General features: G+C 34.6%; 1 protein-coding gene across 7 annotated transcripts; it reads left to right on the plus strand.

Annotated features, from left to right (window-relative positions):
* The first annotated feature begins 8,299 nt into the window (after positions 1-8,299).
* Positions 8,300-108,702, plus strand: LOC134851831 (putative neural-cadherin 2). Of its 7 annotated transcripts, none has more exons than XM_063868085.1 (32): positions 8,300-8,519; positions 9,314-10,505; positions 16,417-16,685; positions 19,189-19,380; positions 21,279-21,299; positions 40,408-40,672; positions 41,286-41,629; positions 41,780-42,039; positions 42,220-42,391; positions 42,771-43,021; positions 43,471-43,795; positions 49,185-49,360; positions 50,102-51,154; positions 51,490-52,130; positions 52,330-52,507; positions 56,818-57,233; positions 57,664-57,711; positions 60,919-61,281; positions 63,314-63,543; positions 86,746-87,350; positions 87,595-87,740; positions 89,292-89,477; positions 95,331-95,560; positions 96,414-96,993; positions 97,664-97,904; positions 100,326-100,517; positions 100,895-101,101; positions 103,301-103,416; positions 103,928-104,205; positions 106,487-106,701; positions 107,336-107,518; positions 108,228-108,702. In XM_063868085.1, the coding sequence occupies exons 2-32, from the start codon at positions 9,841-9,843 to the stop codon at positions 108,438-108,440; spliced, it is 9,261 nt and encodes a 3,086-aa protein (XP_063724155.1). In that variant the 5' UTR covers positions 8,300-8,519; positions 9,314-9,840; the 3' UTR covers positions 108,441-108,702. The 7 variants fall into 7 exon arrangements, with proteins under 7 accessions (XP_063724155.1, XP_063724156.1, XP_063724154.1 ...); XM_063868086.1 differs by having other exon boundaries at positions 8,300-8,479; positions 9,310-10,505; XM_063868084.1 differs by having other exon boundaries at positions 8,300-8,479.
* Positions 108,703-109,023: the final 321 nt, after the last annotated feature.

Consider the following 109,023-nt stretch of genomic DNA (forward strand, 5'->3'; position numbering starts at 1 on the left):
ATAAAAACTTTTTATTTTTTAAAGCAATTTTGGTTCGTATGATCATGATCGTCTTACTCTGTGACACTTGCGAAGCAACATTATTTTCTGATTACTTTGCTACTTTAATGTGTCAAAAAGTTTGGTTTCTTTTCGGTCTGTTAAATTTGAATCTGCCAACTTGCTTATATGTTTATGGTGGATGCATATTTAAAATGCCGAGTATTTTATCATGCCGAGTAGTAATTTTAATAGTTAGATGACATGAAAATAAGGTTGCTGTGCAATTATCACACGATAGAACGATCAAGGACATCATGACCAAAAGAATCAACATTGTTAGGAAAAAAAATGATAATCCAAGCAACACCCATTTAAAAAACCATCAAAACTTCTATTATACGTATTTTTTCTAACAAATCAAGGGTACACCGAGCTCATGGCCAAACTGCCTCTTGGCCCTGCTTCTTGGCCAAACCACGCTGTGAAACATCCGGCACAATGATACAACTGAATCGATAACTTTCATTTGGCATTAATAATTAATGAAAACTTAGATACCGACAATTTGAAAGAACCAAGGGTAGCAGAGACCTTTATTCTCTTGATAGAAGGCTGAGAACATTTCTGAAAACGAAAAAAAAGAAAGGCAAAGGAGACTAGAACAAAAAGACATGAAGCGAGTTTACAAAACCGCGCAAAAGAAAAGATTCGGACAAAAAAGAACTATTGTGGACGTGAGAAAAAACAAAGCAGACAAAAGGTCAGATCTATCTTGTTTTTAGTCTTGGGAACCAATAGCAAAATTGTTTGTCGGAAAACAATCCTGGCTATTTCGTTAAATGATATCTTCGGCCTACTAGAAAAAATTCAAAAACTTAATATTATTCAAGAAGAGAACGGATTGGGCGCGATTGAGAGTTTCACAAAAATTTGAATTAAGTTAGCTTAAGCACTGAAAACAAAAAAACAGCAATGAGCCCAGAACAGTCAAAATTTTGGACCTGTTTTTAAGAGAGGACTCTTTGCCTTTATCTGAAAACCCAGTTGGCCCTCTGCAAGTCTTTTTGTGTCCAAGCTGAACAATCTCCCCACACCGAGCGCCCATGGATCATAATCGAATATATTGTCATAATATGGTCAGCATCTATAAAATGACAAAATAATCGATTATAATCCATTAAAAATGGATTATAATCCTAATATTTTTTATCCCAATAAAATCCATTATAATCCATTATAATCAATTTTAATGGATTTTTTTGAGGGGTTATTCATGAAATTTACAATTTTATTCAAAATTATCTCATTTCCTGTTTAGTGTAGTTGCTACGTGTTATGTTTCATAAAATGTTACATTTAAGAAAAAAAATTATATATTTTTTGTCTCTACTTTTTCTAATTCATCGCAGTTTAACACTTCATTTTACCCAACCTCAGCCAGTTAAGCCCCCAGTACCCAGTATACTACCACCCACCAGTTTACTATCCCCCCAGTTTACCCCCCCCTCCCCCCTCCCACCATTCCCCCCCCCTCCTGTTTACCCTGCCCCTTTAGCTGGGGGGTGGGGGGGGGGGTAAGAAAGCTTAAAGCTTGAGGGGGCGAGGGGAAGACCCGGGTTTCTTCCCCATCCCCCCAGTTTATACCCCCCCCCCCAGTTTACACCCCTCCCCCAGTTTACCCTGCCCCTTTAGTTGGGTGGGGGGGTTAAAAAGCTTGAGGGGGCGAGGTGACGAAGTTGAGACATGGCATTTAGTAAAAGACAGGGCATAAATTCTACAAACTTCTCGCAAAATTTGCAAAATTTTGCAAAAATAATCGAATTTAGTTCTAAAAATGAAATGGATTATAATCAATTATAATGGATTATAATGGATTTTCATTTCAAAATAATCAATTATAATCTTGGCAAAAATAATCAATTCCAGTGACAAAAATAATGGATTATAATCGATTATAATGGATTATAATGGATTATATTTGTTCAAAAATAATCGATTATAATGGCTATATAATCGATTTCGTGGTCTGAATTTTACATCCGTAATGGATTATAACCGATTATTTTTGTCTCGGGAATCCATTATAATCTGCTAGAATCCATGGGCGCTCCGTGCGGGTCCCCCCATATATTTTCATGTGAACAATATCCCCCTAAAACTGAGTAGAAACTGCGAGCATAAAAGCCAGCTTACGAAATGCTGAAGTTCAATTGGCTGAAAAGGAAAAATATTAACCAACATGAAGAACCTCTCCCGTACTTTGAATGGAGCGGAGGTTGTTCACTTTGTCACTGCTTCCATCTAGTCGAAAACTGTTTTGGGAACTTATCGGAACAACAATTTAGACGAGACATTTGAATTCTCGTCTTTAAGCTGCTAAGCAATTTCGTTTGCACTTTGTTGTTGTGAGTTTGCAGTTAAGTTCTTTTAGTTTTGACCTTCGTTGTTGATTAGTTATCTGCAATGTGTGTCTAGTAGAACTTCGGGACGCTTTTCTAAGTGAAACAAAATGAAAGAGTCTAAAACATATATCTATTTTATTCTTTTCATTTCATTATGTCAGTTTTTTTTGTGCCAGCGCTACACTAAATTTCAGCAAATAACTGATTCAAACTTGAAAGTTAAACTCTGTTTTTTGACCAAATTGCACTGTGGAACATCCTACCCAGACCTGAAGCGAGTTTACAAAAGTGCACCAAAGAAGAAATTCTGAAGGAAAGAAAAAGTTTGTGGACTTGGGAAAAATCTGAGCAGACAAAATTAAGTTCTGTGTTGTTTTCAGTCTTTCAGGCGAACTTGTTTTCTCACAAAATAACGGAGGCAAAAAAACTCTGGCTATATCGTTACAGAAATTTTTCGACCTTCATAAACAAATTCAAATTCTCAATGTTGTTTGAAGAGAGAACGAACTGGGCGTGTTTGACCATTTCACGAAATCTCAATTAAGTTTGATTAAAAACTGAGAACAAAGACGAAACTAAAATGAGACGAAAAAGTCAAAACTTCAGACAACTCTATCTGAGACAAATTTTTGCTTTTATTTTAAAGCACGGTTGGCCCTTTACAAGTATTTCTGTGGCCCATGTGAATAAATTGTCTCCTAAACTAACCATGTGAACAATCTGCCCCGTAAAATTGAGTGGAAAGGATAAGCATTAAAAGCATCTTTCAATATGCTGAATTATAAACGACTGAAACGAAAAGAGTTTGATCAAGTGTATAATCTCCCGCTAAACTGAATGAGGTGGAGATTTTTCATTTAATCGCAATTTTTAATGATATAAAACTGCTTTGGGAATGTAATCAAACAAAAATCCTTCCGACATTTGATTTCTCGACTTTATGTTGCTAAGAATGTCCGTTTGCACTTTATGGTTTCTTGTGAGGTTTATGTTTACTTCATTTAGTAGGCCATCAGTTATCTGCAATGCTTGTCAATTTGAAGTACAAAGGACTTGTGGACCCTTTTCTAAGTGAAATAAAAGAAACAATCATAACACATTCTTTTTCAATTATAACACAGTTTTTTAACTCAGTTAGTCAGTTTTAGTATACCAGCGGTAATTTATGTTTCTATTATGGCCTAGTTTACTGATTCGAACTTGCGGAAAGTGTCTGCTTCTTGGCCAACCTACATCGTGGAACACCCGACATACTGAAACAGCTTGATCGATCAGTTTGTTTTGGCATAAGTTCTAAATCTTATATATCGACATTTTTCATAAAAGAAAATTTACGATATTGCACAAAAGAAATGATTTGAAAGAAAAGAGAATTTTTGTCAATTGAGAAGAAACGAAGCAGGCAAAAAAGCAGGTCTATCTTATTTTTAGTGTTGGAAACCAAAAGCAAACCGGAATGCAAAATCAGAATTAAAATGAGCAATTTTTGGTGAGTTTTTTTTTAATCTATAGACGTTTTTTGACTTTTAAGAAACCATTTTCGATATTTTTTTTCAGTTTCCTCCAAATTTTTGGTTGTGCTGAGCTCAAATTTAAAAAGAATAATTTACCTGTGAATTTTTATGGGAGTTTAAGGTTTGCACATTAGGCCAATTTGGGACAATTAGCGCACGATATATCTCGCGCTGATAACGCGTAGGAGGGATTAAATCCTTTTTCGAAATTTTTCCAAATAGAGCTGAGGCATGCAATTTGGACTGTTTCATACCTTGCTATAAACAAAATACACTTTTTTTTGTTCTGACATTTGAAGAAAGTGACGGAATTTTAGTGCTCGGAGCGTTTTTATTTTCTCCAGACAAATTTCAAGTTTTTAACTAGCCATTTTTGACTGAGAATTTAAAGGCAATGTTAAGAACTGTATCAAATCTGGCAAGGCAGAAATAAAATGAGCAGTTTCGGGTGGTCTTTTTCTCCAGACAATTTTTGACTGTAATTAGCCATTTTTTAAATACATTTTTCTATTTCATCCAAAAATTTTCAATGACTTGAGCTCAAATTAAAATAAAATATTTCACTGTGACCATCCGAAAAGTTATGGAGATTTAAAATTACCAATTAGGCCATTTTGGGACAATTAACGTGTCCTAAAATTGGTGCTATTAAAGCGTAGGCAGAGGTTTAATCCGTGTTAGAAGTCGTTCCAAATTGAACTGAGGCAACGTTTTAATTCTGTTTGGTGTATGGTGGATGATTTTCAAAAAATAGTCTCAAAAAATCTTAGCTAAATTTTTAGATGGAAACCTATTCCATAGAACTTAAAAGGCAGTCAAATAATTCAGGGTTTTGTCCTGATAGAAGCAGTCTGGTTTCTTTATAATTCTTAAAATAATAGCGTAGTTTGCCTAAAAAGTTTGCCTACAAACGATGGTTGTCTGTTTTTGAGACAGACAACAGTAGTGAGCATTCAGTAAGAAACATGGCTGCTACTAGCATTTTTTGAATCTCCGTTTGTTTATAACCAGCAGAGTAACGCTTTTGATGCATTTTTGCTAAAAATCATGAATGGGAACTAAATTCATATTTTTATATCCAGACGGATCTAGAAACTTATCGAGGTGAGGCGGTTTTTTAAAGGATTTCGAAACCTTTGTCGACTTTTTTTAGATTTGATTTTCTGGGCTCTCCCAAAACACTATGCAGACAATATTCTCACAAAAACCCTGCATCGCAAACCATTTTTTTGAATAAGCCAAAAACTCTGTTTTTTTTTATGCGCAATTCCCGCCTTCATAATTAGTACATGTTGGCAGTAAAGGAGTGTTTTTGATGCGCAAATTCCCCTTGATAATTAGTACATCTTGACAGCAAAGGGGCCTCATAAACATTTCAGGGTCAGGCTGCTACAATTAGATGTCGCACAATATTACTAAAGCGGACCATTCTGGAAAATTTGGCAACCAGAATTGAGGAGAGGCTGCAACTTGAGGTGGTCGATTTATTTTTCAACTTTATCGACCAAATTTCGGTTTATTTTGACTTCCTGGACCCTACAAAAAAAGTGTTCGACTTTCTTTGACCCAGTTCAGAAACCTTTCGACTTTCTCAACCAAAATTCGATATGTTTCGACTTTCTTGACTGTCTCGACACCAAAAATGAGTATGTTTCATTTTTCTCAACCAAAATTCGATATGTTTCTACTTTCTCGAACGACATTTTTAAAAGTTTTTTTTTGTCCGACCTCTTTAAACTTTTGATTTATCATTTTACAGTTTTCAATATCAACCAAATAGCTCACATAGTGAGACAGTTTCTATTGCGCCTTTATAAAGTTATTCTTTTTTTTGTTAATGTTTCTTTGGTACAGTCGATTAGTGGACACGGTATAAAAACTCCAAAAAACATCTGCTCGACCTATGTTTCAATTGTGCTCGACGATTGTTTTGACTGTACTCGACCTGTGTTTTGACTGTACTTGATCTGTGTTTCGATTGTGCTCGACCTATATTTCTTTCGTGATCGACGTTTATTTTGACTTTCTCAATCAAAATTGGGTATGTTTGACTGTGCTCGACGTATGTTAAGAATTTGTCGCTCGAAATTGGGGCAGTACAACAGTGCCGAAAAAAGTTAGTTCAACAGTGCCGAAAATGAAACGTAGTTCAACAAAAATTAAACGGCGATCGCGTACAATTTTAAGTGACACTTCGGCTCTGTTGTACTTCGGAACTGTTGAACGTCCCCAAAATTGGGTATGTTTGGACTGTGCTCGACATCTATTTTGACTGTGCTCGACCTATGTTTCGACTTTGCTCGACTTATTTTTCGAATTTCTCGGCTATCGAATAACATGAGTTAATTCACATAAAACTTTGGTATTTGCTTTTCAGTCGATTTTTTGTGAAGATGCTCGATTTGGAAATCAAATATAGGAACCTGTAAAACGCTAAATTCCTCAATCGAAAATATATATTTTTTTTCAATTTGAATCTCTTCGCTTTTGTTTTCTTTGCAAATTAGGACTGAAAATGTTGATGTGAAAATTGATAGGTGAGGAATTTTTGGTAGAAATTTTTTTCTTGCCACAGGAATCCTTAGTTTTCCTAAACGCAAAGTGTTCCCTCTGAAGCTTTAAGTTTTGCGGTAAAGTCTCAATTGATTGCAGCGGGTTGCAACTTTCTGACGGAGGTCTTTATACTGAGCTGATTTTTTGCTCAAGTTCCAGTTTAGGTTCAATTCATATCTTTAAAAAACTGAATATCAGAAACATAAACAGAAACCGAAAACCGGTTTGAATTAACTGCAATTAGATGAAAATTGACGAATCAAGTTAACATCCTCCATAACCCTTCTACCCCCACCCCCACCCCCAGATAGAACAAGTTAAGATCTTCCACCCAGCATTTAATTCGCATTGAATTTGCTAAGCGCTGCATGTAAAATGCTCGAAAATGCTGAAAATTTATAACTTAGAACCAAGTTAACATCCTTCCCCCTTTTTTTTGGGGGGGGGGGGGGGGGGGGGGAGGATGTTAACTTGGTCCAACCAAATTGACATAGTAATATATTATAATACTATATCAACTTTCAGCTTATTGCAGTTATTTCAACAGAAAATTGCCTGATTTACCCTCTTGTTAGTTTTTGGTTTCTGTTTCTGATAACCTGGGTCTTATGCGTTAAACGGCCCAAAATTCAAAATTAGGAAAATAGTCAGAAATTTTATTTCAAATTGAAAACACGTAATCAACCTACAATTACTTAAGGTATTACATAGTATACGAGCCAATCAGGATTAATCTCAGTCAGGGGCGGATCTAGGATTTTCTCGAGGGGGGGGGGGGGGGGCGGATTTTCAAAAAATTTTCGAAAATTTTGACGACCTTTTTTTTAGGTCGATCAGATTGATTTTCCGAGCTCTCCCAAAGCAGTAAAAAGACACTGTTTTGGCCAAAGTTTCTGCGCCGCAGGCAATTTTTTTGAAAAAACAGGTCAAAAAAGCCGTTTTTGGGCACTTTTTGGAAAATTTTGACAAAAAAAACGCGTTTTTTCGGCGCGCGCTCCCCCCTCAAAATTAGTATATATTGGGGCCGAAGGCGCCTTTAGAAAAGTTTTAAGGTTGGTCGGACAAAAAGGGATTTCTTAAAAAGTACCAAAGGGGGGACCCTTTGGGTTGGCAGGGGTTCGAATCCCTGAGGGAAAGGAACGTCCGCCACCCCCGCCCCCCCCCCCAAATCCGCCCCTGATCTCAGTATCAATCGAAATGGCTGACCTAGTTGCTCGAATTTGATTGGCTAATATTAGCCAATCAGGATCAGTTTCAGTTTTAGTTTTTATTTTGCTTCAATTTTGATGTTTGGGCCGTTTAACGCATAAGACCCGATAACCTTTCTGTTTTTTGGTTAATTACGAAATCTGCTTATTGCACACCAGCACCTTGTAGATCTAATTGTTGTCATGTAGCTGGCTCAAATCCTTCATTCAAATACTGCAATGGGCTCAGAACCTGTGATTGAACGTAAGCAAATTTTATTTCCTTTTTTTTATCATTGCAGACATTTTCTTTTCTGCACGGGAAAACGACAATAGTGAACGCATTATATTCAGCCGTCTGTTTTTTATGCGGTAGACCAACAAGCCGAAGGTTCATCAAGCCAAAAATATGATCACCATTCCAAGAAGCCGAAAATTAGTTTTGTTGATGCAACATAACTAGCTTGTCACTTTGTCACTGCTAGTCTGCAATTGTTACGTAATTATGATCTATTTTCGGTTTCAAAACATGGCGGATTGTAGATATGGCGTTCGTTGAACACACGCCGTTTTTTATTTGGTTTGCAGCGAAGCGTGAGGATGAAAAAACGCGCACAAACACGTTTCATCGTTATGTTATATTGTTTGTGTATTTCTTGCGATTCAGCAAATGCTTTTTTCAACCACATGATTCATTTTTTGTAATAAACCAACACTACATTTTGAGCTTACTCAGTTTTTCTAGCTTCAAATAACAATAACATTTGGTTACCATTCAACTGAAACTTAAGAGCTTACTTAATGTTTACCAATGTCGCAAGAAATCGATGTTATATGATAAGTCAGCATCATTTTCTAAAACTTGCAAATGAAACTGCCAAGTTGAAAACATTTTAGATTTATAAAAAATTTTGTTGATCAGGTCTTTTAAAAACTTTGTGGACCAAGTTAACATCCTTCCCCCCAAATCCGTTTAACCCGATCCAACTTTGGATGTTAACTTGATCCAACTTTGTTGACCGTGACCCTACTTAATAATCACCCCTTTTAATTAGATATTTTTCCTCACTCCCCCCACCTGCGAAGTTTTACAATTGATTTTTTGTTGACATTTTTCTATAGTTACAAATTGGGGAAAAAAGCCCAAAAGATTTAGCTAGTCGAATTTTTGACCAATCAGAATGCAGCAGAATTAGAATTCTCAATTAGCGCTAATTTACGTTTTTTGTTTTAGGAGTGGAGATTCTGGATCTTTTTAACTATCCCCCCCCCCCCTAGGGTACCTAGCAACGATTTGCCACCCCAGAAAGAAAAAATTCAATGGTTAAGCATATGTAAATTTTGTACCTAATAACGAATCTCCCCTTTAGCAAAAGGGGGCGGGTGAAATAGTTAAAGAGACCGAGATTCTTTAGTAGCTAAATACCATAGGGGGAGATCTTTAATAGGTCCTTTTTTGAAAAACTGTTTTGGTACAAGTATGATAGTTTGTTCCTTAAAATATAGATCGGTCCAATGAGAAAAAAATTTGCAACCAAAATTTTTGGAATTAAAATGCAATTTGCGTTTTTTGCAATTTTCATGAAAATGGTGGGACCCATCTTTCATACCTACTTTTTCATGCTGAATTCACAATTTTCAATGTACGTTTGATCTTTTTTTTTCTCCAAGCTAGATAGATGCACAGTGAATTATTTTCATATTCAATTTTTCTTGAATATACTTTGCTTTACGTTACATTTCATGACTAAAACAACCATCAGACTCAGCGAGTACCGGCGTTTCTTTTGATTTGAAGACCGAGCGGCTTCGGTTTGTACCATCGGTTTTATTTGCCAATAAGTTACGCATTCAGACGTATATTTTCAGTTTATGATCAAACTTTATTGAACCAAGAGTAAATTACTTCACCACTTATTTTCATCCATGAAACAACGCATGAGTTAAAAGCTATGCTTAACCAAAAATTGTGAAAGTCACCACGCCATACCTGAAACCAAAAACGGCCTGAACAAACGGCCTGAACAAAATAAAACCGTAAGTTAACTTTCATGCCAAAAAGTCAATCCGTGTCTTAAAATTACTTTCAAAGAAATTGATGGAAAACAGAATTATTCCAATTTTTTAACGATATTATAATTATTTTATTTGCGTCTTGACAAATTGGTAACGAAAATTTGGTTTTTTTTTTTTTATTCCAAAATGGTTCGTCTCAAACCCGCGTTCCTTCTTTTATGTTGGACAAACTTTATTTTATCAACTTGTGAACGAATTGAACTGAATTACGGAAAAGCCACCTGTTCACACCAGTTCGAAGACCTGTTTACACTTCCATTCAGCAACTTCCGGCTTCTGAGCGATGACGTAACAAACCCGAGTGGAAATTCCCACTTTCTCAGCCAGTTCAACATCGGAAATGGGGGAGTTGTCAAATGCAATAACCCAGCGAAAAATTACTCCTCTAAATATCAATTATGCGCGTACGACATGGATAATTTCCAACAAGTTAAAGTTGTCTTGGAAATGACTAGTCGATTTGTCCCGAGTTTTCAGTACCCGAAATACGAAGCTGCAATTGATTCTTGCTCGCCCGGGCGAAAAATTGAAGGACTTACTAACATCAGATACGGATCAACAGAACAATACACACCTGAAGTTTACTACTATATGCAACCGAGTTCTAAAATCTTCGAACCCTTCATAGTTGGATATAACACTCTCGCGATCCGAACTGTCGATAACTGTGATGCTGGCATTTACAAATTTGACTTGCTGGTTGACATGAAAAACGCAAATGGAAGCTGGAATTATCTTTCTACTGAAATTTCAATCAACGTTGGAGAAACTGCTATCTCCAAAAACCGCAGGTTAATTTCAAGTTTTCTGATTTGTTCGAGATGAAATAGGTTTTTACTGCAAATTTGTCAGTTTCTTTTTTTCTGGTAATGACCAAAAATTTTTAATTGAAATTAAGTACCGTGGATTTGGATTTTTTGAACAGGACCTTGCAATTTGTATTGGTTTGTTACCGGCTTGCGATAGTGGACAAAATAAAACGCAAATTTAAATTTTTCTCTCTGAAATGGTGGCGTGTCACGGAGCCGAATACCCGGATAGCCGAAAAATAAATTTGTTCCCGGATAGCCGAAAAAAAAATTCGTTCCCGGATAGCCGAAAAATAAGTTCGTTCTCGGATAGCTGAAATTTTGGGTCTACTTAGCAATTACCTCCCTTCTGCCGCCTTACCCATTTCTTAATTGGGGAGGGGGGAGAGATTCGTTACTAGGTACCATCGGGGTGAAAGAGATTCTACAAACTTACTTAAAAACGTTGTTTTCATTGTTATCATTACCCTTTCTCTACCCTTTGTTTCGGTACCCTTTCTCTACCCATCCCCCCACACACAAACTTAGTCCGATCATTCTTCCTTCCCATTCCCTTTCCCCTCCCAATTACTTCCTCTGACTACCCACATTTACCCCCACCATGCCCCCCCCCCCGTTTTTGGGATTTTTAGTAAAAATTTTGACCAAAAAATTCCGTTTTTCAGCGCGTGCTCCCCTTTAAAATTAGCATATACTGAAAAATTTTAGGGTTTCTCGGCCGAAAATGGATATCATAAAACATACCAAAGAGGGACCCTTTGGTTGTTGAGGGGGTCAAATCCCTGTAGTAGTCGGACTTTTGCTATTTATTAATTCAATGAGAGCAAAAGTATTAACCAATCAAATCTCTTAAAAATGTTCGGAATTTTGTAAGCTATAACAGGCTGCGCATTTTGTCCAATCAGAATGCGTCTCAAAATTTTCTGATTCAATTTAAATAAAACCGGAGGTATTTAGTTTTTTCGGCTATCCGGGAATGCGGCTCCGTGGGTATGCACCATTTCAAAGACCGTTTTGTTGAATAATAACTAAGACTTTCAACAATTTTTTTTTGAAATCCTCCATGAGGAAATAATCTCACCTACCCACGATGAGATATCTTTACTTGCTTTGAAGCACTTACCACCAGTCTATTCCGGGCATGAAAAGGCTCATTTTTGTTCGATGCATTTAGTTTTTCAAATTACGTGAAATTAAAGAAACAGCCAAATTGAGTGAAGTTTTTATATCGAAAAAGTCATTTTTTTATTGCCGAGAAGGTTTCGAATCACATGAACAGCCTGTTTTACTCCGCTTACTCAAGAAAGTTCACCTCATTGAAAAACTTACTGCAGACGGAGATAACTGGCATTTGAAGCCCTGGGATAAATTGATAAGTAGTTGAAACCAAAAAAAAAATACTCTCATGGAGAATAGCTGAGAGCATTTTCTCAAGGTCGATTAAAAAATTTTGTTGAAATTATTAAGTAATATTGACTAAAATGAAATTTTGCATTTTAACTTAGAATTTGGCATTTCAGAACTTTGGTGCATACCCACGGAGCCGCATTCCCGGATGGCCGAAAAAACTAAATACCTCCGGTTTTAGTTAAATTAAATCAGAAAATTTTGAGACGCATTCTGATTGGACAAAATGCGCAGCCTGTTATAGCTAACAAAATTCCGAACATTTTAAAGAGATTTGATTAGTTAATACTTTTGCTCTCATTGAATTAATAAATAGCAAAAGTCCGACTACTACAGGGATTTGACCCCCTCAACAACCAAAGGGTCCCTCTTTGGTATGTTTTATGATATCCATTTTCGGCCGAGAAACCCTAAAATTTTTCAGTATATGCTAATTTTAAAGGGGAGCACGCGCTGAAAAACGGAATTTTTTGGTCTAAATTTTTTCAAAAAATCCCAAAAACGGGGGGGGGGGGGCATGGTGGGGGTAAATGTGGGTAGTCAGAGGAAGTAATTGGGAGGGGGAAGGGAATGGGAAGGAAGAATGATCGGACTAAGTTTGTGTGTGAGGGGGATGGGTAGAGAAAGGGTACCGAAACAAAGGGTAGAGAAAGGGTAATGAAAACAATGAAAACAAGGTTTTTAAGTAAGTTTGTAGAATCTCTTTCACCGCGATGGTACCTAGTAACGAATCTCTCCCCCCTCCCCAATTAAGAAATGGGTAAGGGGGCAGAAGGGAGGTAATTGCTAAGTAGACCCAAAATTTCAGCTATCCGAGAACGAACTTATTTTTCGGCTATCCTGGAACAAATTTATTTTTCGGCTATCCGGGTATTCGGCTCCGTGACACGCCACCTTTGAAATTTGGCACTTTGGAGAGCAAAAACCTACATTTGCGTTTTAGTTTTGTTCATTAGTTTAGGATGTGATGTTTCCACGCGGCACTAGCCGTGAAATGTAATTAAAACCTGGCAGATTCTTAGGTTACAACTCTAGTACTCAGTGTTGGTCAATTTATGTCATTTTTGGAAAAAGGACGTTTAAAATGTCATTGATGTTTAAATTGTCAAAATTAAAAACTGAGCTAAAACGTTCATTAATGAAATTCAATCATTAAGAGGACGCATACTAAATGGAAGTTTTGCAGTTTTTGCACTGTCCAAGTTGTTTCTTTTTCCGTCTTCAACCATTCCCATTGCCGAGAAAACTATATCGAGGCCGGCCGAGGTGGGAACAAGTGCAAGTAATCTCAAGCACATATCGGAGGCCGGTTTGTTATGATGTCATTTATGACACGAGAAAATAACACGCTATTTCTGACAGACGTTTTAAACAGTGTTTAAAACATGTTTAAAACGTACTGTGTTATTAAAGGACCAACACTGCTAGTACTCATTTGAAAGTATGGACTTGTCATTGGTCTTGAGTCCCATTTAAAAAGTTTGGAATTGTAGTCTCGCTAAAAGTTTTGAAATTTACTTCAAGAGGATAAAAACAAAAGGAAAAGTTGTTAACATATGTAAATAGGTACTCTCTTGGTTTTTTCCAAAAAATTGGTATTATCAAAGATATAAATTGGCAAAACCTTTGGAGCAGCAAATTTTTTTTAAAGGATAATATAAAAGCATGTTATAAAAGCACATTGGACAGTCCTATTTGCAATCTTGCTCTCATCCATCGCAAACAAGGTAAAAAACGGAGTGCGGTCTGTGTTTAGACAACCGCGTATTCATACTCGTCAGTAAGCAGAGAATTACCATATTAGCCAATCAGAACCGAGATGAGAAAGCAAATTTACGAAATAGATAATTATTAATTATTCATTTCTTCCTTGTCTCGGTTCTGATTGGTTAATACAGTATTTGTCTAAATACTGACGAGTCTGAATACGAGGTTGTCTAAAAACTGCTACGTAACCAAAAAAAAACAATAGACCGAGGAAAGTTCAGTATTCGGTTAACTGTTTTATCAATTTATTTTAATATAAGAATTTATTTGACTGCGTTATAAATGCGGGATGGCATCCCTCATGCTCGAGGGACCCAATGCTTGAAATTAGTTTGAGCTTACTTTCAGCCAATCAGATATGAGTATTCAAAATCTCAAAGTTAATCGCGATAATCTCAAAGTAAAAAAATAAATCCAGGCCATTAGTGTTAATATTGACCGATTAGATAATAAGCAGATGAATTTTCAAGACTGAAAAAATCTTATGAATTTGAACTCATAAATCTTGATGTTTATCTGAATAGTATTACGGTTGCAAACCGCAATTAGTAATATTTTTATTTATTTTCCACTGATTTAATACGTTTTTGTTAATATTGACTTCAATTTAGTGAGAAAAGCATTTAACCAATAGGAACGCTTAGCGATTTTGATTGGTTGAAATTTTTCAAGCATTCGGTCCCCCAAGCATGAGAACCCTCCCCATATAAGCGGCATTGAAACTTTTGCTTGCTCTGATAGAGAACCAGAAAAATTGACGCAATTTTTTTATGTGGATCAAATGAGTTTTCCTGGTTAATTTCAGGCATAACTCAAAATTGAAACAGAATTAAAATTTTGTTTTCTAAGATTTCACAGTTTTTCAAATATTTTTTCATTTTGGGGAAATATCGCAAAGTTCTTGATGGTGCATTTTCAATGTCGCCTAGTATACCAGGGACCACTTTGGATTTTTTACACTTAAACGTTTTTTGTCTCATTTTAGCTGTTTTGTTTCTTTTTCTTGTTGTTTTCTAACTAAGGCAATTTCTACTTCAAAAACAAAAAACCACTGGAAAACTTGGGGAAAAAACGGATCAAGTTAACATCCTCCCCCAAATAGACAAAGTTGAAATCCTCCACCCCAGCGTTCATTTTAATTTAAATCTATTTAGCGCTGCATGTAAAATGCTCTATTCTGATTGGCTGAAAATCCGAACTCAGAACCAAGTTAACATCCTCCCCCCTAAACGGATTTAAAGGGGAGGATGTTAACTTGGTCCGAAAAAAAACAATTGTAAAATTTATTCCTAAATCATTGTTGTCAGATAATTTTGAACTATTTGTACAACAACCGGCTATTTTTTTTCGGATTTCAAAGAAAACGGAGTATTTATGCTTGGTCTGATTTTTTTATTCAGTCAATTTTCGGCGGTCGAAATAATTGTTTTCACAACAAATGTTTTAGCAAAAAATACCCCATTGAAGATATCGACTACCTGACATCAAATGTAAAAAGATAGTTTACCTCAGATCATTTTTTGTAAAGTGCTGAGAGTTTGAAAATTGCCAATTTGGCCATCCTCTGGACTAATTTATGAGCTTTTTGAAGGTTTTATTCATAATAGGAAAACGCGATTTTATTTGTGTTCAGTTTTTTTTTAATTTTCCGTCTCTCTCTATGCATTAAAATGCACTCCAGCACCAGCGGTCAACATACAATCAAAAAATGAACATGAAAGATCACATTAAAAACCTTACTTGACATGTTCGACGCATCTGTGTAAGAACATCCGAAGTGTTTCAAATTTGAGAATAAACATAAGAAAACGTTTTTTTTTGCTCACAGTTATGTTAAATTATGTTGAAACCAAAGTTGAGTTGTTGTTCCACTTCGCGTTGTAAGCATGATACTCGCGGCGAGGAAAAACAGGCTATAATTAAGATATTCATGGATTTTTAAAAAAACGGAATTTAAATTGTTACCAGAAAACAATCAGTTTGAACACCATCATCAGAAATTGAGCAACTTGTGAAAGCTCTCCCTCAGAATTGAAAAATATTGGCGCCAAAAGCGCCTTTAGAAAATTTTTAGGGTCAGTGAGCCGAAAGTGCATATCTGAAAACTGTACAAAGGGGGACCTTTTGGGTCAACAGGGGGTCGAATCCCTGAAGGAGGAGGCGTCAATGCCCCTCCCCCATTAAAACCGTTAATGGCTGAATTGTGCGAAAAATTAGCCATAGTTTCTCTTGAGTTTTCAGTCTCTTACATCAGTTTGAATGCCATGTCACTAGAAATTTAACGAACCTGAAAATCCTCATTATCGTTTTAACGTCATTATTGTCATTATTGTTTCAAATTGTTGGTATGTAAAGTTAGTTACGCTTGTTAGTTCTACGCTTTTGTTTGTTATACTAAGTTATTTTTTGTTATTCTAAGTTTTTGCATTTTTTGCATTTTTCTTGTATGGTAGGCAACCCTCGAGTGTATATTTGCAGTCTTCGAGTGTTCGGGTGTGTCACATGAGAAAACATGTATCAAAAAATGTGTTTTTGCGCATGTGAAACAAAGCATATAATTTCTTCTTTTTTATTACATGTTAGTTAACATGGTTATCATTTTACATGTGAAAAAATACATGTTTTTATTTCGAGTGCGCAGAGATGAAAAGCTTGCAACCGTTCCCATCCCGTTTTTTGTTTTTGCGATTATTTTCCCTGTAAAATACAATTTTTGTAGGTCTCGCCGATCGGCGACTGGAATTGAGAAGCGAGCTCTAACTCTAAACGTTCCCGAGGAAGAAACTTTTGATCCGATTAATGTTCCTGATTCACTGGAACCGCCGATCACAGGAACATCTTTCTCCTACAACGTGCTCGTATACGACGAAGTTTTTGAACTGAATGTCGACACTGGTTTCATGCGAATTATCCCAGGAAAAAGAGTGGATAGGGAAGAAATGGTACAGCATGAAATTGTATTCAACATGAGAGTCAATACGACAAATTGTGAGTGATCTTTGAGCCGCTTTATTTTTCCGATTGTCCTAGACCCTATAACCCTACAAAAAGGCTAAGAGTTGATTTGGTATGGTTGAAATTTCTTTGCCCGCCTACGGACCAAATTTTCATCCTAACAAGATAGGGGCGTGCGAGCGTACTTAAGGGGTTGCGTTTCCTCAACTTGCCGAAAAAACATAATCTCTCTCTTCATATACTTTCTTAACGTTTTTTTTTAATTGAGTTAGAAAAAGGAGCATAGTGTAGACTCTTATATAGGTCTTGATGACTTTCTTTCAGGAAAAATCAGGAGCGGATCTAGGATGGGGGGGGGGGTTGGATTTTCAAAGAAGTTTCGAAAATTTTGTCGACTGATTCTCTTCTCTGAGCTCTCCTAAATCAAATAAAGACCCTATTTTGTTAAAATTGCTTGAACCGCGTTTATAAGCCCTTTTTTGAAAGTTTTGACCGAAAAATAGCATTTTTTCAGCGCACGCTTCCCCCTTAAAATAAGTTAAGTTCTGAATTTATGTTAATAAGAAACTGAAGTCAACACAGACTTTACCTGCCCTCAACCTAAGAAATGATGTATGTACAAACACTGTTAAGCTGAGGTCTTATCAAACTTTTCCAACTCAGTCTTTAGTACAGAAACTGGGACGTTGTAGACTGGGACGTTGTAGACTGGGACGTTGTAGAAAATCAGGAAAAACAAATATCAGATGACTTGCTCCACTTTAAAGAGCTACCTATGAAAACACTTTCTGAACTAGACGTAACAAAATCAATGGAACCAAATAATCTGCACCCACGGATTCTTCGAAACTCGAAATGAAATAGCCAAAACCTAAAGTTTAATATTTCAAAAATCAAGGTAGAACTAGTTCGTGCTGAAACTAGTGAGGGTTCGAGATATGCAACTGTCACAACGGTAAGAAGGAATCAGAGAACAATCCAAATAGTTTAAGACCAGTCAGCCGAACATCAATATGCTGCAAAGTCTTGGAAAAAATCATAAGGCGGTACATGTTCTGTTACCTTAGTCTGAACAAAACGATATCAAACCAAAAATTTGGTTTTTGCCGGGCCGATTGACAACACTTCAATTAATAAGAGCGCTGGATGGCAGAGTTAGACAAAGGCGCTGAAGTGGATGTTATTTATATTGACTTCCAAAAAGCTTTTGTTAGTGTCGCTCATAGAAGATTACTTAACATTATCTCCAGATATGGAATCAGAGGCAGAACTCTGGACTGGATAACTGCTTTCTCGTTCAACAGGAAACAGCGAGTAGTAGTGAAGAAAAGTCACTCAGACTGCGTTCTTGTCATCAGCGGAGTCCTTCAAGGGTCGGTACTAGGACCATTACTGTTTGTAACCTACATCAACTCCATGACAGACGGAGCCACCTAAAATGTTTTTCTTGATGCTGATGATGTTAACAATTACAAACCGGTGGTACGAAAGAAGTTAAAAGAAATTTAATCTATCGAAATGCCACAAACTACCATTATCAGGAAGAACGAAGACGACAGAAAGAAATTATACAATGAAAAACAAAACCACCTTGAGCAATGTAGAAAACGAGAAAGACCTGGGGTCATCATTGAATCAATTTTTCTTTTTCGAGAACATGTTGCTGAAAAAATAAAACATGCTAATAGTACGGTTGGAATTCTGGAAAAAAAAGAAATTGGAAGTTAACAGAGAAAATCCTGGTGACCCTCTACAAAACCGTGGTTGGACCGCATCTTGAATACGCCAATCAAACGTTGGATTACTGCTGAAAAAAGACAAAATAGCGATTAAAGATGTTCAGCAAAGGGCAACCCGATTAATCCTGAGCTTATGCAAAATAGTTCACTATGAAAGATTTTGAAGATTCCTACACTGTAGTACAGCAGAAAAAGTGGACGCATGATAGAGGTGTACAAAATCTTGAACTGTGTCTACGATGTAACAGCAACTGAAGGAAAGTTAACAATAACTGAAAGAAATGTTCCTTGTAATCCGTGCAAATTGATAACAAGAAAGTCATGAAATGGTTCACAAAGTAGCTTCTTCACTTAAGCAGTCATAAACGACTGGAACTCACTACCTCACTACAAGAGTCTGTAACTTCCAGCTTTCAGTTTTCTTAAATTGGGCTAGTTTTGTCAAAAAAGCACCAATAATAAATTGACATTCAAAAACTTTACGGGCATTTTTTCTTTCCTTGCGATAAGCAAGGAATTAGCCATCGGTTTAAAATTTGAAATTCGAACTTTTTTCAAAAAAAACAAGGCAGTCTTTTTCTTCTGTTTCCTTGCATTCATTACAAATCTCGAACCTTTGGCTTTGTGATACGCCTTCGCCAAAAGTTTTTGGCCTTTCTTTAATTTTTGATACAGAAAAAAAAGTTATCTGTAGTTTAAGAAACCATGCACCACTAGCAAGTTGCTGTTTGTAAAAGTCTTTGCCTTGAGTTCTTAGCCCTGATGTGAAATGATTAACTTTGACAATTTTGGGTTAGTATACGAAGTGACTGTCAGCATCGTCGTCCTTGACAAGGACGACACCGCCCCGGAGATCATCGATCGAATTGAGCCGATCCAGGGCTTCGTACCACAGAACCCAGAGCCTGGACTCCAGATACTGGAACTCACTATCACTGACCGGGATGCCCTTCCAGATATGGAAACTCGGAGATGGGCTATTTCTTTAGGTAAGTTATATTTTTTATCATATATGGGTACGGCGAGTGATTGTTGAGCAAATTTCAAAACAAACAGATAATTTTTCTGGCATCGAACCTTTTAATTATGGTTTGAGATAACCTTTTTATTATGGTTTGAGATAGCGATTCGCGTAATTTTGTCATAACGAAACAAATCTATAATTGAGAGAAAAAACTAGGATAGGCGGTTACTGCGCAAGGGGTCCAAAAATTGGCGATTAGGTATATTCGACAACCATACTAAAATAAGCAAAAAGAAAAACAGTTTTTGTAGAAAACTCACTGGAAAAATTCAAGTATTTTGCAGTTTTTTGAATTTTGAATATTCCAAAAAGGCGTTGAAGTACCAAAAAGTAAAATAACGTTACTCAAGTAAACTAGGTTTTTATGCTTTAAATTAAGCTATTGTAAACTTTTAAGCCATAATAAGACTGCTCGCTTGCTTTATTCGCTCGAAATAAGACGAAAAATCAAAATTTTCGAACCGATTTTTCTCGACGAGGGAAAAACTTTTTCATAATTTTTAAATGTGGTTCAAATCACGACTGTAAGTGCTTTAATATGATATATCACTCAACACAGTCCGATGTTTATTTGTGGTTACTGATTATTTGTGGAAAACAAAATGAAAAAAAAACAAACACCCAAATACAAAATTCCTCCCCATTTTCAATGGTCGGAACAATAAAAAAAAAAGAAGGCCCTGTGTCTGTCTGTGACTGAAATCCTTCTAGGATGAAAAAGCGTCCATGTATGTGCTTATGGACACTAGGAGTGCTATGGGCCATATGGTTTTTTAAATATCGTCCAACTTTCCATAAGGCAGAAAGGGGTGAAAAAAGGAGTTACATGACTTCTACGTGTATTTTGCAGTTAATTGCCATTCCGTGTTTGGAATTAGGTTTTTAAAATTAAATTGATCCATTTTCGTTTTCAATTGAGGTTCCTCTATAATCATTGTTATTGAAAGTTTTTGAAACGACGAAACTGATATAAATGTTAAGCTTCGCAGTGTTAGCTTTTTTCTTAAACAAGTAATAACTTTTGACTGTGCAACCTCTTGCTCAACCATCTTTTACTTCTATAACCGGAACACGTTTTGACAGCTTTTTCTTCATCCACTGTTTATCATTGCTTACTTGAAAATCAATCACTGTGCACCACGACGTATTCCGAGTTTCTAGATCACATTCTAATCAAGAGTTAATACTATGCAACAAAAGTTATCTTTTTACTTTTTCTCTCACAGCACAAACACTTTTAATAGGAAAGTGAAGATAAGATGTGTAATTTGATAGTTTTTTTGCCGGAAATTTTGCAATTCTCGTGTATGGATGCTTCAGTTATATTCAATTAAAGATTTTTTTAATTATTCAAAAAATTTTGCTCTCAAATTGTTTTTTTTTCAATATTGAGGCTGGATGATATTGATCGGATTTTCAAATCGTCTCCGACTCTGACTTGCTCCCTGGTTAGTGCAAAAGGAGCTCAGCTGGGTGCCCAAAGTCCAATTTACCTCCATTCAATTCTAATGGTGTCATGAAGGCTCTAGGGACGCTGTACAGTTATAAGAGAAATAAAACGTTAAGTGAAGAACATCAAGTTTTGCATTTGAAACCAACCAGGGTGGCTGCGACTTGCAAGTTTTCTTGAAGTTGTGAGGCAAATGAACACTTTTTCATTAATTTCATCTAAATTCTAAATAAGTCAAATTTAGACAATTCAACAACCAACAGTTTTGTATAACTCTTCTTTAAATTGTAGTTCTCAACTAGCACGCGTTCTCAAAATGCACGTTTCTAAACAATTTTTTAAGTACTGAAAGTTTGTCCTTGCCTTTCTCACATTGACAGAATTTTAATTTGTTCGAGTGTCTGGATTTTTAGCGCAGCAGACGGCAACTCCGGGTTTGTTCGCTATCCTTTCTGAATTGCTAACATAATTGTTTTATTTTATTGCTTGATATGAAATAATGAATGTAACAACCAGATATTAATTCTTCCTTTTTTTCCTCTGCAGTTTCTTCGTCTTTTACAAAATACAAATTAAGAAAATATTGAGTTAGGACCGATGGGTATAACTCATAGAGTAATTTCGGATAGGGTACACCGTCTGCTCGTCACGCTATCTTATTTTCGGCCGGATAGATTCGTGCAACTTCTTAGTCTAATACCGATCCTAATCTTACTCTTATACTATCTAGTCTCAGGTTGTTTAACTAGTCTCTGCTAGGCTCAATAGATCTAGGGTATACTGGTTTATTGCGGCTGCTGAAGTGCTCGGGAGAGTTCAACTAATTTCTAAGTTAAATTCAAATCTCTCTGGTGCTGAAATTACAAGTAATTTCAGCACTTACAAATAAGTGGGTTGTTAGTTATATGGATCATGATTGGTTAATATTAAATACTTTACATTGGTAAAATATCTAATTTATCCAATCATAAAATGTAGTTTAGATCAGGTTCCACCCATCCGGGTTTTACAGAGTTTTTTAGAATAGTTCTTCTGCAATTCGAAGGATGGATGATGGACGTTGGTATTTGGCGAACATCATAATTTTCTTCCGTTTCCTCTTTGTTAGAGAAGTTCCAGGAAGCTGGAGTTAGGGACATAAGACGTTGTGTCTTCTAGTGACAACGACTAAGTCTCTGCAACAAACTCAAATCTGATTTCAGAATGGTTGGCTATGTCAGGTTTTTCTGTTCTTCGTGGAGAACTTCTTTTGTGTCTGATCTAGTTTGGGAATGGCGTGGAGATTGTGCGTGGAGGGGATGCCTGGTTACTCGGATCTGTACGTATACTTGAACATCGAGGTGGTCATTGGTCTAGTTCAATGAAGTCCTTTTCTGCGAAGTCAAGTCGTACTCTAAATCCTTTGAGTTGTGATTGTGAGTGGCATATCGATTGTAGTTGGCCATTCTCTCTCGAGTGTAGTGGGGTCGTTTTGTCTTTAGATGTTCGTCCTTGGTGTTGTATTCTGATCTATGTATTGCATAATGTATTTTATAAAACTTTTATTAGTTTAATATTTTTTAATTATGATTTTAGTTAGTTGTTTTCACAAAAGCTTTTTGTTTTAGTTCGGTTATTTTGAAGAGTTACTCACCCTTGAGTAGCTCTTATTAAAAATAGAAGTGTGGTCACAAAGCGTGGATGTAGCGCGGTGGGTTAGGCCGGCTATAGAGCATGCTCAGGACGTCCTTCCTGGTGGGTTAGGCCAGGAGTGGGAGTATGATTTCATGCGGTTTTTGTGAGGGGTCCTGTTATGTGACAACGTTTTATGTTGAGTTGTTGTGGTTTTTTCTTATGTCTTGTTGGTTGTGTCCTTTTTTCAAAAATCAAATTGTTTGTGGTATGGGTTCGTCTTTCGACTTTTTTGTGTTTTATTATTTCTTTCTGAGACTTTTTAATAGTCTTCAAAAGAATAATTTATCCAGTTTTAAACTGGGTTAATCCGGTTTGGGTACCGTTGGTTTCCTTTTCTTAGTCATGCTGTTATTCTATGATTTGTGGTATTTAGTAAGCTGCGTTGGTTAGTTTTGTTTAGTATATAATTCCTTTCCAACCGGGTTAAAGGAAAGTTTAAAACGTGTTATCTTGTGTTAGAGTTGTTGAGTGTTAAAACTTGAAACTGAAATTCATTATTTTAAACAATTCTTCGTGGGCGAGCTGTGCGAGTGTGGATAGAATTTCTGTGCGAATAAATGAGAATATCAAAAGGTTAGTTCTGCATTTGCGTTTTATCAATTTACTACATAGAATTTTGAATTTTACTGCTTTTTATTGGGAAAAATTAAGTTACAAATTTTCATCATTATTAGATTTACTGCTTGGGGGAGAAATTTATAAATGAATTTACTGCATTGGTATTAAATTGATTAAATTTATGAGTGTAAAAGATTAATAGAATTTTGAAATTGTTTGAAGAAGTTTTCGATTTTTTTTTTTTCTTTTGTGAATTTTTTAGATGATTGTCGGATGAAGGCTAAAAATGTAAAGAAAACATGGATAAAGAATGGTGAGTTTCTAATATTGTAATTAGTTAGTAATATACATTTAATTCATACTTACCTGTTAGTTGTCGGGGAAAAAACCGTGGGGGAAGATGTCGTGGTTGAGATCGGAAGTTGTTAGTAGTTTAGCTAAGATGCGGATGATATTTTTAGTCTGAAGCAGTGGCCAAAGCAATTGAAGTGCCTTAATGGTGGTTAGTTCTTCAGTGCCAACTGCAAACTCGTAAGGTGTGTTTTGGATTAGATTATATAATTTGTGATTGAATTTAGTGTTGTGGATGAATTCTAAAATTGGGATTTCTATAGGTTGTACAAACTCGTGCGGGATAAGGAAGGGTCGGGATTCTTCGGCGTTGAAGGTCTTGGTGATGGGACAGAAGATGTACATTTGGGTTATGGGATCATAATTGCGAAGAATACCATGAAGGTTAGTATCTTTAATGCAATATGTGAAATTTAGGGAAAATGGTGAAGTGTATTTGGAATTAATGAATTGAAAACGATGGTGTGGTTGTCTAGAGGGTGTGTGTAGGTCAAAGTGATTTTGGATGAAGCGATAATAACTATATGTGTGGGTTTGTTTAGTGCGCAACATAATATCGTGTGAGCAGTGTAAATCTCTTTCGTGTGGTGCAAGGAAATAAAAGGTTAGTGAAAATATTTGGAAGCGTTCTTTAAAACTTTCGTATGCTTGTGTGTCTGTTAGTGCTTCTGAAATAATGTGGTCAAACTTTCGATCGAAGATGTTTAATGTAAATACATATGGTGTTGTGATGAAAAATTTCTCGGTGATTTGTGGATTAGCGAAGCGATCGTCGTCTAAGAATTGATCTTGGTTAGCTCTGATGATGTTATGATCATAGTATTCGAGTGTATATTCATTAGCTCTAGGTGCAGTGTGTGTTTTTAGTGATTTTTTATATCCAACGTAAGTAAATTGTCTAGCGGTTAGTGGTGTAGTGAGTCGATATAGCATGTCCTTATTTCGCTCTATATCGACGTGAGTGCTAGATAAAGGTAAGCAAAGGGGATTAGTAAAATAATAATATGAGGTCCAAGAGAGAGTGGGCATTAAAACGTATTCGTCTACAAAGCTGCGTGTTTCGCTAGTGTCGTGAGGGGTGTTTAAGGTGTATTGTGGGAATGAGGGTAAGGTAATAGCTAAAAATTCTTTGGTGTTAGTGTGCTTGGGATGGTTGATGTATTCACGGGCTGTTCCTGGTTTTGCTGGGAAAGGATGGTTGGGGAACTTTCTTTTAAAAGTGCGGTAAGCTCTATTAGTGTTGAGTGAAGATTCAGTAGATGTGGATGATGGTGCTAATGATTCAGTATAATTTGAAGAGGGTGTAGGGGTAGGGGGGTTGGATGAATCTATTGTGGAAGAGATTTGGTTTATGGTTGGGGTGTGAAGGTGGTAGGGTTGTTGTTGGAGGGTTATAAAATTATCCAGCTCTGGGGAGATTCGGGGGGTGTCTGGAGAATTAGATGATTGGTCAGAATGAAATGAGGAGTAGGTTGGGGTAACTTGGGAAGCATAAGAGGGTGTAGAATTGATTGGGTCAGGGTTATTTGATAATATAGGTTGAGAAGGGGGTTGAGAAAATTTTGAAGAGTTATGAAAATTATTGGATGGGGATGGTTCTGAATCGGCGAATTCATCGGGGGTTTCAATATTCGGGTTATTGAGTTGTGAGGTGGAGTATAAAACTGAGATGTGTGAATTAGTGTCGGAATTCATGCCTGATGTTACATTACTAGATGGGAAATCGGGTGGCGGAAAAGCAAAAAGTGGTATTATTTGGATTGGAGAGGTGAGGTTGGTTGGGTGGGAATTTGATCGGTGTAGGGATCCAAGTTGTCGGCTCATCGTGGGCTAAAAAAAATGATTATTTTGAGACTGAAAAGCGGTGGTATGGGGTTGTTCAATAATTTGTTCATAAGTATTATCATCCTGTGACTGGTGTGTCATTATATGTTGGATGGGACTTTGTGATGTGGTTGGTCGAAAATTTGGATTATGTGTGATTGCTAAATTTCGAAAATTTCGTGGGACTAGGGATAGTGGATGGTTATGTGGTAGGGGTGGTAACTGTGGTGCCGTTGGCGTTGTGTCTACATTGTTATGTTCTTCGTCGTATGTGTTTTGTCGTGTTGCTATTTTTGTATTGTATTCTTTTATTTGTGCGTCTAAAAGAATTTTGTTTATAGATGTAGAAAAGATTCCAAAAAATCCTGCAAAGAGTATGCGTGCTACGCTTGCTTGTCTATTTACTTGTGTGTGTATAGCACATGTGTTGTAAATTCCTTTTAAAAGTGAGAAAAGAAATCCAATAAAGTTAAACATTGCGTATAAAATAGTCAATTTTTCTAAGATGTAGTAGGGCCATCCTAGAAAATCAAGAATTTCATTTTTAAGTGTAACAAAGCTAAAAATGTTAATTGGTGATGTATCTTGGGGACGGTATTTTTCACCGTTTAGATATATATAATCTTTAATATCTTTAAAATATCCGCTATAGTCTTGCGTGTAGATATCGGCAAATCCTGCGGTTTCTGCAAGTTTGCGTAAATTTTGGTCTATTGATTGTCTTTGTATAGTGTCCATTTGTGTTAATAATTCTTGGAATTGTTGTGTTCTAATGTGATGTTGAATATCTGATTTTGAATATATTCCTATGGATTGTAAGTCTATATTTGGGTTTCGAGCAATAGCGCGAATGCTTTCTGGTGAAAATTTCTTGAGTGATTGCATTAATGTGGGATATGGAGTGAGAAGGTAATATTTATCTTCGTCAGGGTTTAGTTGTACTACATTGTGGCTATTTTCTGATCCACATGGGACTGCGGTATCCCAAAAATAGGTTCTTCGTGAAAGTGTGTCAACGAAATGTACTTTATTCTTATAAAAGTTAGGGATTCTTTTATAGCATCGTTTATCTTCAAAAACGTAGAGTGGTGATACTTTTTTAGTGCAAGTATAAAACCATAAGATGTTTCCTTCATAGTCTAAAAAATTTGATCTATTTCCTGATAATAAGTATCCTGCGTAGGGTATTTTTAATACTGCTAGTGCAAGTGATTGTAATATTTGTGTTCGTTCTAATTCGCATAGTTGGTGTAGTGTTTCTAATTCGGAGAGTGACATTTCTTGAAAAATGCGGCTAATTGTATAATCTAGTTTCATGTCTAAGTGAATATCATAGTGGATATTACCGAAATATGTAGTATTCATTAGTGATAATTCTTGTAAACGTGTGCTATGAGCGTCTTGGGGTTTTAGATGTCCACCAGGTTGACCTGTGCTTTTTTGGAATTTAACTGGTATATATGATGTTCCTTCATTTTGGCGTTTACCTGTGGCGTATGGGTCGATTTTTATCTTTCCAGTGGTCATGTCGAATCCATTTTCGTATTCAACTAGTATTTCAGAGTATTGTGTTTTATGAAGTGGATTTCTATATTTACATGCAAGTTCTGTTTCTTGGTATATTTGAAAACGTGTTAATTTATTTTCTATTTTGTGAATGTTTCGAAAATCAGTACTTATTTTTCGTGATGGATTTACTTGTTCATATGGTATTGATTGTATGAAATATTTGTCGTGAAATTTGATCATACGAGCGTGTATTCTTGCTACTTGAAATGTTGTACATGTGTCTTCAGGGAACCAAACAATTGTTGCTTGTGTTCTTGTTGTAGGGTCACAATAACCTTGATCATTTTTACAAGGTAATCTGATTCCTTGATAGATCATTGTGTTATCTGATAAATCTCGTGTGAGTTGTATTTTTTCGAGTTGTATTTTCCAATCGAAAAACATTATTTCTTGGTATCCTTTATTTTTTGTGTCTGCTTTGCACTTTGATGGGTCATTTATACCGATGTGTGGTATCCAATGTTTATCGTGTATGTCATAGGTTAATCGTCCGTGTGCGCCGTTATATGGGTATTTGTCATCTAGTTTTATATGTCCTTGGTGTCTTTCAAGTTGTGATTGATGTATAGAGTCTGAAAAAACTTGAAAGTATACTAACTTTCTTTCGGAGTTTTTATTTTGTGTGATGTTTAGTCTAAGTAATTCATTTTTACAATCGTCGGGATTGAGATGTAAAAGTCGTTCTATATTACTCTGATAGAATGATTCATGGTCAAGTCGGTTTTTATTTCCGTTCGAGACTTGTGAACAATGTACTTTCTTTTCGGAAAATGTTGCTGTGAATTTATAACCTGTAACTGTTGTTGCTCGGGCTTTTGAATAGAGTGTTGCTATTACATTTGTAGTTTCTATAGCTTGTGGTTCTGTTTCACATTGTGATACTTGATTTATTGCATACTTGTGTAGTGTTTTTTGTTCGTTTTCTTCACAATCGTAATGTGTTACTAGTAAGTCTTGGGGTCCTGTGCGGGGAGAAGGGTTGATATTTTGATTTGAGGTTATCAGAAAAAGGAGTTGGAGAAAAACTAATATTTTTAGAATATACATGTGTATGATAATCCTGAGTATGGGTTATAAAATGTAATGTAACCAATTGTGTTTTTGGTATATCTGTCGTATTTATATATTACTTCAGTAGTTATGAACGGTGGTGGTAGTGATTGAGCTGTTATGTTTGGTGGGTTTAATGGGTAGGGATGTTGAGTAATGTTATTTAACTTAACTGTGATTTCAAACTTTAATTGTAAACTGTTTTGTTGGTGTATTTGGATATTATGATCACGGATATCGTCGTGAATATCTTGGCGATATTGTAATCTATTAAGTGCCCAGTTATGAAGGCGGTTACTTTCTAGATGTTGTCCAAATAATGGTGGAGGTGCTGTAAATGTATTCCAATCTAATCTTAAAGGAATATTTGTTGATGATTGTTCTCGGTATCTTGCGTCGAGATTGTTTGGAAAATTTAAGTTAAAAGGTGTCGGCGAAATTTGACTAATTGATGGTGTTGATGGAAGTGATAATGTTTCGGGTAGTGATGAAGAAGTTGTATTTGTAGAAATGTCTATGGGGTCATTGATTAAATTTGGTTCACCTTGTGTGAATGAATGTGTTGTCCAATATGGTAGTCGTGATGTTTGGTTTGAGGGGTTGAAAGGATTTTCACGTATTTGTTCAGATGTTGGTGTTGAACCTAAGTAATCTGAGGGTAGGCTTGAAGTGCTTCGTTGTGAAAAAAGTGTAGGGGTTTCTGGTGTAATACCAGTGGGATTTTCTGGGGTGCTTTGTGATGGTGATTGAGGTATTTCAAAATGAACTCAGGGAGTTTGAAAATTTCGATTTCGTCGAGGATGTATAATTTGTCTATTTATTTCTGTTGTGTTTTGGTTCTGACTAACGTGTCGTATTCTACTTAGTTCTTGTGGTAGTGTTGGGTATAGGTTATATGTTGGTTCACTTAGGGGTGCTTGTCGTTGAATTGGTTCTAGTGGTTCAGATAAACGAGCGTGTCGTTCTTCAAAAGTGTATGGATTATCTTGAAAAGAAATTCGTGTAGATGTTTGAGGGTTTTGAGTGGTTGAAAGTGTTGTTGGGTTATCTTGGGATGATGTCGGTGAAGACTGACTTTGTGACTGTTGGGTAGCAATTTTTGATAGGTTTTTGATTTATTACTTTAGTGAGAAAGTTTGTGTTTATTATAATATTCTTCCAAAAAAAGAATTAGAAGGATTGTTGCTAGGGCAAATGTGAGGATTGCTTTCTTTATACATTTACATATGGTCAAAATGAGGGATGATAAAAATGTTATGAAATTTACAAACAATAAAAAAATATCAGTTCTACTGAAAATTGTTCGTATCATTTAGACAAGTTATATGAATCGTACCTGTGGATATAATCAAGGGTTTTGGAAAGTTGGAGAAATAGTTCGAATATAGTGTAGAAAATTAAAAAAATGTTACAAAAAATGATTAAGATTATTAGAAAAGATTCAAGTATATCAAAAAGAAATATTATAAAAGTTTCAAATATCGTAAAAAATTGTTTGAGGTTTATGAAAATTTTAGTGACTGTTTGATAGAAGAGCATTTAAGAAATGACTTCTTGGTCGAATATTTTTTGTTGTTTGGGGCGATTTTCAAGTGTGGTCGGATTATTTATTAGTTTTTTGACAAGTGGGTTGAGTTTTGTAAAAAATTGTTGGGGGCAATTTTCATGGTGATCGGGAGGTCGTCTTTTTCTTTATTTTTGTTTGTCAAATGATCCGGTGTATGGTGAGATTTTTGTACTTTAGGCTAATTAAAATGTTCATTTTTGTACTTTAGGCTAAGTTAACATATTTGTTTGGGGGGTATTTGTGGTCTGAGTTGGGGAAATATTGTTGATCTTTGGGTTATTAGATAAGGGAGGGGTATGGGATTATGGTGATATTTATTTTAGTTGTCAAGTTGGAGTGGTTTGCTTATTTTTGACCTGGAGGTCGTAAAGTTTTAGTTATAGATATGCCTGGAGTTTTATATGATTCGTCCAATTGATCTTAGTTTGAGTTAGAGAAAGTGACGGATTGGATGAATCCTATTGGTCTAATGTGAACTAGAATTATTGCGTGTTTGTCAGCATGTTATTTTGAAAAATGGAAATTGAAAATGTTTCAAGACTGTGAAGTATAAAGTTAAAATTGCTTTTGAAATTCCACTTTCCTTAATATTTTAGATTGGGGGATGAATATTTTGTAATCTTTACGTGGTTGATTTCGAAGTCGTGTTGATTTTCTATGTTCTGATTTGTCGATTTGTTCTTGGGTTATGATTTGTTCGGTCATTTTTCTATTTTTTCTTTGTTTTGGGGATGTTTTATGGTCTAAGTTTTTTGTATTGTTTTTGGTGGCGGTTGATTTTGTGTTTTGATTTTCGGTGGGATTATCATTTTGTTCTGTGTTTTTCGGATGTGGGTCATTTTGAATAATTTTTAAACCTGTGAAAGAATATAATTGAGTTAATTCGCGGAGTGCGTATTCTTTTGGGTAATAAGGTAATAGGTTGTTTCGGTGCTGAACGATTTCTTTTTTGTCTGAGTCGGTAATTTTATATGTGACATCAGTGGGTCTTGCAATTATTTGGTATGGTCCTTTACGAAGGGGTTGTAATTTTTTAGAAATTCCTTTTTGAGTAGTGAAATTAGGTATTAAAACAAATGTTCCAATTTTTAAATCGGAGGCTGGTTTAAAACGTGAATTTATTTGTTCATTAATGTTTTGTCTTTGTAATAACTTTTTTGTTACTTTTTGATAAATTTCATTGTGTTTTTTATCTCTATTTAGAATCCATTCGGTGTGTGTACCGGAGGCTAATTTAAGAATTTGGGGGTGATGAAAATGATCTTCATCGTGTGTATGTAAAGGTAGGTTATAACAAATTGAGTCTTTATCTGGTTTACAATAACCTTGTGCGTTTTCATGAGAATTTGCTGTAAACATTATTGGTTTGCGTGGCTTTTGGTTAAAAACCATTTCATATGGTGACATTCCTAGAGTTGTTGTGATTTGTGAATTATATGCTAAGGGAAATAATTTTACATCTGCTGACCATTCGGTATATCTTGTATCATTTCCGTTGATGATACATCTAAGATATTCTTGTAATGAACGGTTCATACCTTCGACTAAGCCGTTTGTCCAAGGTGCATGAGATGTACGTGGTTTGTGTTTAATGTTATATAAAAGACATAGTGTGATAATTTCATTATTTATGAATTCTGTACCGTTGTCTGTGACTAAAATTTCTGGTAGTCCAAATTTTGCTATCCAGTGTTCATAAAGCGTTGTATACGCATAATAAGCGTTACAATGTGGTACTGGGTTAAGTGCTACATAATGTGTGAATGCGTCAACAATTACCATAATATAGGAATTTCCTTCTGATGAGGGTGAAATTGGGCCTTTAGTATCAAATGAGATACGATGATTAAAGTACAAGCTTTGTCCTTTAAAATCTTGTTTTTGTGCTATTTGTTTTTGATTTGGGTAAGGTTTATTTAGTTGACATATTATACAATCATTGCATAGTACTTTTATCCAAATTGGTGCATTTGGGAAGTAAAAGTTTTGTATAAAGTTTGAATATGTTTTTTCTGATCCAGAGTGTCCTTTAATATTTTGTGTATGTGAAATATTAAAAGCTATGAGAATCATACTTAAAGGGAGACAGGGGACTGTAGATTCATTTAAGTTATACTCTAAAAGGTCTGTAGTTTCATTAATTGTTGTGTTATTAAATTTGCGAAAGTATCGGAGGAGTGTTTTGTTGCCTAGAATGGTTGAATCTGCCTTGATAGGTTTAGTTTTATATTTGTGCCATGATTTTAGTTGTCGAATTATTGGGTCAAGATTTTGATATTGTTTTAGTGTTGAAATTGTAATTGTTTCTGTTGGAGGGAGAAAAATGTTTTCAATTTCGAATTTAGATAAGGGTATTGTATCAAGTGGGTCGTGGAGGTCAAAAACTTGATTTATTGTGTATTTTGAATCGTTTGTTTGTGGTCCTGATAAATTTTTTTTTATCAGTTAAATTTTCTTTTTCAATTAGTGGAAAATGGTCTTTCTTAGGTGGGTGTTGTTTTGTTCGTTTTTGTTGGGTGTTATTTTTTATCCATTGAGAATATGGGATTGGTTTAAAAGTTGATGTTCCAAGTAGATCAACTTCATAGTGATTATTTTGACAATCTAAATAAAGTGGGAAATGTTGTAAACTATTTATTTGTGATTGTTCAACGTCAGTTTTTACTGCATATTTGCATTCCAATCGGGGTGATGTTTCGTTTTCTGCAAGGTAGAATTTTATGTTTTTGGGTATTTCAACTGTTGGTTTTCGTGTAAGTAATTCAGGTGGTGTATTTCGACTTAAGGTGTCTGGTAACGCAAGATTTTTTCCTGCAGTCCAAACTATATGTAAGTTTGGAAATTTCATTAGAATTAGTTGAAATCTGTAAACTCGGTGGTTTGGATTAGATTTTTGTGTAAAAAGAAAGATGATTGGTTTATGGTCTGTGAAAAGAACTGTGGGATGTTTTGATCCAAGTATCAGAAATTCATATTCTGTCAGTGTATATATTATGGCTGTACATTCTCTCATTAGAGTTGAGAGTCGTAGCTCTGCTTGAGTGAATAATCGAGAATTTGCTGATATGAGGTTCATTTTATTTGTACCATTATGTGATTGTAATAGTGCTGCACCGATGCCAAAGTTCGAAGCATCGCACATTGCATAAAATGGTTGATTAGGGTCTGGAATTGTGTTTGAAATTTGTTCAGTTAAAAGTTTCTTTATTTCTTCAAATCGTGCTTGATGTTCTGTGTTCCATTCAAAATTATTTTGTTGTCTAAGGATGTTATAAAATGGTCGTAGATATAATTGCATTTTATAAACGTATTTGCTTAAAAAATTTAACATTCCAAGGAATTCTTGGATTTTCTTTTTATTTGTTGGTGGTTGAAGTTTTTGAATAGCGTCAATGCGTGATTTCAGTGGAGTGATTGTTTTTCTTTCTATATTATGTCCTAAGAATTTAACTCTTGTCAGAAAGAAGTGTGATTTATCGGGAGCGGCCTTCAGATTTTCGTTCTGAAGTATTTGGTGATATTTTTCTAAAACATTGAACATTTCTTCTTTTGTTTGTGATTGCATAAAAACATCGTCTAAATAGGTGATTGCGTTTTTCTTGAGTATTAGTGGTCTAAAAATTTTGCTCATAAAAGCTGAAAATGCTGCTGGTCCTATGGATATTCCATAGAATAAGCGGTTGAATTCATATTGTTGGTTTCCAATAACAAATTGTGTTAAACGTCGTGATTGTTCATCTAGTGGCATTTGATTGTATGCACTATTCATATCGGCGGTTGTAAAGTATTTGCCGTTTATTTTTGTTAAAATAACTTGTATTGGTTCAATAGGCCAATTACATTTTGATTCATCTATGAGTGAATTGAGGTATCTAGCGTCGAGAACAATTTTTAATGATTCTCCTTTAGCTAGAATGATAACGGGGTTGATAAATGTGTTGCCTTTTGGTTGTTCTTCTTTATTAACTGGTGATATAATGTTGTATTGTTCTAAAATATCGAGTAATCTGTTCACTTTATCATGTAAGTGAATTGGTACTTTACTTGCTCTCTGTTTTTTGAAAACTGCGTCTGGTTTTAACGGGAGATGTAGTGATGAACTGATTTTGCCAACATCAAATTTGGATGTTGCATAGACTGATGAATATTTAATTAGCTGTTTGGCTAACTTTTCGAATTCGTCTTGTGTTATTTGTGAATGTTGGAAATTAAACTTTGTTAAAAATTTCTGTTGATCTTCTGTGTAGTTACCTATGTTGAATGTAGGTTTGAATTATGGGGTTTTTGTGAAATAATCCGTATTTCTGTTTTCATTACTTATTATGTTATTTATAGATAATTCTTCATTAAGAATTGTGGATTGACAAATATCTAATAATTGAAGTATATTATTTACGCGATAGGCTTTTTCGTGTATTGGTGATATTGTAGCGTTGGTTTCGCAATAGCCTAAAAGTCCTAAAGGTAATGTTACCTGGTAAGGTGTGTTGTTATAGACATGTAAGGAAATAATGTCTGAATTCGAGTTTTTCAAATATTTTATTGAAGAGATTGTGATTTTGAAAAATTTATGAATAGGTTTGAATTCAAAATCTGACATAAAAAATTTTTGTTTGTTTTGTTCTTTATCATATTGGTGAACTTGTTTAATTGAAAAATTATAGATGTTTCCTGATAGTGGTTTCAAGTGTTTTCTTTGTTGGTTAAATATCGGGTAAAATTTTGAAAAGAATGGTGGTTGTTTATTTAATCTTTGAAAAAATGTTAAGGATGTGTCTTTTGTTTTTGTATATTTATCTTTGATTAATATTTTACTATTTAAGATGTTAATTGTTGGTATATACTTTGAAATAAATGGTATTCCAATGATATTATGTTTAATATCAGTGATATGGAATATTTGTTTAAATGGCTTATTTAAAATTTTGCTTTGCTCCATTGTTCTGGTGGGGAGGAGAAATAATTGGATTTTTCCGTAGTTTATCAATGTTGATCCTTGTGCTGTTGCTAACTTACTGGAGGTTTCAAGAGGTGTTAGCTTTGGGTGTAAAGTTTTTATTTCATTCCATGTGGGGATGTTTATTATGTTTGATTCTGCTCCTGAATCAATTAAAAAATCAATTTCAAGATCTGGTGGTTGAAATTCTTTATTTCTTGGACTTTCTAAGAGAAATGGTATTGTCCAAATTTTTTCTTTTGGTTGTTCTTTTTGTATATTTTGATAGATGTGGTTTGTGTTTAAGCATTTTGTGTTATTATTTGCAGAGGGTTGATTTGTAGTGTTAATTTTATTTGTTTCTTGTGTCGTTGGAGTGGAATGTGTAGGTTTAGTGTAATAATTTTGAAGAAATTCTGTTTGATTTTCATATATGTGTGATCAAAAAGGTTGTTCATATATTACAGATTCATAGTCATTTTCGACTTTGATCATATTGATGGAAAGAGTGTTTTCAGTGTCGCTTTCTGAATCTGATGATGCACAGTTTATTTGATTGAGTTGTAACGTATCAGTTACTGTATCATCAATACCTGGAGGGTCTGATGTTGTTTCTGGGTTAGACTGTACTTGATTGATTTGTCTTTGATGTTTAGGTGTACTACTTCTGTGGCGATTATTAGAATTATTATAGTGATTATTATTCCGGTGTGGTGATTGGGAATAATTTCTATAACGATTATTATAACTTGAGTGTCGATTTTGTGAATTATTTCGCGATCTATTTTGATAATTGCTGTTTGGTCTGTTATATGAGTTATTTCTTGATCGGTTGTTTTGATAATATTGATTTCGATTGTTTGAATAACTTCTATTTCGATTATTGGAATAATTTCTATTTCTATTATATGATGAGTTTCGTGATTGATTGTTTGGATAGTATCTGTTTCTTGGTTGTGAATTAGATCTAGAAGCAAACTGTGTTGTGTTTGAATTTGATCTGGAGTAGTTATTTCGACTATTTGGTCTATTGTAGTAATATTGTGACGAATTTTGTGTATTTCTTCGTTCTGGCGATCTTCCTCTATAACTTGAGTTATATGGGGATTGATTTCTTGTATAACTTGTATTGTTCGGAAGTGGTTTTCCGGAACTATTGTTGCTGTATACATTTTTGTTTGGTAGATTTTGATCTTTCTTCATATATTGATAGAATGACTTATTTGGTTCTTTGTATTTTTGAGGTTTATTTTGACTATCTTGCTGTTTTTGTCTACATTCAGAAATACTATGTCCGTATCGTCGGCAATAATTACACCATTTTTTGAAAGATGGTTTGCCTTTAAAGTTTGGGTTCTTTTCGTAAATATTGAGTATTTCAGTGATTTTTTCAACGAGGTCTGTGTCTGATTCCTGTATATTATTAATATTAGTGGGAGTCGTTTCAATTCTGTTAACGTATTGTAATTTCAGATTTTCCGTTTCTTCTAGTTTCATCGTGATTTCTGCTTGTTCTAATTTGTCTACTAGTTTTCGAAAATCTAAATCGGGTTCTCGAATTGAAGAAGGATGAGATGCTCTCTTTTTTATTGCTATTTTTCTTAATTGTGGTGTTAAGGTCATCATTAAGATTTCTGTCATCTTTGTATTTTTATAGTCGTGTGTATTTAGTGAATATGCTTTTCGAACTAGTGTTTCGATTCGTACTGCTAATTGCTTGATGGTTTCGTTTGGTAATCTGCGAATTTCATTACATAAAACTCTTTGTTGTTGTTTGTTTCTTTCGGAGTCAAACATTTTGAAAATTCCTGTGTAAACCTTTTCCAATTTGATTTTATTTCTGGAGGTAATACTGAAAACCATTTTTGGGCTGCGCCATCTAAGGTTGTTTGTATTAACGCTGTGCGTCGATGTATCCAGTTTTGATGTAGTGGCGTATTAATTGGTTCAGGTCCAATGTTTAAAATCAAGTTTGCTGTTACTGCATTTAAATAATCTTCTACAGAGTATTCAGGGTCTGTTCCTGTGAAAACCATTAAAGGTTTGTTTGATGTTATTGATGATCCACCCATAAGGTATGGATTCATTGTCATTTGTAATGATTCTGCTGCATTTGGCATTTGAGAAAAATTTGAAAGTTGGTTTCTTGTTATTTCATGTTGTTGAAGATAATATGGGAGTGGTATTTCATTTTGCATTTGTGTTGGTTGATACGAGTGTGCAATCATTGGATTTTGTTGTTGAATTGGTTGAAAAGATTGTATATTAATTGGATTTTGTTGCTGAATTGGTTGTTGATGTTGTGTATCTATCGGTTGTGGAGAAAAAATTCTATGATTTGTGTGTGGTTTCTGTGCTCCTTGTCCACGATATTCTTGAGTATATGGTGCAAATATATCTGGTTGTAAGAAATCATCATCTGAGGATAAATAATCCATTTGATAAGATGTCTGTTTTTTATTTTTATTTTGTTGAAAAAATGGGTAATTTTCACTGCGATCCTGTGGAGGATTTGTTTGGAAATTTACTGAATTAGATTGGGCCATTGGGTTATCCCAATTTCGAGATCTTGTATATTGGTTAAAATTTCTTCGTGGTTGATAATTTGTTTTTGATGGATGTGTATAATTATAATTATGGTCTGCAAAGTTGTTTCTAGTGAATGTTTTGCGTGTTTTTGGTGGTATTGTCATGGGTCTGTATGTTTGGTAATCCATGTGTGAATATTTAGGGGCAACCGAATGTTTAACGGTTGATTGTAAGGTTACCTGTGTTTGTGAAGGATTTGTGTTTCTTGGTGTTGTTAAGTTTGGACGTATTGGTGAAATACTTTGTTGTGTAGTTGTTGTGTGTACAATTTCTTCATTTATGAAGTGTGATGGTGTCTGGATATCTTGTTGAGTAAGATTCCTAGTTCCATTGAGGTTTTCATTGTGTATGACTGTAGAGTTTAAACTATTATTTTGTGTATCGGGCAAAAATGTATTATAGTTTAATGGTGTTGCATCAATGGTTAATGGTATTACTTTTACATAATCTCTTATGTAAGATATCGTACTTATTGCTTGACTTGAGATTGATTGTGGGAAGCTTATAAATGCGGGATGAGACCATTCGGGGTCCCAAACATAGTCTGATTGTTCTGTGATAGCGGTATCATCGTTCGAGTTTTGTGGTCTAAAATTTTTTCTTGCTTGTGCAATTAAATCAATATTGTGTGTGAAATAATCTATTATGAACCATGCCAAAATTTTTTGTAGATCGTGTTTTGTATGTTGTGAAACTTCGTCTTTCGTGAAATTTTCTTTAATGATGTTTAAATAACTAGAGAGTAGTGTGATCTCATGTCGTACTCTTATATGTTTAGATGTTTCTGTCGGTGAGACATTTGTTATTGGGATTTCATTTTCTAATATCGAGATATAACTATATATTATTGCGAAAACTTCATTGGTGAATATGGAGTTTGCTCTTTGTGAGTTATGATATTGGATGCTTTTTATATATTCTGAAAATACTTTTGAAAATTCTAAATCAAGATCGTCTGTTTGAATTATATATTTACTATGATTATGGTTTGGTGAGGTGAATTCTATGGAGTAGATTCCATACTGTTGTGTTAAGTTACGTATATCTTTTAGATAGTGATCTATGATTTGTCTTTTGATTTTTACATCTGGGAACTCTGTTTTACATGGACTGATTCCGGGTTCAAATAAATTTAAGAGTAAATTTTTGCAAAATATATGCTGTCCTCTATCAGTGGTTGCATCTACTATAAAAGGGAAGATTTCATCATCATCTGGGGTTTCGTCACCTGGGGTGTGCGTTGAGCTCATTTTTTCGTTCGATGACTGTTAATATGTAATTATTAATGTGTCGAATTGGTTGATTCCAATTGTATAAATGTACTGGTTTGTGTTTATACTGCTTTTTTATTCTTCTTTTTCCTCTTTTTGATGAATTTGAAGTTGTTTCTGAGTCAGAGAAATATAATTGATCGTGAAGTGGGCAATTTTTATCTATTGATTCTTTTAGTTTGTAAAGTTCGTCTAAACTGTTGGTTTCTGATTCTGAAAATGCGTTTCGGTTTTTTGAAAATCTTTTTCGTGTTATTTGTCTTTGTTTAGTTATTATTTTTCTTTTTAGTGTTTGTCGTTTTGTTCGAATGTATCCAACTGTTTGTGTATGAGGTGTGATTACAAGGTCGTATTTTTTGTTATCTATTTCACAATTGTGTAAAACGATTGTTTGTTTATTTCCTAGGTTTTTAAATGACATAAGGTTTAGGATGACGGATGCAAAAGGTTGTTAAGTGAATTCTAATTGCTTAAACTGTTAGTCCTTACGATTTTTTGGTTAGCTTAACCTGGGTCTATTTGTTCAGGGTTGGAGAGAAAAGTATATCTATTCCGGAGAATGATTTTTACTTTCTCGTGACTAGTATAAGCTAAGGTGTTAACTTACTTAATCTTACTTAGGGGTAGTGATTGTGTTCAAGGGTTGGAGAATAGTAAATCGATCCACAAGGTTCAGGTATAATTAGAACGCGAGTAGTTCGTTAGATACTATTTTAAACTTACTAAGTCTAAGATTTATCCTGGGTCTGGTAAGAGGGGGGAGTTAAGTGAAGGATGAATAACCGAAGTTCTTCACTGTTTATCCTAATTTGAATGATTAGTTTTGTTTAAAAATTTCTATTAGTCTTGGGTCTTTAGAAAGGGTTGGATAGCGAATCGACGTTTGAGGTCGTTAGACACTAGTTAAGTGGGTGGGGGAGAACAAAATTGTTCTTTTTGATCCAAGGATAGGCCTTGATGATCAAGTTCGAAATTTAATTAACTAGAAAATGATTTAAGATCCAAGGATAAGCCTTGATGATCTGATTTTAAAATTAAGTGAATTTAAGTTTTAATAAAGATTGAAATTTATTGTAAAGAAAAGATTTATTGTTTTGATGATATTAGTGAGCTTATGAATGCTGTTATGTTTTAGGTGATGAAGCTGGGGCAACAGAATGATTTATGATTACTAACCATTTATTGTCATGCTACTAATTTTTATTTTTGTTTTACAATAAATATTTTTCAAACATGTTTTGTATATTACTGCAGAGTTTAGGAAAACGATCTGAGATCTTTTTATCAATCGTTATTGTATATTAATAATTTTGTTTAGCGCCTGAAATGATTTTGAAGATTAACTTCAAGGTTTTATGTTTGCAAATGAAAATCTAAATTCATTGCCAGTAGTATTCTAAATATAAAAGTTTGTTCTGGTTTTTGCTTAACTATCATATAACTATATGGCAAGTTTCTACTTTGTCGTAAGTCGTCTCTGGTTCGAGGTCTTCTTCCAATTCCGGGTAGTTCTGTTATGGTTCGGAATATTGGCTTTGATCTATTGAGTCGTAGAGACATTTCGATTAAATTATTGTCGTATAACATTTTGTAAATGTTTTTGTCTAATTTCTAATCTATTTTGGTTAATTCTAAGCTATTAAGGTCTTGTTCGAGACTTATGGTCGCACCAGATGAGTTAGGACCGATGGGTATAACTCATAGAGTAATTTCGGATAGGGTACACCGTCTGCTCGTCACGCTATCTCATTTTCGGCCGGATAGATTCGTGCAACTTCTTAGTCTAATACCGATCCTAATCTTACTCTTATACTATCTAGTCTCAGGTTGTTTAACTAGTCTCTGCTAGGCTCAATAGATCTAGGGTATACTGGTTTATTGCGGCTGCTGAAGTGCTCGGGAGAGTTCAACTAATTTCTAAGTTAAATTCGAATCTCTCTGGTGCTGAAATTACAAGTAATTTCAGCACTTACAAATAAGTGGGTTGTTAGTTATATGGATCATGATTGGTTAATATTAAATACTTTACATTGGTAAAATATCTAATTTATCCAATCATAAAATGTAGTTTAGATCAGGTTCCAATATAGAAAAAGAGATCGATCGAAATATTGTAGATATGTCGGTTGATACATGCTTGGTGTGTATTTTAGCCACTGGAAATGTGAACTCATTGTTCCGACTGAGCCGACAAACAATTCAGCCGCAAGGCGAAGAAGACACTGTCTGGATTGAATACGCGGGAGACGAATCACAGACCTTATCCCAGGACTCCTATTCTCTAACTGTCGAACTGTCAGATTTAGCGAACAATAGGAGGAGCTATGACGTAATCATATCCGTGGGAGATCCGGTGTTGCAGGTGCTGCCAATTCCAGAGATCTTGCACATTGCCGAAGAGGAACCTTCCGGAACTTTGTAAGCAAAAAATCTCGAATACCATGCAACTTCAGTTAAAATACGTAAAGCATACGATAGTGCAACCAACTAATTTCTCGAAGTTGCTTTTATCCAAAAGTTCTAAATTAGAGGAAACGAGCATTAAAATATTGCGCAAGCGAGGGTATAAGCTGGCGTCCCCCGTCGTATTCTAATTTTATTTTGTTTTGAGAGTCGATAAACGTAGTTTAGACTCTTAAATAGGTCGCGATGATTTTTTTATGTAGTCCTAAAATTTGTTCAGCTCAATTTCATTTTTTTCGCTGTTTGACTTTAATTTTTTTTTGAAGTTCTTGTTAAACGAAAAGCAAACTCCACTATCGAAGAGCGAAAGTATAAAGATCACAAAAAACTTGATCAAAATCTAGTTTCGAAAGTGGAATTTATTTTCAGATTTTCCAGCAAATGAAAAAATAACCCATTGATCCAGTTTTCTCAAATTGGGTTGAGTTTTTTTCAAAAAACAATTTGATTTTTTTTTCAAAAAAAAACAAGTCGGTATTTTTTTTTGTTCATTTACAGTCGAATCTTTTCCAACTGTCTTTTGGCTATGTTTTTTGCCGTTTGATCAATGAAAAAATTTTATTTTAAGGATTTATCGAGTGAGAGTTGTGACGGGTGGCATCGAATCAAGTCCAACTTTTGCGTTTACTTCCAATGGAAACGGAGACGAGTTCTCGTTCAAGTCATTTTATGGTGAAATCTACACCAACAAAGTGTTCGACCTAGATGTTACGCCAGCTGTCCAAAGCGACTTCGAGATTCGAGTTGTAGTAACTGCTGGTGAACAAACAGAGACTAGGACCTTTCGGATACAAATAGTCGATATAAACGACCACGCACCCATTTTCTCACCGAGTCTGTACACTGCGACTATAAGCGAAGACAGATCCTCAACATCGGCCATTGTTTTCAACAATGGAGCAAACGCAAGATGTTAGTTTTGAGCTAACTGATTTTAAATTTTATAATTGCGCTAAGAGGGATCTTGATGAAACTTTTAGAAAGTTCTGTCTTATATTGCCTGCTTTCCATCTTCGAATCTGTAACAGAAATTGAAACAACAAAAACAATGTTTGGTTTTAGTGCTTGCTACTGACGCTGATAGAACCAGTCCGAACAACGAAGTCTACTTCATCATCAACTCGGATGCCCCCTTCATCATCAACGAGATAACAGGAGAAATATTCCCAAATGGGGTAGACTTCGAGGCGACTGTAGACCGACCGTTAGACCCCTTCACTGTTATTGCACGAGACAAGGGACTGGATGGTTTGATCCGCGAGGACATAGCGACAGTTGATATAAGAGTCTTAAACGTCAACGATGAAGCGCCTATATTTGAAGTAAGTTTTCTACTTCAGCTACCTTCTAACAGAGAAACTTGTCTCCAGACCGAAAATTGAAAGCCAAATTTACCGAAATAAAAATGCAAATTTCAAAACTACAACTTGATTTTATAATTCTTTTGGATTTTAAAATTCCAGACGTTGGATTAGTGCAGCAGTCGCAACTTTTCGTTTTAGGCGGAAATGTCAAATGGCAGCTGCCTGTACGAATTCACAGTGGGTCAAACGATCGGTAATGGGTTCCAGATTGGCAGTGTCAGTGCATATGATCCGGACGGAAACTCCATCACGTACAGTATCGAATCAGACAATTCAGCGCCTCCATTTGAGTTCAGAGAGACATCAATTGGTGAGCCCCAGAAATATTTGAATTCAACTTTATTTTCGACTTCATATTTTTTCGAAAATGTTTGAGAGGTTTTGCTTAAGCTTTTTATAACGGAGACCAAGTGAATGGTGTCACCGTGATATGATATAGATAGAAAGGTTGAAATGAGCTAAAAATTGAAAAATTTTATGACGGTTTTTCAGTTCATTCCCGAATTAAAGTCTCAAGTCTTAAACAAATTGTATTTTTTAGTTCAGACTTCCTTAGTTTGTTCTGAACATAAAAAAGAATAATCAGTCTTTTGCATGATGCTGCAAAGAGCTAATTACATTTTTGGAGCAAAATTCTGTCGTGATTAATTTTCTCCCTGTTTAGCAAGTGTTTTCATCTTTCTTTTCAGGAATTCTTGTGCGAACCGATCAGCCTAATAGCAACGGACTGTACGAACTTACCCAGGAGCTGTACCAGTTTAGAGTAGTGGCCCAGGAGAGTGTTCAAGCAAGCCAGGGAGCAACTAATATCAAAACTTGTGATGTCCAAGTTCACGTGGAAAGCGCCAATCTCAATTCACCTGAGTTTGAAAACTGCCCAAATGGTGTGGCGAGATTTTCAGTTAATGAAAATTCAGCAATCGGAACCTTTGTCGGAAATGTGAGAGCAGAATTTTAGTTGGCAATTTAAATTGTGGGAAGGGAGCGCGCCGAAAACAAAGCGATTTTTTGGACAAAATGTTCAAAAACGTGCCTTTCTAAAAATGCTTTTCAAGTGTGTCTGCGGCTCAGAACATTTGGTCATACTAGAGTCATTATTGTGATTCGAGAACTCATTAATTAAATTGTGTTGATCTTAAAAAGGTCGGCAAAATTTTTCGAACTTTTTTTGAAATTCACCCCCCCCCCCTTCCCTTGAGAAAAGCCTAGATCCCCCCTGAGTTCATAATTTTTTTGTGATTTAAACGATTCAGACATCACTTTCATTTCATAACTTAACTAGCTGTGGACTATGTTCAAAAGAATTCAATTGCAGACAGAAGGGAATAATTCATTGGCTCGAAAAAAACGAACTAATTGTTTGTTGAGACAGAACTATTCTCATTTTAGCTGAACGCACAAGACAGAGATATCGGGCAGAGTGGACGAATTAATTTCTTGGCACAAGAAAACGAAGAGTGGTTTGCGGTCACTCGGTCTCTTGTCTCGGGATCAAGCACAGAAGCAGTCGGACGAATTACAGTTAAATCTGACAACTTGGATGCTGAAACCTCAACAGAGCACTGCTTCTTCGCCTTGGCGAGGGATGGGTACAGTGATCCTGATGACGGACTGTCTTCAATTCAGTACAAACAGACTGCCTGCAAAGTTTGCGTGACTGTGAACAACCTTCAAGATACACCACCACTGTTCTTCAACCGGGAACCAATTAATGGTATGTTTTTGACTGCTGCTGAGCGTTCTGTAAACGCAAGTTCAAAGAACGCTCAGTACTAATTCAGGTTTTCGTACAATAAACGTAAAAAGAGACTAGAGAAGTAGTGACTTAAAATCTAAATGTGGCATTGTGGCGTTCCCGTAGTGATAGTGCCCAGCAATTTCAATAGCACGGGTTTAAATCGCACGAGTCCAGACCTTTGCGCATTTTGCGTGTAAGTATTCAAAAGGCAACTAAAAATTTAGAAAGTGAATAGTTTTTTTTTCTATTGACCACTGAAAACTGGATGAGGGATCTCTGGCATCGGTATGTATCTGTTTTATCCGCGCAAATGTAGGATACACAATAAATGTCAGATGGGGTCGACTAGTGCATCATTTACAGTATGAAGTATACACAAAAAAGCATTTCGATCAAACAGATTCGATAAGCTTATCTAGATTTTTCTGCACTTCCTCGCAGCCGCTATGAAGAGTACAGTAGAATTCTTTTTTTTTGCGTAGTAATGCATTGATAAGTTGAGGTAGTTTGCACTAATTGAATTTTAATTCGCCGGATTAGTTCTCCGCATACCTGTTAACAGAAGGATATATACCGCTTTTTAACCCAACAAAACTGCTCGTATCAGGGTGAGGCCTTAAATGTTTTGAATTGAAATTGGAACTATTTATTTTGCCGCTTACGCTTTAATAACCCAAATTGTATTGCGCGTTACTCCCAAAATGGCAGTGTTTGAACTCCCATAACTTTAACAAAAAATCACAGGTAAAATGTTTTTTTTTTTAAAGTTTGGGCGAATGACATTAGTATCTTTCAGATTATACAAAAAAAGTTTTTTCATCAAAAGGCTAGTTCAAAAGTTAAAAATGGTCTGGAGAAAAAAGTCGAATAGGTTTGGAGAAAAACCAACCCTTGCACAACTTTTTTTTACATTTTCTCCGAAAGTTGGAACAATAAACTCTAACAAATAGGTCATCGGTGAAAAATTATTCCTAGGTGTCTCCCAGGGCAGTGCCATTTTTCAGACAAATAAAATTTCAAAAGACGAGAAAAATATCAGAAAAAGTGTTGAGGTTATATGAGTTTTTTTTGCCAGCTTTTCCCCATTTTTCCCAACTTTAGTGTTTTTTTTTACTGTTTATGTACTTTGTTTATAATCAGCCCTAATTTAGAAAAAATTTTGATAGCATTGACAAAAAATTGACAATTTGTTATCAATTGAAAAATTTTGATGTCTTTAGCTCAAAATTATTTAGATGCTTTACTTTACCTGTGACCATTTTTAAAGTTGAATTGAAATTGATAATTGTCAATTTTACCAATTGGGAGTAGTAAATGAGCGCTATTTACCAGAAATTTTTGTTAAAGTACAACGTGGGCGGCGAATGAATCTGGCATAGAGATGAATCCAAGTTTAAATGAATAGAGCTATTTGATGTTCTTAATCCTTTATTATTATTGTTCCGACTTTCGAAGAAAGTGCGGAAATTTTATGCAGGGGTGATTTTTTATTCAGTTTGTTTTTTACTTTTAGTTAGCATTTTTTGCATTTTTTGGCATGGCAAACTTTTTTGTACCATCTGAATTTTTTTCTGAGCTCAAATTTAAAGCGAAGTTTCACTTGTGAAAGTTTGTCGTAAAGTTAAGGGTGATCGAAATTTGCTGATTTGACCAATTTGGGATAACCAACTGTTGATTTCCAATCTTATAACAGTTCCAGGTGGCGGAAAAATGCGTTCCAAGTTGAATTGACGCAAGTCATTTGGTCGTATCATTAAGATACAAGACGCTAAATACATCCCGGGTTTCAATATTTTTAAAGTTTGACCATTTTTAAAGTTGAATTGAAATTGATAAATTTCAATAGCACGGGTTTAAATCGCACGAGTCCAGACCTTTGCGCATTTTGCGTGTAAGTATTCAAAAGGCAACTAAAAATTTAGAAAGTGAATAGTTTTTTTTTCTATTGACCACTGAAAACTGGATGAGGGATCTCTGGCATCGGTATGTATCTGTTTTATCCGCGCAAATGTAGGATACACAATAAATGTCAGATGGGGTCGACTAGTGCATCATTTACAGTATGAAGTATACACAAAAAAGCATTTCGATCAAACAGATTCGATAAGCTTATCTAGATTTTTCTGCACTTCCTCGCAGCCGCTATGAAGAGTACAGTAGAATTCTTTTTTTTTGCGTAGTAATGCATTGATAAGTTGAGGTAGTTTGCACTAATTGAATTTTAATTAGCCGGATTAGTTCTCCGCATACCTGTTAACAGAAGGATATATACCGCTTTTTAACCCAACAAAACTGCTCGTATCAGGGTGAGGCCTTAAATGTTTTGAATTGAAATTGGAACTATTTATTTTGCCGCTTACGCTTTAATAACCCAAATTGTATTGCGCGTTACTCCCAAAATGGCAGTGTTTGAACTCCCATAACTTTAACAAAAAATCACAGGTAAAATGTTTTTTTTTTTAAAGTTTGGGCGAATGACATTAGTATCTTTCAGATTATACAAAAAAAGTTTTTTCATCAAAAGGCTAGTTCAAAAGTTAAAAATGGTCTGGAGAAAAAAGTCGAATAGGTTTGGAGAAAAACCAACCCTTGCACAACTTTTTTTTACATTTTCTCCGAAAGTTGGAACAATAAACTCTAACAAATAGGTCATCGGTGAAAAATTATTCCTAGGTGTCTCCCAGGGCAGTGCCATTTTTCAGACAAATAAAATTTCAAAAGACGAGAAAAATATCAGAAAAAGTGTTGAGGTTATATGAGTTTTTTTTGCCAGCTTTTCCCCATTTTTCCCAACTTTAGTGTTTTTTTTTTACTGTTTATGTACTTTGTTTATAATCAGCCCTAATTTAGAAAAAATTTTGATAGCATTGACAAAAAATTGACAATTTGTTATCAATTGAAAAATTTTGATGTCTTTAGCTCAAAATTATTTAGATGCTTTACTTTACCTGTGACCATTTTTAAAGTTGAATTGAAATTGATAATTGTCAATTTTACCAATTGGGAGTAGTAAATGAGCGCTATTTACCAGAAATTTTTGTTAAAGTACAACGTGGGCGGCGAATGAATCTGGCATAGAGATGAATCCAAGTTTAAATGAATAGAGCTATTTGATGTTCTTAATCCTTTATTATTATTGTTCCGACTTTCGAAGAAAGTGCGGAAATTTTATGCAGGGGTGATTTTTTATTCAGTTTGTTTTTTACTTTTAGTTAGCATTTTTTGCATTTTTTGGCATGGCAAACTTTTTTGTACCATCTGAATTTTTTTCTGAGCTCAAATTTAAAGCGAAGTTTCACTTGTGAAAGTTTGTCGTAAAGTTAAGGGTGATCGAAATTTGCTGATTTGACCAATTTGGGATAACCAACTGTTGATTTCCAATCTTATAACAGTTCCAGGTGGCGGAAAAATGCGTTCCAAGTTGAATTGACGCAAGTCATTTGGTCGTATCATTAAGATACAAGACGCTAAATACATCCCTTTTTAGTTAACATTAGTGTGTGGGGTATAAATAAAAAACCTTTTTCTTTTTTATCGATTATTTTGTCATTTGTTTAATCAAAAATTGTTTTAAATTGGCCTCAATTTGCAATCGGAACATTCAGGACTTCCTCTTGAAATATGAGCAGTCTTGTTTACAGTCGAATATTGAGGTCTTTCAGACAAATAACCTTCAAACCATCTGGAATATTTTCCACGTACTCCATAGCGTTCGAGCTTCCTACGTATCAAAGCCTTTTTCAAATCAACAAAAAATTACTTTTAAATTTTCTATCATCATTAAATTACGTTCACCGAGCAAAATACTCGTTACTGGGTTTATATGTTTTTACTGCCATCAACTGAACACAGGAACTGAGCTAAAATGCGCTACTAAAGATAACAAGACTGCTCGTATCAGGGCGGAGCCCTGAATGTTCCTACTACCTTTAAGGTTTATGGAGCAGCAGTAATAACATTAAAAAAATTAATTGAAATAAATTAAAACGAATTTTTTTTCCTAAAATTTGAAATTTTTTTACGAAAATCATCCCCCCACACGCCATATAAAGTACAAGAGATTTCGTTGATATTTTTTCAGAAATCCATTTTTGGCCGACCGACCCTAAAGTTTTTGTAAAGGCGCCTTCGGCGCCAATAAATACTAACTTTGAGGGGGAGCGCGCGCCAAAAAAAATCGCGATTTTTTTGTCAAAATTTTTCAAAAAGTGCCCAAAAACGGCTTTTTTGACTGTTTTTTCAAAAATTTTCCTGCGGCGCAGAAACTTTTGCCAAAATATGGGCAAAACAGTGCTTTGGGAGAGCTCGAAAAATCAATTTGGTCGACCTAAAAAAAAAAAATTCCGCCCTCTCTCGAGAAAATCCTAGATCCGCCCCTGATCACAGATAAAATATTTTTTCAAATTTAGGCTGGGGACAACAATACCTTTTGAATGATATAAAAAAATTCCGTCAAAAATGGCTAGTTATAAAGTCGAAATTTGTCTGAAGAAAAAAAACCCACCCCGAGCACAAATTTTCCGTTACTTTCTTATCGAAAGTCGGAACAATAAAATTGCATACTCGAGGTACATTACAAACATTTGCTTGTCGAATACTTTTTCTTCAGTCGTGTTCTGTTCTTCGCTGTATAATTGTTTCGACTTTTGATACGAAAGTAACGGAATATTTGTGCTCGGGGTGGGTTTTTTTTCTTCAGACAAATTTCGACTTTTTAACTAGCCATTTTTGATGGAATTTCATATTATTCGAAAAGTAGTGTTGTCTTGAGCTCAAATTTGAAAAGATATTTTACCTGTGACTATTTTTCGTAAAGTTACGGGGGTTTAAAGATTGCCATTTTGGCCAATTTGGGACAATTAACGCGCGATTTATTTCGCACTATTAACACGTAAGTGGAGAGTTAATCCCTCTTAGAAATTGTTCCAAATTGGTTGAAAGAAGCTTATTTGCCATAATTGATTTTTTACAAGAAGCGAATTCTATCCTTTTGTACTTCATATGTTGTGTGGAGGGATGATTTTCATTAAAAAATTTCAAATTTTAGAAATATTTTTTTCATTTTGTTTTATTTCATTCATTTTTTTAAATGTTATTGCTGCTCGATATACCTAAAAAGGCAGTCAGAACTTTCAGGGCTTTGCCCTGATACGAGCAGTCTTGTTCATTTTTCATAATATTTTTTTTCAAACCAAGGTGCTGGAATTTGTTTGTTAAAAAACCATTGAGACTATGTGCCTTGCTCCATATAGAAAAAATATATAAAGGTTTTAGCAAAAATTTTAAAAAAATGTTTTTCCTTGGTCGGAAACTATTGTGATATTAGTGCAGCAACGGATTATTTGCAGCGGATTGTTCGTTTTAGTTGAAGTGGCGTCATCTGAGCTCGACGCGTTCATTAATATTTTGGCGTATGACCTGGACGATCCTGATGGTGTGATCACATACAGTTTAACTGAAACTGGAGGATATCCCGATAATTTTGAGATTGGCTCGACCACTGGGGAATTGAAGGGAGTCAATCTTAATGAAGTTCTTGGCGTAAGTTTCTATCCCTATCATTTTCCAATGAATAATTACAGGCTAAGAAATTGTTAACTCCTTTTGAATGTTCGTAGCCGCCGGCCGTATAACAAAAATTGGGGCACCACGACTTTGCGTGACTCAAAAAGCTCTGCGCGACTGCGAAATGTTGGTCCCGTTATCCCCCTCGCGCATTTTTCAAGTCATGACTCTCTGCAATTCAATTCGCAAATTTCTGGAATGTGCGTGATCGTCGCAACTTGGCGCGACCCAAAAACCTCTGTGCTACTGCGAGATTTCGGTCGCGCAATCCCCTTTGCATGACTGTAAACGTTCGCGACTCAAGTCACCCAACTCGACACGGAAAATTGGGACAAAGAATTCGAAACAAACAAATTAGACATCACTAATAATTTAAAATTTATTTGTTAGCATTTTACAATTTCCAAACCGCAATTACTTAACAAAAATGATCGCAGGTGAAATTGTTTTATATTTGAGCTACGATTAACTATATATCTCAGAGGGTGTATAAATGTTCCATCAAAATTGCAATCGAAAACGTCGAAAACTGGCTGAATAAAAAACAGCCCAAGCATAAGAATTCCGTTTTCTTCGAAAGTCGGAACAAAAACGAGCAGAACTTGCTGATCGATTCAAGACCTTCTTCAATATGTATCATCAAACAAACTGTTTTGACCTTGTTTGGAATAGGTCTTGTGGGGAAGCACAACGTTTGACTTGCCTACTATATTTCAGGGAGGTGAAAGCAGAGTGGTTGCACTCGAGGTCTCCGCCGTAGACTCCAGTTCCAGCATCAGATCAATTAAAGTCGACGTGAAAGTAGTCCAGGCAGCGGATGGAGGAGTTGCTCCTGAGTTCCTTGATATGACAGACGGACAGTATGTTTTCAACGTACCGGAAAATATAACTAAAGGGTCACTTCTCGAACCCAGCATCGAAGTACAACTTTCTGGAACAGGTGAAAAAATTTGTATTTGGAGTTTCGGATCTTCAAATGACGATTCGGATCGACTATTTGGGTATACAAATCCGAGTCCTACTCAAATCCGGATGTCTCGAATGCAAATAAAAGTTGCTCAACAACTAGATTATGACGATGCAAGTGTCCGTAGGCATACGTTCGAAGTCAAATGTCGGGACTCGACATTGAGTTATTTAGAATCAAACGCGGAAGTAGTGATAAATGTGCTTGACGTGAACGACGAGATCCCATTTTTTTCAGACACATCTAACGTATTCAGCCTTTATGAAGACGCTTCTATTGGTGATGTTGTCGGAAGCGTAACGGCAGCTGATGATGATGGCGGAACTGTTCTCACTTACTCTTTATCTTCAAGTATTAACCCAGATTGGTTTAGAATTGCGACCGAAACGGGTCAAATTGAGGTCAATGGCGTATTAACGCGAAGTCAATGGGTTGGAACCGCACGAGTCAGTGACGGAGCGCCATCGGCTAATAATGATGTTGGAGAACCGAATGAAAATGAAAGAACTGTTTTGATTAACATATACGATGTTAACGATCAGAAACCAGTAGTTGTTCCTCAGGCAGGAAGTGAAACTCAGCCTTTCGAAATCTTGGAGTCTATTGGTGTTAATTTTCCGATCGCGGGTTTCGATGCCGAAGATGAGGACGAGGATCCGGCCCAAAGCTTTACTTTTTCCATCACGGCTGATAGCGGGTTTGTGCCTTTTACAATCAGTAGCCAAGGAGGGCTTCTGAAAGTCAGTGATCAATTGGACGCCGATGGAGATAATGCACAGACGGAGTACAATTTCAATATCCAGGTTAACTTTTTTTGCTTGAAAATAAGCCCGAAGATAACACTTCAGAAACCCGCAATAAACTCACTTTTGCGAAGGTGAAAAAAAAACTTGAAATATAAATAGAAAATAATTTTTTGTAGAAGATCAAAGAAACTAAATTGTTAAATCGAAACAACATCTCGGGCATTTTGCATTAGCTTAAGCAGTGGCAAAACAGTGGTTCTCCATGATGAGAAGAACATTTCATATGTTGGTGTCCTTTCATTTAAACCGTGTACTTAGACAATTTTTGTGAACCGTGTATTCATTGATTTGACAGCTAGCTAAAGAAGTGAATTTAATTGTCTTTGTTTCAGGTATTCGACAACGTTCAAAGTAGCGACCCTTTCCCAATAACAATTCGTGTTATAAACGCCGACGACGAGCCCCCAGTATTTATAAACAGCAACACATTCGGCATCAAGGAGGAAAATGTTTCACAAGTCGGACAAGTTGTGTTCCGAGTCGAGGCAGTAAACGAAGATGCAGTGCCTGGAACTAACTCGGCAGTTGTGTATGGATTGAGTGGGGGATCTGTCGACGACGTCTTCCAGATGAACCCGGAAACAGGGGAAATTACTCTTCTACGAGTGGTGGACCGAGAAGCGTCAGGGGAATCCGAGTTCTTGCTTCTGGTAACCGCAACTGAAGTCGCCAGTAACCTTGCGAACGTAATGGAGTTGAGAGTGACGGTTGAAGATATAAACGACCACGTTCCATACTTCGACGAATCCTCGCTTCGAGTGTTTGTTAATGAAAATTCACCAACTGGAAGTCTAGTAGTGACCGAATTTGCACGTGATGATGATTTTGCTGGGCCACCTTCTTTTTTTGGTTCGATCATGAGCTACTCGATGGTAGATGGAACCTGTGACAATCTCTTCAGTGTTGAACCTGAAGGAGAAATCGTTGTGCAGGATAGTCAACGTTTGGATCGCGAAACGCTAAATTTCCCGTTGTAAGTCAAAAATTCGCTTAGAATTTCGTTGCGTTTTTTTAATAAGTGTTAACTGTTTTCTGCATCTAATAAATGTTTTTTTTTGTGTGTTTATAAAATGTTTTTTTTTTTGGTTTTGCTTCGTTCGCTTTTTGAAATTGATCATTCCTTCTAAGTTTTAAACGGTCGGTTTATCAATTTGAAAATTTGAAATGTTCAGTGACGAGTGTACAATCAAAATTCAAGCCGTGGACGGTGGCGGGCTTTCAGGGAATAACACAATCACCATAATTGTCCAAGATGTAGACGACAATGAACCCCATTTTGCAGAACCAAAACAACGCTTCGCAGAAATTGAGGAAAGCAGTGAATCGAACACAATTATCTACGGAATTGAGGTATCCATAATTTTTTTTCAAACAAGCTTTACTTATTATTTAGGTTGTCTATTTTTTTTTTCATTCTTAAGATTCGATAAACTTAAATGAGTTTTTTCCTTTTTTCAGGAAAAGTCTCAAAATTTGTTCAGACTCAAATTTGATTTTCCGCGGTTTGACTTTCGATTTCTTTTTATTTTCAGACTATTTCCTTTTTTAAAAGGAAGGCAAACTCCACTATCGAAGAGCGAAAGTGTACAGGTGATGAGAAACGTGATTGACTTCTAATTTTGAACATGAAATTTAATAATCAGAAATAAATTTTACTTGTAAATCCCAACGAAATAAATTTTACTTGTAAATCCAGCTTTCTCAAATGGGGTTAATTTTATCAAAAAAGTGCTTGTCTCAATTTGTTCTAGAAATTCAACAAACTTTAAGGCCATCTTTTTTTCTAATCAAAAAAATTTTGTGATTTGATTTTTGTAAGTCTATTGTGCAAATTCATTATTCTAGCCAATCTTAAATTGGATTCTTCGATAGAAATTTTAAAAATGGCCGGTGTATATCTGTTAAAATGGCCCTTCCCAAATTGAAATTGTCGTAAAAGTGAATTAAAATGACCCATGGTGATGGTTTGTTCTTTATTTGAAAACTGTTTCATTAAGTTTAAAACAACGAAGTGATGATCACTTATATAATCTTGACGATTTTTTGTTGTTTTTTTTTTCGGAAAAAAAGTCTAAAAATTTGTTCACGCTCAGCTTTAATTGGTAGCAATTTGACTGGAATTTCTTTCAAGTCTCACTTCGTTTTCTCTGTTAAATGAATAATATTATATAACTTCGTTTCAAGTTGTACAATAATCCAACAATAAAGAAAACTTATCATTGAGAGAGTACCAACTTGAGCAAGCGCAGAAGGTAATTCAGCCTGTTGAAGCGCCGCTGAGAAGTTTCGAACAAGTACTATTTTATATGGACCTGATTGTTTAATCTATGTAACCTTTATCCATAAAAATTGATTATAGAGTAAAAAAAAAGCAAACTGAAATTTCGAATTTAATTAAATTTTTTTCAAGAAAATATACGAGCAAAAAAATATAGCTAAAATACAGTTTTCAAACTTGAAAATTTTATTTTTTTTCCATTTGTTTTAATTCAATTATTACGATGTTTGTTTTTTGGGTGTACGCTTTATGGTTCAATGATTTAAAAAAAAATATCTCAAAAATTTTTTACAAAATTAATTTGTTGAAGTAGTCGCAATCAATTCAATGGTTATCTATGATTTTATGTATAAGGTTATCTATAGACTGTGTAGGCTGAATCAAAACTTTTTTGTGATATTCATATTCTAATTGCTTAGATAATTATAAAATGTCCGTATTCGCACAAACATGAATTTTTTTTTCGTCATGTATTTTTTTTGTTATTAGTGATTCTATTCTTCTAGTGGTATCAAGTGATTTGTCTAATTCTTGTTATGAAATAAAGTTATTCACGTTGTCATTTTCATGTTTTCGTCTTTTTACTTAAGAGAGTAAATTCAGCAATTCGTTTACGTGTAAATCATTGATTGAGCAATATTCCTGCGTTTTTCTTATTGACTCTTGTGTTTTTTTGAGGCGAAACGCAATTCGAATTAAAAGATTTTGTTGTACTTGCAAACTTTTTAAAGCGATTTCATTTGCAACTCCATATACTTTTACATCATTTTGATATATTGGTTGTACTAACTGCATGTATGTTCTAATGAGAACAGATGAGCTGAAAAACCGTCTTGTTTAATAAAAATTTGAAATGGTTCGATTGCAATTTTTATTTTTTTTTCAATCTGTTGGTTGAAGGTATCATTTTGATCCAAAATTAGTCCTAGGTATTTAACTGCTTTTTGTAGTTCTACCGTGTTTTGGTTCCAAATAAAACTTTCAAATTTTTTTTCCATTGATAATCTTTAAATGTGTTTTCCTTTGTTTGTTGTATTTTTTATTGCTTTTCCATCCACTCTGATAATAATTCTTTATCTGTTTTAGGTTCTTTTGTTTCGTTGAGTACTCCAAAAGTTGTCTTTAAATGTGTTTTTTCTTTGTTTGTTGTAATTTTTATTGCTTTTCCATCCGTTCTGATAATAATTCTTTATCTGTTTTAAGTTCTTTAGCTTCGTTGAGTACTCCAAAAGTAGTAGTGTCATGCACATAAAGAATACATTCACTGTGCTATTGTATGTTGGGAAGATCAAGGATAAATATAATAAAAAGCAAGGGACCATAATGAAGCCTCTCTGTTGTTGAACAACTGTTTGAATGAAAGACATACTGGTTTTTATTGCTGAGTTAGGATTTCAGTAAATTAAGATGAACACCTCCCAACCCGTAAAATTGACTGTTGTGAGTAAGTGTTTTGATCAACAGTATCGAAGGCCTTGGATAGATCTAAGTGTGCGCAGTGCGTCAGTTTAGCAGTATTTTTCGTTTCAATAAGAACCTCTAAAGTTTCCACAATAGCATCAGCTGTAGAGCGTTTGTTGCCAAATCCAAACTGTTTTTTTGCTTCAAACATCAAATTTTATTGGCTATTGGAAAAAATAATTATTCGTTTTGATAGTGGTTTTTCAAAAAATTTTTCCTATCAGAGGAACTAAAGAAATAGGCGTATAGTTGCTAGGATGTGAATTGTCTCCTTCTTTGAAAATAGAAATTACTCTTGCTGTTTTAAGACAACTTGGATAAACTGATTTGCTTCTTATCTGGTTATAAACACTGGTCAAATGAGTTCTTTTAATAGGATTCATTGATGTGGTTATTTGACAGATCCATGTCATATTCAGATTTTTTGTTGGGCAATTGCTTTTTGTGTCATAAACTTCCCTTCATCGATTTGTGACAGGAAGAAAAAATTTTTTTTCATTAGTTTTTGAACAATCACTCTTTTTTTAAAATTCAGATGACAACTCTGGACCGATTGTGACAAAATAGTCGTCCAACTCTTGTGCAATTATAAAACTTTGTTTGGTTTATGAACTTTTTTCTTCGGCCTTAACTTCTGCACATAACCAAGAAAGTTTTATTGGGTTGTTCAGTGTTTCGAAGAAGCGTAAAATTTCTAGAGTGCTGTGAAATTGCTGCTGCGGTAACTCAGTTTTTTATCAATACCAATTTCACCATCTTCAAACTCAATTTCGATTAGTTTTTTTATGTTAAGACCAGTTGAACTCAATTTTGAATTCCTCTTTTTGCAATTTTTCATAATGTCTACCGCAAAACTTTTCCTTTTCACAATTTTTATAAGTCCAATGTTAAAGTCACTTTCAACAGCACAATGATAATTGATTGCGTAACCAATAAATTTAGTGGTGCATGGAAACTTTGCAAAGGCCAAACCTATGGTTGTTCGAGAGTGCTATGTAACACATGTGCTGTCATTTTGTTCAGATATCAGATTAAAATCAAGCAGTTCCTTCAAGATTTTCTTCGGTTTATGAACTTTTTTATCGCCCTTATTTTCTTTCACATAACCAGAAAAGTTTTTATTGGTTTGTTCAGTGTTTCCAAAGAACAGCAAAAATCTTTTCTATTCGCCGATACCATTTTTTTGACTTTGACAGTTTGCTGTCTCAATTTTTACGTTGCCTCCAAAGTACCCTCGGTTTGATATGTTTTCAGTAATTTCTGTTTTTTAGCTTTCACATTTTTAATATCATTCGATATCCAGCTTTTTTTATTTCTCTTTCTTTTTGAAGAACTGTGCTTAGTTTAATTTTGGCCAAAAATATTAAGATTAGATATGTCCCTGAGCCAAGTTTCTGTTAGAGCAACAAAAAAGGCTTCAAGTTTTTTGGCTGATGCAGTTTATCCAATTTATCATAACTTGCCCCAAGAGAGCGGATGTTTTGTTGAAAAAGAATTTAGGTTTTAAAATGATTTGAATCTTTGGTCGATTTACCAGAACTGCTGTTTGTTATTGTTTTACAATCTTTGTCGCAAAAAGTTGTAAATATTTAATGTGCAAAAAGCGTCTTATATGCTTGTCTGTATGTTCAGAACTGCATGAGATAATTTTTTCTGTTTTTATTTTAGATTTACAATTCAAACTTCACTATCGGACGGCAAAAGTGAAAAGGTCACAAAAAATGTGAATTTCCTCTAGTTTCAAAAATGGATTATTTTCTCAAATGGGATAATTTTACGAAAAAAGTGCTAACCATAAATAGTGTTTGCAATTCAAAAAGCTTTCGCGGGACGTTTTTTTTTGCTCTTTTACACTTTTCCAACTGTCTGTTTTCCAACCAGTTTCCAAATGCTTTATAGTTTTTTTTTTGTAATTTTCGAGGTTATCGACGCAGACACTATTGCAAAGAACACGGAAATGAATCAAGCCCGCCTGGTTCCAAATGACAGCGGATTTCCGAATGACGAGCAGTTCAGAGTGGAATACGATGCCGTCAGAAACATGGTGCTAATTCGAAACAACGTACCCCTTCTGTTCACTGATCTTCAGCTGAATCCTGGCGAGCAACTTAAAGTCAAAGTCGCGTTGCTCCAAGATAATTTTGATAGAGATACAGCTGAGTTTACCTTCACTCTGATCGACTGGAACAACCACGAGCCGGTGGTTTCAGTTGTGACACCGACTACTTTGCCCGTACAGTTGACAGAAGGAGCGTCTTTTGACAGTTCCCTTTCAATTGCAACAGTGGAGGCAGCCGATGATGACTTAAAAGAAGAAGGTTTCAATGATGAACTGAAGTAAGATTCAAATTAGTCATGCTTTGTCTCGACAGGTCTTTATTATCGTGTTCTTATTGTGTTAAAACTTATTGTGTTCAAAAAATGGTCACTAATTATTTTTTCAGTTCATCTTAATTAAGGAGTGTTAACATTCGTGACAAAGTGTCAATGGAGGTCAAATTCAAATTATTAACTGGATCCTTGCCATGAATCATTACAGTTTTTTTTTACTAATCTAGCCGTTAATAAATTGTTATAAAAAACATGTTAATAAGTTTTGGTTTTTCAAAAATTGGTAACGCTGTTAAGCAGTGTTTGTCGCGTTTTAAAATGACAGAAAACAAAACTCACAGAAACTTCATAAAATGGCGAGAATTAATTTAGACGTTTTTAATTGGTCCTGTTCATCTACTTAACCCGTTTTCCAAGCTTGTATAAATGTTTTCAGTCAGCGTAGAATTCGTCGATCTGCTAGCTCAAACCTGAAGCTGTACAGGTAAATAAAAAAATGGTAAAGGCGAGTTGTTCGTGCTGTTTGCTTATCGGTTGGGTATTTGTAGCACAAGCTGTATATTGTACATAAATCACAAAATTGAATCAAAGTTACTCATGAAACACTAGATAGTTTTTGGTCCATCGTCCCATTTTATCAAAGTTTTTGTGCACGTGCACTCCCAGATCCAGGTCATCTTGAAAACTTTGTCAAGATCTTAAAAAACTTTGAAGATTTATCAAAGAGTCGAAAAATTATGACAAACCAGTATGATGGCACTGCAACTCACCAAGCAAATTAGAAGTTTTTTGAAAGAAGGATGCTTTTAAAGACAAAAATGCAAGGATACAAGATTTTGTTTGTAATTATGCATTCACAAGTTTCATTTACAAGACAGGATGTGAACAATATCCCCCCCGAATAGACCAAGTGAACAATCGCCCCCTTAAAATTAAATGGCAAATTCAAGCAATAAGGCCTGCATGTACTATGCTCAAATCTGATTGACCAAGTGCTCAAATCTGTGAACGATCTCCTCCCTAATTTGATTTTGGGGGGAGATTATTCGCTTGGTCCCATAGGTGGTCCCAACTTTAATCTGATTTATTATAAAATTGGATGTTTTGATTGTTGGGAACGTGTTTCCAGAAAAGTTTCTTGCGACACAACTTGAGACGTTTTTTTTTTGCTTTTTGTTCCGACTTTCGAATGAAATGACGGAATATTTGGGCTATTTTTCCTTGTCCCCTCCACCTCACTCAAACATGAATTTTGTGGTCTAACGTAACGAGTGGTTTTACAAGGTTAATTATGAGGACCACTCGTATCTAACGTAACAAGTGGTTTTACAAGGTCAATTATGAAGAATATGTTTGTCATGGTCTAATTAGTCTGCATGCAAATTTTCATGAAAAATCGGACTAAGTGAACGGTAACTTCAAATATAAAAATTTGCAGGTGGGGGGGGGGGGGAGAGCCAATATTTCTATTATTAAGAGTAATGCACGTAGTGATGACTCTTATGTATGTCTTGCTGATGTTTTTATTGTTTTTTTTCAGGAAAAAGTCTTAAAATGTGTTCACGCTCAATTTTGATTTTTCTCGGTTTGACTTTTGATTTCGTTTTAAGTTCAACACATTTCCATTCTTAAAAAGAAGGCAAACTCCACTATCGAACAGCAAAAGTGTAAAAGTCACGAAAAACATGATCAACTTCTAATTTTGAAAATGGAAATTAATTATCAGATTTCCCAGCGAAATAAAAGTTATGTGGGTTTAAAGATTGCCAATTTGGGACAATTAACGCGCGATATACTTCGTGCTATCGACGCGTAAGCGGAGATTTAATCCGTATTAGAAATCATTGCAAATAGAAGCCAGCTTTTTTTTGGTCTGTTTAATACTTTGCCATTTGCAGCATTAATCACTTTGTATTTTACATAGCGCGTGGGTGGATGATTTTCAAAAAAAAGATTTCATCAATCATTTGATCAATTATTTCATCAATTTTTTTCTACGTTAAATTAATCTATAGATAAAAATACGCAGTCGAAATTTTCTGGGCTTTATCTTGATACGAGAAGACTTGTTATTCCGACTTTCGTAACGAAAGTAACGGAATATTTGTGCTCGGAGTGGTTTTTTTCTTCAGACAAAATTCGACTTTTTAACTAGCCATTTTTTGATTGAGTTTTTTTTATATCACTCAAAAGATACTGTTTTCTTGATCTTCGATTGGAAAAGATATTTCACCTACTCAATTTTTGTAAAGTTATGGGAGTTTAAAGATTGCCATTTCGGCCACTTTGAAACAATTAACGCGCGATATATTTCGCGCTATTAACGCGTAAGTGGAGATTTAATCCGTCTTAGAAATCGCTCCAAATTAGTTGAAGGAAGCAGCCTACTTGCCAAAATTGATTTGTTACTAGTAGCGAAATCAATCACTTTGTACTTTATATGGCGTGCGGGGGATGATTTTCAAAAAAATCCGCATTTTTTTTATTTGATTTCATTACATTTAATTTTTCCTGTTAATACTGCTCCAGAGATCTTAAAAAGCAGTCGGAGCAATCAAGGCATCGCCTTGATTCGAATTTTGTTTCTTGAAACCTATTCTTCAATTTGCCGACAAAAAACAGGTTGCATCAACCGTACAATGCAATGTATTAATTCTGCCATTGATTCTATATAAGTTATTCATTCCAAACATGCGCGCAGAATATACTACTTGAGATTTTTTTTATACAACACAGCTATTTTATTCTATTAATAACTTAATAAAAAAACTAATAGTAATAAATTATGATTAGTTTTTTAAGTTAATTTAACTTTGTTTTTTTTTTAAATTTTTTAAATTAATTAGATCAATTTATTTTGCCCTCGAACGTTGACTTCTGAAAATCCTGTGTTTTGTCTACCCTTAATAGAGTTGGGGGAAAATTGTGCGGTTGAGCCAACAGACTTTATCAAGAATGAATGTTTTGTAGAACAGAAGGTTCCGACGTTATTTTTAAAAAGATTGTTTTCAAAAAACGCGTGTCGTTTGAATGCGCGTGGTATGGGAAGAGAAAACTAAAATGTCTCATAGCATAAAATATGGCTTAAATTTTTAAACAGCTCAACAGTAAAAATAAGTAACAAAAACGAAAACTATGTTTTTTTTTTCAAATAAAAATTCATTGAACATTTCTAATTTTTTTCAAATTCTTTTTTTCTGCGTTTTCGAAACCAAAAAAAATGCTATTTAAAATTTCAAAGCTACTTTTTGATAGATAAACCAAGCTTTTTGCAGCTTAATTAACTGCTTTCTGGTCTTCTCACTCTAAATTGGATTGAAAAGCTATATTCTCAATCTCAAACTTATTTTTTAAGCATAGATTGGATCACAATTGAAAGGAGCTTAGTGAGGTCATCCGCTCCACCCCATCTCAGATTTATTTTTGGTTTTATTTGGCATAGAAAAATTGGAGAAAAAAATTTTTAATAAAGAAAATGAAAAACACCTGGGTAACAAATTCTTCCCCACTCTCAGTGATCGCAACAGTTAATTGGTCTGTTCCTAGAACTGTTTGGTTGAAAATGTTTGAACGATTTAAAATTAAGTTCAAAATGATGTTTTATGCATGCTACTGTTATAAATGCCCTCATTACTGAAGCTATTATTAGACTCAGTCGCTCTTAATGTTTTAATTTAAATATCTGTTTCAGTTGGTTCATTCTTTGGAGCTCGGATCCGAGAGTTCGATTTGAAATTAAACCCGATGAAGTTGACCCAACAAGAGCCCAAGTGTATCAGATACAAGCACTCGACAACGAGATATCAACTGAGCAGAGCTTCACTCTTCAAGCATGTGCTGAAGACAACCCACGAGAAAGCTACAAACCCAAGTTATACGGATGCGTAGATATCCCTATTCAAACTCTCAATACGAATAACAAATGTCCGGTATTTCAACCTTATCCTTTAGTGACGGTACCCGAAAACAGAAATGCAGCTGTAAATTTGTTGGACACTCAATCTGTTTTGGATTTTGACCAGCAAGCTATAGCATCAGTGGACGCAAGCGTCACGTAAGCTAACCATGATTTTTTTTAAAAATTACTCAAGGATTCTTTTTGTATAGACTAGACGAGACTATTTGTATATCAGGGCAAAGCCCTGAGTATTCCGACTTCCCTTTCGTAGTTTTAGTTTTATTAAATTTTTTTTGATAAACCAACATTTGGACAGTATATACTCAAGCGGATCGTAGTTTGATACTACAGGCTACTTTTTTCCAATATCAGTCGCAAATATTACCTTGGTGGCACTTTGGCAGATGGCTGAAGTGGCTCAATAATAACATGCTCGCTGCCATCAATAAGTTGACACAGTTGATGCATTTTTAATTCATCAAATGAACCGAAGAAAGCTATTTCTTTCATACAACAGTCAATAATAATTTTTTAAATAGTCGATGAACTTAGTTCAGCCGCTTATATAGATCATGATTTTTTCCGTCTCTTTTAAGGAAATGTCTTAAATTTTTTCATGCTCAAACGTCCTTTTTTGCTGTTTAAGTTTTGATTTTTTTAAAGTTCAGTTCATTTTTTTGTTACAAGTAAGGCAAACTCCAATATTAAATAGCAAAAGTGCAAAGTTCTGGAAAAGATCGACTTCTATTTTTGAAAATGGATTTGAGTTATCAAATGCTCCAGCTAAAAAAAAAACAAAATTACCTAGTTATCCATTTTTTTCAAATTGGGTTAATTTTATCAAAAACGTGTAAATCATAAATTGTTCTAGAAATTCTAAGAACTACTAAAACCATCTATTTTTTTCTTCGAGAATCGAAAATTGGGATTTTCTCAAAAAGCAAGTCCGTTTTTTTTTGCGTTCATTGACTCTTTTCCAACTGACTGTTGGCTATGCTCAGATTTTTGTTATATTTTGGGCAACTATGCACAATTTGGTTTTTTTATTTTGCAACTTTTCACAGCAAAACTTTGTTCATATTGGAGCTCCCGTTTGCCATTTTCTTGTTTGTCTTTCTTGCTATATTTGGGCATGATTTCTATAGTGTTTGCAAAGTTCACCTCTGTGTGAAAGTTGAGTCGTATAAAATAGTAATAAGAAAAATTAGCTTAATTTTAATTCGTAACAGAAATTAATCTGAAGAAAAATCACCCCAAGCATTAGATATTCTCACTTTCTTCGAAAGTCGGAACTTCGATAAGTTCGGTTTCCCTTTTAATAATTTTGAATTTTCACCATTGAAATTTTTTAAACTAATGTTAAGGCAAAAAAAGTCTTTTTTTTTCAGGAAAGATGATTGAAATTTTTCACGCTCAAATTTGATTTTTTCGTGGTTTAAATTGCGACTTTTGAAAGTTTAATTCAAAATGATCTGCTAAAAGAAAGCACATTCTACTCTCTAGTATTCAAAAGTTTCAATGGCGCAAAAGAAATTTCATTTTTTGAATTGTTATACTGAAATCATTGTGGTCTAAACATACTGTGCTAGTTTCATAGCTATGTGACATCTTAATTGTTCAGAATCATGCGGAATAATTATGCTTGGGGAGTTTTTTTCATTTAGTTATTTTTCGGCGATCGAATTTTTTTCAAACAAAATTTTTTAATATCCCATTAAAAATATCGATTCATGGACTTCCATTAACCAAAATGTTTTTAATATCCCAGTAAAGATATCGATTCCTGGACTTCAATAATGAAAAATATTTTTCTTTCGATTAGTTTTTTGTGTTAAGTTATGGTGGTAGTGCACTATGAAAATGAGTTGAGGTAAGCGTAAAGGTATTGAATTATTTTCGAACTGTTCAAATTTTCACACGTGTTCGATGATGTCCAAAATGTATGGTTTGTAATGTTATCTTTAGCAACAGCTATTCGAGTTCCATGCATTTGGTAACTCATAATGATCACCCAGACCAAAAGCAAACAAAATTATCTTTTTTTTTTCGAAATTGTATAGAACAATTTTCACTTGATCAATAGGCTGCGTGCTATTTATACATCGTGTTTGACTATATTAAGCCTTCTGTTGTGTTTTGCCGTTTTTGATCGAAGTTGATGGCTCAAGTGATCTTTTGTTATCCTTAGCGTGGTGTCGCTGGACTTCACTGTGTTCGCTTTCTCCAATGGGATCCTGCGCAAACCACTGGGAGTCAGTCTAAACAGGGAAGCACAGGAGTTCTATAATGTTATTTTCCGAGTGTGCGACGGACAAAACAATTGTTGTGATCAGACTGTACATATCAGAGTGACTGACGAGAATGACAACGGACAGAGTGATGGGGGAGTATCTATTGTGGATGTGTTTTACTTGGAAGGTGAGGATTTTTTTTTAAAATGACTCTTCAAACAAGTTTTGTTCAGCTGAGGAACTTTTTTTAGGTATAAAATGAATGAAAAGGTTTGAGTTTTGACGCTAATTATTCCGTCTCAACACGAAAACTTTGTCAACGTTTTTTTTTGCGATCTGAAAACTGCCAGAAATTACTTAAAAGAGTTATCTCACAGCTGTTTTTCGGTCTATCTGAGTAAGTACATTTTGGCCTATCTCAATAAGAGCTCGGTTACATAGCTTGTCTTGTTGTTCCAACTTTCGATACGAAAGTAACGGAATATTTGTGCTCGGGGTGGGTTTTTTCTTCAGACAAATTTGACTTTTTAACTAGCCATTTTTCACGCAACCTTTTTATATCATTCGAAAGGGATTGTTGTGCTGAGCTCAAATTTGAAAAGATATTTCACCTGTGATCATTTTTCGTAGAGTTACAGGGGTTTAAAGGTTGCCGTTTTGGCCAATTCGGGACAATTAACGCGTTGTATATTTCGCGCTATTAACGCGTAAGCGGAGATTTAATCCGTCTTAGAAATCGTTCCAAATTGTTTAAAAGAAGCTTATTGAGTTAGGACCGAAGTGTATAACTCATAGAGTAATTTCGGATAGGGTACACCGTCTGCTCGTCACGCTATCTTATTTTCGGCCGGATAGATTCGTGCAACTTCTTAGTCTAATACCAATCCTAATCTTACTCTTATACTATCTAGTCTCAGGTTGTTTAACTAGTCTCTGCTAGGCTCAATAGATCTAGGGTATACTGGTTTATTGCGGTTGCTGAAGTCTTCTTGGAGAGTCAACTAATTTCTAAGTTAAATTCAAATCTCTCTGGTGCTGAAATTACAAGTAATTTCAGCACTTACAAATAAGTGGATTGTTAGTTAGATGGATCATGATTGGTTAATATCAAATACTTTACATTGGTAAAATATCTAATTTATCCAATCATAAAATGTAGTTTAGATCAGGTTCCACCCATCCGGGTTTTACAGAGTTTTTTAGAATAGTTTTTCTGCAATTCGAAGGATGGATGATGGACGTTGGTTTCTGGCGAACATCATATTTCTTCTGGGTTCTCTTGTTAGAGAAGTTCCAGGTTCGATCGTTGTGTCATCTCATGACAACGACTGGGTCTTTGCAACAAACTCAAATCTGATTTCAGAATGGTTGGCTATGTCAGGTTTTTCTGTTTCATTGATGAGAACTTCTTTGTGTTTTGATCTTGTCTAGGAATGACGTGGAGATTGTGCGTGGAGGGGATGCCTGGTTACTCGGATCTGTACGTATACTTGAACATCGAGGTGGTCATTGGTCTAGTTCAATGAAGTCCTTTTCTGCGAAGTCAAGTCGTACTCTAAATCCTTTGAGTTGTGATTGTGAGCGACATATTGATTGTAGTTGGCCATTCTTTCTCGAGTGTAGTGGGGTCGTTTTGTCTTTGGATGTTCGTCCTTGGTGTTGTATTCTGATCTATGTATTGCATAATGTAATTTACATTTTATAAAACTTTTATTAGTTTTTAATATTTTTTAATTATGATTTTAGTTAGTTGTTTTCACAAAAGCTTTTTGTTTTAGTTCAGTTATTTTGAAGAGTTACTCACCCTTGAGTAGCTCTTATTAAAAATAGGAGTGTGGTCACAAAGCGTGGATGTAGCACGGTGGGTTAGGCCGGCTATAGAGCATGCTCAGGACGTCCTCTTCTGGTGGGTTAGGCCAGGAGTGGGAGTATGATTGCATGCGGTTTTTGTGAGAGGTCCTGTTATGTGACAACGTTTTATGTTGGGTTTGTTGTGGTTTTTCTTATGTTTTGTTGGTTGTGTCCTTTTTTCAAAAGTTAAATTGTTTGTGGTATGGGTTTGTCTTTCGACATTTTTGTGTTTTATTATTTCTTTCTTAGACTTTATAATAGTCTTCAAAAGAATAAATTATCCAGTTTTAAACTGGGTTAATCCGGTTTGGGTACCGTTGGTTTCCTTTTCTTAGTCATGCTGTTATGCTATGTGTTGTGGTGTTTAGTAAGCTGCATTGGTTAGTTTTGTTTAGTATATAATTCCTTTCCAACCGGGTTAAAGGAAAGTTTGAAACTTGTTATCGTGTGTTAGAGTTTTTGAGTGTGAAAGCTTGAAACTGAAATTCATTATTTTAAACAATTCTTCGTGGGCGAGCTGTGCGAATGTGGATAGAATCTTTGTGCGAACGAATTGAAATATCAAAAGGTTAGTACTGCATTTGATTCTTATTAATTTACTACATAGAATTTCAATTTTACGGCTAGTTGTTGGGGAAAATGAAGTTACAAATTTTCATCATTAGTAGATTTACTGCATTTGGGAAAAAATTTATAAATTAATTTACTGCATTGGTATTAAATTTATTTAATTATTTGGTGCAAAAAATTAATAGAGTTTTAAACAGTTTTTGAAGAAGTTTGCTATCTTTTATTTTTCTTTTGTGAATTTTTCAGATGATCGTTGGATGAAGGCTAAAATGCTAAATAAGACGTGGATAAAGAATGGTGAGTTTCTAATATTTTAATTAGTTAGTTATATCTATAATTCATACTTACCTGTTAGTCGTCGGGGAAGAAACCGTGGGGGAAGATGTCGTGGATGAGATCGGAAGTTGTCAGTAGTTTAGCTAAGATGCGGATGATATTTTTAGTTTGAAGAAGTGGCAAAAGCAATTGAAGTGCTTTAATGGTGGTTAGTTCTTCAGTGCCAACTGCAAACTCATAAGGTGTGTTTTGGATTAGATTATATAATTTGTGATTGAATTTAGTGTTGTGGATGAATTCTAAAATGGGGATTTCTATAGGTTGAACAAATTCGTGTGGGATAAGGAAGGGTCGGGATTCTTCTGCATTGAAGGTCTTGGTGATTGGACAAAAAATATACATTTGGGTTATGGGATCATAATTTCGAAGAATACCATGAAGGTTAGTCTCTTTAATGCAATATGTGAAGTTAAGAAAGAATGGTGAGGTGTATTTGGAATTGATGAATTGAAAACGATGGTGTGGTTGTCTGGAGGGAGTGTGTAGATCGAAGTGATTTTGGATGAAACGATAATATGTATATGTGTGTGTTTGTTTAGTGCGCAACATAATATCGTGTGAGCAGTGCAAATCTCTTTCATGTGGTGCAAGGAAATGAAAGGTTAGTGAAAATGTTTGGAAGCGTTCTTTAAAACTTTCGTATGCTTGTGTGTCTGTTAGTGCTTCTAAAATAATGTGGTCAAACTTGCGATCGAAGATATTTAGTGTAAATACATATGGTGTTTTAATGAAAAATTTCTCGGTGATCTGTGGGTTAGCGAAGCGATCGTCGTCTAAGAATTGATCTTGGTTAGCTCTGATGATGTTATGATCGTAATATTCTAGTGTATATTCATTAGCTCGGGGTGCAGTGTGTGTTTTTAGTGATTTTTTATATCCAATGTAGGTAAATTGTCTAGATGTTAGTGGTGTGGTGAGTCGATATAGCATGTTTTTATTTCGTTCTATATCGATGTGAGTGTTAGATAAGGGTAAGCAAAGGGGATTAGTAAAATGATAATATGAGGTCCAAGAAAGAGTAGGCATTAAAACGTATTCGTCTACAAAGTTACGTGTCTCGTTAGTGTCGTGAGGGGTGTTTAAGGTGTATTGTGGAAATGAGGGTAAGGTGATAGCTAAAAATTCTTTTGTATTAGTGTGATTTGGGTGATTTATATATTCACGGGCTGTTCCTGGTTTTGCTGGGAAAGGATGGTTGGGGAACTTTCTTTTAAAAGTGCGGTAAGCTCTATTAGTGCTGAGTGAAGATTCAGTAGATGTGGATGATGGTGCTAATGATTCGGTATAAAATGAAGAGGGTGTAGGGGTAGGAGGGTTGGATGAATCTATTGTGGATGAAATGTGGTTTATGGTGGGGGTGTCAAGGTGGTAGGGTTGTTGTTGTAATGTAATAAAATTATCTAGTTCTGGGGAGATTTGGGGGGTATCTGGAGAATTGGATGATCGGTCTGATTGATATGAAGAATAGGTTGGAGTGACTTGGGAAGCATAAGAGGATGTAGAATTGGTGGGGACAGGGTTATTTGGTGTCATTGGTTGAAAAGGGGGTTGGGAAAAAATTGAGGGGTTGGTGGGAAAATTATTGGATGGAGATGGTTCAGAGTCGGCAAATTCATCGGGGGTTTCAATATTCGGGTTATTGAGTTGTGATGTGGAGTATAAAACTGAGATGTGTGAATTAGTATCGGAATTCATGCCTGATGTTACATTACTGGTTGGAAAATCGGGTGGCGGGAAAGCAAAAAGTGGTATTATTGTAATGGGAGTAGTGAGGTTGGTTGGGTGGGAATTTGAACGGTGTAGGGATCCAAGTTGTCGGCTCATCGTGGGCTAAAAAAATTATTATTTTGAGACTGAAAAGCGGTGGTATGGGGTTGTTCTATAATTTGTTCATAAGTATTATCATCGTGTGATTGGTGTGTCATTATATGTTGGATGGGACTTTGTGATATGGTTGGTCGAAAATTTTGATTATGTGTTATGGCTAAATTTCGAAAATTACGTGGGACTAGGGATAATGGATGGTTATGTGGCAGGGGTGGTAACTGTGGTGCTGTTGGCGTTGTGTCTACATTGTTATGTTCTTCGTCGTATGTGTTCTGTCTTGTAGCTATTTTTGTGTTGTATTCTTTTATTTGTGCATCTAAAAGAATTTTGTTTATTGATGTAGAAAAAATTCCAAAAAATCCTGCAAATAGTATGCGTGCTACGCTTGCTTGTCTGTTTACTTGTGTGTGTATAGCACATGTGTTGTAGATTCCTTTTAAAAGTGAAAAAAGAAATCCAATAAAGTTAAACATTGCGTATAAAATAGTCAATTTTTCTAAGATGTAGTAGGGCCATCCTAGAAAATCAAGAATTTCATTTTTGAGTGTTACAAAGCTAAAAATATTGATGGGTGATATATCTTGGGGACGGTATTTTTCACCGTTTAGATATATATAATCTTTAATGTCTTTAAAATATCCGCTATAGTCTTGCGTATAGATGTCTGCAAATCCTGCGGTTTCTGCAAGTTTGCGTAAGTTTTGGTCAATTGATTGTCTTTGTATAGTGTCCATTTGTGTTAATAATTCTTGGAATTGTTGTGTTCGAATGTGATGTTGAATATCTGACTTTGAATATATTCCTATTGATTGTAAGTCTATATTTGGGTTTCGAGCAATAGCGCGAATGCTTTCTGGTGAAAATTTTTTGAGTGATTGCATTAATGTGGGGTATGGGGTGAGAAGGTAATATTTATCTTCATCAGGGTTTAGTTGTACTACATTGTGGCTATTTTCTGATCCACATGGGACTGCGGTATCCCAGAAATAGGTTCTTCGTGAAAGTGTGTCAACGAAATGTACTTTGTTCTTATAAAAGATAGGGATTCTTTTATAGCATCGTTTGTCTTCAAAAACGTATAGTGGTGATACTTTTTTAGTACAAGTATAAAACCATAAGATGTTTCCTTCATAGTCTAAAAAATTTGATCTTTTTCCTGATAGTAAATATCCTGCGTAGGGTATTTTTAATACTGCTAGTGCAAGTGATTGTAATATTTGTGTTCTTTCTAATTCGCATAGTTGGTGTAGTGTTTCTAATTCAGAGAGTGACATTTCTTGAAAAATTCGGCTAATCGTGTAGTCTAGTTTCATATCTAAGTGAATATCATAGTGGATATTACCGAAATATGTACTATTCATTAGTGATAGTTCTTGTAAACGTGTGCTTTGATCGTCTTGGGGCTTTAAATGTCCACCAGGTTGACCTGTATTCTTTTGAAAATTAACTGGTATATATGATGTTCCTTCATTTAGGGGATGACTTGTGGCGTATGGGTCGACTTTTATTTTTCCAGTGGTCATGTCGAAACCATTTTCGTATTCAACTAGTATTTCAGAGTATTGTGTTTTGTGAAGTGGGTTTTTATATTTACATGAGAGTTCTGTTTCTTGATATATTTGAAAACGTGTTAATTTATTTTCTATATTATGAATGTTTCTAAAATTAGAACTTATTTTTCGTAATGGATTTACTTGTTCATATGGTATTGATTGTATAAAATATTTTTCGTGAAATTTTATCATACGAGCGTGTATTTTTGCTACTTGAAATGTTGTACATGTGTCTTCAGGGAACCAAACAATTGTTGCTTGTGTTCGTGTTGTAGGGTCGCAATAACCTTGGTCGTTTTTACAAGGTAATCTGATTCCTTGATAGATCATTGTGTTGTCTGATAAATCTCGTGTGAGTTGTATTTTTTCGAGTTGTATTTTCCAATCGAAAAACATGATCTCTTGGTATCCTTTGTTTTTTGTGTCTGCTTTGCAGTTTGATGGGTCATTTATACCAATGTGTGGTATCCAGTGTTTATCGTGTATATCATAAGTTAATCGTCCGTGTGCGCCGTTATATGGGTACTTTTCATCTAGTTTTATATGTCCTTGATATCTTTCAAGTTCTGCTTGATGTACAGAATCCGAAAAAACTTGGAAATATACTATCTTTCTATCTGTGTTTTTATTTTTTGTGATGTTTAGTCGGAGTAACTCGTTTTTACAATCTTCGGGATTGAGATGTAAAAGTCGTTCTATATTACTCTGGTAGAATGATTCATGGTCAAGTCGGTTTTTATTTCCGTTTGAGACTTGTGAACAATGTACTTTCTTTTCAGAAAATGTTGCTGTGAATTTATATCCTATAACTGTAGTTGCTCGGGCTTTTGAATAGAGTGTCGCTATTACATTTGTTGTTTCTATGGCTTGGGGTTCTGTTTCGCATTGTGATACTTGATTTATTGCATACTTGTGTAGTGTTTTTTGTTTGTTTTCTTCACAATCGTAATGTGTTACTAATAAATCTTGTGGTCCTGTGCGGGGGGAAGGGTTTATGTTTTGATTTGAGGTTATTAGAAAAAGGAGTTGGAGAAAAATTAAAATTTTTAGAATATACATGTGTATGACAATCCTGAGTATGGGTTATAAAATGTGATGTAACCAATTGTCTTTTTGGTATATCTGTCGTATTTGTATATTACTTCAGTTGTTATAAATGGTGGTGGTAGGGATTGAGCTGTTATATTTGGTGGATTTAATGGATAGGGATGTTGAGTGATGTTGTTTAATTTAACCGTGATTTCAAATTTTAATTGTAGACTATGCTGTTGGAGTATTTGGATGTTATGAGCACGTATGTCTTCGTGAATGTCTTGTCTATATTATAGTCTATTAAGTGCCCAATTGTGGAGTCGGTTACTTTCTAGGTGTTGTCCAAATAATGGTGGAGGTGCTGTGAATGTATTCCAGTCTAGTCTTAAAGGAATAGTTGTTGATGATTGTTCTCGATATCTTGCGTCGAGATTATTTGGAAAATTCAAGTTAAAAGGTGGGGTGAAATCTGGCTTATTGATGGTGTTGATGGTAGTGATAATGTTTCTGGTAGTGATGAGGATGTTGTTGTATCCGTAGAAATATCTATTGGATCGTTGACTAAATTTGGTTCACCTTGTGTGAATGAATGTGTTGTCCAATATGGTAGTCGTGATGCCTGGTTTGGGGGGTTAAAGGGATTTTCACGTATTTGTTCAGATGTTGGTGTTGAACCTAAGTAATCTGATGGTAGGCTTGAGGTGCTACGTTGTGAAAGAAGCGTAGGGGTTTCTGGTAATATACCAATGGGGTTTTCTGGAGTGTTTTGTGATGGTGATTGAGGTATATCAAAATGAACTCGGGGAGTTTGAAAATTTCTGTTTCGTCGAGGATGTATAATTTGTCTATTTATTTCGACTGTATTTTGGTTTTGACTAGGATTTCTTATTCTACTTAATTCTTGTGGTAGTGTTGGGTATAAGTTATATGTTGGTTCGCTTAGAGGTGCTTGTTGTTGAACTGGTTCTAGTGGTTCTGATAAGCGAGCGTGTCGTTCTTCAAAGGTATATGGGTTATCTTGAAAAGAAATTCGTGTAGATGTTTGGGGGTTTTGGGTAGTTGAAAGTGGTGTCGGGTTTTCTTGGGATGATGTCGGTGAAGACTGACTATGTGATTGTTGGGTAGCAATTTTTGATAGCTTTTTTGGTCTATTCTTTTAGTTAAAAAGTTTGTTTATTATAGTATTCTTCTAAAAAAAGAATTAGAAGGATTGTTGCTAGGGCGAATGTGAGGATTGCTTTCTTTATACATTTGCATATGGTCAAAATGAGGGATGATAAAAATGTTATGAAAATTACAAATAGTAGAAAAATATCAGTTCTACTGAAAATAGTTCGTATCATTTAGACAAGTTGTATGAATCGTACCTGTGGATATAATCAAGGGTTTTTGAAAGTTGGAGAAATAGTTCGAATATAGTGTAGAAAATTAAAAAAACATTACAAAAAATGATAAAGATTATTAGAAAAGATTCAAGGATATCAAAAAGAAATATTATGAAAGTTTCAAGTATCGTAAAAAATTGTTTGAGGTTTGTGATAATTTTTGTGACTGTTTGATAGAAGAGCATTTAAGAAATGACTTCTTGATCGAATATTTTTTGTTGTTTGAGGCAATTTTCAAGTGTGGTCGGATTATTTATTGGTTTTTTGACAAGTGGGTTGAGTTTTGTGAAAAATTGTTGGGGGCAATTTTTATGGTGATCGGGAGGTCTTCTTTGTCTTTATTTTCATTTGTCAAATGATCTGGGGTATTTTTGAGATTTTTATACTTTAGGCTAATTAAAATGGTCGTTCTTTTACTTTAGGCTAATTTAACATATTTGTTTGGGGGGTATTTGAGGGCTGAGTTGGGGAAATATTGTTGATCTTTGGTTTATTAGATAAGGGAGGGTTATGATATTATGGTGATATTTATTTTAGTTGTCAAGTTGGAGTGGTTTGCTTGTTTTTGACCTGGAGGTCGTAAAGTTATAGTTATAGATATGCCTGGAGTTTAATATCGTTCGTCTAGTTGGTTTGTGTTAGAGTTATAGAAGGTGACGGATTGGATGAATCCTATTGGCTAATTATGAAGTAGAATCGCTGCGTGTTTGTCAGCATGTTATTTTGAAAAATGAAAGTGTAAAATGTTTCAGAGGTGCAAAGATTATCAAATGTAGAATTAAAGTTGTTTTTGAAATTCAACTTTCTTTAATATTTTAGATTGTGGGATGAATAATTTATAATTTTTACGTGGTTGATTTCTAAGTCGTGAAGACTCTCTATGTTCTGATTTGTCGATTTGTTCTTGGGGTATTATTTGTTCTGTCATTTTTCTATTTTTTCTTTCTTTTTGAGATGTATTTTGATCTAGATTTTTTGTATTGTTTTTTGTGGTGGTTGATTTTGTTATTTGGTTTTTGAGGTGAAAATCTTTTTGTTCCTTCGTTGTATTTTCTGTATGTGGGTCATTTTGAATAACTTGTAAACCTGTAAAAGAATATAATTGAGTTAGTTCACGGAGTGCGTATTCTTTTGGATAGTAAGGTAATAGGTTATTTCGGCGTTGAACGATTTCTTTTTTGTCTGAGTCGGTGATTTTATATGTGACATCAGTGGGTTTTGCAATTATTTGGTATGGTCCTTTACGAAGAGGTTGTAATTTCTTTGAAATTCCTTTTTGAGTATTAAAATTGGGTATTAAAACAAATGTTCCAATTTTTAAATTGGAGGCTGGTGTAAAGCGTGAATTTATTTGTTCATTAATGTTTTGCCTTTGTAACAACTTTTTTGTTACTTTTTGGTAAATTTCATTGTGTTTTTTATCTCTGTTTAAAATCCATTTGGTGTGTGTACCGGAGGCTAGTTTAAGAATTTGTGGGTGATGAAAATGATCTTCATCGTGTGTATGTAAAGGTAGGTTATAACAGATTGAGTCTTTATTTGGTTGACAATAACCTTGTGCGTTTTTATGAGAGTTTGCTGTAAACATTATTGGTTTGCGTGGCTTTTGGTTAAAAACCATTTCATATGGTGACATTCCTAGAGTTGTCGTAATTTGTGAATTATATGCTAAGGGAAATAATTTTACATCTGCTGACCATTCGGTGTATCTTGTATCATTTCCATTGATGATACATCTGAGATATTCTTGTAATGAACGGTTCATACCTTCGACTAAGCCGTTTGTCCAAGGTGCGTGAGATGTACGTGGTTTGTGTTTAATGTTATATAAATGACATAGTGTAATGATTTCATTATTTATGAATTCTGTACCGTTGTCTGTAACTAAAATTTCTGGTAGTCCGAATTTGGGTATCCAGTGTTCATAGAGTGTTGTGTAAGCGTAATAAGCGTTACAATGTGGTACTGGGTTAAGTGCTACATAATGTGTAATTGCGTCAACAATTACCATGATGTAGGAGTTTCCTTCTGATGAGGGTGAAATTGGTCCTTTAGTATCAAATGAGATACGATGGTTAAAGTACAAACTTTGTCCTTTAAAATCTTGTTTTTGTGCTATTTGTTTTTGATTTGGGTAAGGTTTATTTAGTTGACATACTATACAGTCATTGCATAGTACTTTTATCCAAATTGGTGCATTTGGGAAATAAAAGTTTTGTATAAAATTTGAATATGTTTTCTCTGATCCAGAGTGTCCTTTAATATTTTGTGTATGTGAAATATTAAAAGCTATGAGGATCATACTTAGAGGGAGACAGGGAACTGTAGATTCATTTAATTTGTATTCTAGAAGGTCTGTGTTTTCGTTAATTGTTGTATTATTGAATTTTCGAAAATATCGGAGGAGTGTTTTATTTCCTAAAATAGTTGTATCTGCCTTGACGGGTCTAGTTTTATATTTGTGCCATGATTTTAGTTGTCTAATTACTGGGTCAAGATTTTGGTATTGTTTCAATGTTGAAATTGTAATTGTTTCTGTTGGGGGGAGAAATATGTTTTCAATTTCTAATTTAGATAAGGGTATTGTATCAAGTGGGTCATGGAGATCAAAAACTTGATTTATTGTGTATTTTGAATCGTTTATTTGTGGTCCTGATAAATTTATTTTATCAGTTAGGTTTTCTTTTTCAATTAGTGGAAAAAGGTCTTTTTTATGCGAGTGTTGTTTTACTCTTTTTTGTTGGGTGTTATTTTTTATCCATTGTGAATATGGGATTGGTTTAAAAGTTGATGTTCCAAGTAGATCAACTTCATAGTGATTATTTTGACAATCTAAATAAAGTGGGAAGTGTTGTAGATTGTTTATCTGTGATTGTTCAACGTCAGTTTTTACTGCATATTTGCATTCTAGTCGGGGTGATGTTTCGTTTTTTGCAAGGTAGAATTTTATATTTTTGGGTATTTCAACTGTGGTTTTACGTGTAAGTAATTCAGGTGGTGTATTTCGACTTAATGTGTCTGGTAATGCAAGATTTTTTCCTGCGGTCCAAACTATATGTAAGTTTGGGAATTTCATTAAAATTAATTGAAATCTATAAACTCGGTGGTTTGGATTAGACTTTTGTGTAAAAAGAAAGATGATTGGTTTATGGTCTGTGAATAGAACTGTGGGATGTTTTGATCCAAGTATCAGAAATTCATATTCTGTTAGTGTATATATTATGGCTGTACATTCTCTCATTAGAGTTGAGAGTCGTAGCTCTGCTTGAGTGAATAATCGAGAATTTGCTGATATGAGGTTCATTTTATTTGTACCATTATGTGATTGTAATAATGCTGCGCCGATGCCAAAGTTCGAAGCATCGCACATTGCATAAAATGGTTGATTTGAATCTGGAATTGTGTTTGAAATTTGTTCAGTTAGAAGTTTTTTAATTTCTTCAAATCGTGCTTGATGTTCTGTGTTCCATTCAAAATTATTTTGTTGTCTAAGTATATTATAAAATGGTCTTAGGTATAATTGCATTTTATAGACATATTTACTTAAAAAATTCAACATTCCAAGGAATTCTTGGATTTTCTTTTTGTTTGTTGGTGGTTGAAGTTTTTGAATAGCATCAATGCGTGATTTTAATGGGGTGATTGTTTTTCTTTCTATATTATGTCCTAAGAATTTTACTCTTGTCAAAAAGAAGTGTGACTTATCGGGGCGGCCTTCAGATTTTCGTTCTGAAGTATTTGGTGATATTGTTCTAAAACATTGAACATTTCTTCTTTCGTCTGTGATTGCATAAAAACATCGTCTAAATAGGTGATTGCGTTTTTCTTGAGTATTAGTGGTCGAAAAATTTTGCTCATAAAAGCTGAAAATGCTGCTGGTCCTATGGATATTCCATAGAATAAGCGGTTGAATTCATACTGTTGGTTTCCAATAACAAATTGTGTTAAACGTCGCGATTGTTCATCTAATGGCATTTGATTGTATGCACTATTCATATCTGCGGTTGTAAAGTATTTTCCGTTTATTTTTGTTAAAATAACTTGTATTGGTTCAATAGGCCAATTACACTTTGATTCATCTATGAGTGAGTTGAGGTATCTAGCGTCGAGAACGATTTTTAATGATTCTCCTTTAGCTAGAATGATAGCAGGGTTGATAAATGTGTTACCTTTTGGTTGTTCTTCTTTATTTACTGGTGAGATTATATTGTATTGTTCTAAAATATCAAGTAATCTGTTCACTTTATCGTGTAAATGAATTGGTACTTTACTTGCTCTTTGTTTTTTGAAAACTGCGTAGTGATGAGCTGATTTTGCCAACATCAAATTTGGATGTTGCATAGACTGATGAATATTTAATTAGCTGTTTGGCTAATTTTTCAAATTCGTCTTGTGTTATTTGTGAATGTTGGAAATTAAACATTGTTAAAAATTTCTGTTGATTCTCTGTGTAGTTATTTATGTTGAATGTCGGTTTGAAATATGGGGTTTTTGTGAAATAATCCGTATTTCTTTTTTCGTTACTTATTATATTATTTATGGATAATTCTTCATTAAGAATTGTGGATTGACAAATATCTAATAATTGGAGTATATTATTTACGCGATACGCTTTTTCGTGTATCGGTGATATTGTAGCGTTGGTTTCGCAATAGCCTAAAAGTCCTAAAGGTAGTGTTACTTGATAGGGTGTATTGTTGTATACATGTAGAGAAATAATATCTGAATTCGAGTTTTTCAAATATTTTATTGATGAGATTGTGATTTTGAAAAACTTATGAATAGGTTTGAATTCAAAATCTGACATATAAAATTTTTGTTTGTTTTGTTTTTTATCATATTGGTGAACTTGTTTGATTGAAAAATTATAGATGTTTCCTGATAGTGGTTTCAGGTGTTTTCTTTGCTGGTTATATATTGGATAAAATTTTGAAAAGAATGGTGGTTGTTTATTTAATCTTTGAAAAAATGTTAGGGATGTGTCTTTTGTTTTTGTATATTTATCTTTGATTAATATTTTACTATTCAAGATGTTGATTGTTGGTATATATTTAGAGATAAATGGTATTCCAATGATATTGTGTTTAATATCAGTGATGTGGAATATTTGTTTAAATGGTTTGGTTAAAATTTTGTTTTGCTCCATTGTTCTTGTGGGGAGAAGAAATAATTGAATTTTTCCATAGTTTACCAATGTTGATTCTTGTGCTGTTGCTAGTTTACTGGAGGTTTCAAGAGGTGTTAGCTTTGGGTGTAAGGTTTTTATTTCATTCCATGTGGGAATGTTTATTATATTTGATTCTGCTCCTGAATCAATTAAAAAATCAATTTCAAGATCTGGTGGTTGAAATTCTTTGCTTCTTGGACTTTCTAAAAGAAATGGTTTTGTCCAAATTTTTTCTTTGGGTTGTTCTTTTTGTATATTTTGATAGATGTGATTTGTATTTAAGCATTTTGTCTTGTCATTCTCATTGGGTTGATTTGTAGTGGTAATTTCATTAGTTTTTTGCGTCGTCGGTGTGGAATGGATGGGTTCAATATAATAATTGAACTGATTGATTTTCATATATGTGTGATGAAAATGGTTGTTCATATATAATAGGTTCATAGTCATTTTCGACTGCTATCATATTGATGGAGATAGTGTTTTCTGTTTCACTTTCTGAATCTGATGATTCACAGTTGATTTGATTGAGTTGTAACGTATCATTTACTGTGTCGTCAATACCTGGAGGGTCTGATGTTGTTTCTGGATTTGATTGTACTTGATTTATATTCCTTTGATGTTTAGGTGTACTGCTTCTATGGCGATTATTAGAATTATTATAATGGTTATTATTTCTGTGTGGTGATTGGGAATAATTTCTATAACGATTATTATAACTTGAATGTCGATTTAGTGAATTATTTCGTGATCTGTTTTGGTAATTATTGTTTGGTCTGTTATAGTTCGATCTATTATATGAGTTATTCCTTGATCGATTGTTCGGGTAATTCTGGTTTCGGTTGTTTGAATAACTTCTATTCCGATTATAGGAGTAGTTTCTATTCCTATTGTATGATGAATTTCGTGATTGATTGTTTGGATAGTAATTATTTCTTGATTGGGAATTAGATCTAGAAACAAATCGTGTTGTATTTGAATTTGATCTGGAGTAGTTATTTTGACTATTTGGTCTATTGTAGTGATTTTGTGATGAATTTTGTGTATTTCTTCGTTCTGGTGATCTTCCTCTATAACTTGAGTTATATGGTGATTGATTTCTTGTATAATTTGTATTGTTCGGGAGTGGTTTTCCTGAACTGTTGTTGCTGTACACAGTTTTGTTCGGTAGATTTTGATCTTTTTTCATGTATTGATAGAATGGTTTATTTGGTTCTTTATATTTTTGAGGTTTATTTTGATTGTCTTGCTGTTTTTGTCTACATTCAGAAATACTATGTCCGTATCGTCGGCAATAATTACACCATTTTTTGAAAGATGGTTTGCCTTTAAAGTTTGGGTGTTTTTCGTAAATATTGAGTATTTCAGTGATTTTTTCAACGAGGTCTGTATCTGATTCCTGTATGTTGTTGATACTTGTGGTATTTGTTTCGATTCGGTTAACATATTGTAATTTCAGATTTTCTGTTTCTTCGAGTTTCATTGTGATTTCTGCTTGTTCTAGTTTGTCTACTAGTTTTCGAAAATCTAAATCGGGTTCTCGAATTGAAGAAGGATGGGATGCTCTCTTTTTTATTGCTATTTTTCTTAATTGCGGTGTTAAGGTCATCATTAAGATTTCTGTCATCTTTGTGTTTTTATAGTCATGTGTATTTAATGAATATGCTTTTCGAACTAGTGTTTCGATGCGTACTGCTAATTGCTTGATGGTTTCGTTTGGTAATCTGCGAATTTCATTACATAAAACTCTTTGTTGTTGTTTGTTTCTTTCGGAGTCAAACATTTTTGAAAATTCTTTTGTAAACCTTTTCCAATTTGATTTTATTTCTATAGGCAATACTGAAAACCATTTTTGGGCTGCGCCGTCTAAAGTTGTTTGTATCAACGCTGTGCGTCGATGTATCCAGTTTTGATGTAGTGGCGTATTAATTGGTTCAGGTCCTATATTTAAAATCAAATTTGCTGTTACTGCATTTAAATAGTCTTCTACAGAATATTCAGGGTCTGTTCCTGTGAATACCATTAAAGGTTTGTTTGATGTTATTGATGATCCACCCATAAGGTATGGGTTCATTGTCATTTGTAATGATTCTGCTGCATTTGGCATTTGAGAAAAATTTGAAAGTTGATTTCTTGTTATTTCGTGTTGTTGAAGATAATATGGGAGTGGTATTTCATTTTGCATTTGTGTTGGTTGATACGAGTGTGCAATCATTGGGTTTTGTTGCTGAATTGGTTGAAAATATTGTGTATTAATTGGGTTTTGTTGCTGAATTTGTTGTTGATTTTGTGTATCTATCGGTTGTGGAGAAAAAGTTCTATGATTTGTATGTGGTTTCTGTACTCCTTGTCCACGATATTCTTGATTATAGGGTGCAAATATACCTGGTTGTAAGAAATCATCATCTGAGGATAAGTAATCCATTTGATAAGATGTTTGTTTTTTATTTTTATTTTGCTGAAAAAATGGATAATTTTCACTACGATCCTGTGGAGGATGTAGATTTGTTTGGAAATTTACTGAATTAGGTTGTGCTATTGGGTTATCCCAGTTTCGAGATCTTGTATAATTACTAAAATTTTTTCGTGGTTGATAATTTGTTTTTGATGGATGTGTGTAATTATAATTATGGTCTGCAAAATTGTTTCTAGTGAACGTTTTGCGTGTTTTTGGCGGTATTGTCATGGGTCTGTATGTTTGGTAATCCATGTGTGAATATTTTGGGGCAACCGAATGTTTGACGGTTGATTGTAAGGTTACTTGTGTTTGTGAAGGGTTTGTATTTCTTGGTGTTGTTAAATTTGGACGTATTGGTGAAATACTTTGTTGTGTAGTTGTTGTATGTACGATTTCTTCATTTATGAAGGGTGATGGTGTCTGGATATCTTGTTGAGTGAGATTTCTAGTTCCATTGAGGTTTTCATTGTGTATGACTGTGGAGTTTAAACTATTATTTTGCATATCGGGTAAAAATGTATTATAGTTTAATGGTGTTGCATCAATGGTTAATGGTATTACTCTTACATAATCTCTTACGTAAGATATCGTACTTATTGCTTGACTTGAGATTGATTGTGGGAAATTTATGAATGCGGAGTGAGACCATTCGGGGTCCCAAACATAGTCTGATTGTTCTGGGATGGCAGTATCATCGTTTGAGTTTTGGGGTCTAAAATTTTTTCTTGCTTGTGAAAATAAATCAATATTATGTGTGAAATAATCTATTATGAACCATGCCAAAATTTTTTGTAAGTCGTGTTTTGTATGTTGTGAAACTTCATCTTTCGTGAAATTTTCTTTAATTATATTTAGAAAACTAGAGAGTAGTGTGATTTCATGTCGTACTCTTATATGTTTAGATGTTTCTGTCGGTGAGACATTTGGTATCTGGATTTCGTTTTCTAATATCGAGATATAACTATATATTATTGCAAAAACTTCATTAGTGAATATGGAGTTTGCTCTTTGTGAGTTATGATATTGGATGCTTTTTATATATTCTGTGATTACTTTTGAAAATTCTAAATCAAGGTCGTCTGTTTGAATTATATATTTACTGTGATTCTGATTTGTTGAACTGAATTCTATGGAGTAGATTCCGTATTGTTGTGTTAGGTTACATATATCTTTTAGATAGTGATCGATAATTTGTCTTTTGATTTTTACATCTGGGAACTCTGTTTTACATGGACTGATTCCGGGTTCAAATAAATTTAAAAGTAAATTTTTGCAAAATATATGCTGTCCTCTATCAGTGGTTGCATCTACTATAAAGGGGAAGATATCATCATCATCTGGACTTTCTTCACCTGGGGTGTGTGTTGAGCTCATTTTTTCGTTTGATGACTGTTAATATGTAATTATCAATGTGTCTAATTGGTTGATTCCAATTGTATAAATGTACTGGTTTGTGTTTATATTGCTTTTTTATTCTTCTTTTTCCTCTTTTTGATGAATTTGAAGTTGTTTCTGAGTCGGAAAAATATAATTGATCGTGAATGGGGCAATTTTTATCTATAGATTCTTTTAATTTATAAAGTTCGTCTAAACTGTTGGTTTCTGATTCTGAAAATGCGTTGCGGTTTTTGGAAAATCTTTTTCGTGTAATTTGTCTTTGTTTGGTTATTATTTTTCTTTTTAGTGTTTGTCGTTTTGTTCTGATATATCCAACTGTTTGTGTGTTTGGTGTGATTACAAGATCGTATTTTTTGTTATCTATTTCACAATTGTGTAAAACGATTGTTTGTTTATTTCCTAGGTTTTTAAATGACATAAGGTTTAGGATGACGGATGCAAAAGGTTGTTAAATGATTTCTATTACTTAGACTGTTAGTCCTTACGATTTTTGGTTAGCCTAACCTGGGTCTATTTGTTCAGGGTTGGGGAGAAAAGTATATCGACTCCGAAGAATGATTTTATACTTTCTCGTGGCTAGTATAAGTTAAGGTGTTAACTTACTTAATCTTACTTAAGGGTAGTGATTGTGTTCAGGGTTGGAGAATAGTAAATCGATCCACAAGGTTCAGGTATAAATAGAACGCGAGTAGTTCGTTAGATACTATTTTAAACTTACTAAGTCTAAGATTTATCCTGGGTCTGGTAAGAGGGGGGATCAAGTGAAGGATGAATAACCGAAGTTCTTCACTGTTTATCCTAATTTGAATGATTAGTTTTGTTCAAAAATTTCTGTTAGTCCTGGGTTTTTAGAAAGGGTTGGATAGTGAATCGACGTTTGAGGTCGTTAGACACTAGCTAAGTGGGTGGGGGAGAACAAAATTGTTCTTTTTGATCCAAGGAGAGGCCTTGATGATCAAGTTTTAAATTTTATTAAATAGAAAATGATTTAAGATCCAAGGATAAGCCTTGATGATCTGATTTTAAAATTAAGTGAATTTAAGTTTAAATAATGATTTAAATTTGTGTAGAGAAAAGATTTAGTGTTTTTATGATATTAGTGAGCTTATGAATGCTGTTATGTTTAGGTGATGAAGCTGGAACAACAGGATGATTTATAATTACTAACCATTTATTGTCATGCTACTAATTTTTATTTTAATTTTTCAATAAATATTTTTCAAATATGTTTTGTATATTACTGCAGAATTTAGGTAAACGATCTGAGATCTTTTTATCAATCGTTATTGTATACTAATATTTGTTTAGCGCCTGAAATGATTTTGAAGATTGACTTCAAGATTTTATGTTTGCAGATGAAAATCTAAATTCATTGCTAGTAGTATTCTAAATACAAAAGTTTGTGTTGGCTTTTGCCGAACTATCATATAACTATATGGTAAGTTTCTACTTTGTCGTATGTCGTCTCTGGTTCGAGGTCTTCTTGCAATTCCGGGTAGTTCTGTTATCGTTCGGAATATTGGCTCTGATCTATTGAGTCGTAGAGACATTTCGATTAAATTATCGCCGTATAACATTTTGTAAATGTTTTTGTCTAAATTCTAATCTATTTTTTGGTTAATTCTAAGCTATTAAGGTCTTGTTCGAGACTTATGGTCGCACCAGATGAGTTAGGACCGAAGTGTATAACTCATAGAGTAATTTCGGATAGGGTACACCGTCTGCTCGTCACGCTATCTTATTTTCGGCCGGATAGATTCGTGCAACTTCTTAGTCTAATACCAATCCTAATCTTACTCTTATACTATCTAGTCTCAGGTTGTTTAACTAGTCTCTGCTAGGCTCAATAGATCTAGGGTATACTGGTTTATTGCGGTTGCTGAAGTCTTCTTGGAGAGTCAACTAATTTCTAAGTTAAATTCAAATCTCTCTGGTGCTGAAATTACAAGTAATTTCAGCACTTACAAATAAGTGGATTGTTAGTTAGATGGATCATGATTGGTTAATATCAAATACTTTACATTGGTAAAATATCTAATTTATCCAATCATAAAATGTAGTTTAGATCAGGTTCCATTATTTGCCATAATTGGCTTGTTACAAGGAGCAAAATTTATCCTTTTGTACTTTATATGGCGTGTGGGGGGTTGATTTTCATTTAAAAAATTCAAATTTTAGAAATTTTTTTTCATTTTGTTTTATTTCATTGAACTTTTTTAAATGTTATTACTGCTCCATAAACCTTAAAAGGCAGTCGAAACATTCAGGGCTTCGCCCTGATACGAGCAGTTTTGTTTTACTTAGTAACTTAAGTTAGCGCTATAAGTCTCACGCTATAAGTCTACATATATCCTTTTGGATCTGATTTATTTTTTAAATGATGGTTACAATACTATAGGCTATTCAGAATGATAAGCGATACAGTTTTCATTGGCGAGTTGTTTATTAATCAAACAACTTCTTAATTCTTAGCTACCTATTTGGGGTTGTTTGTGAGTCGGAAAAATATAATTGATCGTGAATGGGGCAATTTTTATCTATAGATTCTTTTAATTTATAAAGTTCGTCTAAACTGTTGGTTTCTGATTCTGAAAATGCGTTGCGGTTTTTGGAAAATCTTTTTCGTGTAATTTGTCTTTGTTTGGTTATTATTTTTCTTTTTAGTGTTTGTCGTTTTGTTCTGATATATCCAACTGTTTGTGTGTTTGGTGTGATTACAAGATCGTATTTTTTGTTATCTATTTCACAATTGTGTAAAACGATTGTTTGTTTATTTCCTAGGTTTTTAAATGACATAAGGTTTAGGATGACGGATGCAAAAGGTTGTTAAATGATTTCTATTACTTAGACTGTTAGTCCTTACGATTTTTGGTTAGCCTAACCTGGGTCTATTTGTTCAGGGTTGGGGAGAAAAGTATATCGACTCCGAAGAATGATTTTATACTTTCTCGTGGCTAGTATAAGTTAAGGTGTTAACTTACTTAATCTTACTTAAGGGTAGTGATTGTGTTCAGGGTTGGAGAATAGTAAATCGATCCACAAGGTTCAGGTATAAATAGAACGCGAGTAGTTCGTTAGATACTATTTTAAACTTACTAAGTCTAAGATTTATCCTGGGTCTGGTAAGAGGGGGGATCAAGTGAAGGATGAATAACCGAAGTTCTTCACTGTTTATCCTAATTTGAATGATTAGTTTTGTTCAAAAATTTCTGTTAGTCCTGGGTTTTTAGAAAGGGTTGGATAGTGAATCGACGTTTGAGGTCGTTAGACACTAGCTAAGTGGGTGGGGGAGAACAAAATTGTTCTTTTTGATCCAAGGAGAGGCCTTGATGATCAAGTTTTAAATTTTATTAAATAGAAAATGATTTAAGATCCAAGGATAAGCCTTGATGATCTGATTTTAAAATTAAGTGAATTTAAGTTTAAATAATGATTTAAATTTGTGTAGAGAAAAGATTTAGTGTTTTTATGATATTAGTGAGCTTATGAATGCTGTTATGTTTAGGTGATGAAGCTGAAACAACAGGATGATTTATAATTACTAACCATTTATTGTCATGCTACTAATTTTTATTTTAATTTTTCAATAAATATTTTTCAAACATGTTTTGTATATTACTGCAGAATTTAGGTAAACGATCTGAGATCTTTTTATCAATCGTTATTGTATACTAATATTTGTTTAGCGCCTGAAATGATTTTGAAGATTGACTTCAAGATTTTATGTTTGCAGATGAAAATCTAAATTCATTGCTAGTAGTATTCTAAATACAAAAGTTTGTGTTGGCTTTTGCCGAACTATCATATAACTATATGGTAAGTTTCTACTTTGTCGTATGTCGTCTCTGGTTCGAGGTCTTCTTGCAATTCCGGGTAGTTCTGTTATCGTTCGGAATATTGGCTCTGATCTATTGAGTCGTAGAGACATTTCGATTAAATTATCGCCGTATAACATTTTGTAAATGTTTTTGTCTAAATTCTAATCTATTTTTTGGTTAATTCTAAGCTATTAAGGTCTTGTTCGAGACTTATGGTCGCACCAGATGAGTTAGGACCGAAGTGTATAACTCATAGAGTAATTTCGGATAGGGTACACCGTCTGCTCGTCACGCTATCTTATTTTCGGCCGGATAGATTCGTGCAACTTCTTAGTCTAATACCAATCCTAATCTTACTCTTATACTATCTAGTCTCAGGTTGTTTAACTAGTCTCTGCTAGGCTCAATAGATATAGGGTATACTGGTTTATTGCGGTTGCTGAAGTCTTCTTGGAGAGTCAACTAATTTCTAAGTTAAATTCAAATCTCTCTGGTGCTGAAATTACAAGTAATTTCAGCACTTACAAATAAGTGGATTGTTAGTTAGATGGATCATGATTGGTTAATATCAAATACTTTACATTGGTAAAATATCTAATTTATCCAATCATAAAATGTAGTTTAGATCAGGTTCCATTATTTGCCATAATTGGCTTGTTACAAGGAGCAAAATTTATCCTTTTGTACTTTATATGGCGTGTGGGGGGTTGATTTTCATTTAAAAAATTCAAATTTTAGAAATTTTTTTTCATTTTGTTTTATTTCATTGAACTTTTTTAAATGTTATTACTGCTCCATAAACCTTAAAAGGCAGTCGAAACATTCAGGGCTTCGCCCTGATACGAGCAGTTTTGTTTTACTTAGTAACTTAAGTTAGCGCTATAAGTCTCACGCTATAAGTCTACATATATCCTTTTGGATCTGATTTATTTTTTAAATGATGGTTACAATACTATAGGCTATTCAGAATGATAAGCTATACAGTTTTCATTGGCGAGTTGTTTATTAATCAAACAACTTCTTAATTCTTAGCTACCTATTTGGGTGGAGAATTTGTGCTAGGATGCATAAAGTTTCAACTTAAAACTTATAAAGTTACCTCTCTCAGTTTCGGAAATGTTAAAATTTACTAATTTAGTTTTAGGAACTTAAGTTATCGTAAAAACCGAGAAAAATCTTATCCGTGTTTTTCTTCGGCATGTATGAAATTTTGTCCGGTAAAAATTGAATGGTCGGACTTTCGTTTGTCTGCGCAAGTTTTGTTGGCTGGCTTAGTTGCCACATCACGGATTTTTTTTGTCCTGTAAACAATGTTCATTACATTTGCAAGTTTTTAGCCTTGCAGTTTCAGGGGGGCTTACAACATTTTTGCAAAATCATTTTTTTCCGGCTCAACTGGTTTGTTCTCTAAGATCTTTGGCTTTGTTTCCGCTTCGTAAGCTTTCTTCCGTTGCTAATTTAATATTCAAATGTTTTGCTCGGCATGTTCGCCTAGACCTAGTTTTTTCAATTTTTTTTATTTTTTTACGTGTGTTTTTGTTATCTCTCTATTGTATCGCAAGTGATGCGAAGCTCCAATTCAAAAAATTTGATTAATCGAATATACTCTTGCTTTTTTCCATTTTACAGAACGTTTACCGTAGTCGTTTCTTGGTTTCTTTCTTTTAGAAATCAATTATTTATTAAATTTTTGTTTTGACAATGTTCTTATATTCAGTGTTCTTTAGGCTCCAAAAGCACTGGTTGCTTATCGTTTTTTTTGTCTCCGGGTCAGAGCAGGACAATTAAAGCAGTCAGCCTATTTGGCGACACTTTTTCTTTTGGCATCCGATTGATGCTTATTCTTAAAGCATTATGTCTTAGGTTAGTATTTAACAATACTACATTATATAACAAAGGCTCGAAGTCTTTTGAATCCCTTTCAAGGAAGTTAGTCGAAAAAGTTTAATTAGTTCTAAGTATTTCGTTTTCCCTTAATTTCTTGGTTTTCTTTTCAGAAAAAGGCAGTACAGCCGTGCAAGCCGATATATCTGCGCCAGTCAATGTGAATGATGCAGATTGCTGCTCATCCAATGGCAAATTTTTCAAATTGACATCAATAGAGCCGTCTCAGTTTGGCGCCGAAAGTTTCGAAGTTGACGGCAACGGGTTATTGTACATTTTCAGTGGTCTAAGTCAAGGTTCCTATGCAGTTAATGTAAACGTAGAAGATCAAGATGACCCCAATGGTAACATCAATGTGGCGTCAAAATTCCAAATTGAAGTGTCTCGAGTTACTAGAGAGATGATCGAACAAATGATGACGATAAAAATCGTAGGAATAACCGCCGATCAATTCGTTGGATCTGCAACTCAGTTCAGCCGAGTTGATTATTACGCCAGATTGCGTAATAGTATCAGACAAATTATGTCACTGCAAAGTGCGGAGCAGGTCGTGATTTTTGGGCTGAAAGAAAGTGATGATAATTATGAGACTGATTACGGCTGGCCCTATCATCAGCCAGAGTTGGATGTTGGATTTGTAGTAAGAACTGGACCTGGAAGCGAAGTATTCTACTCACCAGTGCTCACGAATTTCTATCTTAGTTCTAGCCGCGTCAGAGTAAGTTCCGCTTCGCCAGTATTTGAAGCGAAACAGCACGCAAAAAATATGACTAACTTATTTAACATATACTCTTAAAAACCTTTAAAAATTATAAAACATTACAATTTTCTAAATATAAAACATCAAAAATCCTTTTAAGCGAATCCTTTCAAAAAATTTTTTCAGGTAAAGTTGTCTTAAATTAAAATTAAATGAAAAAAGAAATGATACTTTTAAAATAAAGGATACCTTCTGTTAAAAGTTGTCGGAACTGCTGGGCTTGACTGTGGCCGAAGTGAATGTGGAGCTGTGTGACACTGGGATAGCTACTACCCAACCCGATTGCTACACTAGGCGCACCGTAGACACTGAAAATGGAGCTATTCTAGTCGGATCATCATCTCCCAGGTGAGCCTTTCAGCGTTGATTGTGTCGCATTGTCGGGCATAACCTGATCTGATGCAGGAAAAACTTGACATTAGTCGTTCGGTCAAATCCAGATGAACTCAATTCAGCTTGTTGACGCGACGCGTATTTGAGTGTGTGAAAACTGTTTATTGTTCCGACCATTTGAAAAATGGAGAGGAATTTTGAATTCGGGTGTGTTTTAGTTTTTTGTTCCAACTTTCGTAATGAAAAAATCGGAATATTTGTGCTCGGGGTGGGTTTGTTTTCTTCAGGCAAACTTTGACTTTTTAAATAGCCATTTTTGACAGAATTTTTTTTATCGCTCGAAAGGTATTGTTGTTCTGAGCTTAAGTTTGAAAAGATATTTCACCTGTAACCATTTTTCGTAAAGTTATAGGGGTTTGAAGATTGCCATTTCGGCCAATTTGGGGTAATTAACGCGCAATTTATTTCGCGCTATTAACGCGTAAGCGGAGATCTCATCTGTGTTAGAAATCGTTCCAAATTGGGCAAAAGAAGCTTATTTGCCATAATTGATTTGTTACTAGGAGCAAAATTTATCACTTTATACTTTATATGGCGTGTGGGGGGATGATTCTCACGAAAAATCTCAAATAAAAAAAATTCATTCTATTTTTATTACATTTAATTTTTCATGCTTTTACTGCTCCATAGACCTTAAAAGGCAGTCGGAACATTCAGGGCTTCACCCTGATACGAGCATTCTTGTTTCTTTTGTTTTCCACGCAAAATCAGGTACCACAAACAATCATCAGACTGCGTTTAGTGATAAGTTATATTGAAGCCCTCTCAGTCGTGATTTGAACAACTTACAAAATTCACAATAATTATTTCTATCGTCGAGAAAAACCGGTTTGAGATTTTTGATATTTCGTCTTAATTCGAGCGAATAAAGCATGCGAGCAGGCTTACAACAGCTTAATTATGCCTATTTCAACTTAATTTTAAGCAAGTAAAACTAAGCGAGTTTTTTAGCTTCTTTTTGGGAACCAAAGACTTCAAAGAACTGAAAATTTTTCTGGAAAAATGTTCATATAAATTTTCCTTTTTTTAAATTTTTTTTCTTAGTTTTTCTTGTAATTCTTCTACGAACATTTTTGTTCAATTTGTCTATATTACTATAGCTTTCTAATATGCCTAAATTATATTTTTAGGTCAGATCCTTTTATCACACCGAGCAGAATAAACTACACTAATTTGGAAAAAAGCTTTTTTCCACATATGTTTTCAATTTTTTTTATTCTTATGTTTTTTATTGTAATTTGCATGAACCGTTTAAATTGTGATTCTGTTTGATAACTTTTTTTGAAGCTCAGTAGATAAAAGCGTTTTTAGCTGATGTGGGATTTCTGCTTCATTTGGAAAAATTTTTTCAGAAAACTTCTGACAAACAGCTGGAATAATCAATATTGCCTGCTAATTATCTATGTAATCAATACTTCCTTAAAAACTTCTTTATATTGAATACTCATCATCCATGTAGTCAATACTTCATTAAAAATTATTAATCTATTATAACTGTATTGAAAGGTCCATAGTAGCGCTTCGAATGGTGATTGAGGCCGTGAGTGACCAGCTGTACTACAAGGCCATAGCCCCACAGAGACTGTTCAACGTGGAGGAGGAGGTGTGTGTTCGCAACCCATGCAAGAATGAAGGACAGTGTGTACCCGAGTATGGCGATTTGTCCACGCAGACTATGAGATACACTTACAGGTGAGCGATAATGTGATATCATAAGGATGGTATCATAGGGTTTGAAAGTAGTTAACTTGCGTAGCACAAAATATATCGCCCATTGTAATGTTGTCCCAAAATATGCACTAAATGGACTCGTTGATTGCTGCGAATTTGTCAACTAAAGCCATCATTAATTCACGCACTAAATGGACTCGTTGATTGCTGCGAATTTGTCAATCAAAGCCATCATTAATTCACGAAAAGATAGATTCTCGTAAGAGCTATCATGCTCTTACGACAAACCGCTGCTCCATCTCCAGTCTCTCAACCATACCTCACAGAGTACTCTCGTTCTCTAGTCCAAAACTCTGGGACTTATCACTATTTCAAAAACATCAGTTGAGATTGCTCTTGATGGCCAATGAAAACTCAGCATTGGCTGGTGTTCTCCGCTGGTGGACTAAATCCACCATAGAAACAAACTTCCCTAGGACAAGTACCCCAGAGTTTAAAATCCCCCAAACTCAAACTGAATGACAGGGCAGCTAGTGTTTTATTACGAACCTTCTTTTTATGTAAACTAAATCGCAAAAAAGTTTTCCTTGAAGTGTTCACTTGTGTGCCTATCTTTTTAAATGTTAAATGAAAGTCGGCTGTGGACGCAATGTTTAACTGAACGCAATGTTTTAGCATTGTCGAATGCAACGTTTAAAAGCTTATTTAGGCTTAACGTTTCAGAGAAGGCCAAGATTGTTCAAGTATTTTCAAACTTTCTGAGTCTCGAATTTTCTCGAATCACTTTTGACAATAATTCAATTCATTAGACTAGATGAACTCAATTCACTTTCAAGGCTAGACTGTACCTGTCCATTTTTCCGAAATTTTGCCTTTACAGATTGATTTTAATCTGAAGTGAACTAACTAAAAACAGCAACCTCCTTGGTGAAATCTAGTTTTTGCAAACCGATCTGCATTATGAAAAATTTCGAGATAAATCAAAATTTCATCGCCTCAATAGCTTGCTTAGAAAACGTGAAACTTCTCGCCAGTCGATTTGCTCTGTGAAACATTTTGACTTATTTCGAAGTTTCAACGAATGCTCAGAAAAACTTCGAACCTCATAAAATCTTTGATATGTTTCAAACTATTTCATAGACCAAATCGTTTCGCAAAAAATCTTAAGTTTCATAAAGCAAAACTTTTCGTAAACTTTTTCTAAGCCAGTTTTTCCCGAACCGACTTACCCTTTGATATAACATAAAATATTTCAAAATTTCAGAGCTTTAATAACTTCCATAGAACAACTTAAGTTTTTCGCAAAGCAATTGGGTCTATGAAATAGTTTGAAATAATTCAAAGCTTCATTGCTTAAATAGCTTGCTTAGAAAAACTTTTATTTTTTGCGAACCAATTTGGTTTAAGAAACAACTTGAAAATTTTCGAAATTTCATAGCTTCAATAGCTTGCTCTAGAAATCAAAATTTTTGCGAACCCATAAGATCTATGAATTAACTTGAATGTTTCGAAGTTTCTTAGCTGAAATGGCTTCCTAAAAAACTATTGACTTTTGCGAACCGATTCGATCTATGAGATAACTTGAAATATTTAGCTTTCTGCAACACGATTTGGTCTTAAAAACAACTTGGATTAGTTGAAGGTGTCATAGCTTGCCCTTTTTGCCGACCGATTCGTTCTATAAAATAACACAAAATTTTTCAAAAAATCATAGCTTGAATACCATCATTCAAAAAAACTAAATTTTCACGAAATGTTTTGGTCTAAGAAACAATTTGAAGTATTTTAAGTTTTCATAGCTTCACGAGCGTGCTTAAAACATCTTGAGCTTTAATTTGCTTTGAAAAAGTTTTTCGAAGTTTTATTCAGTTTTTTTTGCCTAGAAAAATTTAATTTGGCTCCAATAGGAAAACTTGGTTCCTTTTTTTAAAATTCCTTAAAGATAGCCAAGTTTCACAGCCTGAATATCTTGCTCTGAAAGAATTTGGAACCGATTTATCCTGAAACTACCTGAAGTATTTCATAGCTTGAGTAGCTTTCTAAACAAATGATTTTTTTTTGGACCGATTTGCTCTATGAAAAACTTGAAAGTTTCATTGCTTGGTTAGCTTCAATATGAAAACGTAAACGTTCCTTAAATCCAATAGTTTGCTGAGAAAAAGTACAATTTTTTTTGCTATCCGATTCCTTCCATGGTATATTTTGAACTGTTCCAAAGTTTCATAGCTGGCTTAGAAATTCTCGAACTTATCGCAAACTGCTTCGATTTTGAAATAACTGAAAAATGCCAACTTTCATCGTTTAAATAGCTTCATTAAAAATAATTAATTTTTTTTCCATCTGGCTCGCGACATGAAATAATTTGAGAATATCTCAGTGTTTCATGTCTGGAGTAGATTGCTAAGAAATTTTTTAACTTTGTGCCTCCGATTTGATTCTTGAAATAACTTGAAAAGTTTCATAGCTTGCTCAGAACAATAATTGATTGTTTGCGAGCTGTTTAATCATTTGATACAGGCTTGCTAGTTTGCTATAATCACGATCTGTAGCATTGGAAATTTCATAGCATCTGTTCTCTGCTTAGTTTATTGCTAGCGTTTGTGATGGTCTTAGCATCTGTGGCTGAGTGGTTACTGCGTGAGACTCAGAATCTCTAGGTCACAGTAGCTCGCAGATCAAACCCGAGGTGTAGCCGATTTTTTTTTACAAATTATTTTTTCTACTTCTGTTTTGCAATTTTTGGAGCTCTAGAGCTGCATTTTGTCGTGTTTTCGCTAGTGTCTGCGAAGCGAAGCTTCGGCTTTGTGTTTTAGGATTGCGATTTAGGCTTGCGATTTTTTTTTTTCGGGTTAACAACTAGTTTAACAAAATCATTGATTCAAATGACGCTGCTATGAGATGCTCATTTTGATGCAATATTTCAAGCTCATTTTCAACCTCATTTTCATGAAAATTCAAATCTAACTACTGGGTGCGACTAGTTACTACAGGGTAGTTTCAGGGGGAGTTGAAACTTTAATTTTTTTGCAATTTTTTTTTTTCGTGTCGTTCCAAAGATTGTCGGCCTTGTTTCTTCTTCGTAAATTTTGTTCAGTTGCTAACTCGAATTTTAAATGTCCTGCTTATGGTGTTTGCCTAGAGTTCTTGTTCGATAAAAACAGGTAATATGAAAGTGTTTGGATTGGGTGTTTTTGTTTAATTTTTTTGAGGCACTTTTTGCAAAAAAAAATAGTTTTTTTTTTTGCAAAAACCGTTCTACCTATTTTCAAAAAAGGATATCCATAAAAAGACCGCCTACATTCATGTGTGCCTGTATAATCTCTTGATCTCTTTTTGCTTTACTCTTTTGTCTACAGCCTTTGAAATAGTTTTTGGGGTGGAATATTTGACCGATATTTTAAGAGTTTTTGTGTTTTCTCAAAAACTTTCGTGCCAAATCTGCCGAAGTAATCTTTTTAAAATTTTCAAAAAGTCAAGAGTTTTCACTCTTCTGACATATTTTAGTAGAGAAACAAATTAAGTTTTGAGCAAAGTCCAGTTTTTGAAATAACGCGTTTCATCCCGCATCAGTATAAAAATTTTAAAAATATCAAACACGTGCCTCCAGCTTTAGCTGGGCCTTAGGTGTCCGTCATCCAGACACACAAAATTTTTGGTTAGCCTTTTTTCAACACTTCATTTTTTCGACTTATGTTTTTTTTATGATCGAGTTGCATCGCACATTGTGTTTTCGTTATCACAGACTGTTTTCTGAGAAAATATTCGCATATTTAAATTTGTTCAAAATTGTTATTTTTTGATCCTTTTGTTTTTTTTTCGCTTTCAAGATGTGATTATACTTTGAGTTCATGTGAGTAAAAACTATGGACAAAGCATCTGTTTACAGTTTTGAGCCGATCATACAAGCTGATTGATTTTTCTTACTCAGATTAAGTATTCTTTTTTATAGCATTAATTTTTGTTCTTACATAAATTACAGAACATATGGGGTTCTACTAAATGATTCTTGATCAGACCAAATTTTGTGTAACACCCCAAAAACACAACAGCAAAAACAAGAAGACTGCTCGTATCACGGCGGAGCTCTGAATGTTCCGACTGTTCCGTTTTTTTGTCCAAGCTCTGAAGGTTCCGTTTGTTTTGGAAATCATCACCCCACGCGTTGTGCAAAGTACAAAGTGATAAATTTCGCATTGACCAAAGTTTTAAATACATCAAATAGCGTGCCTCACTTGAATTTGGAACTATTTAATTGACAGTATAAATCTCCTCTTACGCGTTAATAGCACAAAATGTATTGCGCGTTAATTGTCCTAAATTGGACTAATGGGCAATCCTGAAACTCCCATAACTTTACGAAAAATGTTCAATGGTGAATTTTTTTTTAATTTGAGCTCAAGATAACAATTTTGAATGGTATAAACTTTTTTTCAAAAGGTGCTATTGAAAAAGTCGAAGTTTGTCTGAAGAAAAAACTGCCCCCGAGCTGAAATATTCCGCTACGCATGCTCTCAGATTTTTGCTTTCAGATCCCTTAATTGTTTGTATTTGTTCATTCAGCGCGTACAACATAGATTTACAAACATAACAGGTGAATCTAAAGCTGTTCTGTATCTAAAAAACAACAAACAGAATGATGATTGTTAAAACTACATGGGAAATCCGGAACGCGTATAATAAAAATAACACGAGGAATCCGCAACGCGTGGAGGAATCCGGAACACGCCGTGGAATCCGCGTTAAAATATGTATTAAATCAAAGGATTAACCGCAGTGGGGAATTGAGGTCTTTATCGCTACCACAACTAGGGTCGTCGATTCCCCATTGCCACGAGAGGTAATAGTTGTGTACTGTAATGACTTTCTTTGAAAGACGGAAGAGCAAAACAGCAATTCGAACCGCAGTTGCCTCTGATTGACAAAAATGCAAATTGCAGTTTTTCTTTTTTTTTTGGTAACTAACGTGTTAATTTTTGTAGTTGAGCTCTTATAAACGCAAGTGGGCGTAATGAGTAAAAAGACGCAAAATCATTCATTGAACAAGAATAGCCAGTTGCAGTGAGAATAGCACAGAAAGTTCCGACCAGTATAACAAAAAATTTAAATAAAAAAATTAGTTTCTTTTTTTTTCTTCCAAATTGTGTTGTGTTTTGTTCGTGGTGTAATAAAAGAATCTGAACGAAAGCCCAAAAGTCAGGTATTTTCAATAGTTTTATTTTATTGGGTATGTTTGACAACAGTTGCTCATTAAAAATTGAAGAGAAAAAATAAAATACCAAATGTAAGAATTTTTACTTGAGTAAAACAAAGAAATATTCAGTTTTATAAGTCAAGTTTTTATTAACTATTATACGCCTATTACAAAACGCCTCGTCGCTCGCTTGGTTCGCTCGAAACTAGACAAAACAAAAACCGGTTTTTCTCAATACGGAATTTCGTAATGTCGTTCGCATAACGACTGAATTGGCTTCAACGTGATATATCACTCGACCCATTCCGATGATTATTTGTCAAACCTGCTTTTGCGTGAAGACCAAAAAAATAATAAATCTGTAATACAAATTTTTTCCTCATTTTCAATGGTTGGAATGAAATTTAAAAAGTCCGATGACAAATCTCCTCCCCATTTGCAATGGTCAGAACAAACACTTAAAAACACGAAGACAAAGAAGTTCCTCCCCTTTTTTGATTACTTTTGACATTATACTTGGGAATAATGACTTTTTACTTTACACAAGTATATCATATTACCTTTGAGCACATGAACGAAGTTTTGTAGCCTCGTTTTCGAATCTGAGACCAACTCTTTTCTACATATATCATCATTTTAATTTTGTACTTCGTAATTTTTCTAGATTATATGTTGAATTGTAGGTGTGAATGTCGGCTTCTTTTCACTGGACCGAATTGTGAGAAAATGCAGAGGACTTTCCTGGGTTCTCAAGGGAACCCCTCCTACGCACTGTATGCTCCACTGGTCATTTACAGCACAGACGAACACCTGCAGTTTGATTTCATGACAGACAAACCAGATGGCTTGTTGCTCTATGCTGGACCCATGGATCAGTTGTACCACCCGACGAGCGTAGAAGCGTTAAATCAAAGTAATCGCTGCCGTTAATTAAAGAGATCGTGGTTTCTTTTATCAAGGTTTTTTATGGTGGTAACAATAGTACGCAGTTTCGGTAGAATTATTTACAAAACAATTTCTGCTGTATGACGCCTAGCTTTTAGTTTTTGCTTTTTGCTTAATTTAATATTTTTAAGTGTCATTGAACATAGTGACACTGTGGCAAAGAAATTCCATAAAAACAGTCGAAAACACAGTCACCCGCATTAAACACGCTTTTAGAATTTATCCAGCGGCCGCTAAGCCGATAATAAATACTCGGACAAAAGCTCATTGAGCCGAAAACAATCAAGAATGCCATAAGAAATTGTTGTCATAAAAAAATTGAAGCGATTAAATGTTCAAATTATACATGGAAAATAAGCTGTTTTCTAAGTTAAAAAAATTTATCTAGAGTTTTCTAGGCACTAAAAGTTCAATCAATTGAAAAAGATCTGAAAAAAGTTTTGAAAGTTTTTTTAAGATTCGTTTTTCATAGACAACTAGTCATTATCTAGATTGCCATTATTTTTACAGCAAGCACAAAAATAATGACAAAATGACAAAAAAAAGAAAAAATAACATGGTTTTTTTATAGTTTTTTGTTTTGAAAAATAACTGTGGTCGGAACTTTCTGTGCTACTTGTACAGCAACCGGCTACTTTTTTAAAGTTTTTCAAGGAGGCCTTGTTATTTTAAATGCAAGAGCTCCACAAATTAAGCTGCTCTTCAACTTAATGAAACTTAAATTACTGCACCTCCAGCCCCTACCCCCATTTTTTTTAGTCTTAAAAGTTTTTCCGTTCATCAGTAGTCTTAACAAGAATTTGAAGCTTTCTTTTTAATAGATCAAGACTTCATTGCCGTGGAATTGAGTGGGGGATCTGTGCGACTTCATGCCAACGCAGGATGTGGAACCCTGGTAATATCGATCGGATCCGATTTGAACGACGGAAAACAACACCACGTCGACATTTTCATTGATGACCACTACACCACTCTACGAATAGACTACTGCGCAGACGCCCTTGTTGATGAGAGTGATAGCGGAGTGGTCTATTCGCACATAACCAGAGATGGTATTTGTCAAACTAGGGCTTTTATTCCTGGTTGCGGGAACTTCATTACAACTCCGGAACCTCTGCAACTAGGAGGCTCTGCTACAAGTTTCTTAACTTACCAGAATATCAGATCGAACTTTTTTGACGGCGTAATTTCTGACGTAATAACTAATGGCTATATCATTGATTTGGACGAACCGGTCAGAGTGTCTGATAATAGCGTGTCAGGAAATCTGAAGACTGATGAATTTTGTTTCTCCGGAAACAGCGCTGTATGTCAAGGGAACTCAAGATGTGTCGCTACTTTGACTGAGTTCTTGTATTGTGAATGTGAAGCGACAAGATACGGAGATAGATGTCAATATGAGTGAGTTATTTGTTCATATGCCTTTCCTTATCATTGGATCCGTCTAGTATTTTTTTTAATGCTGGATTTCAGTTTCGACTCCGTCACTGTTTCTCTATGATTTTGTGAAGAAACATTTGTACAAACTGAAAACAGTATCAGTGCGGTCAATGCAAGAAGAAAGTCAATATCAGTGCCAACATTTTTTCACCGCAATTATTTGCTTTTGTACATAAAATTAAAGCAGTCTTACTCATTGGATTCCAGCAGCTTGAGCAGCTCCTCTGAGAATGTTTTTGATAAGGTTTTGAAGCAGAGCTTGGGAAATATATAGTTTCGAAAAATTGACTGCTTTTAATTGTGCTGTAATTGGTGAAAAAAGGAGAAAAAAAGCTATTGTGTCGTCGGAAAATGTCAGTGCCTGGCGTTCCTTTTCACCAGTGCTGTCAGTTCCAGCAAATTTCGACGCACCATGGCCTCTCTGTAATAATATTTATCCTTTTTGATCAAATTTTAATCTCATATGTAATCTGATGAGAAGGAACAAGTAATTATTGGGGAGAAATGATGAATGCAAAAAATGCAAACTGAACTTAAGAAAGTGCCTGAACTACGCTCATTGCTTTAGTGTATTTAAAGTTGCTATAACTTATAGGGTTATACCAATTGAAAAATTAGTATTATAATTTAGGAATAAGCCGCATTATTTCGACAAAAATCTCGATTCCTTTATCCTCTACGATGTGGATGCTCAGAACTTATTAGCCAATCAGAGAAGACGACAAAAGAGAAGTGCCTCTCTTTTCCTTCCGATTGAGATGGACAATGAGGGTGAAATGAGTATGCAGGTGACCTTCAGAACCACTGATGTGAATAGTGCTACTCTGATGGTTGTGCAACACGAACTGCAGTACGAGTTCGTACACTTAGAGGTAAGCAAGCAATGAATGAATAATTAAAATGAAACAATTTCCACTATAACTTCAAAAAATTTTCGTGGTTTGCACTTGGCTACTACAGTGCTGTTTACACTTGCGAAGCAAAGTGTGGCAGTACGAACTTTCTTTTTTTTCCTAACCTCAGCAAACAAAAGTCCTACTTTTGAATCGGTAGGCTGCGGTAGCAGTATAATATCATGTGTGCTTTGAGATTTGAATAGTAAAATAATAACACAGCTGATGCATTTTTAATTCATCAAATGAACCGAAAAAAAACAACTTGTTTCAAACAACATCACAATAATAAAAACTCAATTTCAGAAATTTTCTAACTCAATATATCTCGCAATTTTTTTGAATGCATAATTTGTACATAATGTGGCTTTATGCTTTGCGATTTGTTACATGCAAAGTTAGTGTGGATGACTTCAGTTTGTTATATTCCCAATTATTACTTGCAAATTGAGTCTATTTGTATTTGGTGCTACTTTTGCTGCATCGAATTGGCAATTTATTAGCATATTATTGGTGGCTTGTTTTTTGTTTTTGATGATTTTAAGCATCCTTGGTTGAGTGGTTAGTGTGTGAGACTCAAATTTGCTAGGTCGCAGGTTCGAATCCGACGTCTAGCCGAGTTTTTGATAATTCGAGGCTTATTTCTACTTTTTTTTATCTCACTTGATTGAACTGCTTTTTGGTCGTGTTCTTACAAGTGTTTGCGAAGCACAGCTTCGCCTCATAGTTTAAATTTGCCCGGACAAAACGGAAATTTGAAATTCAAAATGCGTTTTTCTCAAACTGTGTTTATTTTAGTTAAAAAAATGACGAAGACAAAATTTGCTTAGTTTTTCGGCAGAAAAATGTAGTGCAATGGACTTTCCGAAAATCGGGTCCAAAATTTAATCCCAAAACCGACCATTTTCGACTTTTTAGTCAAACAAAATTACGCCAAACTTATTGGTTTAAATGCTGACACAGATATATCAAAGTGAATCTCTTACATAGCCCAACAAAATTGTAGCGCTGTATAATCTTCAAAAGTTTGTGCAAAACGTTTGAAATTGGTTTTAAAATAAAAAAAAATTGTTAGTAAAATTGACGGTTTTGGCTATCAAATGAAAGTAAATTTGATTATACGAAATTGTGACGATTATGCCCTTCTTAAGTTTTTTTAAGAGGCTCATTTTGATGTATTTTTGTCAGCAATTGAACCAATAGTTTTGCCTAACTTTGATTGACCAAAAATCCGAAAATTGCCGTTTTTGAGATTAAATTTTGGACCCGAATTTTGCCAAATGAATTTGCACCATACTAATGCTGCTGAAATTCTAAGCAAGTGCTGTCCTCGTCATTTTAGTCTAAAATCATCCTAATTTGACCGAAACGCGTTTTAAAATTCCAATTTTATTCGTTTTGCCAGTACAAGTTAAATCAGCAGTGTATGAAGCAAAAAAACATGGTAAAAATTAATAAAATGGTAGACGAATTGCGTAAATTTTTTGTATTTTTTTAAAAATTTGGTTGATTAAAAACGGCGTGTAAAAACAAATAAAGCACCATATTTTTGCCTCGCAACCTGTATAGACTTATCACCGCAAAAAACTTTGTTCACAGGACTAATCTGGTTCCGTGGTACATAATTTGTGCAATTAGCTGGGAGATAACGAATACGGCTGGAATGGCAAAGGGCTTCTACTTGACCATGACCTGTTTTTTTTTTCAAACGGAATTTACTCTATTTCACATAAATTGTCGGCTTATTATGTGTCTGCATATGTTTTGTCGGCTTAGATGCCCCATATTAGAATCGTTATTTTTTTACTGTACGCAAATTTCATTGTTGTTGTTTTAAGTGTTATGATTATAACTTTGTAGTTTTACTTAACCATGACTTTTTATTTCCTGTTTTTGTTTTTTGGTTTCGCTTAAAAACCTCATTTGGCCCAAAATAATTCGGCCCACATTTTATCGGCTTAGTTACCTAGTTTTGGATCGTTTCGAAACACATTTTTATGCTCCCTTCCACATTGCACAAAATCCCAAAAGTCTTAGAACAGATTATTTTTTTCAAAGTTTTTCATGATAACAATTTTGGTTCATCGGCTCAGTTGCCGCTCGATAATTGTCTTTGAATTTTTTCGATTTTTTTTTTCATTTTATACTTAGTGACTTTCCTTTCCTGTCTGCTAGCTTGTAGCTTCAATGCTATTTTTATGGGGTAGCGCAATTGCTGAAAAGATTGAATTACTTCGAAACTCATTATTTCTTTGGGTTCGTGAGTAAGGCAGCGTATTTATTCCGACGTTTCATTCGCAGAATTCAATGTCAAAACCCTTTCGCATTAATTATACAAAATTTTACGTTTGAGAGTTAATCATGATTGAGTGGATGATCTTATAGATTTGTTGTTTCCAGCTGTTCAACGGGATTCCGAGAGCCAGAGTGAATCTGGGAAACCAGTTGGAGACCTTCACTTTAGTCTCAAACGGAGTGCCCCCTGCCGAGGCTGGCATCTGGGTGGCAGATGGAAATGAACACACACTCAAGTTCATAAGAATCAACAACTATTTCGTGCTCACTTTAGACGGAGGCAGTGCCTATAGAACTGTCAGTTTATTTCACCTTTAGATCCCTTTCAAAAGTATAATTTACACAATTTGAACCATTGCGAAACAATTCAACAGTTTTTCTCCAAAAAGTTCAAATTATCAGTTTTTAGCGTCCGCCAAATTCATTCACTGCAGCTTTTACTATGAAAAACCAAATTTAGTAATCTACTTAAAATACAAAGAATCTTGCTAAAATTTACTTTTATCAAAAAACATGTTTTTGCGCACACTAACAGTAATAAAAAAAGAATCAATGAACCAAATTTCTTCTGAGATATCAAAAGTAGCTGGATGTTTTTGCGTCTGACGAAAGCATTTAATATATGGTTGGTCAGATGTCGGCAAAATGAGTACTCACGTCTGCAATATGTTTAGATATCTATTCAAGGCTCCGAGTTTAATCATCTAAGCTTCAGCCCACTTGGCGTATCAGTGGGAGGATCGCCACGTTATAATTCACAGACAGGACTGTATGAAGTGAACAACGGGTTCAAAGGCTGCGTTTTGGACGCGAGACTGAATGGAAACTCCCTGCCTATAAGAGATGAACCGGGAATGAACGAGGGAAATGCGGATATTGCGGTGAGATTTTTGGGTTTCTTTTTCAAAGTGGCTAATTTTTTAGTGGTTAATCTGAGACTAACTTGGTTATCTTAATCAGAAAATGAAGAATTTTTTTGCATCATTTAATTAATACACGAGAATCAAAATTAGTCCAGCGCAATTGTTTTCCATCCTCTTTGGGACTCAAATGTGACGTTTTTGCGCTGCAAGCCTAAAAAAAACAAGCCTAAAGCGGCCTTCACTACCCCACCCCAAGTGGCTTTGGTGGTGGATGAGTAATGAACGTAGTGAGGATTCTTATATAGGTTTTGCTGATTTTTGTTTGTTTGTTTTTTTTTTCAGGAAAAGTCTTAAAATTTGTTCACGCTCAATTTTGATTTTTCGCGGTCTGACTTGTGATTTTTTTTAAGTTCAGTGCATTTCTTTTGTTAAAAAGAACGCAAAATCACGATTGAACAGCAAAAATGTAAAGGTCACGAAAAACGTGATAGACTTCTAACTTCGAAAATGGAAATTAATTATCAGATATCCCAGTGAAATAAAAATTTTGCCTATTGATCCAGTTTTCTCAAATTGGATTAATTTAAATATAAAAGTGTTCATCATAAATTGTTCTACAAGGCCATCTATTTTTTTTGAAATTCAAAAGTTGAAGATTTAAGAATACAAGTCAGTTTTTGTTTCAGTTTCATTGCGTTCATTACTCTTTTCCAACTGCCAATTGGCTATGTTCTTGGTCTTAAGTTGCAATTTTAGCCAACGTGAATCGAGTGTTTTAGAGGCAGCAATAAGTTATTTCAATTCAACCTAAATACAGGGTTAGCAAAAGTTATCTAATCTCTCTACTTTAGTTTGAACACTCATAAATGTGTTCAAAAAAGTAATTTGGCTGGGAACTGAAAAAAAATTGCTTCCGCATCAAATATTTCTGTCTAAGTTATGTTTTGGCGTTCCAGAAAACCATAGAAAATTATTTTGCTCGTCCTTAAAAAAGTCGACTGTTTAGGATGTTATTTCTCTAAAACTTTTTGCCCACTCCCTTGCAAACATCTTTGATCCGCCCCCTGCAGAGATTTCAGTAGAATGCAATCTTCGAGACAAAAATTGATAATATTTCAATTAATGTAAAAACAATTCCAATAACTAAGCTAATATTAGCTGTCAATAAACGAAGTGTCAATACTTTCTTAGGTTGTTTTTTAATTTTTTTTTTCAGGAAAAAATCCTAATTTTTCATCGCGCTCAAATTTGATTTTTGCAATTTGAAATTTGATTTTTTCTAATTTCTAATCAAACTCGTTTGCTTAAATGAAGGCAATTTGCGCTAGCCAATGACAAAAATGCAAAAGGCACGAAAACATTGATTCCAAAGTGGGTATTAATTTGCAGATTTCCCAGCGGAATAAAAAAATTATCTCTTAAACAATTTCCTTTAATTTGGGTTAGTTTTAGTTCTAATGATAATAGATCACTGAAAATCATAGAGCTTCAAGGTGATTATTTTTAAAAAGGACATTTTTTTTGGTGCCCTTGAGCTCAAGGAAATTTTCAACTGTCTGTTGCCGGGTCGAATTTTTGGTCTCTTTTTTTTCACTGGAGAGGGTGCTGAATGAGACCAGTTTTCAGAAAAACGACCTAAATGAGCCCAAACTTCATCAAATTGGCCCCAATTTTCGGCCTCCAGTTTTTCAGTATGGGACTGGATGACCTATTTTTCAAAAAGGAGATGAATAAGCCTAATTTTTAGCAAATTGGGCTCATTCAGTGTCCTAATTTTATTTAAGATTAAAACAAACAGTAATAGCAAAGTTGGTAAATCAGATGTAGTTTTCCCTCGAAGAAATTGTTTTTGTACAAAAGAGCTGAATGGATGAGCCCAATTTTCTAAATATTGGGCTCCTAGTTTGGCGCCATTTTGGCAATTTTTCCCCGATAACTCGGGGACCAATCGTACTAAAAATTGGGCTCATTCAGCCCCTTTCATGGAAAATTTATGCGAAAGTTTTGACGCACGTGGCTATCTTTACTTTTTTCTGAAAGTTAATTGTTCGTTTTTAAATTTAAACTTCTGAACAACGAATCAACGAAGACTTCTATCAAAACATATACGCAAATGCTAAGTTTTTTTAGCCTTCAAAGGGCTTTGCGCCTTTATTCATGTGAAAATGTTTTTTTCTGTGTTCACCCAGAAAATGATTGAGTATTGCTTTTGTTCAGGTGCTGACAGTGCAGAGTGTCGAGGAGGGATGTGAGAAGGATGCGTGTGTTAATGAGCAGGCATGTTCTGTACCCAGAGTCAGATGTCTCAACTGGTTCGACGAATTCTTCTGCACGTGAGTTGAAGAACAAGTTTTTCGCTTCTGACAAAAATTCATTCAGAAAAGCACTAAAGTTTTCCAGTTTTCCGCCATAACTCAAAGTTGTCTCAAAAACTCTAAGATTGCGTAGGTCGCAAAAATATCACGTTTAAATTTTTGATTGAATGGTTTAATAAAGTTTCGGCTCGATTTCAGACTTTGTCGTCATTTGCTTACCATTTGTTTGAACTCGGAATTTAATTAATTCATTTACAAATTAAAGAGTTCAAATCAAAATTTGAAAAGAATTAAAAAACTGGTCGGAGAATTACGATTGTAATTTTGATTCACAGCCAACTGACTCGATTCAATAATCTTGGCTATTTTTTTTTACCATACCAAGAAAACTTCCCTTTTAATGCCTATCTAATTTTTGTGGATTCCAGGACATTGATTTTGGCTTCCATGGTGAAACCTAATTTACCGAGCTTGGCAGTCTTTTATATGCGTCCTTTTCTTTTTCTTCTGATAATTTCTGTCATTTCAGATGTCCGCTGGGAACTTTCTTTGACCTCAACAACGATATCTGTCTCGACATAAACGAATGCGGTGAAGTTACTCCAACTGGCGTATGTCTGAACAACGGACTTTGTGTGAACTACAATCCCCTCGATGTTGAAAACACAGAAGGAATCTTGTTCATGTGCACATGTGCAGATGGTTTCAGCGGCAACACTTGTGCGCGGTCAGAACAAATAGTGTCCTCCGCAAAGTTGTCACTAGCTGCTTCCCTCATCATTATTCTCGCTCTGCTTCTGTTGATTCGTAAGCTAACTGATTCTTATTCTAGATTCTTAGTTTCTAGATTGTGGGCTCTTGTTCCAAAAACATATGAATTTCTTCAAAACTTTACGTTGTTCAAAACGTTTACGACCACTGATAGTGGACAGGCTTTTTGTCTTCGGGTGTTTTGCCCTTATTTCTTTTTCCATGCAAAAACTAGGTGCCACAAATAATCATAAGGTTGGCTCGAGCAATATATCATATATTTAGTCGCAATTGGAACGACGTTAAAAAATTTTCAAGAAATTATTCATTGTCGAGGAAAGCGGGTTTGAGTTTTTGTCGAAGAAAGTGACGGAATATTTGTGTTCGCGTTGATTTTTTTTCGCTCCAGACAAATTTCGAATTTTTAACTAGCAATTTTTGACGAATTTCTAAAATATCATTCGTAAGGTATTGTTGTCCTGAGCTCAAATGAAAAAAAGATATGATTCACCTGTGATCATTTTCGTAAAGTTTAAAGATTACCAATTTGGCCATTTTGAAACAATTAACGCGCGATATATTTCGTGCTATTAACGCATCAGCGGAGATTTCTTCCGTAAGAGAAGTTTTTTCCAAATTGGATTGAGGCAGGCTCTTTGGTCTATTTAATACTTTTTATAGGCAAAATAGATCCCTTTATACTTAACTTAGCGTGTGGAAGGATGATTTAAAAAAAAACATCATTTTTTTTTTGAAATTTCAGTTTTTTTTACTTATACTATAGAAAATAAAGGGCAGTCGGAACATTCAGGCCTTTGCCCTCATACAAGCAGTCTTGTTTAATTTTTACGCTATGTACGAGCGAGTTAGTTTAATCTAATTTCGAGCGAGTTATTTAAATCGGTTATTAAGTGCCAAGAACAGGGCTCAGTATTCAGACACTTACTCAGCTCTTGCAGTTTTTTCTTTTTCCAGTGAAAAGTCAAAAACTTTATTCTTAACTATTTCGGACGAGGGTATTTCTTTTCATTTCATTTCATTTCAGCTTGAAATTGATTTCGCGTGTTTTAGATCAATTCGAATTCAAATGCTAAAAAGGAGGCGAACAATGCAATTAGCGCTTAATAAGAGAAAATGGTGCAAAAACGAAAACAAACTCTCAAAAAACGTAATTGACTTCTAGTTTCGAAAGTGGAATGTAATTTTCAGATTTCGCGGCGAAATAAAATTTTTACTTTTTGATCCAGTTTTCTCAAATTGAGTTAGTATCAACAAAAAATTGTCTATTATTAAGTGGTCTCAAAATTTACAGTACTTTAAGGCTATCTAAATTGTTCTTTGAAATTCGAAAATGGAGATTTTTTCTAAAAACAATTGTGTTTTTTTTCTGTTTTCTTGCGTTCATTGATTCTTTACTCAAAAAGTTTTACTTTTTGATCGAGTTTCTCAAACTGGGTTAATTTTAACAAAAAATTGCCGATCATAGATAGTTTTTAATTGTTCTAAAAACTCAAAGAGCTTGAAGGGTATCTATTTTTAAATGAAGTTTGAAAGTTGAGGTTTTTTCAAAAACCAAATCAGTATTTTTTCTGCGTTCATTGACTCTTTTCCACCTGTCTGTTGGCTATGTTTTTTATAAGGAAAATATCTTAAAATTTGATTGCGCTAAAATTTGAGCTTTAATGACTTTTGAAGTCCAATACAGATTTGTTTGCTAAATGGAAGGCAGTTAACGCTCGCACATTAAAAAAGCGGAAACTGCGCAAAAAACGTCAGGTTCAAAATTGGATTTCAGTTTTTAGATTTCACAGGGTAATTAAACAATTACTTAATGATACAGTTTCATCTAATTGGGCTAATTTTTTTTATCAAAAACGTGTCGATCGTGAACTTGAGCAGAAAGATTCAACGTTTTTTTTTTCGATACTTAGAAACTTGAATTTTTTTTTGGTTTTACTTGAGTTCACTGATATTTTTCCAACTGTTTTTGGCTATATTTTTGTTTTATTAGTCATTTTTGATAGACAACTATAGTCAATTAAGACCAATGCCTATTGCTCTACCGTATAGATCTTCTCGCCTTACATCTCGTACAAAGAACAGCCAAATTTGAAAAAATACTTAAATAGTAAGAAAAAACTATAGTAGAAACGTTCTGTGATACTTGCATAGCAGCGTGCTGCTCTTGTCAAAATAGTTTTTTGGTATTTTTTCAAAATCTGACCGCAATTGTTTTTAAACCGATGAACTAAATAAGAAATTTGTTTCGATATGCGCTTCTGTTTTTTTTAAAATATCACTTCAGTATTCTTGAGTAATTGCTGATGTTACGTTTCAGCCATTCTATTTTTCTTCATTTGCTGCATAATGAGACAGTCCAAAAAGAAAACTAAGAAAAATGTCGGATACTACGACGACCAGAAGTTGGGATTTGGCCAATATGAGGGAGGAGGAGAGAGAGATCAGGAGTTCTATAACGTGGCGCCTCTTCGAAAGCCACAATCAGACGTCATTTACACCTCAGAAGGCCCAGTACCTGTTGTTCACGAGCATGTAAATGAAAACTAAATACACCAGTTTAGATATACATTTTGGTTAACTCTTTGCAATTCGTTTGCCCCATGTCAGCCTAATCGAAAGTTACAATTGCAACAAAATCTAAGGAATACTTCTGGGCTGTAAGTTTGCCTCAAATCAAAGAAGTTCTCGGTTTTTATGCTCTGGCACCATTTTAGGGCTGTTTAGGTCTGCATTATTTTGAGTCACGAAAATTGGAATCATCTTTTATCGCCATCTTTAAAAACTACTGATTTAAAAGTTAAAATTATTGCAAAAAAATATTTCAGATGAGACTGCAATATATGTTAGCGGAAAAATTTTCTAAATGGCTTTTATTGAGGTTGAGATATTTCATAAAAAAACTGTTCATATTTCAGCATTTGAAGTTAGATGCATAATAAAGTTTTTGTAACGGATTCGCTTTAGGGTTTCTTCTTTCGCGATTTATAGCTTCTGACGGTTTACAGATTTGTTTCCTGCACCTCAGAAAGTGTTAGTTAAGCAAAAAATTTATCATTGTTTAAGCACACAGATACGGTACAGTTAAATCGAATTTAAGAAAAGAACTGGAAGTTCTCCAAACTTTGAGCAGATCGCAATTTAGTTCATGTCTAAATTATTGATTTAGTTTCCAATGACGCAATTCACTCAAAACCCTGTAATGAGTGGGAATCCCCATCACAATTTGGGATTTGTGCCAGATGAATCGGATAAGACGCCCTCGTTGTCGCCGCGTCTCCCTCCATACGAGAATGGTCATATTAAGCCACACCACCAGCCAATCGAACACATTCTGGGTCCGAGGTTAGAGGTGAGAAAACTTAATCTGTCTGTTTGAATTTTTGTCCAAAACAAATTTACCATCCAACGCATGAACTTTTTGAAAAAAAAAATCAAACTGTTTAGGCCAAATTTCTCATATAATTGTTCGAGATCGGCAATGACGGGTAATTGCTTTTGCGATCGAGAAAAGGATAAATAGCAAAAAAAAACAGTTTTTGGTGGTCCAAAAATTCTTGGTGGTCCAAAAAAAACAAGTTGGACATGAAGTTTGTTACTAACTTTTTAACAATTACTTGTTTGTCGACGATTAGTGTTTAAGCATTTTGATGGCGGAAATTACAACCAGCAACAGAATTATTTGATGAAAAACTGTGGAAGATATACTTTATAGAAAGTAAATTATCTTCTGCAATTATTTTTTTAACACTAGAACAAGCTGCAGCAAGTCAAGCTTTACAGAGCTTTACAAAATAGACTAAAACTCAGAACTTCATGCAAACTAAATCTTCAAATTCGAGGCTTGAATGGTTAAACTAACTGCAGTCCGAGAAACGTGAAAACTTTTTGGTATCACCAATCGACTAAAAGCGAACAAGTTATACGGAAGCACAGAGAAATAGTTGGATTTTATAGTATCGCGTTAGTTGCATGGACGGGACGTGTGTTAGTTAATGATAATTTTAAGTAAAAACTAGAACTGAAACTGAATCGCTTGTTATATGTTGTCATCTGTTTAGCACGCAGACGATGCCCTCCGAAGACGAGGGGCTGATGGTCTGATGGTCTACCATTACGAGGGGGAGGGATCCGAAACGGGAACCCTCAGCACAGTCAACACCTCCCCTCACCATGGTCCCCCTGATTGGAACCAATTTTCCCGATACCACAATCATCCACAGCTTGGTCCTGCTGCACACATGATGACCGACGGAGCGAGCGACAGAGACTAAACCTTTCCCTTAACATAGCACCTCTCCCCACCCAACCCTTCATTTACCACACGTCCTAAGTTACACAAAAACATAGCATATCAAAAATTTGCTTTAATGTCTAACATGAAACTGTCATTAACACTAATGGTTTTGAGACTTGAAGTTTTCCCCTTCTAGAGATTGATGTTCCGTGCATATAATTTTGTAATTTCTTGGAGTTCATTTGTGAATATTTAGGTTTTATGTAAATAGAAAAACTTTTCTATCCAAATTCAATATGTTTGACCCAGTTGTTTTAAATGAGAGACAGCGCTGTCAGGAAATCGAATCTGGCAAGAACATTTCTTGATTCTCAAACTCGGAAAGCATATTTTAAGAAGCAAAACCCTTTGTTAACTGTTTTTCAGTGTTTATTTTTAAAATAAAATTTAATTGAACTTAACCTATAAGAGTTCTTTTGCCACAAATTCACTTCGGTGAGAGTCGTTGAACGTGGTGAAGACTCAGGTACTCATTTAGATGTATGGTCTCGTTACAACCTCGTTTAGAAGTATGGTCTCAAAAAACTCCCTTTGGTCTTATATTAAACTCAGACAAAAAA

Source organism: Symsagittifera roscoffensis, chromosome 7 (assembly GCF_963678635.1).
Source record: "Symsagittifera roscoffensis chromosome 7, txSymRosc1.1, whole genome shotgun sequence".
NCBI classification, from domain to species: Eukaryota; Metazoa; Xenacoelomorpha; order Acoela; family Convolutidae; genus Symsagittifera; species Symsagittifera roscoffensis.

Excerpts from the sequence above, each read along its gene's own strand:
- LOC134851831 (XM_063868085.1), top strand. The coding sequence starts at position 9,841 with ATGGTTCGTCTCAAACCCGCGTTCCTTCTTTTATGTTGGACAAACTTT. Across the intron at positions 89,478-95,330 it reads ACTATGAGATACACTTACAG|GTGTGAATGTCGGCTTCTTT; the intron begins GTGAGCGATAAT and ends GTTGAATTGTAG. Across the intron at positions 95,561-96,413 it reads CGTAGAAGCGTTAAATCAAA|ATCAAGACTTCATTGCCGTG; the intron begins GTAATCGCTGCC and ends TCTTTTTAATAG.